The sequence below is a fragment of the Spinacia oleracea genome, chromosome 6 (genome assembly GCF_020520425.1).
Source record: "Spinacia oleracea cultivar Varoflay chromosome 6, BTI_SOV_V1, whole genome shotgun sequence".
Taxonomy (NCBI): Eukaryota; Viridiplantae; Streptophyta; class Magnoliopsida; order Caryophyllales; family Amaranthaceae; genus Spinacia; species Spinacia oleracea.
In genome coordinates this window covers 127598535-127742713 of record NC_079492.1, presented here as the reverse complement: position 1 = coordinate 127742713, position 144179 = coordinate 127598535, and the positions used below count along the sequence as shown (strand labels likewise).

The 144179-nt window shown below is 36.5% G+C and overlaps 3 protein-coding genes and 1 pseudogene across 8 annotated transcripts; 2 read left to right on the top strand and 2 right to left on the bottom strand.

The window, feature by feature from the left end:
* The first annotated feature begins 1786 nt into the window (after positions 1-1786).
* LOC110787078 (glutathione S-transferase U8) lies at positions 1787-5240 on the top strand. The gene is made up of 2 exons (XM_021991647.2): positions 1787-2141; positions 4787-5240. The coding sequence occupies exons 1-2, from the start codon at positions 1824-1826 to the stop codon at positions 5129-5131; spliced, it is 663 nt and encodes a 220-aa protein (XP_021847339.1). The 5' UTR covers positions 1787-1823; the 3' UTR covers positions 5132-5240.
* Positions 5241-49248: 44008 nt separating this feature from the next.
* On the bottom strand, positions 49249-69823 carry LOC110787045 (uncharacterized). Its single transcript, XM_056832768.1, has 5 exons — positions 69630-69823; positions 55200-55254; positions 53951-54253; positions 52571-52645; positions 49249-49555 (listed from the first exon to the last, which is right to left on the bottom strand). Exons 1-5 carry the CDS (start codon positions 69821-69823, stop codon positions 49544-49546), a joined length of 639 nt encoding a protein of 212 aa, XP_056688746.1. The 3' UTR covers positions 49249-49543.
* A 424-nt stretch (positions 69824-70247) lies between these two features.
* LOC110787079 (phospholipid--sterol O-acyltransferase) lies at positions 70248-103008 on the top strand. 6 transcript variants are annotated; one of them, XM_056830712.1, is made up of 17 exons: positions 70251-70630; positions 71887-72022; positions 73374-73508; positions 73923-74067; positions 75414-75583; positions 75663-75739; positions 83432-83645; positions 83747-83915; positions 84309-84408; positions 88720-88814; positions 93870-93921; positions 94016-94087; positions 95370-95538; positions 96320-96424; positions 96504-96588; positions 96713-96800; positions 102726-103008. In XM_056830712.1, the coding sequence occupies exons 1-16, from the start codon at positions 70379-70381 to the stop codon at positions 96792-96794; spliced, it is 2058 nt and encodes a 685-aa protein (XP_056686690.1). In that variant the 5' UTR covers positions 70251-70378; the 3' UTR covers positions 96795-96800; positions 102726-103008. The 6 variants fall into 6 exon arrangements, with proteins under 6 accessions (XP_021847343.1, XP_056686691.1, XP_056686690.1 ...); XM_021991648.2 differs by having other exon boundaries at positions 70252-70630; positions 102740-103008; XM_021991649.2 differs by having other exon boundaries at positions 70253-70630; positions 73374-73493; positions 102740-103008.
* Positions 103009-103754: 746 nt separating this feature from the next.
* On the bottom strand, positions 103755-104978 carry LOC110787058 (cytosolic sulfotransferase 5-like; annotated as a pseudogene).
* Positions 104979-144179: the final 39201 nt, after the last annotated feature.

The window sequence follows — 144179 nt, the reverse complement described above, 5'->3', positions numbered from 1 at the left end:
TTCTCGGTTTCTTCTTTTTCCTATTCTTCTTTTATTATTATTTTTTTCTCTTTGTTCTTCTTCTTTTAGGCATCCAACTCCTTACTGGCATAGAGTTTGTTCGGACTTTATCCAAATCTTGTTGTTGATTATCGCGCATGTCATGTTGCACGAAAGATGTGCGAGTGCGCATGACAATCTTTTGCGCTCGTCGGTTGGTTATTTACTAACCAAGGTTAGGTCGAGAAGGAGGCGCAAAGGAGTTGGACCCGGAGGTGTTAAACGACGATTGAGACCCTTGACCTCCACTCGCACTGAGGACATTGCTGAGTTCAGCTTGGGGAGGTGTGTTTTATTGCTTTCTAGGTTAGCTTTATTGTTTTGAAAAAAATCAAAAATATGTTCCGATGAATATTAGATCATGCTTCCTTGTGCCCCTAGCTTTGAAATTGTTTTAATTCTTGGAGATTGATGATGAATATTGTGGACATGTTAGCTACGATTTGATTTTCGATTGTTTTGATGCCTTAGCATGAGTCAATTTTGTCCAATTGTTTGTGAACTTGGTGTTTAAATAGTTGATTTGGTTAGGAATCTATGTGTATTAGTTCCTCGTATGTCATTGACTTTGAGTATTGGTTTGCAACTTTTAATTGTGTTTTATGGCTCATATACATGCACATTGAGGAGGACGAATGCATTTTTTCTTTTAGGTGGCCTTCAGATGAATTTAGATATATTTGGTCCCTTCTTGCTACCCATGTTGTTGACTGTGCCTTTTATTCGTTTACTAGCCATATTACAAGCACATTTAAGCCCCATTGGTTACTAGTCTCAAGTTTGGCTTGGGGAGCTATTAGTGAGTGAGGTGGGGAAGTTGTAGTGTGCTTCATCCACGTACAAGTTGGGCGGGTAAAATAAAGGGGTTTTCTTATTTTTGTATGATGAGTTGAAAAAAAATGATGAGCAACCTAAGGCCTCAAAGCCATTGCAAACTCTCTCCAAAATGTTGGAGTTTGCTCACAGAAAAACACTTACAAAAAGTGACAAATTGAATTTGGGAAACACATTTTCAATAGTGTTGGAGCAGTTTCTGAATATTCTTTTATTTCTCTCTGCCTAAATGCTATACACAGCAATTATAAACACCATTCTTAGTACCAGATGATGAGAAGAATTCCCGTTGTAAGTGGAAGCAAAATCCAACTCCCTTCTCCAACCCTCCGGATCTCTATTATCTTCATCCAACACAAAGCTTTTCAATTTCTCCAAACATCAGCAGCAAAAAGAACACTTAAAGAACAAGTGATTAACACTTTCCTCATGACATAGGCTACAGATGGGGTTGCAATGAACTCCAATTTTCGAGGCATTGACTTTGCTTTTACCCTGACATGATTATGACCCGGTATAAATTTGACCCGGTATAAACTTGTGCTGAAAATAACCGAACTGATCTTGTTTGGTAGCTTTTAAGGCCGACTAGACTCGACCCGTGAGCCAAATGAACTCATTTCAACATGACTGTTTCAATCCGAACATGATCAACCCGACCCAAACCTGATATGTTGACCCGAATCGACACACCTAACCAAGAGATGAGGTGAGTAAATATTAAACATAATGGCATGGGATCAGCCCATACGTCAAAAATAATGGCATGGGATGGGATCAGCCCTTACGTCATCGGCTCTTGCTGAACCTTCTTAGATCTAGCTTGCTGTCACATTAGTCATTACTAGTATACGTCAATTAATTAAATATGTTGCTATAAATATACATAATACTAGAATGGATGAACAAAAAAACAAAAAACAATAAAACAAATTCTTACTAAAATTAGAATGGGGGAGCAAAATGTTAAAGTGTTGGGAAATTGGGGGAGTCCATTTAGTAGAAGGGTAGAAATGGCCCTTAAATTGAAGGGTATACCTTATGATTACCAAGAGGAAGAGCCTTATGGTAACAAAAGTCCGGAACTTTTGAAGAGCAATCCAGTTTATAAGAAAATTCCTGTGTTGATACACAATGGGAAGCCAATTGCGGAGTCCCAAGTGATCTTGGAGTATATTGATCAAGTTTGGGATGGTTACTCTATCTTGCCTACGGATCCTTACCAGAGGTCTCTAGCACGTTTTTGGGCTAAATTTATTGATGATAAGGTAATTACTTCATATTTTTTGTTTACAATTTATGACTTCATTATGGTTGTTCTTGGATATATCGACTCATTTAGTTGACAAAGTATTAAGTTTGTTGACCTAATTGAATCTTGTCTATATTACCGTATTTTTTACACTTTTACAAACTAATTCAACCCCAAAATAAAATAAACTCTATTCATGTTAATGTTTTTTTTTTTTTTCTTTATCAAGAAAGGATATAGGAGCTTGTTATTAACGAAATCAATTGTCGGCGTTGCCGTTGAGGATAAAAGTCAACACATACATATTCCCCACTACTACCGGTATTTCGTATTGCCACTAGATGAGCAACGGGGAAAATGTAAAATAAATAAATTGAAAAGGTGATGATAAAGGTCGCAAGTTGCGACAACATTTAGTTGTCGCAATTTTACATGTTGCAGTTTAATTGGTACATATAAGCGCCACGTATGCTATGCGTCATCATAAATATTTTACTATCAATGCAATATTTTTACTATAAAAATATATAAATTAGGTAATCGATGTAAAGAAAGAAACAAATCAGAATATTAAGATTTTCCTACCTGTTTTTGAAACATATATAATAGATTATATAAATTAAATATTTTAGTTTCCAATTTAAATCATGACACATAAGCATGCCATGTCATCATTGTGACACGGCTTAAAGGTCGCATGTTGCGACCTTTATCATTTTCGAATTGAAAAATGTCACCCAAGTATAAAAATATTAAAACAATAGCCACTTGATTTGAAATTAAGGCTTTTTATTTTACTAGCTCTATGTCGTGCAAAGTAAGTGTAAAAAGATACTCTATTTCTACTTATAGCGCCTTCTCTCCTACGAGATCGTTATAGCGTAATATTGCCGCAATTTAGAAGGTGGACCATGGTGCACATAGAGTATGATGCATCTTAAGAACACTAGTATATAATTGAAAGAACATCTGGTTACGAGAAAAGAACATGATTTTTTTTGTTTAGGTTTTTAATAAATAGTAAAATAATATATTATTTTTATAACAAAAAAGTAAAATATTATATCGCATGTTTTTTTGCCGTAATGTCATGTTCTTTTGCTTATGCACATATGTTTTTTTGATACACCATGTTTTTTGTGCACCACGGTCCATAGTCCATAAATTGCTCTCTCCTGACCACATGGCTTATATTCTATTCAAAATCATGTGACAAATGTACTTTTGCTAGATTTTTTTAGATTCTAAAAGGGACTAAAATTAAAAAATAGAGGGAGTATAATTATTTAATGAGAGAGTAAATTATCAAAATATATATATATATATATATATATATATATATATATATATATATATATATATATATATATATATATATATATATATATAATTAATACTCCCTCCGTCCACTTAAATTGACTTATTAATTTAATGGGTGTTAGTTGATAGTGGAGTATTTTTTTTAAGATAGTTAGTGGGAAATGTGTAAGGGGTGGGGGTGGTTAGTGGAGGGTGTGAATTTTTAAATGATTTTTTGTAGTGAGTAGGGGAATAGGAGGGTTAGTAGTTAAGTGTAAGAAATAATATAATATTGGTAAAAGTTTCCATTTATAGAAATGGTACAAGTATTAAGGGACAGCCCGAAAAGAAAAACGGTGCGAGTATTAAGGGACATAGGGAGTAATAGTACAATATAACTATTTGATCACATTGAGAAACTATTACTTCCTCCGTCTCTTTTTGTTCTTCATGTTTTGAATATTTTTGTGAGACAAAAAAAATCAAACAAAAAAACAAATAGAGACGTTGAGAGTAGATTAAAAAGTTGATAAGATATATTTCGTATTGATCTTATGTATAATACTGTCATATATACTCCGTAACTTTTTATATTCAACTTTAGGCTAACACAAGTTTTGAAATTTTCTATCAAATGGAAAACTAATCCCTCGCAAACGTACTTTATTTATGTAAATGTAGTTGCCTATTTTGAATTTAAGACCATATATTATTTAACTCCATATTGTGCAGAACAAGTATATGTTTGGTTTACTTGATTTTGGCTCAATTTATTTCGTTCTAACAAACTTATTTTTGTTGAAAAAACTATTTATATATTTAAATTGTCTGAAAAATAAGTTATTTTACTGAATTTGTCTGGTGTTAATATCCTAAATGCTTTGTTTTGCTGTATTATCTTTGGTCAGAAGTCAAAACAAGTCCTATGTAGTATTACTTATTTTACAATATCTATGCAACTTTTTTCAACCTTATTCTTAAAATTAAGTTTAAACACATTCTTAAAGTTCTTTTTTTTTTTATTATTTATATAAATAAAGGAAATTTTGTCCATTCTACGTCATAGCCCCTTATCATCTTAAAATTTGAGTTTGGCAGTCTAATGTGGTAATCTAAAATAATCCACCTAATCGATATATCAAACCTTAGACATCCCTTTCTTTTCCTTTTGAACTTGAGATATATGTTTTCATATAGTAAAAATCCACCAATTACCTAACTTCTACATGTATTACTTAAAAAGCATATATCTCGTGTATGACAATTGAGGATAGCGTAGTTATCTTAGATGATAGAATGTTGTATGTGATAGAGAAATGACATTTGGGTTTTGCGACTATCTAACATTCGTGATTAATATAGGCAATGCCATCGCTTTGGAATGCAATGTGGGCGAAAGAGGACGAACAAGAGAAGACACTCAAGGAAGCAAAAGAGAATTTAGAGATGCTCGAGAAAGAGATTGAAGGGAAGAAGTTCTTTGGAGGGGAAAATATTGGTTTTGTTGACATTGTTGCAAACTTCATTGGCTTTTGGTTAGGAACCATCCAACAAGTTTTAGGGAAGGAAATACTTACTAAAGAGACTTATCCACATTTAAGCAATTGGGCAGAGGAATATGTAAATTGCGACATCATCAAACAAAATGTGCCTCCAAAAGAACGTCTATTTACCCTTTTCAAGCTACGTCACGAAGCTGGATTTTAAGTAGTAAATTACTACGTATGTTATACGGATTACGGACTACTTGTAATACATCTTTTTAACAAGTTTTATCCTTTTGTTTTCAATAAAAAATCAAGTTTCTTAGCATAAATCATGGTTTTAAGGGGTATTACATTTTTGGCGTGGTTGTGTAATTCAACTTGCTTTAGAGAAAACATTGATTATTGGGCCGGTGAGCAACTCTAATGGTAAAAAAGATGATCTACTCATAAAATATAAAAATACGTGAGCATTTGAACAAGTAGTCAATTGTTAGTACGTCAATGGCGTAAGCAACTATCAAAATTTTGTTGCTATTTTGAGCAGGTAGTTCAAAATGTTGATGGATATTGAATAATTTATTTTAGATCAAATAAATAAATTAGATATTATAGCAAGTTATAAAATATTGTGGCCAACCAATGTAAAATTTTGTAGCTTAAATCAATTGTAGCTATAAATTTGATACACCAACTTGTAGCTCACCATCGGAGTTGCTCTAAAAGTCGCAACTTGCGATAAATTTTAATTGTTGCAATCTTACATGGCGTATTCTTAATGGTGCCACATAAAAACTTGTCGCAATCTTACATGGCGTGTTCTTAATGGTGCCACGTGGCGCCACGTAGGTCATGAGTCATCAAAAAAAATTAAAGCCAATGCTAAAAAATTTACTATGAAAATATGTAATTAAGGTAAACGATACAAAAAAGGAAATAAATATTTAATATATTTATAGTAAATATGTATTTTCTTTTATCTTGTAAACTAGTTGTAAGCCCGTGCGATGCACTATTTTGTGTTTAATAATTTTACCACGTATATCAACATTTATTTTAAATAAACTTAACTATTTTCCCATTTGTCCATGTATAATTGCGTGTTGCAACTTGCAACCACCTTGAATATATCAAGAACTTGATATATTATTATTTAAAAGAAAGATAAATGTATTCACTTCACCTTGACTATATGTCTTTCACTATTTGCGTTTACTGTATTTATCAATTTCTTCGTCATTAATACGGAGCAGTACAATCTATCATCTCTAATGAAGTTGTAGTTTATTATGATACAAATTATACTTATTCCCCATCTTAAATTCTACTTTTTCTACATATATTTTTCGGATTTTTCATGAAATATCTTTGAGTTTTAGCGTAATTCACCAAACACCCATAAAGTTCGTAAATACAGAAAATATTCCTCACAAATGACTTTATACTCCAAATATCCCTTCATGGTGTCATCAACCCTAATTAACTCAATTAACATCTAATTAACCCCCATTTACCCATTTTACCTAACCCATTTTTTTCCTTTTTAATTTTATTTTTCTTTCCCCTCTCCAATGACCTTTCCTCCGTCGTCCACGCATATCTTCTTCCTCTCCCTTCTTCTGCCACCGACTCGTCCCCATTTTCTCCCTCCTCGACCCCATCACCGTCGCTGGAGACGACCCCTCCGCTGCCAATACCTCCGTTGTCAGTTTCGGCATTGGCGTAGATCACATCGATCTATCTAAATGCCGCCGCCAAGGAATCTCCGTCGTTAATGTAGGGGACACCTTTTTCGATGTTTCCGATTGGGTGGTCGGCTTATTGTTGGATGTGCTCCTCCTCCCTCACGCCCTCCCTCCTTTTCCTCCGCGCAAGTCGCGTGCAGCTTCCTGCCTTCGTTGGGAGAGAAAAATGAAACCGAGGAATTAGGGCGGCGGTTGATTGTAGGGGAGGTGAGAAGGAGACGAGAATGACAATGAGCAGGGGGCAACCATGGGAAAAAAATATCCCTCTCCATCGCCGAAAAATCAAAATCCGGTGGAATCTTTGAGGTTGGTGGTGGGTTAATGGAAGAAGGAAGGGGAGAGAGAAAAGAAAAATAAATGGGTGGGTTAATGGGGGATTAAGTGGGTAATTAGGGATTAGGGGGGTTAATTAGTGATTAGATGGGTAATTAGATCGTAATTGGTTGATTATGAGGATGATGACGTAATAATAAAGGGATATTTGGGGTATTAAGACACTTGTGAGGGGTATTTTATGTATTTCTGAAACTTGATGGGCGTTTGATGAATTACGCTTAAACTCGGGTGTATTTCATGAAAAATTCGTATATTTTTAACTGTATATTCAATCTTTTGTTAAATCATTATACTCTTGAGAAGTCTTTTTCATGATACTGTAATTTAATCTTTTTTTGAATGGTTATATTTTTGAGTAATTCATTTTCACAACATAATTCGTAATTTTTTTTTTAATATGATGATCATTTAACTATTTTCCTAATCTCGTTTATAGATATATATTCTCATTTTAATGATTTGTGATGTATGTAGACTATTATTGCCTCCGCTCATAAAGATCTTTGCAGTTACTATTTGTATAAATATTTAGACAAAAATAAAAAAGTTGGTTGAATATAATAAAATATGGATAATATAAGAGAAATGTGCAAAATGGTGGGTGGGTGTAAGAAAAAAAAGAATAAAGTTAGAGAAAGTGAGTGAAAATTTGTAAATATTGTGGGGTAAGAAGGGTAAGGTTGTAAATTTTCATGTCTAAAAGTAGAATAAAGCAAAGTGTAAAGAACATTATGAAATGGACTAAAACGGAAAGTGTAAAGATCATTTTGAAATGGAGGTGGTATATGTTTCGCGCCAATGGAATTAGTAATTCGGTATTGTATGTGAATATACATGGGATGTCTTTAAATTACTAATTTTCCACGGATACCATACTTATCATTTGTAGAATTTTAGCACTATTCCTTCATATATACTATGAATTTTAGCTATTTCGATTAAACTACTTTGCTAATATAAAATAGAATTATAATTTAATACATTGTTGTAACATTCGCCTAGTGTTTTTCGATTATATAAAGTGCAATACTTTATGTTCTTAGTATAAGTATGTAACTATATTTTAAAAGTAAAATTCATCTCTAATGATAATGAATTTTCCTAAATGAATATTTCGCACCAGTCTACAAGAATCCAAATACAAACTATAGTTTGTCTTCCTAAATTAATGGGGATTATAATTTTAAGATGATTTCATTATATTTTCTGTACATGTGATTCTCAATGATTTGATTATGAGTGTGTTTATTATCTATCTACAAAGTACTTTGTGTAAGAGAAATTGAAACAATCATTACTTCGTTTGCGTCATAAATACTAAAAATTAAGTTCAAAATTAATTTTCAATATCACAACCGTAACACATCCACCATACATAACCTATTTGGTAAACCAACACACATCATAAATAATTTTTCCATCTATTGTATCTAGTATTATTAACAAAAGAAGCAAATGCAAAGCTATGGAGAACAAAGCTAATAAGGCCTAAACATAAATACAAAAGGCTGAGAGACCAATTTTTGTTCTAGGTCTATTTATAATGTTTTGATGATTAACCGTTTAACTCATGTTAAACTCTATTTTTATTAAAGATAACCGTGCTTCATCAATGTTTTTAATATTTATCTTTTGTATGAGATTTCAACATTATATGCAATCGTTAGCATTTACTTGTGTGAAATTTGAATTTTTTAAATTTAATTGCGTATCTCTATTTTATTCGTCAAATATTAAAGATTACCTAGGTGGCGTTCTAATAACTGAGCAAATATGCATCCTTTATATTCTATTAAATTGTTAAGTTAAAATAAAACTTATATGTATACCATCTGCTATATTTTATACTAGATTTAAAGCCTTTAAGCGATAGTTAAAATAGTGATTGTTTTTATAATCAGTGAGTATTACAGTTTTAACCCCTCTTTATTGTTCTATTAATATTTTTTCAAAATCTATCTCTTATTATCTCTAACGGAACTTTATTTATCTATTTTTATTTTTCTCTCATAATCTTTTACTGAGTTTTATTTATCTTTTAAAAAAAATTCAAAATTAATCTCTTATTATCTTTTACCATGTCTTTATTTATCTATTTTTAATTTTCTCTTACTCCGTATTATCTTTTTTTATTTATCTTTTTTACTTCCTATCAAAATTTATCTCTTATTATCTTTTACCGGGTCTTTATTTATCTATTATTATTTTTCTTTTATTATCTTTTACTGAGTTTTATTTATCTTTATCTCTTATTATTTTTTACTGGGACTTTATTTATCTATTTTTATTTTTATCTTATTATCTTTTACTGAGTTTTATTTATTATCCCTTATTATCTTTTACCGGGTCCTTTATTTATCTATTTTTATTTTTCTCTTATTATCTTTTACTGAGTTTTATTTATCTTTATCTCTCATTGTCTTTTATCGGTCTTTATTTATCTATTTTTAATTTTTAATAAATCTAAAATAATATTATTGTTTGATGACATAGAAAATCTACGTGGCGCTCCGAATGCTCTACAAAAAAACTCCCCTTTACGAATTCTATTAAATTTTTAAGTTAAAATGAAACTGTTATATATATCAACTGTTATATTTTATATATTAGATTAGATAAGTGTTTGATGTTGGATTGAATTTCATTTTAGATTTATTTTTTTAACTGTTAGGGTGGTTGATTTTGGATGGAGTTGTGTATACGTAGTATTCGTAACTAATTATCTACATGTCACCTAATTATTTATCTACGTGGCACTCGAATTTTTTTAATTCATAAACAATTGTGAAACCTTATTTTTAATTCGTCAAAACCATTAGATTTCCTACGTGACGCTCTAATATTGGATTATTGTTTGATTTTAGATTAAATTTTATTTTAGATTAGTGTTTGATTTTTGATTGAATTTTATTTTAGATTAGTGTTTGATTTTGGATTAAATTTTATTTTAGATTTATTTTTTAATTATAAGAGTATTTGATTTTGGATGGAGTTGTATATATTAGTAATTAATTAATTACTTAAAATATATACGTGGCACCTAATTAATTATCTACGTGGCACTTGATTTTTTTAATTCAAAAATAAATTAGAAATCTTATTTTTCATTGGCCGAAACCAATAGTAATCCTAGGTGGCGCTCTAATATTTCAGCAAATATGCCTCCTTTATATATATATATTAGATTATATATATTAGATTATATTAGTTTTTGATTTTGGATTGAATTTCATTTTAGATTTTTTTTTTAATTATCAAAGTGATTGATTTTGGATAAAGTTGTATATGCGTAATATTAGTAATTAATTAATAGAAATATCTACGTGTCACTCGACGTTTTTAATTCAAAAATAATTTCGAATCTTTTATCATTGGCCGAAACCATTAGATTTCCTATGTGACGCTCTAGTATTGAGTTTGGATGAATTTTAGATTATTTTTTGATTTTTGGTTAATTTTATTCTAGATTTATTTTTTAATTATTAGAGTGTTTGATTTTGGATGGAGTTGTATATATTAGCAATTAATTAAATAATTAAAATATCCATGTGCAACATAAATATTTGGATGAATTTTAGATTAGTGTTTGATTTTGGATGAATTTTATTTTAGATTTATTTTTTAATTATTAGAGTGTTTGATTTTGGATAGAGTTGTGTATATGATTAATTAATTAATTGAAATATCTATGTAGCACCTAATTATTTATCGACGTGGCACTCAACCCTTTCTAATTCAAAAATAAATTAGAAATATTATTTTTCATTGGCCGAAACCAATAGATTTCCTACGTGGTGCTCTAATAATTCATATATATATATATATATATATATATATATATATATATATATATATATATATATATATATATATATATATATATATATATATATATATATATATATATATATATATATATATATATATATATATAAAGGGGAGTTTTTCGAGAGCATTTAGAGCGTCCACGTAGGATTGTCCAGTCACATAATCAATTATTAATTTTATTTTTAGATGATGAATAATGAGATAAAATTGAATATAATAGGAGTTAAATACTGGTAAAAGATAATACGAGATAAATTTTGCTAGGAGTCTAAATAATAAATGACAGGCTCAAATCCCGTGTTTTAAGTGAAATATTCTACGACAGGGTATCTAATTACTGACATGATCGATATATGTGATTAGTAGTGAATTATGACTACCCACCCCCCTTTCACGACGAGCTTGTGACGGAATCACGTTGTAATTGTTCTTTTATGACGGAAAATCTTGTCATTAATACTTTTACACCATAAAAAAATTAACAAATCATGAATTCCATCTGTAATTTTAATGTATTGATATGTACATCGCACGAGCTTATTCTAGTTAATTTATAATACGGAGTACATTAATTTATAATATTAACAATTGAAGAATAATTTTTTTGTGGGTGTGTAAATAGAAAAGAACGAAGATAAAGACTAAAAGCAATGTCCCTTTTTTTTTCTACTTAAGTATAAAATTATTTTAAATTATTTTAATTTTAATTTCCCATATAAATAATGTAAAATTATTTCTTTTTTCTAATTTCCTATAAAGGTTATAAATATTTTCCTAAAACAAAAAAATTACATTACTCAGGCCCTGTTCTGTTCACCTTATTTCCACTTATTTCAGAAAAAATAAATTCAAATAAGTTCAGATAAGATAAGTTCAGGAAAAATAAGGGTTGGCCAAGTACAATTTATAACTAAAATAAGTTTTGATAAGTTCTAATAAGTTCAGATAAGTTCAGTTAAGTTCAAATAAGATAAGTTCAGAAAAAATAAGTGGAAATCAGGTGAATAGAACGCATCCTTATTCAATTTATAAATTAGGATATTAAAATTTTCCTCCATTTTTTCATAAATGTAAAAGATGGTATATAAGTTCTTGTTTTCCAATTTATAATATGACATGTAAGCGTGTCATATCACCACTGTGACACGTCTTAAGGTCGCAAGCTGCAACCTTTTATCACTTTGCTCGATTGATATACTGATTTGGGTGTTGAATATCAGTGGGGCCTAGCTAGTTGTTAAAATTGAGGTTTTGTATACGATATGTAATCAACTTCGAATCTCACTGCCCCTGTTTGTATTTTATATTGACCTTGCGGCTCATTTGCATCAAACTGATCCTAGGCTCCGTTTGCCTCAACAGAAAACTTTTTCAAAGGAAAATGATTTTCCATGGAATTTTTTTCTAGCGAAAATAGTTTTACTTTGTTAGTTTTTTATAAGAAAAATTATAATAATAATAAAAAAAGAAATGAGACGAGAGGACATAAAAAGAAATGTAAGAGAATAGAGTGGAAATTGTGGCATCCTTTAAAGAAAGTTGATTTCCACCCTTAATAAAATTATTTTCCACCCTTAACAAAATAAAGGAAAATGGGATATCTTTTCCCGGAAAATGATTTTTTGTCAAAACAAACACATCCCTAGTACAATTTGTATGTAATGCTTTACATGTTCGACTATTGTATTCAACTTTTAACCTAATCTCTTCTGTTTAATTTTGGTCTAATTTTGTATCATTTGTTTAAGGCAACAGTAGAGAAAGACAAAATTGTTGTATTTAGTTTTCCATATGGAGTAATATCCTTTTTCTTCTTAAACTTGCCAAGATGGGTATGCTATAGTTAAGATGTCCGAAAACCGACCTGGACATAAAAAATGGGGCGAAAGCAACTGGACCAAAGACAACAAGCCCGTTACTCGGTCGACAAAAGTAATTTTCGGTTGTCTATCCAGTCCAAAATCCTTTAAAAACAGAGTTGAACCAAATCGGTTTTTAGTTTAAAACTAGTATAGTGCCCGTGCGATGCACGATTTATAATCCTAATATTAAATTTGCATGAAATCTAAATTTTATTTGCAGACAATCTATAATTAAAAAAAAAATAGAACTTATAAATATTTTCTATTTATAAATTAATGATGGATAAAATATGTTGTTAATGTCTTATTTATTAAAAAAAAAATTAAACAAATAAGGGTACAAAGATATGATTATTTTCGTCCCCGTTCATCACCCGTGTCAAATATAAAATTATTCTCATCCACCCTATACTTCGGTAGTGATACTCCTCTAATACTCCCTCACCGTCTATCTCATTAGCCTATCACTTAACACCTACCTCCTCCATCTATTTTATTCGACTATAAATGACTTTGAGGCGGCGGATCGAGCCTCCACAACCGTACCCGCGTAAAACTTTTATCCCCTCCACCAACTGTATGTATGGTACCAAACCTCAATCCCATTCCTGTTCGTCTTAATTATGAGATACGAAATTAAATTCATCCCAATCAAGTACCTCATTACCTGATCATTTAACACATACCCGCACCATTTACTTTATTCAGATAGATATGACTTTGAGGCGGGGAGGGACCTCCACACTCGTAACCACCTAAGATCTTATCCCCCTCCTCGCCACCCACGATAGGAACAATAGTACCACCCAGGCCACCCCGCCCAATCACTTTCCTGAAGGGTAAACAATATAATTCATCCCCGTTCACTCACCCTCCCGTGCATCTACACTAGCCTCAAACCCACCCAAGAATCAACATTTTTTGTTTTGGTAAGAGAATTTTGAATTTAAAACTCTATTATAGAGTTTTCTACAATTTGATTGTCTGATTAGAGTAATTGAGCAAATGAACAAAACATTATAATATGTAGGTTAATAGTTTTTTTTATGAAAGATTCGCGATACATTAGTTGAATGATAAGAGAGGCGGGCGAGGCTAATAAAAGATTCATGCATCCTCGTCCCGTCACCCTCTTAACCCAAAAAAACCCACTCCACTTACAATCTTTCGTCCCTATATTCATTAAATACGTCACTTTGTCTTTCATGCATCTTACTTTTGAATATATTGACATAAGTTTATTATTAAAATTGATTTTATTAGCTATAATATTAATGAAAATATCTAAAAGTGACATATATAATTAGAATTTGGTGAGGGTTCGGGTCCTCAAATCCAATAATTCAAACTCGCCCCATCACCAAGGTGGAATGGTACACGTTATCCTCATATCTATTCACCAACACCAAATCTCTATTTATTAGACAATATTAGTCAATAATCTATCTTTATATTCGTCGTTAGAATAAATTAATTAAGTCCGGACTCGCCCATATCGATCAAGTGTGATGCATGGTTTATATATCAAAATGTTAATTTTACACAAAATTTTATATATAAGGGATACTACAATCCTCTACATTCACATAGAAAAATTATTTTTGTCGTTGCAAACATATTAATAATAATTTTGTTACAATATAAACCCTTATAATAAGATATAACCATTATAAAGTCTATGTTGGCTTATGGAGTTAGAAATCAAAATCATCTTTGCCCCTTCACCCCAAATATGATAAAATATGATATATTATTAGTAGAGCAAATATGCTTACCCACTTTATCCGACCAAATATTCATTAAAAAATGCCATACTACATCCTCTTAACTCAATTGACCCATTTAAAAATTTATCTTATTCATCAACTTTTAAATCTAACTTAATATAAATCGTAAAATACGAAATTTAATTTTACTAAGTTATATGTATGTCTATTGTCTTATCTTGTCATATCACAAATTAATGTTTTCGTAATATCTAGTTTTGCATGTACAATTGCATGGACATAATATGAAGCATATCAGTTGCGTTGACACATAATCCGTATGTCGTAGTAATTCCATTTAATGTTTACTAATTACTAATACATAAATTATAAATATATTTTTTTAGTTTAGCAACAATATCTTTTAAAAATATACTTCGTAATAAGGTGTTGAACTGAAGTATATCCTTCGTATAATTTATTTGTTTAATTAGGAAGGGGAAAAGAGCAGGATAATATTTTTAGTATGTTTATTATCAACAGAATCTTTAGATTTATAATGAAAATCAATAATATTTTTCGTAAATTTAAGTGTTTTAATTATTATTTTTTAATTAAAAGAGAGGCGAATCAATGAGTGACATTTGTCATCACCACATTGATTTCCTCTCTTTTAATATAATATATAGATTTATCCCCCTCCTCGCCACCCACGATAGGAACAATAGTACCACCCAGGCCACCCCGCCCAATCACTTTCCTGAAGGGTAAACAATATAATTCATCCCCGTTCACTCACCCTCCCGTGCATCTACACTAGCCTCAAACCCACCCAAGAATCAACATTTTTTGTTTTGGTAAGAGAATTTTGAATTTAAAACTCTATTATAGAGTTTTCTACAATTTGATTGTCTGATTAGAGTAATTGAGCAAATGAACAAAACATTATAATATGTAGGTTAATAGTTTTTTTTATGAAAGATTCGCGATACATTAGTTGAATGATAAGAGAGGCGGGCGAGGCTAATAAAAGATTCATGCATCCTCGTCCCGTCACCCTCTTAACCCAAAAAAACCCACTCCACTTACAATCTTTCGTCCCTATATTCATTAAATACGTCACTTTGTCTTTCATGCATCTTACTTTTGAATATATTGACATAAGTTTATTATTAAAATTGATTTTATTAGCTATAATATTAATGAAAATATCTAAAAGTGACATATATAATTAGAATTTGGTGAGGGTTCGGGTCCTCAAATCCAATAATTCAAACTCGCCCCATCACCAAGGTGGAATGGTACACGTTATCCTCATATCTATTCACCAACACCAAATCTCTATTTATTAGACAATATTAGTCAATAATCTATCTTTATATTCGTCGTTAGAATAAATTAATTAAGTCCGGACTCGCCCATATCGATCAAGTGTGATGCATGGTTTATATATCAAAATGTTAATTTTACACAAAATTTTATATATAAGGGATACTACAATCCTCTACATTCACATAGAAAAATTATTTTTGTCGTTGCAAACATATTAATAATAATTTTGTTACAATATAAACCCTTATTATAAGATATAACCATTATAAAGTCTATGTTGGCTTATGGAGTTAGAAATCAAAATCATCTTTGCCCCTTCACCCCAAATATGATATAATATGATATATTATTAGTAGAGCAAATATCCTTACCCACTTTATTCGACCAAATATTCATTAAAAAATGCCATACTACATCCTCTTAACTCAATTGACCCATTTAAAAATTTTTCTTATTCATCAACTTTTAAATCTAACTTAATATAAATCGTAAAATACGAAATTTAATTTTACTAAGTTATATGTATGTCTATTGTCTTATCTTGTTATATCACAAATTAATGTTTTCGTAATATCTAGTTTTGCATGTACAATTGCATGGACATAATATGAAGCATATCAGTTGCGTTGACACATAATCCGTATGTCGTAGTAATTCCATTTAATGTTTACTAATTACTAATACATAAATTATAAATATATTTTTTAGTTTAGCAACAATATCTTTTAAAAATATACTTCGTAATAAGGTGTTGAACTGAAGTATATCCTTCGTATAATTTATTTGTTTAATTAGGAAGGGGAAAAGAGCAGGAAAATATTTTTAGTATGTTTATTATCAACAGAATCTTTAGATTTATAATGAAAATCAATAATATTTTTCCTAAATTTAAGTGTTTTAATTATTAATTTTTTAATTAAAAGAGAGGCGAATCAATGAGTGACATTTGTCATCACCACATTGATTTCCTCTCTTTTAGTATAATATATAGATTAGTATTTGGGTTTGGGCGGTGTTTCGGATTATTAAAATACCAATTAATTATTACATTCTTTAATGAAATGTTATAATTTTGTATATCTGTCAAAAAAAAATGTTATAATTTTGTACACAATATTTTTTTGTATTATATTAATATTAATTTTGCAGATAACATGTAAAAGTTCATAGGTCAATTAGTTAATTCTCTAGTGTTAAAATCAGAGGTCGCATATTCATTTGTCGCTCTCCCATCCTCCCTCCCTCTCTTATTTTCTAGGGTTTATTTTCTTGGCCGCCGTAGACAGGAAATAGTCTAATTTCCAAAGAAATTAGACTATTTCCGGCCCTTTTCCTTCATTTAATTCAGTTATTGTCTCCTAAATTCAATAAATTTTCACCATATGGGCGGAGTTCGTCCTTGTTCATTAGCCTCCCTATGGTGAAGTTAGTATTAGTATGTTTTGTTTGTCGTTCAGTGGATTTATGTAGAATTAGTTCGTTGGTAAAGTTTTATGCGGGATCGCAACAGATATCAATTTTTCGAGTACATTCAGATGAATCAAGTGGAAATCATTCTCGTGGCTACAAAAAATCGTTAGACCCTCTCTCTGAAAAGGATGCATATTTCAGCGTTATATACGGGAGACGTTCTACAGTGCAAGATTCATTCAACAATCGTAGTTTTGATGAATGAAACCTTTATTTGATTCAATTTGTCATGTATTTGTTAGATCTATATTTCTCTTGTAGATGTCGTATGACTCTTTATTAATGAATTAATTTTCCTTTCAAAACAAAAAAAATCAGAGGTCACGTGTTCAAATCTTGTGCAAACCACATTTCTCATTTCTTACTTTTATATGAAAGTGGATTGATAGCATGTATTTATGAGTTGGGGGAGAGCGTCATGAGACATGTAGACGCCATAAAAATGTCTTTTAATAGTATAGATATATGTACATAATAAATATAAGATGGCTAATTTTATTTTTTAACACGTTCAAAATAATATTAATCCGTACATTATTAACATTTGTATATTAGTCTTTCAAATTTATTGTACACCAAAATAACTTTTACATTATTTTTTGTAACTTTTTAATATTTTGATTAACTTTTATATTAGGATAAATTGCTTTACCACCTAAAAAAATAGAAAATTTGTTTTTTACCACCTAAGAAACTAAAACTTGTATTCTACCACCTAAAAAATATTAAGCCTTGTTTTTTACCACCTGAAAAATGAAAAAAATAGATGAAAATGTCATGTGGAGCCCACAATAATTGTAATATTTATGATATGTTCTTTTCTTCCATGATTTTATGTATTTGACTTTTTTTTCTTCCCCCGCTTCCTTACCTTTCATGAATTCTCATAATTTTTCACCACCATTAATTAACAAAATTAACAAAATTTAATGGAAGTAAAGAGAGAAAGGTGAAAGGGTTAAAGAAAATCACACAGGGAGTGTAAAAAATTGGAGGCAAATTGAATTAGGTAGCCACACATAAGTGTTTCATCTATTTTTTCGTTTTCAGGTGATAAAAAGTAAGTTTGAATTTTTTTTTAGGTGGTAAAATACAAGTTTTAGTTTTTTAGGTGGTTAAAAAAAAAATTCGATTGTTACAGGGGTAAATAATCTGTCTTTTATATTTAAAAAAAAATGAAGGATAAACATTAAAGGGTTAAATGGTCAACTTTATACATTATTAGTAATTTTGAAGGAATAATTTTTATTAAAATAAAAAAAAATTGACACTAAAAATTAGATAATTTTTAAATTATATCGGTTAATTTTTAAATATTTAAAGTTGAATTTTACTCTAATTTAAAATATTTATTGTACACCATATTTAAATTAAAAATTGTGAAATCTGACAGCCATATCAAACCAGTTTGTTAGACATATACGAAGGTTAACCGGATATTTTCTTCTAAGCACGTGATGTGGCTTTGATTATAGTAGTTACTAGTTTAGTACCCGTGCAACGCACGATTATTACTACTCCGTAAATATTTTTATGTAATATTTTTTAATAATTTAATAATTATTTACAGAAAAGTTAATAAAATCTAATATATATAAATAAATGGGAGTTTTTTGGAGATAAATGAGAGCGTCCACGTAGGATTTTCATATCACAAAATAAATTATAATGCAATAAATTATAATGCAATTTTAAAGTAATAAAATAAAAGTAAAAAAATTAGATAAGTATTGAAATTTCTGTAAAAAAAATATCCGATAGTATGATTGACATTAATCTTTAAAATAAAAAATCAAAATTAAATATCTTGGTAAAAGATAAAATATTTTAAGCTAATTTTAAATTTGGTGCGTGGTTTATCACAAAGTAAAAGATAATGCCATGACGTTTTAAAAAAAAAAGATAATGCAATGAAATCTGTACAAAAAAAAAACATCCCAATTCCCCCCACCCCCTTAAATACGTTTACTGCTACTTTTTTTATGTGCTTTAAAAAAAAGAGATAATGCCATGAAGTCTATAATTTTTTTTTTAAAAAAAACCCCACATCCCAATCCCAATCCCCCCTCCCCCTTAAATACGTCTAATGCTGTTTTTTTTGTGCTTTATTAATTAATTGTTCTTATTATTAGCTATGTTTTGTTGTTTTGACTTATCTGATTATTAGTAATAAGTTTAACGAAGTATTAGAATATTTTGTTCATTTTTTCAGACTTAATAATTTGCGTGTATCGTGTAGGGAATAATCGAGGTATGATTTCATGATTTTTTCCCTAATTGTTTGTTTGTTGCTCCTTAATGAATAAATTTTGTGCAGGTATATTCTCCATATAATCAAGGTTTCGTTATACCAAACCTTATTTACCACGTGTAATCTTTCAATTTCAACAATCTATGTTTTGAAAGCAAGAATTTCATGGATAAACAAAACTAACACATTTGCAACATTTGGTTTTAGTTTTAGGTTAAAAGTTAAGCGCAACGAACCTCTTTCGTAATATGTGCCACATACAATCTCCAAGTGCATTAAGGTATTGCAAATTTAATTATAATTGAGTTTTGTAATTTGGTTACGTTTCAAATTTAATGGTCCTTAACTTTTATGAGTTTGCTTAATAGTAGATTTTAATTGCGATCACCGGAACCACCGACAGACATGGACAATAAGGAATTAAGGAGACTAATTTACTTGATTCCATGCGCACCCTGGTGCCCATAAATAAAAGCAACAACAAAAGGGAAATTGTATTTCCTGCGTGCATAAACTTTCATTCTCTTAAAATTATGGTTGAGAAGTTATACAAGCAGGTTAATTAAGTATGAGCTTTTTAAATACATAGGCAAATTCAAGCTAATTAATATATATGGAGAGGGTGACCATATTACAACTGTGAGTTGAAGAACAACAAATGCGTAATATACCATTAATATATCCTACTTCCTACTTAAACGCATAACATATGCATAATAAGGTTTCAAAGCTGGTAAGTCATACTTAACTAAATAACCAAATAATAAAACCGTATTCTAAAATATTATATTACGTAGTAGTAATTCAGTAAATAAAATCCTACTTAAACTAAATAACATTTTTTTAGAATTAAAAATTATGGTGAACTTAACTTACCCAACCAATACAATTTAATATTATCACACCAATCTCCTACAACCGTAGAAAGAGTACTAAATGTTATATTAGTAATTAAGTAAATAAAGTCTTACTTAAACTAGATTCCAAAAAATATATATTTTCGGATAAGATTACGTCAAGTATACAATATTATAACACTGCGATAACATATGCATAGTATACGATTTCTATACTAAAGATATGTAATGATTTTGTTGAGATCACAAGAATAACTTATGCATAAACATTTTAAATATTAAGAATATATTTATACTCCATTTTGAAAAGGGACCTATTTTAACTTTCTATTATAGGTATAATTTATAAAATACCTATTTAGCTATTTATATACAATGATATAATAAGACAAAAATGTACGAAAGTTTACAAACCCGTGCATTGCACGGGCTTCAACACTAGTAAAATATATTTCGTAAATGAGTTCATCAACACCAATTGATTTAATTTTTCCGAAATATATAATTACGGAATACTTTAAAATATAATGCGAGGAAATCTGCTAAGGAACCAATGAACCTCCCCACCCATTTAGTATTTTAATCCTTATCATTTTCCTATTCCTCAGGGCCACTGTCAGCTGTGTCATTGGTATCAGTATCATCGTCCTCGGCCCTAATTTCACTACTGGACGGGCCACTATCCACGAAATTTTGTTGAGCATCATAGTCCAGGTTATCATAATCTTCCTCCGGTTCACCTTCGACCCTGTAGTTATCATCCACTAGATCATCCACCTGCTCTACCTCTTCGACTTCATTTTTGTCACCATCGTCGCCAGCGCTGTGGAAAAAAAAATCTCGAATTACCTATACATGCATCACATTTTAAATGTTTTATTAACCATAAATTTTAAGTAATTCGAAGGGGGGGAGTATTAGCTAATTGAATAGCTAGAATAGAACGATAAGAAGTACGAGCAAGTTAGCCAAGTATAGTTAGAATAGAACGATATGAATAATCAGTGAACATTGTCATCTTGCAACTGCTTTATGTTGGGTGTTATTATATGGCTAATTAAGACAAAACAGGAAACATGAAATTCAACATGGTTAATTGAAAATATATATATTAATCGGCAAAAAAAAGGAATAATATATAAGCACTTGCCGAGTAGCCATTATCTCTTAGATTTTTTAAAATTCTAACACTGACCAAAAGAGAGAATTGGTGGAGGACGAAAACGAACAGTGGTGGAGAAGGGTTTACATATACAGTGAAATGAGAATATTATGACATATATGATAGTTATAAACAACTAACATTCTCAGCCAAAGTCTCTAAAAAAACTACAGAACTACGTGTTCATGTACAGAGTATACTTATAATGGGTATCCCACCTTATGGGTAATGACTCCAACCTCTCGCAAAAAAAATATTGATTTTGACAAATTTCCTAAGTAAAAAGAATGTAATAATAAGTCATGTACATGACATGTGGTCATGTGTATAGAAGTCCTGAAAATCAAGCAAACTATCAGAATTCAACAAATGGCGATCTCTCAAAAAAAAAAATTACACTACATATTAAAGAAAAGCACTCATAGTGTCATGCAAAACGAACGACTTTGTTTAAGTACAGTTGTAACACCCTGATAATTCCTTATATTTATAATTCCATTTTCCAAATAATATAAAAGAATTACCAAGATATTACCGCCACCGTGATAACGGCTAATGCTATTTACCAGAATTACGCATCGGAAAATAACTAACTTTCAAATCATAATAAATAGTTAATGGTATACTACAAAGTCGGAACCGTTACGGACCAAAACAAAAATCGTTAAAATCCATTAACTAATGGTTAAATAATTGGTTTAGTCATGACTATAAAGTAAAATAGAGTTTATAAAATACGGAAGTAGAAAATATAAAACTCTCAACACAATCCCATGATAACTTTTTCCGCAAGTTATCTCTAACAACCTGATTATTCAAAATCTACTCCGATCCCCAACAATGCAAATGCAATGGTGGATCATCACAAGGTCATTAAGGCAAAGACCATGACAGAAAGACATGAAGCACGAAGTCAGCAAAAGCTGAGTACGAACAAGCTAGAATAACATTCTATCCTAACATGATTCACTCGAATCTATACCTAGTATTTAGAAAGCAAAACCATAAATCTATAGATGGCATGTGTTTCATCTCATTTTTTCATGCATCATTTTTTGACATGTGGCATCCCCTTTTTTAATTCATCATTTTTGTTGCAATTGTTTCTTATACTTTACAACTCTAGCACCTTTTCCACTTCATATTCTCCATTCAACATCGATTTACCATTTTAATTCATATATAATTATTCAATCTTTTCCACTTCATCTCTTTCTTTAACACTTAATATTAATATAATCATTTAATATAATTTTATGAAGTATATTCTTTTAACCTTAAAATTTCTCACCTCTTTTAAATCATATATTCCTACTCAAATACAAGCTAGCCCTCCAAAAAAATTGAATTTTAAAAGACAATTTAACAACCACTAATTGCCCGTTCTTGGAACGGGCTTAAGAGCTAGTTAATAATAATCCACATGCAAAAACCATTTAATAACAAGTAATCATGGAGACAAGACGCGACACTTGACACGACTCTTGACTCACAGATTAATTAAGAAGTATCTTCGAACGGGTAAAAGAAAATATCCATAAAAGGAAAGATAAAGGTGTTGGGAGCCCTCCAACCACCAAATTAAATAAAAATTAGACTCCTACCGACAGTCGAGCCACACCGACGGAATTCCAGTGCATAAAAGCATAAAAACGAAAGAATGAAACAACGTCTTGTATCATTAAAGGACTACAAGTTTTCCGGCAAGACTCCCCCCATTGTTCATACTCAAGGTATATACGTTACAAGAGTTTTGAAGCTCATTCGGGTTGCACTTTATGTTAATTAGTATTTTATGTTGAAGGCGACTCAAGACTCAACACAAAGCATAACATACAAACAATTAATCAATGACACTTTAATTTAATCCTTTAGGACTTGTGATCAAACATAGGACTCAAGTGATATTAATCCCATTGTTCCTTCTCAAAACACTATTGAGATAACCCGACATTTCCAATTAACAGGCGGGGTGTGCCCATAGCACAAATAGTCCTTAGTTAAAGTCACATAAACTTCAAACATATTCTACTCGGAGGTAGAATAAATAATGCACTGCGGCATATCCACTAGGCTCAAAGTATGCTAGACATCCCGTACAATAGCATAACCATAAAACTTGCATGTGAAACACTCATACATGCATATAAACTTGAACAACGTGCTTATTCAACGATTATAAAATATCACAACATGATTGTTCACATGGGCTTCATAAAGAAATAATAAACCATAACATGCTTGTTCACACATCAAACATGAATTCACAACACTTCGAGTTCACATGATTCACAATTAATAAACATCACATAATCCTCATGGAATAGGTGGTCACCCTAGTCATGCACGTTGTAATACCCCGAACTTTTGAGTATTTTACGATAAATTATTTTAGTAATTTATGTTGATTCGGTAATTTTTTTTAAAAGGATTTTCTAATTTTAAATAAATGAATTTAAGAAACTTGTCTTTCAGATTTTATTTATTTATTTATTATTTTTGAAAATTTATTCCTTTAATCTATATATTATACTAAAAGAGAGGAAATCAATGTGGTGATGACAAATGTCACTCATTGATTGGCCTCTCTTTTAATATATTAAAAAAATAATTAAAAATATTAGTCAAAATTTATTTGTTTTATTTAAGGAAAAATATGCCCAAAGAAAATATTATTGATTGCCATTATAAATCTTTAGATTCTGTTGATAAAATAAACATCCTAAAAATATACCGTAAAAATATAACTTATCAAGATTTACATTTTTAAACATTCTTATATGTTATTTTTTCCTCAAACTATGTACAAATCTGATTACATAGTGATGACAAGTGTCGTTATTTTATTTGATTATCTTATAATCTATATATTATACAAAAAGATAAGAAAATCAATGTGGTGATGACAAATGTCATTCATTGATTGTCATCTCCTTTAATATAAATAATTTAACTTAAAAAAATAAAAACATCAAATACTTTACGTGTTCGATTCTCTATCCCACTCTTTTATCCCACTGTGTACAACTTAATACCATTAGTCCACATCATAAAATTACTCAATTTATTTATTCACTTTTTTGTTTAACTGGGTAAATCTTTACCGTCTCTTTTCTCTTCTCCCTCATCCCTTATTGAGTTATTGCAATTCTGCAAACTCCCACTGCTCACTACCATGAAATCTATGTAAATTTCCATACAAAATAAAAATATTGTTAATCGTTTATAATCATTATCAAGCACAATAATAAATTGTATCTCTACTCTCTCCCAAGCTCCTATGCCTTAACGGTTGAAGATCCTAACACTACGTTTAACGATAATTATTATTCGTGCTTGTACTGTGTAGTATAGTATCCGTGCAATTCACGGCTTATAATCTAAATATAAATTTATATGAAAATCTGGTAGATAATTATCATTAAAATAGTGCTTATAGATATTCTCCTAATTAAAATAATGACGGATAAATTATTATTGCCCCTATCAGTGTCTTATTTATTAAAAAATATTAAAACAAATAATGGTACATGGACAAATTATTTTCACCCCTGTCAAGCATTAAGTTATCTCATTCACCATTCCTTCGGTAGTCATACCACTTAGTACTTATTTACCTCATTATTTGATCACTTAACGCCTACCCACCCCTCCCAATCCGCGTCTCGAGAGGTCGGGTACAAAATAAAAAATCATTCATACTTCATCACCCACCTTTGCGATGCAAGATTTACAATAGCGTCCACGGCCACCGGCATTCTAAAAATTACTTTTTTATGACGAATAATAATTATTCACTCATATTATTGAAGTCTTAAGGGTATTTTGATTGAAATTTTGACTAATATATTGTAATCTATCTATATTCTACGTACTAACATAGAGGAAATCAATGTTGTGATGAAAAATATCACTCATTGATTCGTCAATGAGTGACATTTGTTATCATATCAACACATTGATTTACTCTCTTTTAGTATAATACGAGTATAGTACCCGTGCGATGTACGGTTTAATATAATTAAACTTAAAAAAGAAATTACAACAATACAGTCCTATAATCGACCTGACGCAAATAGTATGCAAATTCCTAAATATAGGGTTGAGAAACGTAATATCAAATGGTTTATTACTTTCTACCAAATATAATATGTATAACTGACACTTATTAAAAGTGCTACCACGTTGATTATGAATATTAAAAAAATGTTACTAATAACTAAAATATTATAATGTTTTGTCCATTTACTTAATTATTCTAATCATACAAACGAATTGCCAAACACTCTAGAATTAATAGAGTTTTAAATTTCAAAATTGTCTTACCAACAAAAGAATTGAGTCTAGATGTGGGTTTGAGGCGGGTGTGGAAACATGGGGAGGGGCTATGAAGAGGGGATACATTTTTTTTGTACCTCTCGAAACGGGGATTGGGAGGAGTGAGTATCATTACTGTCGTGGATGGAGGGGATAGGGATGAGAATTGTAAGGGGGGTATAGATGTGCTGTCCAAAAGTGGATTATTTATCAAATATAGGGGTGTCAGATTGCCTGTGGATCAAGTTTTTTTGTGGATCCCCATGTGCATCCTTCATAAGGGACGGGGATAGAGGAAAGTTTGGTGGGTGACGGGGTTTAAAAATGTATGTGTTATGGGGTGACAGGGCGATGATGAATTTTAGATTGGACTCGCCTGCGCCGCTAATCATACATATAATTGATTATGAATAATATAGAAAAAAATACTACTCCGTACTAACTTAAGAGTGCATATTATAATGTTTTGTTTACTTAATTATTCTAATTAAACAAACGAATTATCAAAAGACTCTAGATTAAAGTTTTAAAATTCAAAGCTCCTTTGCCAAAAAAAAAATGTTGAGTCTAGGGTTGAGTTTGAGGGGGATGTGGATACATGGAGGGTGATGAAGTGAATGCATTTTATTTTGTATCTATCAAAACGAGGATTGAGAGGGGTGGGTATCATACCTATCGTGAACGGCGTGGACGAGGATGAGAATTGAAGGCGGGAACGGGTGTGCAGGTCTCACCCTGCCTTAAAGTCATCTCTAAATGAATAAAATAAATGGTGTAGATACGTGTTAAATGATCTGGTAATGAGGTTGATGGGGGAACGTGTGTGTATTAAGTGGGTTTTACTATCGAAGTGAAGGGTGGAAGCGATACCTTTATTCTTGACACAAGTGGTGAATGAGAATGGAAATAATTTTATCTATGTACCCAACTTATTTGTTTCAATTAAACCAATAAATAAGACGACGTCGCATGAGCAATAACAAATTATCCATCATATTTTTAACTTGGAGAACATCTATAATCTACTAGGTTTCATATAAATTTAGTTTTAGATTATAAACCGTGGATCGCACGGGTACTATACTAGTTAAACCCTAAACCTAGTTCCATTCTTATTGCTAACTCTATTATCCGCTTCTTAGCACTTTGACTCAAGATACATTTGTTTCTCTTTCTTCTCCATGCTCACCATCACCACCCTTGCAATCCTCCACCATTAAAGCTTGATAGCCTACGCGTTGCTTCCTTATTTCTTGATCATATGTGCGACATGGTCCACCGTCGGTCGTCGTTGATTTTGTTCCTTGTTCCTTCAGTTTGCGTGAGTCTCCTTTTGAACCTTTACCCTACTTTCCGTATGTTTGAGATTATACAAATTCTTGATAAGCTATTTTGTATTGTCTAGTTTTCTACAAATTATGAAACTGTTAACAAATTTTTATCAATGAAAAATAGCTTTTGGCTTTATGTACTTATCCTTTAAAATATAGTACAATTGCTTAAACTAAAGAAAATGATTTTGTGTATTTTATAGAAAATATAACATTCCATCATTGAGTTTTTGTTTTTGCCGTTTTAATCAAATCATTATACATGTTTTATGCTACCTTGATTTCGAAAAAGAACGATTAACATATTAATGATTTTTAGAATTTCAAATTCAGATATCTAAATGTTTTGTCTTTTTTTTCTTCCGTTTTACAAAGTAAAGGCGACTTGTTTATTAATCCTAATCGAAAGATATTTGCGGCGTCTAGCTAATTGTTATAGTAGATTAATAAGAAGTTTTATTTAATTTTAGATGAGGGTTACACAATTGATTTGGAAGTGAGCTACTAGTTTGAGTATGTGCGCGTTCAAGGTAATTTTCAATGTCCATCATCTTTAGGTCCCGTTAGTAAAAGTATTTGGGTATATTTATGTGTTGATATGTGCTACAGAGATTAAGTGTTATGTAATTATGTGTATATATATGAGCTATATATATGACTTGAGTTTATGAACATGTATAATGTTAGTCTTATTGTGTCAAATTTATTTTTATTACGATATCTATTTACGAAAGCAAATACTTATGTTTATGTATTTCGAGTGGATTATGCATGGCATTGGGTATAACCTGTAGACAAGAACTTTCTGGATATTGTTATTGATGATAATGAGTTGCGTGGATATGCTAGACTTTTGTTCTGTCAGTGCAATTAATAAAGGACTAATGTGATATCTTGTACGTTGATAACGTAAATTGTAATATAAATGCCATTGTGGGTTTTCAGGACTACCAGATCTACTTGTCTAAACCTTATTAAAATACTAATTACTTAAAGTATAATCTTAGAGGGAAAAGCCCGTAAGGGTTAGGAACAGGTTGCCCTGCTAGATGTTGTTCTATCGGTGCACTTTAGTGGAGACCCGCTAGGCTTCTAGTAGGTTTCTATTACTCTGTATTAAACTTTCTGCTTAGACTTCCTCCTAATTCTATTGGTGCGCGGTCGCGGAGACCCATAGTGTAATACCTCGAATTTTTAAAACTTGATTAATTATGCCTAATTATTTTTATTTAGCTTAAAATCGTTTTAAATCCTAAAATCGAACTTTATTTTAATTAACAAAGTTTTATTTCGCTTGAATTTTTAATATTGTTACGCAATTTACATTTTTTTTTTCTTCAGATTTTATAATTTAATTTCAGATTTACGAGCTCAAGCTATTTTTTTTTAAATCTTAATTATTTCATAATTTCCGATTTTTAATAATTTCGAAACTTTCTTATGTTATTCGAAAACTAAATTTTATTTTTCGTTAACGATATTTTACTAAAGAATTATTTCAAAACTTGTTAAAGATTTCTATTTATCAATTCCTAAAATAGCAACTAAAATTCTGAAATTTACCTATTCTAAGATTTACAAAAAAATATTCATGCAAACTCAAAGCCAAAATAAACACTGCTCTTCTACTCTTCTCTCACGTGTCAACCAAGTCAAAATGGAGACAAAGTTTTCTTACTTTCTTGACTCCTCTTTCTCCCTAATTCAGTCCAAGTTCATTTCCTTGGGCTCCAAGTACTACAGCTTCTTCCTCACTCTACATGTCTTCAAAAACCAGACAAATTCAGATGGAATTTCAACAACAAAACAAAAAAAAATCAATTTCAATCATCCCTTCCTTGTTCTCTTCTCTGTCGAACCACCACCACCATAAACCACCACCAATCGCCACCTCCTCCACCATCTCAACACCATCGCACCACCATCATCCCTCGCCTCTCCTGCTCTTCTCCTCCCACGCACTCCCCTGCCTCGCTCTGTCTTTTCCCTTTTGCGGCACCACCAACGTCGCGCCACCACTCCCAACCTCCCCCGCCACCTTGTAAACCAACTCCCGCCCCCAAATACTCCGGCGAGCTATATAGTCGCCGCCCAGAACCGCCCCAAGTCACCACCACCAATTCCCCTGTTTCCTCTCTGTTTCGCACACCCCCACCACCCTCCACTCGTTGTCCTGCCGCTGCGAACCACCATCACCATTGCTGGTTAATTTTCGGCACGAATCTGTGTCGTTGCGCCGCCCAAACTCCAAGCCGCCGCACCCGCCTCCCTTCCTTCTCCCTCCTTCGTGCCCTCCTCCCCTCCTCCCCTTTTCTCTGTTCCGTGTTTCCCTTTCCAGAAACCAAAGAAATCAAGTTTCAGATTGAAACTTGATGTATCCTCCCAAACCCTACTTGAATGGGCTCATTTTAATTGGTTGGGCTTTTGGAGAAGTTGGACTTGAAGCTCAGGATGAACGATCCATCAAACAGGAAGTATAAACTACGGTTGAGGTAACATCTATTGCTAACACCCACAATCCCCTTATGAAATGTGTTTTATGAGTTTATGAAATATGTTTATAATGATATGTTTTTATTGGATTGTGGGATATGAAATGTATTTATGAAGTGTGCTTTATGAACAATGATATTTAAATATGTTTATGAATGATTTTATAAGAATGATGTTTTATGAGTTACGAATAAGATACGAAACATGATAAATAAAAGTGTAACAGGTTCTGGCAGTTAGTGGGGTTACTATTTCTAGGTCGTGCACGTACCGCCGTACCGCGGGACACCCAACAAGGGAGAGTGCTCCTTGAGGGTTACCGCAAGCTAAAAGAGAAACTATTTAGGTACGGGCGTATGTCCAACAAGGGAGAGTGCTCCTTGAGGACTATCGCAAGGTGGGAGACGTCCCGCAAGGCTAACTTGTCAGTTACCAAGTAAAATGAATGTTTTATGAAAGATAATGGGAACTATTAAAGTTTCAAGTTATAAATGAGGTTTTATTATAATTCTTTTATGAAAGTGATTTACTATATTCTATTCTCCCTGTTTGCAAATTAAATAAAATGAATTGAAATGAATTTACGTTGTTAGGGTAGTATGTTACTGGGCCTCGGCTCACGATGTTGCTTTTGTTTTAGGTACGAAGAAGATAATGGGATGCCTTAGAGTGAGGATGCAACCATCAAATTCATGATCGTTTTTTAGTAAATATAACTATGTCATTAGTAATAAAAGGATGTATTAATTAAACTCTAAGTTTGATTTCATGATTTGAGTTAGATTTTAATATTAATTTTTAATAAATGCTAGAATTAATTATTATTAAAGTTTATTTAGTAATTTAAAAAGGTTATGTCGCCTTGTATTTCCCACGAGGGAGATACGACATGTGACGCTCCGACTAAATTAGGGTTTCCGCTGCTAATTAAAGTTAATTAACCTAATTAATGGTGTTTAGAAGTCGGGGTGTTACACATAGTCAATTAGTGAGGGGTGTGCACACTAGGGACATTTTGTACTCATCTTACTTTGGCCATTCTCAAGGGTTACGCGCGACCCTTAGCGTTCTCTTTCCCTCACTTAATTAATATTGACCTTATGTGATGAGTTTAATAATGGAATTATTAAATTGATACTTGTTTTTTAATTATTTACTTTATGTACTCAAAACGTTTTTCAAACTAAAATTATTTATTTTACGGGATGGAGTTGGAATTACTCAGTTTATCTGATTTTTGGGAGTTTGTCTCTCTTGTCTCTTTTCTATTTATTTTTGCAGGTTAGTAAATGTACTTGGCTATGAGTGAGGAGACGCTTAGAATAACCACCTAGTCAAAAGACAATTTCTATTCCAGTCTAAGTTGGATTTTGTTATTTATTTTATTGGGATTAATTGGTTGTAATATTTTATTGGCCACCTTTAGACCACTTAGTTAATTTTGACTTTAATGGTTTTAAATTGTTTTGTTGCTTTGCATTTATTTTCTAAGGAGAATAAATGTAGCAGTGACACTCCCAAGGTTTGGACGATGGTTTTTATGAAATAAAAACGGGGTTTTCGATTATATAAAAGGTCCAAAATTTTGGGGGTGTTACAAATTGGTATCCAGAGCTTAGGTTTCAATTCTTTTGATACTAGGATCTTCATATCCTAGTGTCGAGTTTTAAATTAGAACTAAATGGAATAATTAAGAATTAGGATTAATAAAATGAATTGGGTTATTTTAGATAAATGAAAATAAGATTATTTAGGTTCTTATAAAGCCGTGAGCGCGGGACGCAAAAAGGGTCTTATTTTGACATTATGTGAAGTACTTAGTTCTAGTACAACTATGTGTTATTTTCCTTCTTTCTATTGTTCTCTAAGTGACCTTGAGAAATAGTATTGCTTAATTGAAGGGCGATAAAAGAGTTTCCCACCCAACCCAACCCCGATGCAAATATGAGACTACATCAACACTAGAATTCAAAATGGTGTACCTCCTAGCTCACAACTCCGAATCGAGCGATTCTTAAGCCTAACTTCATTAACTTTTTGAGATCTCCGACTTTCATGAAGGAACCATTATCTGAAAATGATCACATGATTTCCAAAAGAGGCGACCAGAAACTTGTGCTGCATCCCTTAGCGTGTTATTGGTTACAATTTTTGAGTTACGTTATCCTTTTTTCTTTTAATAGATTCCATGCGTAGATGATAATATACGTTACGATTATTTGTTTATAAGTCTATTTCTCCCTTAGAATATTGATGTACGTGACCTATTTGTGGGTTTATATGATGTGTTATATGTGATAGTATGTCATGGTAGCACGCGCATGGCAATGAGTAACACCTTTAAGAGTTAGAGTTTCGGGGACGAAACTCCTTTTAAGAGGGGTAGAGTGTGATACTAATTTATTCATTTCTTTTGTACAAAGTAGTCGTATGTAGCTAACCTTGAAGTCTTAGGACGAACTTCTAGTTAGGAGGCCGACCTTATTTTAAGGAGTAGTAGGTGTAAAGTTTGTTGTTTCGAGTATCCATCATGAGAGCTAATATTAATGTTCGAGGGCGAACTTTGTTTTAGAGGGGGTGAATGTAATTCCCCGAAGTTTTATTATAAGTGGGTCTTATCTGAGAGCTAACTGTAAAGTTCGAGGACGAACTTTGTTTTTAGGGGGAGTAGATGTAATACCCGACTTTTTGTTGTCCAAAGTATCTATTATGTGAGCCAACATTAATGTTCAAGGACGAACTTTTATTTTAAGAGGTGAGTTCAATTCCCCGAAGTTCTCTATTAGTGGATCTTATGTAAGAGGGAAATCTAACTTTTAAGTTCGAGGACGAACTTTGTTTTTAAGGGAGAGTAGATGTAATACCCCAAAATTTTAAGTATATTTTAGATGGACTAGGTAAATAATTTGTATTGATTTTGTTATTTAAATAAAGTTTTAGTAATTTAACAAAATTTTAGTTTATAAACTGATTTTTGGATTTTTATTAATTATTTTATGAAAATTTAAATATAGTAGAGCTAACTAGACCCTAAACTTGACCTAGCCTATAAATACACTTGACAAAAAAAAACCTAGCCGTGTATACAATGATCTCTCAATGAAAATCATGCCTCCGTACTGCTATCAGCCTATCACCATTCTTATCATCCCTCCATCAATATTAGAAAAGTGTTAGGCTTCAAAATCACCATTACCCTTCTCCTTCGGATGTTGGATCCTATACCATCATAAATGTCGATTGATTGTTGCTCTGCTATCTCTGCTCACTACAATTAGGCGAACCCTTCTTCCTCCTCGTCGTGGGTGAGTGAGCTATAAAACCTTATTTCGTTTCCCAGTTTTAGAACAAGCATATAAATTATTGAGTAATATGTATTCATTATATATTAGAGAAGCTTTCTACTTTTTGGATTTTTGAAGTCAAACATTTTACAGATTTAAGAATTTCCTACCGATTTTGTTAAATAAATATCTGATAATGATAGTAGATGATTTAGTAAAAGATGACTCTGATTGTTTGAACTTAAAACTTAAGCTTTGACTTTTGGTTAGGGTTACGTAATGAGTTTCAACTCCAATCATGTGTGAGATTTTGTCCAACTATTTCGGTTAACTAGTAGGGTAGAAGATTGATCAACATCCTTGTGTATTGTTGTAGATGAGGGATACTGATAAAGGATGTTACTATACACTTTCGGGGATTGACGTGCTCAAGGTAATTTTCAATGTTCATCACCCTTAGATCCCGTTAGTAAGAATATTTTGGACATATCTATGTGTTATTATGTGATAGGGAGATAAAGTGTGTTATATATGGGCTATTTGAGTTTACGGGTGTGTATAACATTGATATTATTATGTAAATTCTATTTGTACTACTATCATTATTTTACGAAATCAAACACCTGAATATTTATTTTGCAATGTAGATACGAGTTGGTTTGGTTAACAAATGATTATGGTTTGCAGGAGTATAGGCGTATAGCCTATAATTATTGGAGTTGAATCGATACATTAAAGTGGTGATATTAATAATCGATTATTTGTGTAATTGCGATTCTGGGTGTGTGAATACTTGAACTATATGCTTTAACCTTATTAAAATACTAATTACGAAAAGTGTAATCTCACAGGGAAAAGCCCGTAAGGGTTAGGAACAGGTTTCCCTTCTAGAATCTAGATGTTGTTCTACCGGTGCACTTTAGTGGAGACCCGGTAGGCTTCTAGTAGGTTTCTATTATTCTGTATTAAACTTTCTGCTTAGTCTTCCTCCTAATTCTATTGGTGCGCGGTCGTGGAGACCCATAGTTAATTAGTGAGGGGTGTGCACACTAGGGACATTTTGTACTCGTCTTATTTTGGCCATTCTCAAGGGTTACGCGCGACCCTTAGCGTTCTTTATACTTTATTTTTTTTAAAAATTCGTTATTTATAATAATTCGAAATTTCTAAGTTAAATTATTACCATATTAATAACTAATTCAATTATTTAATATTTTGAAAGAAATTGGACTCGGAGTTCAGGAAGAACGATCCATCGAACAGGAAGTATAAACTACGGTTGAGGTAACATCTATTGCTAACACCCACAATCCCCTTATGAAATGTGTTTTATGAGTTTATGAAATATGTTTATAATGATGTGTTTTTATTGGATTGTGGGATAAGAAATGTATTTATAAAGTGTGTTTTATGCATGATGATATTCAAATATGTTTGTGAATGATTTATAAGAATGACATTTATGAGTTACGAATAAGATACGAAACATGATAAATAAAAGTGTAACAGGTTCTGGCAGTTAGTGGGGTTACTATTTTTAGGTCGTGCACGTACCGCCGTACCGCGGGACACCCAACAAGGGAGAGTGCTCCTTGAGGGTTACCGCAAGCTAAAAGAGAAACTATTTAGGTACGGGCGTATGTCCAAAAAGGAAGAGTGCTCCTTGAGGACTATCGCAAGGTGGGAGACGTCCCGCAAGGCTAACTTGTCAGTTACCAAGTAAAATGAAGGTTTTATGAAAGATAAGGGGAACTATTAAAGTTTCAAGTTATAAATGATGTTTTATTATAATGCATTTATGAAAGTGTTTTACTATATTCTATTCTCCCTGATTGCAAATTACGTAAATAAAATGAATTGAAATGAGTTTACGCTGTTAGGGTAGTATGTTACTGGGCCTCGGCTCACGATGTTGCTGAAGGAAATAGTGCCCTTGGTCCAAGTATGCATATAATATTAAGTCTAATAAATGCGGTTCAGTATTAATTAACAAGTTAATAATTCAGTGAGATCAAGTGAGCTGAATGCCTGACTAGAGGCCGCTTCAGTTCAAGTGAAATTAATTATATTAATCCACAGCTTACTCTTGACTGAACCCGTAGGGTCACACAAATAGTACGTAAACGGATCAAGTATTTAATGGCATTAAATACTCCATATATGGATATTCGGAATCGACGGATCTTGGTTTCAGTGGGAGCTGAGATCGTCACAGGCAAGAAATGAATACTCCGGAAACGATGATATTGCCGGAAACGGAAATATGGATCGTATCGGAAATATAAATATTATCCAAGTCGTAGATGTTGCCGGAAACGGAAACATGGTACGTATCGGAAAATATTATCGGAAATGGAAATATTGCCGGAATCGGAAATATTGCCAGAAACGGAAATATTGTCAGAATCGGAAATATTATCGGAATCGGAAAATAATTCCGGAAACGGAAATATTAAATATTTGTTCGAAACGGAAATTAATTCCGGAATCGGAAATATTAAATGTTGTTCGTATCGGAAATGAATTCCGGAATCGGGAATTTAATCGGAAGCGTATCGTACGAATTAGCATCGGACGAGGCCCGCTAGACGAAGGCCCAGCACGAAGCCAGGCCATCGCCCAGCGAGCCGCACACAGCAACGCACGCCTCGACCAGGCCCAGCGCAAGGCCAGGCCCAGCCAAGGGCGCGCGCGAGCGCAGCACCGCACATGGGCTGTGCGCTTGTCGTGGGCCGCAAGGCCTGCGCGGGTGCACGGCTTGTACGATGCGTGTGCGGGAAATCCTAATCCTGTTAGGATTCGTGCGAAGATTAAAATCCTAATCCTATTAGATTTGCTTTGTTATTTAGAGTCCTAATAAAGTTCTAATTAACAAATCCACATCCTAGTAGGATTACAATTCCTTTTCCATACCTCTATAAATAAGGGCCTAGGGTCATTATTTGTATATACGATTCAAGTATTCAAAGTGATTTTTGAGAGCAAAAATTCAGTCATACAATTGCCTACAATAGCCGAAAATTCTAAGTACCTTAAGGGCGATCCTAGTTGGTCAAGCTTAAGGCGGATCCGGACGTGCTGTGGACTATCTACGGAGGGACGACACTTGGAGTCCTAAAGACTTGTTCTTGTTCGGTTCGGGCGCAGCTAGGGAAGGCACGCAACAAAGTGTATGCATCTAAACTATGCTAAATGATTATGTGTAAATAATATGCTTTCCTGGCTTTATGGTTTTTCCGCATGATTTATGTTTTGTCATATGAATCATAACCAAACAGTGGTATCACGAGCCTCTTATTATTTTCATAATCTAAATTGCATAAACATGGTTAAATATTACAAATTTGCAAGAATTAAAAGGAGTGATTAATTTTCGTAATTGTTAATTAATTGCAAATTGCGTTTATTTAATTATACGTACGCAGTTTTTCGGCAGTTTCTTCGTTACTCTCCAAATCGAGTGATTTTTGTGTCAATTCCGCATGTAAAAGGCATTCTAAAATTTTGACAAAAAAAGTCTTTTTCGGCCGAAACCAGAATTCTCAAATTCGAAGCCTAACTATGACTTTTCGGAGGTTTTAGTTTTTCGAATGCAAAATTTCGTAAATTTAAGATGTTAAATTAAATATTTGCGATTCTTGTTGATAAATCTTGAATTTTTGATTGACCTAGTGTATATGTTTAACAAGTTTGAATGCCTAGCCTTGTTAATTATGCAATCTAATTTGTAATTATGATTAATTTGTTGAAAATTGGAATAATTTAGAATTAATTTGATTTTCATAATTAGTTATAATTTAATTAGATACCTATGATTAAAAACCACCATAAAAATTGTAAATTTATGTTAAATTTTAAATTTTTATGACCTAGACTTGAATCCATGTTAATCGGAAATCAATTAAATAATAAATTTTCGATTTTTCGCCCTAAAATTATGAAATTAATATTATTTATTAATTTGTCATTAATTTTGAATATAAATTTTTAATTTTTATGCGACTCGCTCATATAACTTGCACGCACAAAGCAATGGACGCTACGTGTTACCCTTAAGGGGTGTTGTATAGTGCGGGCATGCGACGACGAGCAAGGGAGCTCGTCGCCCATGCGGTACGAATGCAACGAGCAAGGGCATGGTGCACGAGCACAAGGCAGCAGCCCTGCCTTGTGTCGTGGGCTGTGAGCAATGGGCGTGTGGGCAGGGGCGAGAGCAAGGCACGAGCAGTCGCGTGTGGGCAGCAAGCGTGCTGCGCCACAGCGCGCACTGCCTCGCGCAAGCATGCGGAGCCTCGCGCGCAGCGAGCGCAAGCTCGCGTGCCACGAGCGCTACGCACACCGTCGATGGCTCGCGCGCAGCGAGCGCCAGCTCGCATACTGCTGCCTCGTGCGATTAGCGCAAGCTCGCGTGCGGGAAAGGCAGGCGCGCAGCGAGCGATGGCTCGCATGGATCGAGCGCTGGCAAGCGAGCGCAGCGAGCGATGGCTCGCGTGCATCGAGCGCTGGCGCGCGCAGCGAGCAATGGCTCGCGTGCATCGAGCGCTGGCGCGCGCAGCGAGCACCAGCTCGCGTGTTCGATTGATGCCTTGCGATGGTGAGCAGCAGCGGTGCGACGCAGCGCATGGGCTGCGCGCACATGGCCAGCGATGGCTGTGTGCGTGTGGCCCATGGGCGTGCGTTGCGTGGGATTGTTGCGTTGCGATTAGATCGTTTTGAAATTTTAATTTGAAATTTGCAGTTTACGTAATTTTAATTAATTTTAAAATTAATAATTTAAATTATTTTCTTGGATTTTAATTTTGAATATTGTAATTATAATAAATTTTATTTATTCTAATTATTTTACTAAAATTAAAATCATGAATTAATTTAAATACGACTGAAATTAAATTAAACTTTTTGGATTCAATTATAAATTTATATGAGCTTTAAATTTTAATTAAATTTGTATGTTTCCGGTTAGACTAGAAATACATTTTTATGTTTAAAATTAGTAAAGCATATGAATTTATTGGTTTAAGTGGGAGCCCTTTTTAGTCATAAACTCTTGATTAGGTCTACAAATCCTTAAGGTTAAAACAACTTGATTAGAATTAATAAGGACTGAATAATTTGTAGATTATTGGTGCCCTTGATTAATTGCTGCAAATGTTTATGTGATGCATAATGTGTTTTACTAACCAGCTATGTGGGCCATTCATGATAATGAATGGGTGAATGGTATATATTGTATATGTACTGTTTTGCAGGTTATGAAGTGACTAGTATGACCCAAATAGGATAGAAAATATGGTCTGCGTACCATTGATTTGAATGTAATTGGTCTAAAGTACCAAAGTTGTTTTTCAATTCAAATATGGTCTGCGTACCATCAAATAGTTGTAATTAGTTTTAATTATAGCTTATCCTATTTGAAGAAAATGGTGCCTCCCACGGAGATTTTCAAGACGGACTTTGAAGTTAAAGCTTCAAGATGAAGTCGGGCCATACTAGATCACATTTATCTTATGCATGTTTTAAGTTATTTATTGCTTTTAAATATTTCTTAAAATGCATGAGATCAAAGCTTGATTATGTTGCATGATTAAGGATTTTAGTTCACATAAAATCTAACCAACATAGTAAGAGCCTTAAGTTCCAAACTTAAAAATTGAGTTAAAAGGTGCCATGCCAAAATATACACTTGCTTGGATATCCTTTACATCAATCTAGTAATAGTTTTCGCTCAGCGAGGTGTTACTTATTGGTCCTAAAGGGGCAAGGTACACAAATAATTGTGAGTACATGTTAGTTTTGGTGAAACTCAACGATATAAGTAAGGAGTCCTTTTATGTCGTGGCAAAATCGATAGGTTTACCTAATAAGTTCTTAGACGTACCTATCAACCAAGAATAGTTTCTAGACTATTAGCAAAAGGCTTTTGCTTACCTAAGATGTTTTAGGACTAAGTCGACAAACTGTGCTTAGTTCTTCAATGATTTTAGGATCTTGGAATCATTTTATTCACACCTGCCGGAACACATAACTTGAATAAAATGCTTAATGAACATTGAATTATGCATGTATGCTAGAATTTAAGTTTATTAAGAGAAATTGTGAATGGTTATTTATTTGTTTATTCTTTTCAATTGTAGTTTTAACTATGGCAAACAACAATCAAAACATCATCATGGGTTCTGAGCTTATGGTCAAGCTGAACCTGGCAAATTTTCTTGAATGGGAAGCTAAGCTAGTTGAAATAGTCAAACTCAATGGACTTGAGTATGTACTATCACATCCCATGCCAAGCTACTATGCCAGAGACATGACCCCTGAGAGATTTTTCGCCTGGGATGCGGATCTCAAAAAGGTTATGAGTCTCATGCTGAACAATATCCCTGATGATTGGGCTAGAAGGTTTGTATCCTATGAACCTTTTACGCTCATCAAGAATCTGAGGGATATCTGTCGTGGAAGCATGGAGGACAGGGACCTGAACGTCCATGAGTTGATTGAATCAATGTCTGGTCTAAAGGTTAGTTCTCCCAACAGGTGTTATAGGATGGAAGTCCAAGAAACACATGTTCAGCTCCTTCGCACTAAACAGAGGGTAGGCGTCCCACTGAGGTTCCATGTGGATCTTATGCGTTCATACTTTGATCGCCTAAGTCTACTAGGAACACCAGTAAGCGAAAGGATGGAAGTCTCTATCTTGCTCAATTCACTACACAGTGGGTTTGGTCGCTTCAAGCAACTATACCTAAGTGAACCAAGAGAAGAAACAGTTGCAGAATTTGTTCACCTTGTCAGAAAGGCTGAGATAGTACTGGACTGTGAAGCCAAAGATTTACTCAAGGCTAGAAGGAGACCGTTCAAGAAAAGTGGAAAGTCCAAGGGCAATGCTAAATCAAAGCAGGATAAGTCCACATCAAGCTGTCTTTATTGTGATGGAATAGGCCATTACAAAAGAGAATGTCCAAAGCTAAAGGAAGATCAGAAGAACGGAACAGTCGTTCCATCTTCAGGTATTTTCGTTATAGACTGTATACTTGCTAATTCAACTTCTTGGGTATTAGATACAGGTTGTGGCTCACACTTATGTTCCAATCCACAGGGAATAAGAAGAAGTAGAAAGTTAAGCAAGGGTGAAGTCGACCTACGAGTGGGAAATGGAGCACGGATTGCTGCATTAGCTGTAGGAACTTATTATTTGTCGTTGCCCTCCGGGCTAGTTTTGGAACTGGAAGAGTGATTCCATGTTCCAAGTCTTACTAAAAACATCATTTCAGTTTCTTGCTTAGATGCTAAGGGATTTTCCTTTTTAATAAAAGACAATAGTTGTTCGTTTTATTTTAAAGAGATGTTTTTTAGTCAATGGACTTTATTTATTAGATCACGACAAACAAGTATATAACATAAATACCAAAAAGGCCAAAAAGGATGATTCAGATCTCACCTATCTGTGGCATTGTCGATTAGGCCATATAAACTTGAAACGCTTAGAAAGACTTCAAAAGGAAGGAATTCTAGAACCATTTGACTTAGAGGATTATGGTAAATGCGAATCATGTTTACTTGGAAAAATGACAAAGCAACCTTTCTCTAAAGTTGGAGAAAGAGCAAATGAACTATTGGGGTTTAATCCATACAGATGTATGTGGACCAATGAGTACAAATGCTAGAGGTGGTTTCAGCTGCTTTATCACTTTCACTGATGACTTCAGTAGATATGGTTATGTCTACCTAATGAAGCATAAGTCTGAATCCTTTGACAAATTCAAGGAATTTCAGAGTGAAGTAGAGAATCAATTAGGCAAGAAGATTAAGGCACTGCGGTCTGACAGAGGCGGTGAATAGCTGAGCTATGAATTTGATGACCATCTGAAAGAATGTGGAATTCTATCAGAATTGACTCCTCCTGGAACACCACAATGGAACGGTGTGTCGGAACGGAGGAACAGAACCTTGCTAGACATGGTCAGGTCAATGATGGGTCAGGCCAAACTTCCATTAGAATTTTGGGGACATGCACTAAATACAACTGCACTCACTATAAATAGAGCTCCGTCTAAAGCTGTCGAAAAGACTCCATATGAGTTATGGTTTGGAAATCCTCCAAATGTGTCTTTTCTTAAGATTTGGGGATGTGAAGTATACGTCAAACGATTAATTTCAGACAAACTTCATCCAAAATCTGACAAATGTATCCTTGTGGGCTATCCAAAGGAAACAAAGGGGTATTACTTCTACAATACATCTGAGAACAAGGTGTTTGTTGCTCGAGATGGTGTCTTTTTGGAGAAAGATCACATTTCCAAAATGATAAGTGGGAGAAAAGTAGACCTCGAAGAAATTCGAGTCGAACAACAAACTCTAGAGAATGCTCAAGATGACATTCAGGATGAAACTCAGAGATCTTTAGAAGAATCTGATGAGAATCATGGTCAATCTAGAAATGTTACCCCGCGTAGATCGCAAAGATATAGATCTCAACCGGAAAGGTACTTAGGTATTTTGACGAACGAGAGCTATGACGTTCTATTACTTGAAAGTGATGAACCTGCGACTTACAAACAAGCTATGACGAGCCCTAGCTCCAAGCAATGGCAAGAAGCCATGCAATCTGAATTAGACTCCATGTCTGAAAACCAAGTATGGGATTTGGTCGATTTGCCAGATGGCTACCAAGCCATTGGAAGCAAATGGGTTTTCAAACTGAAAAAGGACAAGGATGGGAAACTTGAAGTTTTCAAAGCTAGATTGGTTGCAAAAGGTTACAGGCAAGTCCACGGTGTGGATTACGATGAAACCTTTTCACCAGTTGCAATGCTAAAGTCTATTCGGATAATGTTAGCAATCGCTGCATATTACGATTACGAAATATGGCAGATGGATGTCAAAACTGCTTTCTTAAACGACGTTTTAACAGAAACTGTGTTTATGACACAGCCTGAAGGTTTTGAGGATCCAAAGAATGCTAAAAAGGTATGCAAGCTAAAGAAGTCAATCTACGGATTGAAGCAGGCATCCAGGAGCTGGAATATACGTTTTGATGAAGCAGTCAGTGACTTTGGTTTCATCAAGAACGCAGACGAATCTTGTGTATACAAGAAGGTCAGTGGGAGCAAAATTGCTTTCCTAGTATTATATGTCGACGACATATTACTTATCGGAAATGACATTCCTATGTTGAACTCTGTCAAGATTTGGCTTGGGAAATGTTTTTCGATGAAAGATCTAGGAGAAGCACAGTACATATTGGGCATCAAGATTTACAGAGATAGATCTAAAAAGATGATTGGACTTAATCAAAGCACTTATATCAATAAGGTGCTTGATAGGTTCAAAATGGCAGACTCCAAGCGAGGCTACCTACCCATGTCTCATGGAATAACTCTAAGCAAGACTCAATGCCCAAAAACACTTGATGAGCGTAGACGAATGAATGGGATTCCATATGCATCATTGATTGGTTCAATAATGTATGCTATGATATGTACACGCCCGGATGTTGCGTACGCACTCAGTGCTACGAGCAGATACCAGTCAGACCCAGGAGAGGCGCATTGGACTGCTGCCAAGAATATTCTGAAGTACCTGAAAAGGCACAAAGATGACTTCCTGGTCTATGGTGGAGATGATGAATTAATTGTTAAAGGCTATACGGACGCAAGTTTCCAAACCGACAAAGATGATTTCAGATCACAGTCTGGGTTTGTCTTCTCCCTCAACGGAGGTGCAGTAAGCTGGAAAAGTGCTAAGCAAAGCACCATTGCGGATTCTACAACTGAAGCGGAGTACATTGCTGCACATGAAGCTGCAAAGGAAGCTATATGGCTAAGGAAGTTCATAGGTGAACTTGGTGTAGTCCCCTCCATTAAAGGACCAATAGCCCTGTATTGTGATAATAACGGAGCTATTGCACAGGCAAAGGAGCCTAGACACCACCAGAGAGTCAAGCATGTACTTCGTAGATTTCACCTTCTACGAGAGTTCGTTGAAAGAAAAGAAGTCGAGATAAACAAGATTGGAACTGATGACAACATATCAGATCCATTGACTAAACCTCTGCCGCAGGCGAAGCACAACTCGCACACTGCAGCTATGGGAATCAAGCATATTGGAGAATGGCTTTGATATCCCTGTTTAATGTTTTAAAGTTTTAGAGTTTAAATCTTTGTAAAACATTATTGGTTAATCATTCACAATAAATGAAAATAATTCATTTTTCCATTTAATTTGTGGTTTATTAAATGATGAGTCCCTTCAATTTGACGATATATTCAAGATAGACTGTCAGGACCAGTCCTGTGACTAAGAAATGTCTATCAAGTGAACTTGAATGTCAAAGGTTGAAAATGGTCCCTAGTCGGAGTTTTCTATAAAATTGGACGCATAGAAAACGTTAGACGATTAGAATGCAAGATGACTAGTAGTTCTATTTCTTGAACTATGTGGACATGGCAATGTCATAATCATTTGCATAGATACTTACTTTGTGAAGACTAGTATCGGACAAGACCTATGAAACTTTACTGTAAGAGATGAAAATCTGTCATAAGTAAATTTCATTAAAATTATTAGACACTAAATCCTCAATACCTGAGTGATTTGAGATTACTTGTTTGAGAACTGGTTGCTTTGACGTTGACCAACCGTCGCACCGTAAAAGGAGGCTATAAAGGCAACGCTCAGGTAATCACCTATCAAACGAAGTCTAATCTCAAGATCGCAAGATTGGGATTGTCCTCCCATAAATCGGGATGAGATGCTTAAAAGTTGTACAAGGCCACTCGGAGAGCTAGAAACTGTGAAATGCATTGCCGTGCTCGGATGAATCATAGGCTATGATTATCTGTTTATTTGATCAGTTGAACTCTGAAACCGAGGAACACCTCTGGACATAATAAGGATGACAACTCTTACCTTATGTTCAAGAGCAAGCATCGAGCGACAAAGGAATTAGGAAATGCACACTTGTCCCTAAGGACAAGTGGGAGACTGAAGGAAATAGTGCCCTTGGTCCAAGTATGCATATAATATTAAGTCTAATAAATGCGGTTCAGTATTAATTAACAAGTTAATAATTCGGTGAGATCAAGTGAGCTGAATGCCTGACTAGAGGCCGCTTCAGTTCAAGTGGAATTAATTATATTAATCCACAGCTTACTCTTGACTGAACCCGTAGGGTCACACAAATAGTACGTAAACGGATCAAGTATTTAATGGCATTAAATACTCCATCTATGGATATTCGGAATCGACGGATCTTGGTTTCAGTGGGAGCTGAGATCGTCACAGGCAAGAAATGAATACTCCGGAAACAATGATATTGCCGGAAACGGAAATATGGATCGTATCGGAAATATAAATATTATCCAAGTCGTAGATGTTGCCGGAAACGGAAACATGGTACGTATCGGAAAATATTATCGGAAATGGAAATATTGCCGGAATCGGAAATATTGCCAGAAACGGAAATATTGTCAGAATCGGAAATATTATCGGAGTCGGAAAATAATTCCGGAAACGGAAATATTAAATATTTGTTCGAAACGGAAATTAATTCCGGAATCGGAAATATTAAATGTTGTTCGTATCGGAAATGAATTCCGGAATCGGGAATTTAATCGGAAGCGTATCGTACGAATTAGCATCGGACGAGGCCCGCTAGACGAAGGCCCAGCACGAAGCCAGGCCATCGCCCAACGAGCCGCACGCAGCAACGCACGCCTCGACCAGGCCCAGCGCAAGGCCAGGCCCAGCCAAGGGCGCGCGCGCGCGCAGCACCGCACATGGGCTGTGAGCTTGTCGTGGGCCGCAAGGCCTGCGCGGGTGCACGGCTTGTACGATGCGTGTGCGGGAAATCCTAATCCTGTTAGGATTCGTGCAAAGATTAAAATCCTAATCCTATTAGATTTGCTTTGTTATTTAGAGTCCTAATAAAGTTCTAATTAACAAATCCACATCCTAGTAGGATTACAATTCCTTTTCCATACCTCTATAAATAAGGGCCTAGGGTCATTATTTGTATATATGATTCAAGTATTCAAAGTGATTTTTGAGAGCAAAAATTCAGTCATACAATTGCCTACAATAGCCGAAAATTCTAAGTACCTTAAGGGCGATCCTAGTTGGTCAAGCTTAAGGCGGATCCGGACGTGCTGTGGACTATCTACGGAGGGACGACACTTGGAGTCCTACAGACTTGTTCTTGTTCGGTTCGGGCGCAGCTAGGGAAGGCACGCAACAAAGTGTATACATCTAAACTATGCTAAATGATTATGTGTAAATAATATGCTTTCCTGGCTTTATGGTTTTTCCGCATGATTTATGTTTTGTCATATGAATCATAACCTAACAGTTGCTTTTGTTTTAGGTACGAAGAAGATCATGGGATGCCTTAGAGTGAGGATGCAACCATCAAATTCACGATCGATGTTTAGTAAAGATAACTATGTCTCACGAGTAATAATGGATGTATTAACTAAACTCTAAGTTTATTTTCAAGTATTGAGTTATATTTTTAATATAAATGTTTAATCAGTGCTAGAAGTATTATTATTAAAGTTTATGTAGTAATTTAAAAAGGTTATGTCGCCTTGTATTTCCCACGAGGGAGATACGGCATGTGACGCTCCGACTAAATTAGGGTTTCCGCTTCTAATTAAAGATAATTAACCTAATTAATGGTGTTTAGAAGTCGGGGTGTTACAGTTTGGTATTCAGAGCCAAGGTTCTGGACCATAAGTGCTAAAACTTACGGGTTTTGCATGTAATAAAATTCAATAGGTTTTAAGCGAAGAGTTTCAAGAAATAAGTTAAAAAGAATATGTTAAAATCATGCTAAGTTAAAATGAAATGAGTGTGAGTGATAGGAACGGGGAACGCAACGGGAATGTTTTCCTTATTATGATTTGCAGAATTTCTTAGTCTAATTTCAAGAAGAAAAGATTATCTGAAGCGTTGTATCCTTGCGATCAGATCGGCGATGACTTCAAGCGGAAATATTCCTATTGACGGCACTAGAAACGATAACGATGTTAACGATGGCAATGGTAATCACAAATCTGCATTAACGCTGGAAGGAATGCAAGAAAGAATTGAAGAATTGCGCAAGGATCCCATTTTCGGTGACACCCCAGGAGAAACGAGTGATAATCGAATGGACTTAATGAGATTGATAATGTCGGAACTTCTGCAAGGAAATCGTCAGAAGCCAAGGTCAGAGCAAGAAGAATGCTCCAACATGTTCAAGAAGTTCGCTTCTCATAAACCCCCTACTTATGATGGCAAGCCAGACCCTACTGAATTTGAGGAATGGATTAGCGATATGGAGAAGTTATTTGATGCAACTCAATGCCCCGAGAAATGGAAGGTCAACTACGCCGTCTTTTACTTGAAAGGACAAGCCAACCTGTGGTGGAAAAGTGTTAAAGGAATCCAAAATGAGCCTGGTTTTGGTTGGGAACAGCTGACGGAAGCTATGCGGGAACAATTTTATCCCTATTCTCTGCAACTGCAAATGGAATCGGAATTTATCAAATTGAGTCTAGGAAAGAAGAATGTTCTAGAATATGCAGTGAAATTCAATGAGCTTGCTCGATTTGCCCCTGACCTGGTGACTACTGATAGGCAAAGGATGAATCGATTTGAAGGAGGATTAAACATTGAGATCCGTGATCGTCTCTCGAGTTCTAGAATTTCCACATTCCAAGAGTTGTATGATCGAGCAATTAACGTCGAAAGAATTATCAAGCTTCGAGAAGAAACATATGGAAAACAAAAAGGGAGCTTCGAAGAAAATCAACCGAACAATAAGAAACAAAATGTCAATGTCAGCTATCAAGGAGGGAATAACGGAAACCAAAACTTCAACATGAATCGTGGATGCGCCAAGTGTGGAAGATGGAACCATACTGAGAAAGAATGTCGAATTGGTACGCGAGATTGCTTCAAATGTGGTAGCAAAGATCACAAAATCAGAGATTGTCCTCAAATACATCGAGAGCAAGGTGATAGGAGAAACGATGAAAACAAAGGAAATGGTGGCACTACAAATTTCAACCGTAATCCCCCACGTGGAGCAACTTCGAATGGAAGAGTGTTTTTAATGCAAGGAAAAGACGATGATGCAAATGACAATGACGACTTCGCTAGTATGGAATGAAGAATGAAGCGTAATGACCTTTTGAAATCGTGTGATCGAACATCTAGAATATTTTAGAATAAATGATGGAAATTTTGAAAGTAATATGCGCTAATCGAGTATCTAACTAAGATGTATTACCATCATTAGTTATATGAATGTTATGCTTATGTATGAAATTTTCAATTAAAGAATTATGTGTTTAAGATATGCTTTACAGATTATGTTTATGCTGACATGATTGTATTGGTAATAACTAATCGTTACATATGAAAGTCGTCTTCGATGGAAGTTCTCCTGAGCTCAGAGTACGAGATTATTATAACAAATGACTTTTATAAATTATTTGACCTATTATAATTGTTAGGTAATTATTTATTTTTCATTATATTTATCTTCAGAATTATAATTGTGTATTAAAAACATTACTACTTTTGGTAAAAAAAAAAAAAAAAAAAAAATTAAATGGGATCTCACAAAGAAAAATGGGAGCCTAGTCTATGCTAACAAGTTTGCCCCTTTTTATGTTCTTTGCTCCTCGATCCTATTTTATGAAGTAAAGTAGAGATACAAAAGACGATGGCGGAATATAAATTGACCTTAATGACGATTAAGATCAACATATAATTTTGCCCCTTCTGTATTCTTTACTCTTCGATTCTAGGCCTCGAGTTGAAGCGGAGTCATTAAAGAAGATGGCGGAATGAAGGCTAGACAATGTCGGAATTGGAATTGTGAGATCTTGGTTTAAAAATAAAATATCGTACTTTTATTCAAATGTTTTCGACTTTCAACAATCATTTTATATAACTAAATTTCCAAGTTTCGAGGACGAAACTTTTTCTAAGGGGGTAAGAATGTAATACCCCGAAATTTTTAAACTCGATTTATTAAAATTAATAATATTCTATTAACTTAATTTCGTTTTAATTATTAGAAATAATTTAAAAATTTCGTTATTTTAAACGTTTTTACGATTTATTTTAAACGATAAATTTATAAACGAAAATTTATTTATTTTTCGTTAACGATATATTTTACGAGACTTTGGGTTAATTAAACATTTCTATTTTTAGTAGTTTCCTAAAATAGCAATTTAAAATTCAGAAATTTGGCCTAACTACTTGAAATTACTAAAATGTCCCTAAAGGACAAAATTTGCAATTTAGCTTCTTCCTCCCTTGCCTTCCACGTACATGGAAGAAGGAAGCCATTCTTTCCTTCCTCTCTTCCCTTATTTCAGTCTACATTCATTTCCTTGGAGCCCAAATTATTCTTCTAGAAATCTACCTAATTACAAATTCAACCCAATTTCAGAATTATTTCAATGCAAAAATCAAATTAACAAAATCTGAAAATTTTCTCCCTTGTTCCTCCTTATTCGAACCACCACAACCGGCAGCCATCTGCCACCACCATAACCACCACCATAACCACCACTGCCGACCACCAACTACCCAGACCCGACCACCCACTCCGCCGGCCGACCACCTACTCTCACCATACCTGCCTTCGCTCTCCCTCCTCCTTCGATATACTCCCCTGCCTCCCTTCCCTCTCCTCTTCGTTGCACCACCAAAGCAACACCACCACTCCGTCAGTCACCAATCACCAACCCACGAACCACCAGCCACCACGTCGACCACCCAGAACCACCCTTGCTTCTCCCCTGCTTCGCAACTCTCTTCCCCTGCTTTCCCCTGTTCGCGCGACCATTCCCCCCCCCCCTTCCTTGCTGTTTCGCCGCCGCGAAACCACACCACCACCACCACCACCACCACCACCGTCTCTCCGGCGCTTCCCTCACTACTACAAAACGCGTTGTTTCTCGACGCTTTTCTGGCTATTTTTCGACGCCAAAGGGCGTCGAAAATATTTTTCTCGACGCTCAAACAGACCGTCGAGAATTTGGGCGTAGAGAAATTCTCGACGCTGTTAAGCGTCGACAATCTCGACGACTTTTGGTGTCTAACATTGTTTTTGGCGCGTCTTGGCGTCGAGAATGGCGACGCTGTATGTAGTAGCTATAATTATTCTCGACGCCGTTTAGCGTAAGGATTATTTTTGCGGTTTATCAGTAAAATTTTGCAGGTAATATTTTTGACACTCATAAGCGTCGAGAATGTAGGCTTTCTTTTCTTTTTTTGTTGGCACCAAGCGAAATCAACCTGAAACCTAAAATCAAACACCACTATAGCTGTATAGCACAAACACCTTCACCTTGAAATGACAAGATGATGATAACGAAAGCGATGCTAATTATATTAATTTATATAATAATACGTACTCACTTTAAATATATCATCGAATTAAATTTACACATTATCGAAACTATTTATTAGCTAGTATCTCCAAAACAAAAATTTAATACCAAAACATCACGTCTGTTAGATAATTCCAACTTATTATTCTAAAATGTCATCTTCAAAACAAAGGAAGGTCACTCAAAGCCTATAACTTCAAGAATATGAGCTTCATAGTTGAAGGAGCTATGCATGCATCCCTTGATTCTTTTCTTCCACCGCCATAATCTTCAAATGGCCACCTTAAATAAAGAAGAAAAACGGTAAGTAATAGTTTCTCCTACAGTGTAAAAATAAATTAAGAGAAGTCCACGGTAAAGAATATAATGTTCTAGCAGATCATTAGAAGTCCCGTAAAGAATGTTCTAGCAGCCTTAACACAGTTAGTACACGAACAAGAACTGATGATAACTACACTAGCAGATCATTAGAAGATGCATATACAAGTTAATCTAAAGATCAGAACCCAACTCAACCACTTACCCCAAGCACATCAGTTGCTGCGGAGAAAGTGCACCAGTTGCAAATGACCAATAGCCTTAGTCTTGTTCGAGAAAAACTATGAATGTTTAAGCGTCTTAAATAGAGTTATAAAGTAAAGAATAAAATTATAAGACAAAACAAACTCGCTAAATTCCTGGAGAATTGATTAAAAATATTAAGCAAATATAGAACGACAATAAATTATTTGGAAAAAATGTAAGGTTTGACAGTTCATACAGTATCAGGAAGTGTACTCCAAAAAGAGAATCCTTCCTAAAAGAGGTAAACTGGGGAGACTATTAGGGAACCCCTGCAGACAACATTATTAGGCACTCATACAACTGAACTTGACAATTACAATAATTCTTGTTTGTACAGTACACCGCTTCATATTTCAAACGAAATTTTTTGAAGGTAGGATTTTAGAAGTACAATTAGAAAATTTAAGACATATTTACTTAATAATTTAATGAGCCATAATTTATCACAAGGTTTAATCAACGGATTTTTCATGAAATACCCCCGAATTTTGGCGTAATTCACCAAATGCCCCTCGACTTTCAGTAATTCACCAAATGCCCCTCACAAATGACTTAATACCCAAAATACCCTTACTAATGATGCGCCGTTAGTCCTCCGTTAACCTAATTTTCAAATTCACCAAATACCCCTATTTTAATACTTATTTCACCAAATACCCTTATTCAGAAACTTAATTCACCAAATACCAATAACTTAAAATTACTCATTTTGATGCTCAACGGCTAGTTTTTGTGTTTGAAAATTAGCCGTTGCTTATTGTTTGCTTATAAATACTCTTTTTCTGACTGTTTATTGTAGTTTTCCTATTATTTTGTTAATTTCATATCATTTTTGTCATGAGTTTTCTTTCAAAATCATCATCCACACCCAATGAGTCCACATATGTAAGAGTCCCAAATAAATTTTGTTATCATGGGAGAAACTTTGACATCCGAATATCTGATACAACACTCAATCTGAAGCTCCGGTACAACACTAAAACAGAAAACACTCCTAAAAACACCTCAAAACGTCGCAACTCTTCAAGAAAATAGCTACTTCTTTTGTACCTTATTCTTTATGTGACCAATTAATTATATTTACCACGCAATCGGAAGGTATTCCTTTTTCAATATGGGAAATATCTTTAACATATGCAAACAGATTAAAAATAAAGCTCTTATTAATTTTATTCTAACGCATATGTTCCAGCTACCTTGGCTTCTATTGCTTCCATGCCACATATTTAACGTTAACTCCCTTTTGTCTCCTGTCTCTACTGCCTCTAAACATCTTTCTTCAATCTCCTAACTTTCTCTCAACCTTACAGTCGAGGCATAAAGGTTTTCCCACTTTTCTTTTGAGCTAGGTCCTATTGACATGGTCAGATTTATGGACAAATGTCTATTTTTGGATTTGAGGGAACAAGAAAAAAAAATGAAACTAAGGTATGTTCCAAAGCTCATGAACCAGTGAAAAAACATGAATCTTGGCACAAAGATTTGCCTCCAAACTCAAGATTTTCACATCATGAATCCAAGTTGAAATCGAGGTTGTGATAAAAATGTATGTGTTATTGAACTTGATTTCTTAGTTTCTTTACCATTCGGACAATAAGAAAATTAAGGTGTTAGCTTTAGATTGAATTACTTCAGCTTCACTTACATAAGATCCCTTTGAAAATGGGGTTTTTTGGCCTTTTGCTCAGCTAAAGTGCATTGTCTTTACTGGATGAGGCCTGAACTTATTGGATCATAATTGAAACTTACTGAGTGTTGTATCGGAGCCTCGGATGGAAATTTCCTCCCATAATATTAGAAATTGTTTGGGACTCTTACATATGTGGATTCATGGGTGTGGATGATGATTTTGAAAGAAAACTCATGACAAAAATGATATGAAATTAACAAAACAATAGAAAAACTACAATAAATAGTCAGAAAAGGGGTTTTTATAAGCAAACAATAAGCAACGGCTAATTTTCAAACATAAAACTAGCCGCTGAGCATCAAAATGGGTAATTTTAAGTTATGTGTATTTGGTGAATTAAGTTTCAGAATAGGGGTATTATATGAAATAAGTAATAAAATAGGGGTATTTGGTGAATTTAAAAATTAGGCTAACGGAGGACTAACGGCGCGTCATTAGTAAGGGTATTTTGGGTATTAAGTCATTTGTGAGGGGCATTTGGTGAATTTCTGAAAGTCGAGGGGCATTTGGTGAATTACGCCATAATTCGGGGGTATTTCATGAAAAATCCGTTTAATCAAACAGATAATATCACTAACCTTTTCTCTTTATTCTGATACAAACTCCTCACGGACATAAAGCTATATTTTATTTATTACCCATAAATGGAATCTACCTATGACATTTACATAACCACAAAGGTTAGCCTATATCTTCACACGCTTTATACCTCTAAATTATAGCTAATTAGGAGTTATTACTTCATCATGTCGCATCCAATTTACTAATTTAGCATATTCAGTCCCATTTAAACTCCAGACCGTAACCCTTCAGTTTCCCTACTTATTTGAACTTGACAATAGACGATGGCACACAAAGCCCATTCTACACAAATAAAACCATTAAATTTTGCGCAATGAAGCTTTTGAAACTAAAGAACGTTAACCTCTACTTCCCACTATTGCCCAAAAAGAATCTACAGAGACAGCTTATGTAACAGCAGTTTCTCATGTCAAGATAGATTTTGGTGACCAGGTTTATCAACTAAAGAAGGATCGCTTTACCAGTCCATTTATCATCTCACGGATTGAGTCAATGTCAAAACCAACTTGGGAGATGTTTGACTTGACACCAATAACCTGCATATGCACAAAAAGTAAACAGAAAGTAAGACATGCATGTGAGCCAAGAGAAATTTGTGATAGTAGTTTCATAGTTCATATATCAAGAAATAATAAAAGAATACTATCAAACAAATAGATACATATCTCAATATTTTTCAGCAGCTTATCCATGAATCATGACATTTAACTAACAGAGCTATCTTAAGCTTACAATATACCAACAGGAAAGAGTTTAACTAACTAAGCTCTCTTAAGCTCATGTAGTCATCGGCAACTAAGATTAGTGAATTGGAAACAAGTCTAGTACAAAACTCAAAGAATTTGGAACATGGGATCTAACTGAAAGACAGGAAAGTAGGTGGCAGGAAAAAGAAACGAGAACTTTAAAACTGAATGAATTAACAAGCTTGTTTACTTCCTTTTAGACTCAAATTGATAGAAAATCTTGTTTACTTCTTTTTAGACTCAAAATGATAGAAAAGATTGTTTTCTAAGCTATTCATCTATTGTAAACAGCAGTTAGGTAATGAATTTAAAGTCCAAAGATTGATAAATTTCCCGTCAGATAAAAAAATAGAACAAGGTAGAATGACAGAGCTTTAATACATAATATGTAGCTCAAGAAGAGTAACACAAGTTAGACTATTATATAACATGTGATTACACAGCACTAGATGCTTCAAGCTATAAAGTCTGAGTGAGAAACGAGCTAAACTGATTCTTAGAATAAACACGATATATTGAATGAATATTCTGTTGTCATCTGACTGAAAGTATCCTCGACACAAAGCAGTATCCTCTACAAAAGAAGTATTATCACCATGTAAATACTGCTACTACACTCCACTTATTCAGTATCCTCTGTCATAGTGTCATCTCAACAATATGTGACGAAAGTGTCCAAAATTATTAAATAAATTAGAAAAAAAAAACACCAGAATAAAGAATTTGTATACAACACTTATATTACGGTATTACTCAGAGATATAACAATTGATGCTCTAAACTATGAAATACAAAAGAAAAACTCAATGCAATGAACCTCATACATCAGACAATAAATAATTTTCATACTCAAATCTGCAAAAACCAGAAATTTGCGAATAATTTTTATTTAAATAGTTTGTGTAAACTAGAGGATTGAGATACTAATATAAGATATTCTACAATAAGAATCTCTATCTTCTAAGTATCATGTACTTTGCATACAATAAGAATCTCTATCCCTAATTGTTCAAATTTAAACCCAAAATATGAACGAACGAATTTCAAACGAACGAATTTCAAACAAAAGATTTTTGACGGATGAATTAATATTACCTTACCTTCCACAAGACCGAAAATTGCAAAATAGAAGATACAAAATCCACCCAGATGGTCGAACAAGGTCTGCAATCTGAGAGAAGTTACATGTGTTATAACATTGGAGAGGAGAGAGCGGTAGCGAGATAGAGTAAGAGTGACACAAACAGCAAGGGAAAACAAATTAGCAGGTGATGAAACTTGCATCTCCATTGAGAAATGGCAGAATTTCTTAGCAGTACAGGTAAATGAAGGAGATGGAGCCTGAAGGCGGTGGTAAACTTGTAGATCAATGTATGTTTGTACATTAAGAACACTCAGCTAATCGCCATCAGTATCTATTAGTGTTGGAAGTTAATCATCTGCATTATATTTCTTATCTAAAGTTTGAGAAGTTCAACATTTTGATCTATGTCTAGCTCCTAAACTCTATGCCTTTTGGTTTGTTCTATGACTTTTACCTTTTCAGAGCTATTGATAACCAGGTAGGATTACTCTATCTTCAACCCTGCCTAGCTATTTTTCTTCTCTGTATCTAATCGGTGGTAGTGACCGAGGATGATTGATTTCGGTTTATTATCTTGTAGATGTGTGTTGCTGTTTGTTCACCAAGCTGGGATTCTGCTGGATCTTATATGATTTGGGGTCATTCGATGCTAGTTGGTCCTGTAATTTACCAAAGATTCTACATTTCTTTCGTCATACATGAAACATGATATTTCCCGATTCCCATGTTCTGCAAACTCTTTTAGCTTATTTGGACTAGCCAACCCTTCGAGAGCAATGGCACTTTCCCAAACAATAACTCATCTGCTTTATTTATAGAGCTAACTATTTATTTATAGAGCTAACTAGCTAGCTTATTCTAAAAGCCACTAATAAAAAGTAATGCTACTCCCTAAAGTTCCCTTTCTCCCCAATATTGATGAATAGCACAATGTTAACAAGTTACTGGGCCAACAACAGCAATTTTCCAACCATCATCCTCTTCTACCGAATAAAAGAAGGAGAAGAAAGGGGAGGTCATCACAAAAATGAACGAAAAAAGGTAGTCAGTAGATAACAAAGTAGGAGTCTAAAGGCATTCAGACATCCAAACTCCAAATACAAAGGTAATTGCTAAAAACAAAACTTCAAATTTCAAAGTGAGAGGAGGGTGGGGACTTTCAAAATATTCAAAAATACGTTTACAAGCACATATAAAGCACCAATTCTGCTAAACTTTCCAATTTTGCACAATGAATAAGTGATGAGAAGAATTACTTACTATGTGATTATTCAGTAGCAGACTAGCAGCTAGCAGAAGGCCCAAGGCTGCAATTCTATAATAACGAAACAAAACAAAATTACCACACAAATATAAGACTCTATCGAAGATTAGACAAAGCTTGTACATATGGAACTGTGAAGGACTATGTGTGACCAAATAATTAGTAAAGAAAGATGCAACCAGTTGCCTACCTGAGTGAGGCCTACCTGAGTGAGGCCTACAGTCAAACTCTGCTGCTGAAAAGGGCACCAATAGCAAACTTGAAAAGACTATCAACAGCCTAGCACACAAAAAAAACAACCTCAAAACACCTAACAATTGCAAATTACTTGGAAGAAAAATAAAGAAAGTTAATAATCAACAAAGCTACATACACTGAAGATATTTCAGCCCCTGCAACCCCTGCCTTCGGACCCATCATACGTGACCAAGACTTCAGACCAGACCAGCATCCCAACCCTGACTCTAACTCTACAATCCAAAATTGAACCTGACCCTACAACCCATATCTAACCCATAAGCCCCTGCAACTCCTGCCTTCAGACCGATCATCCCCTAACCTTGCAATAATCTGTTCAGTTATATATATACTCTTCATTTTACAAAGTCCAGTCCAGTATGAAAAATAGTTATTCTTGAAAGCAAAGGACCAAAGACAAGTTCTTAAATATTGAAGAAAATCCCAGACACTTCCAGCCCCCTGGTTGAGATAAAACCTTCACATAAGTATGCAAATTAAGAGGGAACATTATAGGTTTCGATTCTCAAACCCTATTATAACTCGAACACACCACATTATTCATATCGCAAAAGAGGACAATATAGTTTAGGAGTAAAGAAATTATACATAAAATTCGATGTACTTATAGCATAAAATTCTGATAAATCCGAAGTAATTAATACCTCTTTGACCTTATTCATCCTCAAAATTCAGATTCAAACCCAACTTAACCCCAATTCTCATCAAATTATAACCTCTTTCTGTTAATTTTTTACAAATTTCCAATCAAAATATAAAAAATACATATCAATTAAACTAGGACACCATATAAATAAAAAATCCGATGAAAAAAAAGGTAAATACCACATATCTGATGAAAATAACTCAGAAATTAAGCTTGTCTTTTCCGCACACAATTTCTTGATCTCTTGATGAGATGGAACGAAAATCCTAGAGTGGTGAGATGAAACGAAATCTGAGATGGAACGAAGATCGAATTTGAAGCTTGGTAAATGAGAAGACTGCCTCCGAGAACTGATTGAATTTGGTTTTTTTTAGGGTTTTTTTTAAGGGTATTTCTTTTGTACGTGGGAAGGGCGGTTTCCAAATAATTTGGCTAAAGTTTGAAATTGCAGAATTTTGAAATTTAAATCACGTGCATGGCACGTTGCTATATTCTCGACGCCTTTAGTTGTTGAGAAATAAGCTCGACTAATTCCGCTGTCGAGAAACTACGGAGCCTAATTTTCACGTCCAGCGGTCCAACGCAGCGTCGAGGTGATAGAGTCGAGAAACAACGTGATTTGTAGTAGTGCCTGCTGCGCCGCCTCCCAGTCCGCCCAGAACCTCCGCCCAAACCTCCGGTCACCATCACCCCTCTCCTCCCCTGATTTCTCCCCTGTTCGCGCACCTCTCCCCCTTCCCTCGCCTGTTTCTGCCGCCTCAAACCACCATCATCGTCGCCTCTCGACGCGGTTTCTCCGCCCAGGCTGAGCCCCCAGCCTCCCTCCTCTCTTCTTCCTCCTCGTGTTTCTCCTGTTCGTGTTCCCCCTGCTGCTCGTGCCCTTCAATTTCAGAAACAAAGTTTCTGAAATTGAAACTTTGTTTTATTCCTCCTTATTCAAGTTGGGCCAAATCAATTGGGCTTTGGGCAAGACAAACCTGAATTTCAGATTATCAATTCCTTAATATTCATGTTTTAATAAATTTTATGATATAATTATTTACTAATGAATTGTCATTATTTTCAGGAAATAAATAAATTTGATTATCGAGTTTAAGAAAAATAAATTACCGTACTAAATTTATCAAGGACATAAATTAAATAAATCTTGTGTAATTGATTTAGAATATATATATATATATATATATATATATATATATATATATATATATATATATATATATATATATATATATATATATATATATATATATATATATATGTATATATATACTTCGATTGAAATTTCCATAAATTATATTTATCACTAAAATTGGTGTTTAATTATATTTTCATTAAAACTATGAATTTATATATTTCTAACTTTTTTAAAAAAAAACTCGTTATTTATAAAAATTCGAAATTTCTAAGTTAAATTATTACCATATTAATAACTAATTAAATTATTTAATATTTTGAAAGAAATTGGACTCGAAGTTCAGGAAGAACGATCCATCGAACAGGAAGTATAAACTACGGTTGAGGTAACATCTATTGCTAACACCCACAATCCCCTTATGAAATGTGTTTTATGAGTTTATGAAATATGTTTATAATGATGTGTTTTTATTGGATTGTGGGATATGAAATGTATTTATAAAGTGTGTTTTATGCATGATGATATTCAAATATGTTTGTGAATGATTTATAAGAATGACATTTATGAGTTACGAATAAGATACGAAACATGATAAATAAAAGTGTAACAGGTTCTGGCAGTTAGTGGGGTTACTATTTTTAGGTCGTGCACGTACCGCCGTACCGCGGGACACCCAACAAGGGAGAGTGCTCCTTGAGGGTTACCGCAAGCTAAAAGAGAAACTATTTAGGTACGGGCGTATGTCCAACAAGGGAGAGTGCTCCTTGAGGACTATCGCAAGGTGGGAGACGTCCCGCAAGGCTAACTTGTCAGTTACCAAGTAAAATGAAGGTTTTATGAAAGATAATGGGAACTATTAAAGTTTCAAGTTATAAATGATGTTTTATTATAATGCATTTATGAAAGTGTTTTACTATATTCTATTCTCCCTGATTGCAAAGTAAATAAAATGAATTGAAATGAGTTTACGTTGTTAGGGTAGTATGTTACTGGGCCTCGGCTCACGATGTTGCTTTTGTTTTAGGTACGAAGAAGATCATGGGATGCCTTAGAGTGAGGATGCAACCATCAAATTCACGATCGATGTTTAGTAAAGATAACTATGTCTCACGAGTAATAATGGATGTATTAACTAAACTCTAAGTTTATTTTCAAGTATTGAGTTAGATTTTTAATATAAATGTTTAATCAATGCTAGAAGTATTTATTATTAAAGTTTATGTAGTAATTTAAAAAGGTTATGTCGCCTTGTATTTCCCACGAGGGAGATACGGCATGTGAAGCTCCGACTAAATTAGGGTTTCCGCTTCTAATTAAAGATAATTAACCTAATTAATGGTGTTTAGAAGTCGGGGTGTTACAATGGCACTCCCTTTATGTCACGATAACCGGGTTTTGTCAGTTTTTCTCATTGTCGTTAAAAACTGAATGACGACTCCTATATTACTAGTCGATTGGGTGTAAACTCACAGGAAATCCAATTACACTTGATCTGACAACGTCGCGCCCACGAGGGACGAGGTCATGCATTAGCCTCGTGCTTTTTCGACCCCCTCACAGTGGCGACTCCGCTGGGGACGTTAATGAAATACTCGTGCTCGTAGGTAATCAAAATAACCGAAGGGTGAAACGATCCTACCCCGCGTTTATTTCCCTATCAAGTTGGGACGACCTGAAAATCAGCATATTAATGTGAACGGACAGAACCGCATAACGAATCTTGGCTCCCTCTGCATGTTTCATCTCGGGAGTTGGGAATAAGGATACCCATCGCCACCCGGGGGGTGCATACGCTTCGAATGTTGTCCACTCGGCACTTTCGCTAGTAGTACACCTATCCCAATTCAAATCGCTCGCCCACTAGGTCCCTCTCATTGGTGCATGCCCCCTTGGCTTACATCGTGATTGGCCTCTTGGGACGAAATTCGCTCGTGAATGCACTTCCCCGACCGGGGCATGTGTTGGATCGACGATAGAGGAGGTACCAAGCCGGCGCAAATATTACCCATAGAAGACTATCATATCCTAAAAATTGCCCAAACATTCATAAACACCAATTGGCCAAAGAGTTGTACCAAAATATGTGTTCTGTAGCCCCGGGCGATCGCCACAAAAATAAGCGACGCCCAGGACAGCCTGTAACGGATCCCACAACGCCGCACGATGCGTAAAGGACGTTATTAGGCAAGCACGCAAAATCAAGTCGTATATACGAAAAAAGGATACGCGAACAGAATACGAGTACCAATCAGGGACGCATTTTCAACGCCCCTGGCTGGGCGCCAATCATTTTCCGCGCCCAGCCTGGGCGTCGAAGTTGCTGCCTGGCATACTGGTCAGGCCCAGCAGCTTTGGTGCCCGCGCATAAAAAAAAAGAATAATGAGCGACAAATATGTTGCAAGGACGTATTGGAAAAAAGGCACTACTCGACTTTGAAACACGACTTATAAACTAAACAACTCATTGTGTCGTCACTAGGCCTCCTATGACGACTATGTTCGGCACTAAACCGAGCACGCTGATTAAATGACCTTGAATGTCACATGGGCAAAGTATTCAAAAAATGATGTTCGAATAAAGTTTTCAAGGAAAAATAATGTTCGAATAAAAAATAAATAAATCCGAGTCTAGACTAGGCTATGCCAAAGTATAATCTAAATCCTAGGTCTTAGTTGTCTTATACATAGAATCGGTCCTAATGCTTGGTGTCGTTCTGCAAGTTAAAAGGTTAAACCATATTGAGTCTCTCTTCCTAACATTTAAAGGAAATCAATAAGCACCCATATGTAATTGTCATCCCTTGCTAAGAATCTACGGCCTCAGTACTCTCTCTCACCAATAAAAAGAATATATTATGTAATTCAAGTATTTGCAAAATGGAAACAGTCACATTCTGAAAATCATTCCTCCATAGTCGCACAACCCCCAAAGTGAGCCTAAAGTGTCAATACCATTGGCAAAAAAAAAAATTAATGGCCTCAAGGCTTATGATCACATTGGGTCACGACTATCATAGTCCTCTCGAGCCACTCGCTCCTTGAAGTACTCCTAAGTACGGACTAAAAGATTTTCCATGAATGCAACATGACGAACCATGAAAATACCCAAGTCGGCATGCCATAAGGCTACCACTGGGGTAAAGCAATACACACTAAGAGGGAAGCCGCACTAATGATTCTAGTCTTGCAAAAATGAAAATTCGATCTCCCCAACTAACTACCTTGACAACATTAAGCAAAATGATGCATGACAAATGAACGCCCAAGGGTTAAAATCTAAAGTGTCAACCAACGAAAATTATGGTCCAATTAGCCTAAGTCTGAAAGTTGCTTGGTCAAGTATTATAGGCTTACACCACGTCATTATTTTGAGTCTAGGCCACCTCCTTGTATTCATACACGGGTTATAATCAGTAAAATTAATGAAAGTTCGAGTCTAAATCACAACTTCCAATTAAATCTCGGAAACTGGAATCTGAAAAGAAGCAAAAAGATCATTTTCGATGTAATTCTTTCGTTAAATTTCAATAAAGTAGAAACAACATTTTGAATCTACGCTATTTGCACATTTTAAGAAACGGCTAAATACGCTTGCAAAGTAAGACAATTTAAAGGTCCACCCTAGGCCTACTAAAATTAAAGGTCCACTATAGGCCTACCAAACGAGGTTCACTCAGTCTCGCCTCGTGACTCAAAGACCACAACCATCTACCTTTTAGCCCAAATAAAAAGGGGGAGAAATACCAAGCAAAAAAGAAAAAAGAGAAAGAGAAAAGGGAGAGCGAAAAGAGCGAGCCATGAAATACTTAGCCCGTACCTCCCAAAATGCGAAATTTACCCAAGTAAACGAAGGAAAAGAATTGAGTCAACTAATCCAAATCATACCACAAAAACTACATAAAGTTCTACGATCTTCTACCCTTTCCAATCCTCATGCTTGACTAATACCTATACAAATTATCCTATCTCATTCAACCCATCTTTCAAGCCGTCTTGAGTCACGAATAAAAAAAAAAGACAAATGAAAAGTACATTCTACGCTTAACGTAAAATAATAATAATAAATAATAATAATAATAATAATAATAATAATAATAATAATAATAATAATAATAATAATAATAATAATAATAATAATAATAATAAAGAAACTTTGCAAAGCGCCTTTAAAGTTCGTCTAAAAAAAAAAAGCATTTAGCGCACAAAAAAAATTCGCAAATATTTGGCACAAAACGAAAAGGAGCAGCACAAAGAGGCAGCCCAGAACACGTTTTCAACGACTAGACCTGGGCGCCAAAAATAATAACGCCCAGCCCTGGGCGCCGTTCTTGCTTATCACTTTTCAACTCCCAATTCCTAAAAGTGTTCGTATATTTTCCTATATACATGCGGAAGAATAATGAACACTTGGGGGTAGAAGATCATATAAAATACGCAAAATACGCGCGCTCCAAAATTTTTCGTACACTTATTTCACCCTATTTCAAACATTACGATTCCACTCGAACGTACTTGTTTAAAATCGGCATTCTAAGAAACCATTTTCTGGCTAAGAACTACGCAAGACCTGATTCCAAATTAAATCTATTTAAGGCGGATACGTAGGCAATCCACTAACTCACTTAAAGACCTTCTTTCACCACTAGACATAGTCGTTCGCTTAAAGACCTTATTTCACCCCTAGACACAGTCATAGTCGCCGACAAGTAGTAAAGGCAGTAAGCTTGCAATAAAGAGGATTGTTCTACGGCATCGCCCCATCGTTCCTTCGAACTCAGGGCACCCGTTCATGGTAATTCAAATGCTTGCGAATCCCCTTTGAAAAAAATCAGACATTGTCAATAGGACTTGGCACTTAACCAAGGCTCACCCTACTCAGACATATGACACGGGCATCTAAAATTGAAATCTGAAAGCATCATTAATGAGAAGACATAATAGCAACTAGGGGCTAAAAATTGAAATGAAAGAACTAGGGAAAGAACTAAGTATACCTTGACCTTTTGTGCAGACATACACCAAGTAAATCTAAGTCAATTTGAAAGCGGTTTATATTCCCGCAATTCTGGAAATGATGGCCCTAAAAGCCTAAAGCATGTGCCACACGGGCACAAGTAATATCTTGACGCCTGCACCCTTGCTTCCAGCAAATCCTTAGACAGCATTCCGAAAATCGTAACAGTATTTTGATTCACTCATGTAATCCTGTACGAACCCTTATATAAGTCAACTTACTTAGGACACCTCGGATTGTACACAGTAGGACTCGGATTTCAAATAATTTTCAAAGACTTCTTCGAACATAATAAAGTGTCGTTGGTTTAAGCTAAGTATGCGTTTATCTCGATGTTGCAAGTGAGTCAAAAAGATTTCTAAATATGATTATGGGTAAAGAAAGGCACCTAGCTTTTGGTCAAGGCACACTTCAACATGTGACTACCTTGACCATGGCAATGTCGCACATTACGACATTTACAAGAGAAGTAGCAAATCACTACTCGAACGTACCTCGCACTAAACAAGTCTGGTTCAAACTATTCATGATCCATGTCACCATGAATGCATAAAAACGTATGCCAAGCATTATAGCACCAAGCCAATCCCGTAGCTACAATTGGGGGCTTGAGAAAAACACTCTAAAAATGCTCGAAATGACGATTTTATCGCAAATTCTCGACGCTAATGCTATACACACGTCATAGGGGCACAATCCTAAGGTTTGATCGCGTAAAACGAACCTTAGAATGGCTTCAACCCCTCCCAAATTCTAAGCGCTACTTAGAATATATAAAGTCACCCCACTAACAAGGGTAACTGAAAACCGCGAGTCACCAAAACTCCGATCAAACTACTGCACATAACGCTCGCCCTACAAGCGCCCGTTACACAGTCTACGTCGTTCCAAAGCAAAAGCGAAAGAAAAATCAAGGATAAAAAAAAGAAAGAAACATCTATGAATCCTCGCATCGAACGAAGTAATAAGCTGTGCACACCCACGCAGAAGGTGCTACACTTGTTCGAGCACCTGAACGAGGCGTGATGAAGTACTCCAATGCAAAAAATAATAATGATATCCCAACACCTGGAGGAATGTTCTAAGACACGCTGTTAGGCCACACAAGCCTACGTCGCACCATAAGTTCAACCATCCCACGGTACAAGTCTAAAAAAAAGAGTAAGGCATATTGCACTAATGCGGGCACGACCAAGAGTATGAGGCAAAGACTACTTATCGCCCAAATTCAAAATCCAAGCCACACGACTTCTACATTAAGGATTAAAGGTAGCAAAATATTACCTACCACGGAAAGGATAGCTCGCACCTACACGAGCGGGATCCCAAGGCATCTTTCTCGAAAGAACCTACAAAAATCGTACGCCAAAAGGAAGCATCCCAACATGCATATTTGGGGGCTCCAAGCTACGAAACGATCGTAGCAAAATAAAAAAATATATACGCGATCAAAGTCTTACGCCTCAAGGTATGTTCCTCGGGCCATATAGACTCGCCCAACTATTGCAATAACTGTACGCCTTAAGAGCGACAGTTCCTTTAAATAATCGCCCCAAAGCGACAAACACCGTAGTCCACCAATCGGCTATGGCTTCTCGAGAAATCATCACGATCACTCAACTCATTGTGATCTCTAATAAAACTCTACGTTCCAAAAATAAAGAAAAAACAAAAGAGAAGAGAATACGTAGAATTTCCAAGTGAAATAAACGAACGAACAAGAGGCCAACTGTGTCATCAAAAGACCAGCCCAAACAATATTTTCAACGCCCCACTTGGGCGTGAATTATTTCTAACGCCCAGGCCTGGGCGCCGAAAATGAGCCCTGGCCCAAAAGAAGCCTTGACTTCTATAGGGTCCTGCCGTATCCATTCGACTCGAAAATTGCCGATTTCTTTACTGAAAGTCGCACATCACGACTTTGTTAAGAGTAGCACACAACTACAAAGATCGCTCGCACTTACGAGCACGATCCCAAACACGATCAAGGACATTACAAAATGCGTATCCCCAAGGAACCTCTTTGACAAGAAATGACCGTCAAGCACGAGTGCTTGGGGGCTCGAAAGAAAATATATATTTCAAAAGAGAGTATGCAAAGTTAAAACAATATTCCCAGACTACGCTGTACGAAGTCCCGTGTTTGGATAATCTCAAAAGATAAAACCGGATTACGACCTCAAGACAAAGGTCGCCGTTGATACTTATACATAGTCCCCTAATCAAGGATCCAGGTAGTGGAAAAATTGAGCCGTAAAGACTAGCTCAAAAACCATGAAAGATGATGACCACGAGACAATGGTCCGTCTAAGCACGTTGTCAACCCACATTCAGATTGCAACTAAATCCGAGCATCCCTCGAAAGAATTCGCTCTTACAAGAATGAATAAAAAGAAATTCTCAAAAGAAATCACAAGAGAAAATGAAATAGGGACTTTCCCACATCAATCGGGCAAGATCGCGGCACGTACCACGCGAATCCCAAATCGAAAAGACGAATTCAGGTTCGCTCACCTCCAGTGGGCGGGGCGTCCACCCTTAGAGGACAGGGCTCGCCCACCTTCAACGGGCAGGGTTTGCGTCACTAACCGCGCAGGTCCTCAGTTTTCGAAAATGGAAAGAAAATAAAATCTTCAAAACAAAAACAGGCTCGCCCACCTTCAGCGGGCGGGGTCTACGTCACAAACCGCGTAGGTCCTTATTTTCAAAACATCAAAACAAATTCGTCCACTTCTATCGGACGGGGTGTCTACACTCAGCAGACAGGCTCGCCCACCTTCAGCGGGCGGGGTCTGCGTCACTAACCACGCAGGTCCTTAGTCGCTGCAGCGATAACTTTTCCCGGTTTATCCTTTTCCAAAAATCAAAGGATGGTTTCCCTTTTCCAAAAATCAAAGGATGGTTTTCCTTTTCCAAAAATCAAAGGATTGGTTTTTCGCTTTTCCAAAAAAGAGCAATGTGCTGGATTTTCCTTCGTTTTACGTCCTATAAAAACAAGGGGGTTTTCTCGTTTAGCTATCCCTGAGAATGACAATCTTTAAAAACGCTTTACCTCGTGATTAGGCTGGGCCAGGCCTAGTTACACTTTATAGCTTTGATTTCGAAAACATCTTTAGACACTTCCAATGACAAAGAGAGGGAGTTTCTATACTATCAGTTAACAAATTCCAATGACGCGTGAGGAATGTGTTAACATTTCAAGTGATGACCCTTAAGTCAAATGTTATCACTCGGGGGCTCGTGAGACCCTCGCAAAACAGGTCACATACACCATGGCTTGTATGACGCACTCCGTCTAGTACTTTGACCATCGTCTCATCTCGAGACTCAGTCAAAGTGGGGGCTAATTGTAGACACCTACTTTTGTCCCCATTCCCGAAAGGGAAGGTTCGATGATGAGAACATAAATCTCCACTTGGCAACGCATCTCCTATAAAATAACGAATCTCAATCACCCTTTTCATTTCAGCCAAAGCTACTATTTATAGAAACCTGCTAAGAATAGTAACTGCCGTAAGAGGTAGTTGTTAAAAGTGGCAAAATCATAAAAGATAGAAACCTGTCAGAATTAGATGTTGCACTCCAACATAAATCCTAAAAGAGATAGAATTTGCATTCCTGGTATAATTCGAAAATAAGAGTTACATATTAATTAAATTCCTAACGAACTTAGAGTTCGTAACCGTCCCAGACGCATTCCGTCATAAGTTAATACGCACCAAAAGACTCGGATAAATCTCAAAAGCTCCGTGTTCTAAGAGTCCAAATCTGACAAAGAACTCGGCCCAGATCCCATTTTCAACGCCTGGATCTGGGCGCCGAAATCTTCGGCGCCCAGCCTTGGGCGCTGAAAGTGCCTGGGGCCGTTTTATCTCCGGATTCTTTTTGGATTCGTATCTTAAAATCTATCTTTCCATACACTCTTTTCCTATAAATACCGCCTAAAACCGACGTGAAAACAGACAATTCCATAATCTGAGTATTGACTCTAGCCTTAAGCCTAAGCCTCACGCTGCGAAATTAATCCGGCGTTCTGTCGCAATCGACCCAAAAGTCGAACAGAACGCATCCTGCCCCTTGTAGCTTGATGAATTAAGCCTAAATACTGGAACATTGCTTGGAAACCCGAGATTCGTTAAATAAAAGGAGAAATAGCAAATCCAAGTGGTTAGTTTTCTGAGAACCACAACGCACCTCTCAAGGGTGCGTTGTAATGTGTCCCTCATATGATTTAATCGCTTTTATCACCCTTTTATAAAATTTTCAAACTATTAATTTGATTGATCTATCACGCCTAATAAGATAATACCTTGGACAATTGAATTATCATGCTAGGTACCTTAAATCAATCTAAATAAGATAATCACGATCGATTTAGTACTATGTGTTGCATATTGTTAAAATCAATTCAGAATAGTTTAATAGTTTAACGCATGTCCCTTCAATTATTTATGCTGAGCTAGTAAGGATAACCTGCCTCTGGAGTATTATCGATGAGCACTCCTCTCGGTAGTTACAGTCCCCCGAACTCTCAATCTCTTCCCTGCGGGTGTACGTTGAGTGATCCCCACACCAGGGATCACAAGGGAACCTATGGCCGTCGTGGTCGAACATAATGGCACTCCCTTTATGTCACGATAACTGGGTTTTGTCAGTTTTTCTCATTGTCGTTAAAAACTGAATGGCGACTCCTATATTACTAGTCGATTGGGTGTAAACTCACAGGAAATCCAATTACACTTGATCTGACAACGTCGCGCCCACGAGGGACGAGGTCATACATTAGCCTCGTGCTTTTTCGACCCCCTCACAGGTGTTCATAACCGTTCCCATCAATTTAAATAATCAAAATCAATAATAATAATATAATTTTGAAAAACGGAATTGAAATAGAATAGGTAAGGAAGAAGAGAATTATACCAAACCAGCCTATAGCACGGTACAATCACGAATTTGATGTGATTGGGCGAAAAAGGGCCAAAAATATACGGAGTATATGGAACACAACAACACACACACACACACACACGAGGGTGTGTTGCGTGTGCGGACAACAACAACGACAAGCAGCAGGGGCGCGGGGTAAGGTTCGCGAGGAGCAGAGACGAGGGGCGAGGCCTCGGATGGGCGTTGGCTCGCTCGAAAACAACAACAACAACGCATAGCAACAACACGTGGGCTGTGCTGCTGTGCGACACGAGAGAGAGGGACGAAGGGAGTGTGCGGGTTGTGTGCGAGAGGCACGAACAACGTGCACGAAGAGGGGCGAGGGTGAGGCGCTGCGCACAAGCACATGACAAGGAAGCAACGAGCACTGCTCGACTGCGTGCGTGCGAGTGAGGCGAGAAGGAGCGGACGAAGAGAGCAAAAGGGAGAGAGAGAGATTTCTGAATTTTTGTGAGGGGGTCAAGAGAAGGGAGGGTTATATTTATAGGTTTCTAATCCTCATGGGCTTAGGTTTTAGGGATTTGAGTTGGGCTTGCAATTTGGTTTAATTAGAAGTAATTACTAGCAAGCCTACTTGGGTTTACCAACGGAATTGGATTGGGCTCGGAATATAATTAAGATACTTTTGAAATACGACCCATCAATTCTCGAATAAATAAATTCATTTAATTTATTTAATAAAAATCCAGTTTTCGTAAATAATCAATAATTAAATTATTTAAAATAAAAGACATTTAAATCACATTAAATGTAATTAAATTCATAAAATCCTTTATAAATACATTAAAATATATTTATAAATTCCGAAAAATACGAGGTATTACAGTCTACCATCCTTAAAAGAAGTTTCGTCTCGAAACTTGAGCACGGAAATCACAATTTGAATATCAAAACTTGAGACTTTATGAGACTTTAATGCGTTTTTTTGCAAAAAAAAATTTAGTTGTTGTACTCTTTAAGTAATTCAACATGACAATATAAATTGAAACTTCACTGAAAAGCACTAAATTAGGCATAAAATAAGGGAAAATAAGGTAAAAAGCGCGAAATTCTACCGCACTCTACCCCCTTAAAGAAAACGAGTTACGGCCCCGTAACTCAACTAACCTCGGAAAAAGCTCGGGATATTTCTTGCTCATTTCTTCCTTGGCTTCCCAGGTAGCTTCTTCGGATTCTTGGTTAGACCATAACACTTTGACAATCTTAACATCCTTAGTCCGCGTACTACGCACTTTACTGTCTAGGATTTTGATTGGTCTTTCCTCAAAGGTTAAGCTTTGGTCTAATTCTATGGTCTCCGGTTGCAACACACATGCGACTTATCCGGGATATACTTTCTCAACTGAGATATATGGAACACGTTGTGCACTCTATGCAAGTTCATGGGTAAGGCTAGTCTATATGCTACCTTTCCTATCCGTTCTAGGATTTTATACAGGCCTATATACTTTGGGCTTAGCTTTCCTTTCTTCCCAAATCTGATTACACCCTTCATTGGTGAAACCTTAAGGAACACTTTGTCACCTACTTGGAACTCTTCATCCCTATGTCTCAAGTCTGCATAACTCTTTTGACGATCTTGCGCGGCTTGAATTTTGTATTGAATAGTCCTAACTTGGTTCATTGTGTCCTTTATCATTTGGGGACCTAATACAACGGTTTCACTTATGTCACTCTAACATAGGGGACTTCTGCATTTCCGCCCATACAAGACTTCAAATGGTGTCATTCCAATGCTGGCATGGTAGCTATTATTGTATGAAAACTCAATCAAGTCTAGGCTATCTTCCCATCCCCCTTGGAAATCTATCACACAAGCTCTAAGCATATCCTCTAGGGTTTGGATAGTCCTTTCGGTTTGTCCATCTGTGGATGGATGGAACGTTGTACTCATTTTCAATGTCGTACCAAAATTCTTCTGTACACTCTTCCAGAAATTCAAAAGGAACCTAGAATCCCTATCTGACACGATATCCTTAGGAACTCCATGAAGTCTCACTACATACTTAATGTAGCCTTTGGCAAGTTGTTCCATTTTCCAGGTTTCTTTGATTGGTATAAACACTGCCGACTTAGTCAACCTATCTACTACCACCCAAATAGTATCATTTCCACTTTTCGACTTGGGTAAACAAGTGACGAAGTCCATTGAGATATAGTCTCATTTCCAACTCGGAATCTCTAAGGGTTGGACCTTTCCCTGAGGTCTCCTATGCTTTATCTTAACCTTTTGACAAGTCAAGCATCTTGCGACAAATTCAACCACTTCATTCTTCATCCTTGGCCACCAATAGATCTTCTTCAGATCCTTATACAACTTGTCACCACCCGAGTGAATATAATACGGTGTATTGTGACCTTCTTTCATCAACTTCTCTTTTAGTTCACCACACTTTTGAGGCACACACCACCGTCCTTTGTACCTAAAACTTCCATCATCGTGGATCTTAACTTCCGTCTCTTTTGCTTGCGAAATCTTTTCCTTTATTCGCTCTAGCTTAAGATTTCTAGCCTGATTCTCTTTGATCTCATCAAACCTTGACGGTTGGATAGTTAAGGCATTCATCATTCCTTCTAGACATTCTCCTTTCACTATCTCTAGATTTAATCGCCGCATGTCCTTGCACAGCTCGTTAGCAACTACTAACACATTCACACTATGGCTTGATTTCCTACTCAAGGCATCTGCAACTACGTTGGCTTTTCCCTCATGGTATTGAATATCCAAATCATAATCCTTGATCAATTCTAACCACCTTCTTTGACGCTTATTCAAATCCTTCTGTGTGAAAATGTACTTCAAACTCTTATGATCCGTGAATTCGACCCACTATTTTTAACTCAAAACAGTAAGTTTTGGGCAGAAAAAATTCGACCCGAAATCTAAACAAGCCCAGCCCACGCTAATGAGCAGAATTTTTAACAGTGACCCCGCCCGAATCCTGTCCAACCCGGCTTTTGATCCGATCTAATCTCCCCTCAAACACAACACAGAATTACAGAGATTACAAAGTACACGTGAGAATCAAAAAGTTCTCACAAAGTCATAATTTCCTATTTACAACTGCGAAAACGACCTTTCCGCAAATTTCCAGCATAAATGGCAGAAAATTCCAAACTACTAATCCCTCATTAAACCCTCCATCATCTCCCAGTTTCTATCTCCTCTCCAATGACAGCTCCACATTTGTTGGAGCTCAAAATGCGAGGCCTAATCCTAACATTTCTAATTTTAGGAACTCTCCATAAAAGTTTTACAGTAATTAATGGGGAAGAAGAGTTTAAAGGAGACTACAAAAAATTATCTGGTATAATAATCCCAGGATTTGCTTCTACCCAGTTGAGAGCTTGGTCTATTCTTGATTGCCCTTACTCTCCTCTTGATTTTAATCCTCTTGATTTGGTCTGGCTTGATACCACCAAGGTAATATTTTTTTTATAATCTATGGTTTTGCATTTACCTTTAATTTGATTAATATATTGTGTGAATTGATATATGAATTGGGGTTGTATGCTTTGATTTTGAGTATCAGTTTCTGGGTTGCAAACTTGCAATGATAATGTGTTTTGGTTATTGGGTTTTGCTTTTAGAGCATTTCTCTCTTGATTTTGCCTGTCATTTGATCATTAAAATGAGTGGATATGCTTGAATTGTGTTTTTAGGTTTTATTTTGAACAGCAATTTCTGGGTTTAACATTTTGTTTTAATTTTTGTATCAGATAATGGGGTTTTGCTTTTAATGCAATATCCTTGTGATTTTTGAATGTGTTTAGAGGTTGAGCTGTTTGTTTGATGGTTTTTTGTATTGGTTCTTTATAACTGTGTTACTTGCTTCACATTTTTACTCTAAGTATAATATTTTTCTTTTGTGTTGCTATTGAAGAAATTGTAATTGGGTAATGATCCTCGATGATGGAAATTCAAAGGTGTCTGGTTACTTAATGTGAAGGGAATTCGACCGTAAGGGCTTAGCGAATGACTATTTACTCGTCTACTGGACATTTTGTGGTTTATTCTTGTTAAGAAATCTAAATTTTGGAGTAAATTCATCACTTTGGGCATGCTTTAAATTTTCCTTTCCTTGCTGCACTACTGAACCTCCCTACGACTCTTTTAGCCGGGCTTCATACTTGACTCTCTAACTTGTAAAAGATTAGAATTATGGAAGGGAAACAAGTATCACACTGATATTGATTTATGATAACTCTTAGCTAAATCGAATTTCAAATCAGTGGTTGATAAATATTCCCTCGGTCCTAATTAAAACTTCTCCATATACTATACATTTCCTGAATAATGTTCTATGCTTAGATGCCTAACGTACCCCCACTTAAATGGAGTGATAGAGAGAGTATGGAAAGAAGGCAACTATGATAAAGGGGGTTTTAGTGAAATTACGGAGAAACCTCAATTATGGAGTTGGGACAATGTGACTATGAACTTCGGATAGAGGGAGTAGTATACTACAGTAATCAACCCGGTCTTTTAATTCTGCAAACCAGATTTAATCTTGAGTCACTAGTTGCCTAGTATAAAGTTTCCTATTATGTCTTTTCTATCAAACAATCGAACCAAATTCTGGTCGGTCAGAACAACACCCAGATTTGTTCATTTGATAGCTGCAGAGAAAGAGGAGCACATAATGACTTGAGATCTAAACCGTTCGTATTCATTTGCAGTTGCTTTCCGCTGTAAATTGCTGGCTCAAATGTATTATGCTAGAGCCCTACAACCAGACAGATCACCCTGAATGCAAGTCAAGGCCTGATAGTGGACTATCTGCAATAACAGAACTTGATCCAGGTTACATAACAGGTATACAGTTGACATATTTGTACACTATAATTTATTATATAGTTCAATCTCTATCCATATATGCTTGTGCGTGTATGTGTGTGTGTGTGGTGAAAGAGATTGTCTTGTGTAATGGAGCTTGTTTTGTATAATAACGATTCCTGTAGATATGCAAATTTCTGATGGGGAAACATTATGGGACATGAATATGTGGCTATGTTTCTTGGTCAACCATTCTTAGTGGTTTTCCCAATCAGAAAGAAGAATAGCCACATATGAGCAAGTTTTTTTTAGAGGTGTGAACCATTAACCTCCTGACTTCCTTTTAGACCAGTGTTTAAGTTGGTACACAAACATGTTTTAGGCTCAACTTGACCTAATATAAGTGCTTGTTTAGTTAACACATGAATTAAATTCCCATGGCAAAAGCCTTTTCCCAGGAAATTACTTCCTTTGTGAACTTCTTAGGAATTGGCATACTCTTGTTTGGTTGAAATAAGACATTCATACTTCCTAGGAATTGTCATGGGGACTGTGACTCAAGGGGAGGGCGGCCAAGCCACTTCCCATCTCCCATGGGAATGTCAACTTCCCAAGGAGGTTTCCCATCTCCCATTTCATCTATTTTGTATAAACCAAACAACATGAAAAATAATTACTTTCCCCTATATTTGCTTGCAACCAAACAAGCATTAAGGGCGTGTTTGGCCGAGCTTCTAGAAAACGGTTTCTGTTTTCTAGAAGTAGTTTCCCATCAACTGTTTCTAGAGAAATTCTGAGGGTGTTAGGCCACAATTTTAGAAGTATTTCTTAGAAGTAGTTTGGTCCATTATTTATTGTTTGTATTATAATTTTGTTTGAGGTGTCTAAGTTTATTGTAGATCATATCATATACATAAATTTTATCTAAAAATAAGATTTTCAGCACGTTGCATCAATAATTTTGTTGAAACGAAATATTTATTTAATTGGAAATAAAAGTATAGATATCCAAGTCAATATAACCAAAAGTTGAATATGTTCAACATTACACAACGAAGACTAGAATAGACATGCTATTACAACCCTTGATTTATTAAGGAAGATGTAATGCTGTGTCGGACATACTCCATACTTAATCATTCATTAACATGAATAAACTTGGAGAATAAAAAGAAAGCTGAAAAATTGTTTTGATAGAATCATAATCTTGCTTGCATTTCATCAATTAGTTCCATTTACATCCATATTTATATTACGGAGCACTAGAACAACAAACCTAGCTAGTCGTTTTGATAGTATCATAATCCCATAAACACGGATCCACTACTCCACTAAAATAGTTCTACAAAAAAATTATTGGATTAACCTTACAAAGTGCTGCTCTTTGTAGAATTTAGGGGTGGACGGAAGGGTGATGTATTCATCGGTCACAGGTGGGACGTTGTTAGAGAATTGCAGCAGCAAGCAGGAGAGGTGGTAGAGAGCAGAGAGAAATGGAGAAGGATCAGGCGTAATGGAGACAACGGTTTATTTATTTATTTATTACTTCTATGAGGGACAAGGGGTCAATTTTTCTATTAAGAGGGGCAATGCTGTCCAAAAACAAAGGTTTATTAAATGGAGATAATAGCTCCCGCGAAGTCAATAGACAAGCTTCATTTTGGAGCTTCTATCTCAAGCCTTTAGAAGCTAGTTTGGGCTTCTAGGAGCTATTTCCTATTTCTCACTTTACCCATGTTTGGCTATTTTCTACTTCTCACTCCTAGAAACTGCTCTAGAAGCTTGACCAAACACATACTAAGTCTGCAATTTGAAATATACGTGACAATCATTGTAACTGAGCTGCTTGTTCATTGTTTTCTGTTTCATGAATTTTCATACCGAGAAAATTTGTTCTCTTAATAATCTATTTTCAACGAATGAATGATCTTTTTGTCAGGTCCTCTCTCTTCTGTGTGGAAAGAATGGGTCAAGTGGTGTATTGAGTTTGGTATAGAGGCCAATGCAATAATTGCTGTTCCTTATGATTGGAGATTATCACCATCGAAACTTGAGGAGCGAGACCTTTACTTCCACAAACTCAAGTTTGTACACATCCTATAATTTCATGCACACACTATTTGTTATTGATGGTTTGTCTGGGCCACCAACTTTTTTGTGTGTGTGCTTGTGTACTTTGTCAGTTAAGCTTTGATAATAGGTGGATAGACCTCCCATGCTAAATGTGCTTGTCAAATGCAAAATGAGTGGGAAAAAATTATGTACAGTCAGATCATTATGAAACTAAAGTAACATTGTAGTTGATTGTAATTTTCCTGTTGCTGCTGCCTTTTGTCAACCAGTATGATCCTGTAAATGTTGTTCCGAAATATGGGTGTATTGTCATATATAGAACTAGGGTCCTGGACCAGGGCCCTCTCCAGTTTCCTCTTTCTCTCCTGGATTTGGTTCTCACTTGTCAGTACTGGATTATGAAATTAAATGGAGCACTACTTACTATAATTTTTTTGGTTAAATACTAAACTGTTGGGAAAATTTCAATTTTTTGCAGCATATTCTGGACACTTGCTTTATAGTTCGTTCATTACTACGCCATTCAATCCTTATTATTTTTCCACTTAACTAACTTTACAATTCCATATTATCTTTTACACAATTCATAATTATTTATTACTTTGAATTATTAATGCAGTCTTACTTTTAGTTTGAAATACCAAAGGGATAACTAAAACTCTTCAATCTGTTTGTATAACCTTATACCCTGAGGTCCCTGACTAAGATGTGGAGGGGATGTGAATTTTTTCTTCTATTTCCCGCTCCCATAGAGAAGCCATAATCACTTATGCATTTATGGGCATTTTGCGCAAGAAAGAACATGCTAAGTTTTCTAAAAAAAATTCTTGCAGTTTGTTCTCTTGCCCTACCTATTTTCCAGTTTGAGAAGCTATCAGCTAACCATTTTGAGTGCATTTTTTTGCTACACAATACATGCACCACTTTCATATGGAATTCACTCTTGTTGTGTAATCCAATGGTGCATCTGGTCCTTTGATAATATTTTTTCTCTTCGTAGAAAGTTTATGGGCATTTTGGGTAAGAAAGAACATGCTCAGTTTTCTAAAAAAAAATCTTGCAGTTTGTTCTCTTGCCCTACCTATTTTCCAGTTTGAGAAGCTATCAGCTTTTCATTTTGAGTGCATTTTTTTGCTACACAATACATGCACTAGTTTCATATGGAATTCACTCCTGTTGTGTAATCCAATGGTGCATCTGGTCCTTTGATATTGTTTTTTCTCTTCGTAGAAAGTTAGTGATAGTGAAAGTGGTTCTCTGTTAATATTCCTGAAAATTTAATTGTTCGGTAGTTGGTCTATGTTCTCTTTTCCCTTCTTTTTTATATATTAATCTTTACATTTCTACTGAGTTGCAGGCTGACTTTTGAAACTGCTTATAAACTTCGCGGGGGCCCCTCATTAGTATTTGCTCATTCACTAGGAAACCTTGTTTTTCGTTACTTTCTAGAGTGGTTAAAGCTTGAGGTAGCTCCAAAAGAGTATATGAATTGGCTGGATAAGCACATCCATGCCTATTTTGCTGTTGGTAAGCTTGCTTTAACCGTCTGAAAGAAGTAATCAATGTGCAGTTGTGCATGTATGTGAATGGTTTTGTGTTTCTGCAGGATCCCCTTTTCTTGGTGCAACTGAAACAATCAAGGCTGCACTTTCTGGATTCACCTTTGGGGTTCCAATTTCCGAGGTTTTTCTCCTTCTTTTGCTTTAAGCTCCTAGGTATAGTATTAAGCGTAATTTTACTACGTTGTTGTTTCTGGTGTCTCTACAATGTGCTTAAGACTCCCCTTTAGCATTTAGTGGCTTGATAATATCCTTTTTACAATTCATTTTCTAGCTTAAGGTCAAATAGTTTGCTTCTTATTCATCACATTGAAAAAAGGCAAATGGAAACTTAAGCTCATAATCTTTACTCCGAGGCACAATAAAATTGTTCCTGTTTGGGGGTCCACAAGATTACATATATCCGAGAAGTTCAACACACGAGTGTACCAAGGGTTTCTACTCTATGCATCGAAGTTAACAAGAGGAATGAATAGGAAGGCTAAATCTGTTAGAGTGTAGATGTCAAGTTAACTTTTTAGCAAATGTTGGTATATATTTGTAAATAAGAAATAATTATGTTATACAAGAGTGGTGTTGTGGAGTAAAGATTTAAATGACAGCATGTCTTCCACTTAAAGTCTTAAACAAAGTAGTTTGAGTTTCTGTGGTAGCAGGGCCCAAGTGAAGCTACGTATACCACTTTTAAGAAGTGAAATTGGGGAAATGAGTATTGAGAAAGTTAAAGCAAACTTGTTTTGAGTTAAAGAAGTATGAAGGTAGTAGGGCTAAAAATAGTAACATATTGGACAAACATTGTATTTTTCTCTCAAAATTTCCAAATTGCTAGTCTCCCCCCCCCCTCTCTCTCCCCCTCCCTATTGGGAGGTCATGGTGAAGAAGGCAATAGCAGCGGGGAGATTGAATATGGATAAGTGAAAATTGTTGGTGGTGCGGTGCGATGGGTTTGGCGATATGGCGTGGTAGAGCACCTTTAGCAGCAACTTCTGGCTTGTGCTTGACGGCCTATGAAGAGGTAAATATGTGGTTCTCGTTGGCAAGAGGGAATATTACGAAGTGATGAAAGTGGTGGAATTGGATGTGGCAAATTTTTAGGGTGGAGGTGATCGAGTCCACGCCAAACCCCAATCTTATATGTTAGTTATACTCCCTCTTCTTTTCCATATGGGATAATTATGCTCCGTTCTATTCGACTTATTTTGTCCGACTTATATTATCTGAACTTATTTGAACTTATATGAACTTAACAAAACTTATCTGAACTTAACTTAACTTATCTAAACTTATTTTATCTGAAAAAACTTATTTGTGATAAAATGTCTGGAATTTTTTTCTTTTTTTTTCTTTTGAACTTATATTATCTGAACTCAACTGAACTTATCAGAACTGTGCAACGGTCCAAGTCCGGACCGGTCCGGACCGGAGCCGGAGTTGAACGGAACCGATATCTACTATTTTCCGTGTCCGGAGACCGGTCCGGAATAATTCCGGACTAGACCGGTCCAGACCTGATTTTTCCGAACATTTCAGATTTTTGACCGGATGGAAATGTTTTGATTTTTTTTTATGAAAAGTATAAATAATATTTACTCACTTCAACCTCATCAAATACCCACTGCTCTTCTCATCACCATAAACAACCATTGTAGAGCGTGAAATTTTCTTCTAAGAAACGATAAGTGAACATCGAATTTACCCTATAATTCAACATCTCTATCTATTTCAATGAAATAAACCCCATTACAATTTACAAGATTAAATAATCAAATAGAAAAAAAAGGAGGAGAGAGAAAATAAAGAACTAGCCAACTTTTCCCGTGCCAACTCCTCACAGATCGGGAAAATGAAGAAGTAGATGCTAATTAGATTTTCATTGATGGAGTATGTTTTAGAATAAGGGAGGATGGGAGAGAAAGTGAAGTTGGATGGGAAAGTGACGGCTACTGGAAGGGAAACATCTTAGGGTTAGTGTTTTTTCCCTCTGCACTTATGAAGTTATGTAGCGTCTTTTTACAACAACAACAACAAAGCCTTAGTCCCAAAATGATTTGGGGTCGGCTAACATGAATCGTCGTAGGAGATCGTCATTGTCACCAATCAAATCAGAAAGGAGCAGGTAGTAAAAAGAATAAAACAAGGAAGAGAAAGTGGAATAAATGAAAGTAAGATAAGAGAAAAATGTATATACATTATAGAAGAAATATTGTAAGAGATAATAAAAATAAGTAAAGTTTAAAATAAATGAATAAGTAAAATAAGTACATTTCAAAATAGAATGTGAAATTAAAAAAATTTAAAGAATTTTAAAAATAAAATAAAAAATAAGGTAAATTTGCCAAAAACAACCTTTTATAACCATTTTTTTTGCAAAAAACAACCTTTTATAATTTTTTTTTTTGCAAAAACATACCTAAAAGTAAAAATAATTTGCAAAAGACAGCCTTTTGGCATTTTCAGGCATTGACTTTCATTTTTCCGGCTTGACTCTCACGTTTTTACTTCTTGCACCCACTTCCCTCCCTTTTTCTCACTTAAACCCATTTGGAGCCAAAATAAAACCCAAAAATTACAACATCCACTTTCCCTCCCTTCTCTCTGTTCTTCATCCTCCACCCAAAAAAATTTCCTCTCTTCTTGCTTTATCATTTGAATGAAATTGGTAGATTGTTGCTATACTAAGTGATTTTCGACACTCTACCACTAATTTTTGGTAAGTTTTGTTCATTAATTTTGTCTAATTTCAATGTAGGAAAATTAGGGTTTTTTCCCCCAAATTTCAATTAGTCTGTTATTCCCGAAATTAATCAACTCTGTCGTTTTCTTCCTCCTTTCCCTTGATGTTGATGCCTTCCTCTTTCCTTTTTTGGGTGCCATTGAAGTACAGCAAAGCAAGAAAATTCAGAGCCGAAAACGAAATAAAATGAGTGCAAAAAGTACAGAAATTTTACCCAAAAATGGAAATTAAACATCATTTTAAGTAGCTGAAGAAAGTGACGTTTGGAATTGAATGACTTACAGCATTCAATGGAGGTTCGTTGTTTGCAGAGCTTCATTAAAGGCGTTCCTTCACCTTCTTTTTGTCTTTCCAGAAGTTTTTTTTTTAGGTTTTAAGGGAGTGGGTTTTATATGGGAGGAAAAATGGAGGGAAAAAGGTAGAAATAAGAAAAACCGGCCTCACGTGACCATCACATGCCAAGTCAAACCGGAGAATTTAAGGTCAACGCCTTGAAAATGGGAAAAGACTGCCTTTTGCAAATTATTTTTACTTTTAGGTCTGTTTTTGCAAAAAAATTCATAAAAGGTTATTTTTTGCAAAAAAGTGGTTATAAAAGGTTGAATTTGCCAAAAAATAAAAATAAAAAAAAATAAAAAAAATAGAAAGAAACAGAAACATGAAAGTTGTATAAGTCAAATGAAGTCATCAATATATATTCTCTCCCTCCACTCTGTCCTATCCAACGCCATATTTTCCTCGATCCCAAGAAAGCTCATATCGTGCTCAATCACATTCCTCCAAGTTTTCTTAGGTCTTCCCCTACCCCTTGCAATTCTATCACTTTGCCACCCTTCTATCCTCCTAACCGGGGCATCACTTGATCTTCTGCTTACATACCCAAACCATCTTAAACGATTTTCCATCATCTTAAACTCAATCGGTGCAAACCCTACTTTCTTCCTAATAATCTCATTCCTCAAACGATCATTTCTTGTATGCCCACACATCCAACGTCACATGCGCATCTCCGCCACATTCATCTTGTGCACGTGACAATGTTTCACTGCCCAGCATTCCGTGTCGTATAAAAAAGCCGGTCGAATTGCCGTGCGGTAAAATTTTCCCTTCAATCTTTGGGGCATGCCTGAATCACATAGGAACCCTGTGGCACCTTTCCACTTCAACCAACCTGCTTTGATTCTGTGGGCCACATCGCCATCCAATTCTCCATCCTTTTGGATAATAGATCCTAAATAACGGAACATTTCAGAGTCTTGGACAATTTTCCCATCTAAGGTAATCCACCGGGTCTCTCTATCTTGGACTCCACTAAACTTACACTCCATATATTCCGTTTTGTTTCTACTCAGCCTAAAACCCCGAGATTCCAAAGTTTGTCTCCATAACTCCAACTTACTTTCCACTCCTTCTTTTGTTTCATCAATCAACACAATATCATCTGCAAACATCATGCACCAGTGTATACCATCTTGGATTGACCTCGTCAATTCGTCCATGACTATAGCAAAAAGAAACGGGCTAAGTGCGGAACCTTGATGCACTCCAATCGTAATGGGGAATTCTTCGGTCTTACCAACACTAGTTCTCACACTCGTGCTAACTCCCTCATACATGTCCTTGATGATATCAATATACTTCCTCGGAATTCCTGTCCTACTTAATGCCCACCAAAGAATTTCCCTTGGTACCTTATCATACGCCTTCTCCAAATCAATGAAACCATATGTAAATCCTTCTTCTTATCCCGATAATTCTCCATTAGTTGCCTTATAAGATGAATGGCCTCCATAGTCGATCTCCCAGGCATAAATCCAAATTAGTTTTCCGAAATTTTCACAGTTCTCCTCAATCTTTGCTCAATAATCCGCTCCCAAGGTGTCATAGTATGACTCATTAGTTTGATTCCTCGATAGTTGGCACAATCCTGGACATCACCCTTATTCTTGTACAAGGGGATGATAGTACTTTTCCTCCACTCTACTGGCATCCTATTACTTCCCCAAATCTTGTTGAAAAGAGTTGTTAACCATACAACCCCTCTGTCTCCCAAACATCTCCAGACTTCGATAGGTACACCATCGGGCCCCACTGCCGTCTTGCGACCCATCTTTTTCAGTGCCATTTCGACTTCTCTCTTTTGAATTCTTCGCATAAAGTCTAGGTTAACTATATCCCGAGGGATATTTGTATCCCCAATATCGCGCCCTTGATCCCCGTTGAACAAGTTAACAAAGTAGAACCTCCATCTATCCTTGATTTCCTTATCTCCCACCAAAACTTTTTGATAAACATCTTTCACACATTTAATCCTCCCGATGTCTCGCGTCTTTCTATCTCTCATTCGAGCAAGTCTATAGATGTCTTTTTCCCCTTCTTTTGTATCCAATCTTGCGTAAAGATCCCGATTCACCTTTACTCTAGCCTCTCTTACGACCTTCTTTGCTTCCCTTTCCTGCTATAATCATCCCACAATTTCCTGCTATAATCATCAATAAAGGTGATAAAATATCTATGTGTACCAATTCTAATGGTGCTTTCGCTCTCCATGAGAATTCCTTCTGGAACGGAAGTCTAGCTTGCTTTCTAATGCATATTTCACAAACTTGATTAGGGTCTTCAATGGTAGGCAATCCATGAACCATGTTCTTTGATTGCAAGATTTTAGTCCATTGAAATGCAAATGCCCAAAACGTATATGCCATTTCCATGACTCATTTTCTATGACACCATAAAGCACTTTTGTACCTCGGTGTTAAGTTGCAGCGGGAACATGCGATTCTTCACCATTTTCAGTTGAGCAATAAGTCTTCCACCTTTGTCTTTGAGAAGAAGATTATTGTCCACCTTTGTCTTTGAAAAGAAGATTATTGTCCTCCATTCGCACAATATATCCCTTTTCAAGAAGTTGTCCAATACTGAGTATATTAGTCTTCATATAAGGCAAATTCGTATTTTTCCTTTACCTTCGACTTGAGCATAATTCGTATTTTATTTTTATATGCTATTTTGAAATGTACTTATTTTACTTATTTATTTATTTTAAGCTTCACTTATTTTTATTATCCCTTATAATTTTTTCTGTAATATATATATATATATATATCTATATATATATATTACTTATTTTTTCTGTAATATATATTTTCCTCTTATCTTACTTTCAATTAATTCCACTTTCTCCCTCTTTCTTGTTTATTCTTTTAACTTCCCGTTCCTTTCTGGTCTGGTTGGTGACATTGACGATCTTCTACGACGATTCATGTTAGCCGACCCCAAAACATTTTGGGACTAAGGATTTGTTGTTGTTGTTGTTCAACTTGTAGTTTAGATGAATTTCCCAAACTAACATTACCTTGGATCTTCTCATCAAGATCGATAAATAATTCTTTTCTTCCACACATGTGGTTACTAGCTTCGAATCAAAAAAACCACATATCTTTTTGATTGCTAGCTTCTTCGTGTTCTAGCAACAATGTATGACTTTCTTCATTGTTTTTTGATGTTCACCAAAATTCTAACGATTTCCCTGATGCTTTTGTTTGCTCCAACATTCAGATGCATAATGTCCATATTTTTGACAATTATAGCACTGAATGTCTTTTGTCTTACCACGTTCGTTGAAACTCTTTCCTCTGTTTGACCCTCTTCCATGGCAAATTTTTTTCTCATTATATTGGTTGCGAGGTTGGTGGTTACCATGACCTCTACCGCCTCATCGATTTCCACATCTTTGTTCATTTAATGACAAATTCAGGTGCTTGTTCTATTATAGCAGGTCCATCATTTTTCATAATTCTTTGTTCATGCACCTGAAGCTATCCAAGAAGCTCTTCATTGATAATGTATAAATGTCTTTGGATTCTTCTATTGCAGGTAATACATGATTAATTTTTTTATTGATCGAAGTACTTTCTCAACGACCGTGTAATCTTCAATCTTTTCACCATTATGCTTCTGCTGGTTAACATTGTAAGCAAACAAGAAAAATAATCTGAGATTGACCCACTGTTCTTGTTGTAATTAGCAATGAATAAAAAGGCTCAAGGCGCACCAAGGCGATTTGGAGTTCCTAGTGCTTTCGGCAATGAGGCGCCCTAATAAAAAGTAAAATAAAATGTGAAAAAATGGTGTTTTCCTCAGGAGGTGCGCCTTATTGCGCCTCAAGGTGCGCCTTGGTGCGCTTTTTTGCGCCTTAGGTGCGCCTCATCAAAACAGCCTAGCCCAGACAATAAAAGGCGATGGCTCCAAACGCCTTGCGCCTTAGAGCTTAGGCGCACCTTTTCGCGCCTTTTTATACACTGGTAATTAGCATATATATTGCGCTGAGTTGAATGAGAAAGGCAGACAAAGTATGAGAGAATCTTAACAAGATTCAAGGGCGTACTCTTCGGGTGGTGGTTATTGGTACGGGGGTGAGAATGGTGGGGGTGTAGTAGTGGAACCATGGCTGTGACAATGGTGGTTGGTTAAAACGGAATAATGGTGTACATGAGAGTATTGGTGTTCTAAAGGTTTCATCATGGTTGTGAGGAGAGGTGTAGTTGTTTAGAATGTCGATAGTTGCAGAGGCAGACAGGAAACTTGGGTATGGTTTGGAAGTTTGGAACTCTAGGGGTCAGCAGGGGAAGGGGGGCAATCAGAGGGAAAATGGTTAAAAATCCATTTATCAAAACATCCAGAAAGGGAATGGAACATGAGTTAACCAAACATTTAGAAAGGGAGTTGTAGGGTCATTGGGTCAATTACCTTTTCCTTTCCTGATACCCTGAACTAAATGGTCCCGTAAAACAGAGTCCTATAGAAGCTAATGAAACTAAGATTTTGGGCAAATCGCGCTGTACATCATTCAATGATAACGCTGGAAAAACTCCCACACAATTGCACCTAAGCACGGAGCATTACTCTGTACCCGAAAGACTCGTGAATACAATACCTATTCTGCAATCTGTCACGATGTTCTGGATGGCTGAGCCTTAAATGTTAAACTTGTAAATGGTTCTTATATTCTTGTTCATGCACTCCTTGATTGTAAAAAGATATGTTATTGATTCTGACCTAATAATATGATCTTCCATATAGGGAACTGCTCGTTTAATGTTCAATTCTTTTGGTTCATCGACGTGGATGTTACCATTTTCAAAATACTGTAAAACAGAGGATAAATATTGGAAGCACTTTTCTGATAAAGGCAAAGAAGCTCATCATGCCTATCACTGTGAAGAAGAGGAGTTTAAGAGAAACTATTCGGGGTGGCCTACAAATCTTATCAACATTGAAATCCCTTCCTTTCACAGTAAGACTTCTAATGCTCGTACCTATTAGTTTGTGAAAGATGGAACGATTCTTAATCATTTTGAAGTAAAATTTAATATGGTCTTCTTAATGTATTATCAGGTTCTGATGCTTATCCATCTGTACTGGATGTTATGGAGAATACAAGTATGGAATGCAGTCTTCCAACCCAATTATCCTTCAATGCTCGAGAAGTAGCAGATGGAACCTTCTTTAAAGCAATAGAGGACTATGACCCAGATAGTAAAAGACTTTTGCATCAGTTGCAAAAGTAAGCTTATGTTACGAGCTATTTTTGTTTTATTTTTATTTTGACATAGTTAGAGACGTGATCTATCTCTATCCCTCACTAACTACATGGTGTACCCATTGGTATTTATTTGTTCATTTGGAGCTCTCCAATGCTCAAATACCCTTGGATACACAATGTAAGGTTCTGCTAGAAGTAGGTCTTTTTGGAACCCTGTTGTTTACTGGTTCTGAGAAGGTTTACATGAAGTAAGCCAAGATTTTGCTGAAGGGTAGGATGCTCTTTTTAGATTTGCTCTGTCTAGTGTCAAACCTTGGTATTCACATGGTTGGAGAATTCGTGAACATTTTCTTTCCTAATTTCCCAATTCCTTTCCTTTCCTGGAGCTATTATTTCTCTTGTGTTTTTTTCCAGGTCATATCACGGAGATCCTGTTTTAAATCCACTCACTCCTTGGGACAGGCCACCTTTGAAAAATGTTTTCTGCATTTATGGAGTAGATTCAAAAACTGAGGTACTGTACTATTCATGAAAAGTTTTAGCTGGTTTATTATTAGAAATTTTGATCCTTATCCTGTTATTTTCTGCAGATTTTAAGCGGCTCTTATAGTTAAATTTGAGTGTAAACTTCTTTCAGAAATTAATTGAATTTTAACAAGACGCTTAATAGCTTTAATATTGAATGATCCGGAAAAATAAAGTATATAATGGATGTCACAACTCACAACGTGATTTGAAAACACAGGTTAAAGCACGGTTTTACTTAGATAACTAGAAATTACTAAATGGCCTTTACGTAGAGGATCGACCTTGAGATTCATGGTTTTCTCTTTCCAAATCATGATAACCACGTACATTATAATTCTGCAGGAAGAAATTGCTGAGAATTATTCGCTAAACAAAATCAGATCAAGGATACTAGCGGCATCATGCATACTGTATATCTTTCTATCGATAGCGATGTTATGATATTACTGGATACTAAGACTCTAAGAGTAGTTACTCTGTGTCTATATCCAGAATCTAGGTTTATTATGTACTTCTAATCCGTGTGACTTACACAAACTGGAGAAAATGAGAACTAAAAGAGTAGTTGGCAAGACATCTCAACTATTCTCAAACAACTTCAAAAAAAATTATCAGATTACTGTAACTTGTGTGATCCTTTTTGTGCTCTTCAAGATAGAAATATAAATTACCAATTACTACTTCACATAGTGACATAGTCAAGTGGTTAATGGATTTCTTACAAACTTGTATAACTATCCTGAATCAATAAATTCTTCTGAGCTGGAAGATTATTTGGAACTCTGAGAAATAAATAGACAGTACGTATGTACCTCAACTGTTAGGAGATACCATGGTAGTCTGTACAAAAAATTGAATAGTATGCGTTCAAGAACATTTGAGTAGGTTTCTTTTAGACTTCAGTTAGTGATTTTATATACCTCTTGCTGTTCTATCCTTCGGTGCTCTCTTTGAGGTTGATACCTTTCACTACTCCTGGATCATTAGGTTCAATTTTGTAATGCTAAGGGCAAGCTTATGTCTTGGAGAATTAAGATGAAGAAGTTGTCGATTGTTGTAGAAGTATAGAAACTAGTCCTTTGGCCACTGAATTTTTTTGGAGAGAAACCAGCAGATATTCAAGGGCAAAGCTTACAAGCCAAGTTCTGCACCTAGAAAGATCTTTTGGGACGAAGTGGGTTATCAACTCTCTAATTGGTATGAATTTTAATCTGATGGTTGTGTCAATAGTTTCCAAGTTCTGGGTTGTCAATTCCACTTCAAGCTTTTGTCGGAATAGTATTCATTTTGACTATTTGTTTGGTTTGGGCTGGTCAATGTTACATCATTTTGAATTGTGGACGAAAGTGGCGCCAAAGATATTATCATAGAGAAGTGTTGAGGCGATCTACCAGACAACACATGTTTGTTTTGTTGTAATACATAACCAAGCCTAATAGTTAGCCTTGCAAAAAAACGCTCACATGGTTGAGTTTTTCCAATTGGAAAATACCGTCTGCGGGAACACGTATAGAATTTGGCACTCGTAAATGTCATCAGACTCATCACATACAGTTTTGAACTGATTGCACTGAATGGACTGAGACTTCGACTACAAGAGAATTCTGGACTTTATATTTATCCTCATCAAATCAGAGAAGAAATTTCCAGTCTCTCTGGGATGAGATGACATTATTCTCCACCAATTGCCTTCTAGAGTTGTTGTGGATGGGATAATTTGAAGAGGTCTACTGTTGAGGTGCATTTACAGAAAATCTAGGCTTGACGGTGGAAGAAGGTTTCTTTCTGTTGTACGGGGGTATATGTTCCTTTATCTGTGTCTTGTCTTCCTTTGTATTACTTCTCTCTCATTAGGATCCATCAGAATAGTTGCTTGTGGTGACTGGTGAGGGAAGAAAACAGTCACCACTTTGTGGATGAGATTTAGTTCGCAGCTTTAAATAACAAGGGGGAAGGAAGGTATACGATTTCCACTTGGATTTTCGTGGTGCAGAACTGGCTTCTGGAAGATCACGTCTGGAACCGATTCATAAAGGCACCAAGTGGAAGGACAATAAGTGCAGTAATAGAAGCCGAGGGGATACAGTTGTAGGTACTCTTGCTTCCTAGGATGATCCATGAAAATATACGTGGCAGAATTCAAGTAGAGCGAAATAGCTGTGTGCATGTCTATATTTTAGTTTCTCTTCTTGTTCTTGGTCATTTCTTTAAATGCCTTTCCACCCCCCAGCCCCCTTTTCTATTTTTGAGACCCATTTCTTTTGATGCCTTGATGAGGTGATTGTCAATTTGGTTTGGAATTCATAATCTGGTTTTCTTTTTCGTGGGAGAAGTAAAGGGAACCCCTAAACTCTATGTTTTTTTCCTACAGGAATTGTAGTAGCCATTGTTCCTATTTCCTATGTGCAGGAATTTGTTTTTTATTTTCTTTTACTTTTATGGAATCAATTTCTTAAGGTCTTAGCAGCCAGCAGGGATGAAATCCGTTTCCCTTGCTTCTAAGTTCTTGCCATTTGTATATTTCATGCAAACTTTTAAGGCATAAGGGTTATTAATCGTGTGGCATTTAGCATGTCTGGATATTTTGTCATTTTGTGTTCTCTTGGGTTGGATCAGAGTGAAGGACATCTTTCAAAATCAAACTTATTCTTTGTTACTCGGACAAGTGTCGTACACGGGTATCTTATGAACATTTTGCTTGATTTTGGTTCAGTATGGTGTATCTAAGTGTCCGAGTGTCGGGTATTCGAGGAAAAATGAAGAGTTGAGTTCTAATCAGTTATTTATTTAATTTTTCTGGAGTATTGGGAAAGTGAATAAAGTGTTTTATTCCTAAAATGCATTGGGTATAGGGAAAGGGGAAATATTGGTAGTGTAATAAGTATGTTAGGACTAGCTTGGAGAGGAAGCGAGTTAGTGAGAGGAAATGGAATTGGAACTGTTTTACAGGAATCAGTGAGAGTGAAAATTAGCAGACTTTTTACGAATGAATTTACTTTGTTTTAGCTCATAGTTGGGACTTTGGGAGTGTCTAGCCATTCAAAAGTCTGGGATTGTAAACCCCATTTGATGATTTAATTGCACCAAATTACAATAAACTACCAAATTTCCCCAAATTATATTTTTCCTCATTTCTATGTTTTTGATCTTTTGTTCTCTAATGAATCACCCAAAAATAACAGGATTATAAGAACTATAAAAACCAAGCATAGCCCACATCACAACGACAGCTTGCCTCAAGCAAACTTGAAAATTTGCATCCTTAATGACCTTCTGATGTTGTCAAATTTCGATCAACTTCAGCATTTTATTTCTTCTATATTGCATAAACAGCAGCTGAAAACACACCTTAGAAGAACTGTCGACTTGGCATCTTACTTCACAAGCTAACCCCTATTAAACAGGGTATTACACACTTGATGAGAAAAACAGTGGAATATGATGTGTCTAACATTCTGGCTTGGCTTCCTGCAAAACACAATCATCATTTACTGGAAAGTTTCTCTTGAGAAGGAGCTCTCATGCCTACAACCTGCTCAGCCCTGATGCTGCGGTCCCAAGTCACCTTTTCCCCTAATAGTTTGGCCTTTGCGCAACCATAAGCCTTTTTCCGTCCTAAAACTCTCGTTGTAATCCTGGTGCTGCGGGCCTTAGTAATTATCCTATCTTAGACCTTAAGAACAGTTCCTCCCTGATAAAAATGAGTCACTGCTTACCCTGGACCTCTTCAACGGAATGATGTCCCATATAGTAAGACTTCACCCCCCTGGACAGAGTGGCCTAAAAGCTTAAGCATGCAACCCTTGTTCCAACTGGAAAAGCCTGTGATGCTCAGCCCTCTTCCTTCCTTGGCCTACAAACATCAAGCCGTTTGACAAGGTACATACAACATGACTGAAACTCTTTCTTCACATTCAGTTTGATCGGAGGAATTCTATTCAAGTTGCTTTAATTATGGATAGTGCCGTGAATGGTGAATTCAATTAGTGGTTTCTTTAAGCCACTCTCAATCCCTTTCCACTTGTTAATCTTCCATCACAATTCTCATCCTATTTGTAACATTCTTCTCCAAAATTCATGATATTCTTTTTCTGATCAACCCATTCCCTCACACGTGACATAATATTAGTTTTCTATGGAACTTATGCGATTGAAGGTCTTGATTTATTTTCTGAGTAGTGTGGTTTCTCATTCATATTTTCCTTATATTTTTCCAATTTTTAGTATGATCCTTCACTTAGCTTATAAACACGTGGTGCTGAATGACAGCTCTGGCATCTTGGCAATTGCAAAACAGGTTGGTTACTACTTTGCCCCTAGTGGAAAGCCTTATCCTGATAATTGGATCGTAACTGATGTCATCTACGAGATAGAAGGATCTTTGTATTCAAGGTAACTGATACACATTACACTCCATGCTTTGTATTCTCAGCTTAAACATGTTTTTCTGCTGTTGCTTGGTGCAGATGTCTCCTCTCTCTGATTTCTTTTCTTTTCTCCTTTTAACACGAATCATACATTGATGGCACTATATTGGTTATCTGAAAGAAATTACTTGTAATGTAAATTGATAGTGTTCCTACTGGCATCTATATAGTCAACTTTTTGAAGAGAAAGTTATGTTCCACTCAGTATCCCTCGTGATTTGAATTATATGCTATTCTAGAAAGTTTGCCTCCTTGTCCTACTCAACATGTCATTCGACACCCCTATGTAATTGTATTTTAGAGTTAAGAAGTTATGTATCAAAATAGAAATATCAGTGGGAAACAATTTTTTTCTATGTAACTCCCAAATCTTTTTTCATTAATATGGGAGTTTAAAACTTTATATACGAAGTAGAGGAATCCAGTCAGGACCAAATGGTTACTCCTCCGCTTTATAAAAATAAGCCACGTTTAGACATCCAATCGCTGCAGTGAGGAGATCTACTAACTTGTGACTAGTAAAGTAGTAAGTATTAATTTTTGAACCAATAGTAATAGCTTGTGGCAGAACTGCAGAACATATATATTAACATATGAACTGCATTGTCTTATAAAATAATCTTTTAAAAAAAATGGACAAGTACCGTAGAGGTATTATCTTATGGTAGAATCGTAGAATATACAATTTTATTTTTTCTATTCTATGGGCATTCTGCTAACCAAATTAGGGGAGGGGGTGGAGAAAAGAGGGTGAAAGAACATAGTTTATTTTTCATTTCTTCCTCATTGCAAATGTGTATATTCTCCAACATTTTGGTGCCATAATAAAATAAAATGATCGCGATATTGCTTGAAATATTGTATTGATCAGCCCATCCAAGAACATAACGCATTCAATGCACAGAAAAAACAAAATCAATTTAAATATTAGGCAAATTTGCCAAAACGGACCTTTATAACCCAAATTTTGCGAGAAAGGACCTTTTATAATTTTTTTTGTGAAATCACACCTTAATGTTATATTTTTTGCGAAAAATAACCAAAGGGTACTTTCCAGCATTGGCTGAGATTTTTCGACTATTGACTTGCACGTGCTACTCACGTATGGCTTAAGTTTGCTAACCTCACCCAATTTCTCTTCTCCCCACCAAACGCATTACGCAAGTCCACCAGAAAAAGGCAGGCATGAAGGGAAACCATCAACCATGGCGTCTACAACCTCATCCACCCTTCTCCACTGCCCCTCCACTTCCTCTTCCTTCTCATCCAATGCCCTCCACTGCTCCTCAACCGCCCTCCGCTGCTCTTCCACTTCCTTTTCTCTCTCCTCCACCGCCTTATGCTGCTCCTCCAGTCCTCCACTTTCGCTTCCTTCTCCCCCACCGCCCTTTGTCGCTCCACCACATTATTTTCTCTCTCCTCCACCGCCGTCCGCCTCGCTTCAACCCTCTCCTCCGCAACATCCACCTTCCTACCCAAAGTTTTTTTAAACTCTATTCCGAACAATATCAAGTTCTCTCTCCTTCGACTCAATCACCTTGACTCTACCCTCCATTGAATTGTGAATCGTGCCCAAAGATTCCTGTAAACTCGCCCTCTTAGTTTTAAAAAGCGCGCTTTTTTGCGCTTAAAGCTCGGAAGCTCGGAAGCTCAGAAGCTCACACTAAAACGCTTCTACCAGCTGAAGCCCAGCGACATACAAGAAGCGCGCGCTTCCTAGCGCTTCGGTGCTTCTGCGCTTCCTAGCGCTTTTGCGCTTCTTGTAGTCTAGGCACTTCAGACCCTTCTTTTTTATAAAAAATAAAGCCACGCGACTCTAATCTTCTTTTTTTCAAAGTATCACGTGATTTCTTTTTTTTAAAAAGTGAATATTTGGGAAGTTTTTGAAAATCCTAGTGCAATTTTCTCAATTAGCCGGATTTCTCTAGCCTTCTCGCCAGATTTCTCCCGTCGGATTCTGAATTTTTCTTCCATCGTTTTGATTTCTCTATTTTTTTTTCATCTTTTCTTTCCATATTTTCTCCATATGTTCTGAACTTTTGAAATCTTATTATTTCTTTCTGGGTGCGCTTCGCCTACGAAAAGCGTGCGCTTTCGCTTTGCGCTTAAGCTCCAGGGCCCTTTGGCGCTTCAGTGCGCTTCGCGCTTTTTAAAACTAAGGTTCTTGTTGGTTTACTTCACTTGATCAAGGTAGTGCCTAAAATCTAGCACATTTAGGATGAAGAACGTAGTTGGGAAGGCAGGTCATAATGTAATGTAATTCAGATGTGATCCTCACATTTGGCGGTTGAAACAAAGTGATTTCAATTGCTATGTATATATATGACGATTAAGAATATGAGAGAAACCTTACATCGTCATTTTTTTCTGACGCTGTTCCTTGAAAAAAAAAGGGAAGACCGTGGTGGTTTGGCGCTAATGTGCAACCTAATCACAATTATAGGCTTCTCGAGTGCTGTAGGTCTACCGGTTGCAGTTGGGGTTCTTGTGGATGATGCCTCCTTAGTTTTAAAAAGCGCGCTTTTTTGCGCTTAAAGCTCGGAAGCCCAGAAGCTCACAACAAAACGCTTCTGCCAGCCGAAGCCTAGCGACATACAAGAAGCGCGCGCTTCCTAGCGCTTCGGTGCTTCTGCGCTTCCTAGCGCTTTTGCGCTTCCTGTAGTCTAGGCACATCAGATCCTTCTTTTTTATAAAAAATAAAGCCACGTGACTCTAATAATCTTTTTTAAAGTATCACGTGATTTTTTTTTTTTTTAAAAAGCGAATATTTGGAAAGTTTTTGAAAACCCTAGTGCATTTTTCTCCCGTAGCCTGATTTCTCTAGCCTTCTCGACGGATTTTTCCTGTCGGATGCTGAATTTTTCTTTCATCCTCTTGATTTCTCTTTCTATTTTCATATTTTCTTTCCATATTTTCCCCATATTTTCTGAACTTTTGAAAATTTATTATTTCTTTCCGGGTGCGCTTCGCCTACGAAAAGCGTGCGCTTTCGCTTTGCGCTTTGCGCTTAAGCTCCAGGGCCCTTTTGCGCTTCAGTGCGCTTCGCGCTTTTTAAAACTAAGCTCGCCCATTGCTCGCCGAGTGTGAGGATAGAGATGGCGCGATTCTAGAAATCTTGAAAAGTTCTGCCAAGTTTGTGCATTAACATCCTCGCAATCCTAGTGTTCTCCGAAATTGACATTGTTAACCAAAGTTACAAAACTAAAACCATCTAAAACTGCGAAAAAATCAAAATTCACAATAACTAGTAGTGATAATCATAGATGAAAAGATTATAGTGATAACCCGATGAATTGAAGTAGCAGTGGGCATAGAAAAAAAAAGCGGATGCGGTCGCGTTAGCGGTAACGGTCGCGTTGTCGCGGAAACCGCTTGTAACGGAAGAATAGAACGGATCGCGGCTAACGCGGTGTGAATTTTTGAAAAAAACCACGTTAGCATGTCTAAGCCTTATTATTACATTTTTAGTCTAAAAAGTATTATATCAAGACAATATAACCAAATCTATCCTAATATGAGTGACTATCATATTCTGTGAACAAATAAGCGCTAGAAATATCATGTTTCATAAACTACATAACTAATTACAAAAATATTTTTGGTCAATTTATGTAAAAGAACGGTGTAACGGAGAAAAAAAACGTCTAACGCGGCGAGTCACCGTTACGTAACGGATATCGCGGGGAGAAAGACGTGATTTTTGTCAAACCGTAACGTAACGGGTTTTCGCGTAACGACAAATCCAAAATAGATTACAGAACGGCCGTTACGTAACGGAACGGCCGAGTTTTAATTCCATGGCAATGGGTAATGTCATTGAGTAAGAAAATCATGGAGAAATTTGGAGGAGAGAGAAAATCCAGAATTAAATAAAGAGGGGAGAACATTAGGAAAATTGGGTGAGGTTAGAAAACTTAAGCCACACGTGAGCAACACGTGCAAGTCAATGGCCGGAAACCCTCAGTCAATGCCGGAAAGTACCTTTTGGTTGTCTTTCGCAAAAAAAAATCACTATAAGGTGTGATTTCATAATTTTTTTTATAAAAGGTCCTTTGTCGCAAAATTTGGGTTATAGAAGGTCCTTTTTGGCAAATTTTCCTAAATATTATGACAAGGGAATGTGCAATTGGGTTGAGGGCTACCATATCCTTTGTTAAAACTTATATATAAAGAGATATTGTAGAAGGTTTCCCTGTACTAACCGATCTCTAACCGATCTTTGTCATTTCATCATCTATGATTACTCTTCACCTTATAAAACACGAACTTATCTAAACTTATGTGAACTGAACTTATTGAACCTGTTTAAACATAGGACCTGATTGGAACTTATTGTACCACCATATTTCAAGATAGTAAACTTATAGGACCCAATTGGAACTTATAGACCTGATAGGACCTGATTGTAACTTATTTGAATTTATTGAACCTGATTTATTTATTTTTGTTAAAAGTGAAGAGAACGCACCCTTACTGTTACTCACCTAGTTCTTTTTGATAGGTGAGTAACAGTTAAACAAAAATCATGTGTGTTCAATGTTCATGTTCTTAAAGAGTAATCATGTTGCTTTTTAATATTTATACTATCATTTATTTATATTAACTGTTTCTTATGTATCATGTTTCTGGACTCAAAAAGTTCTCCTACAAATGTATGTATGTTGATATGTGTATATTCATGACTGATTGGTTGATATGTATCCATTGCCATATCATGAAGCTACAGTTGTCATATTTGTGAAAGACTCTTTTTGATAAATGAATTTGTATCCCATGAAATTTAAGTTTTTCTTTTTTGTAATGTATGTATGTGTTTGGTGCTTTGCTTTCTCATAACCTTTTGTTTTCTCATATCAATTTGATTCACTAAAATCTCTTCCACTGTCTTAACTAATAAGCTGTTTCATATGAAATCTCACTGGCTATCTCTTATAAACCGTGATTCTAGCTTATATTATGTCAAAGTATGTAGTACGGACCCTGGGGTTGATTAATTGAGGCAAATATCATCTCCGTGTAGGTCAGGAAATCTTGTTGAAGGGAATCCAGGAGCTACAAGTGGAGATGAGACTGTATGCCTCAGATCTATTTTGCTATCATTCTATTCTGTACTGAAGCATGCTGAATTTAGATTCTCTATTTCTTGTGTTTGCATCCTTGTATCAGGTAGCTTATCATTCCCTTTCTTGGTGCAAAAATTGGCTGGGACCAACAGTTAACATAACAAGAACTCCTCAGGTATGCTAAGTTTTGTGATACATTGAAGATATTACCTTTTTCGGTTTCAAATGTGTCAATTTGTAGTGTGTTTACGCATCATGACTTACTTAGATCCTTTCAGCAACCTATTCCCCTTTAAGGTGTTCAGGCCTTCCTTTCAGCAGCCTATTCCCTTGTTATTTGAAAGATTGGAGGCATTCAGCGCTGTAGCCAGGTGATAAACAAAGGATTAGGAACCAAGCAGGCTATTTCCAGGCTGAGCGTTGTTGGAGGTATTTCAGTTAGGCTAAGATGATGTGTAAACTGAACAGAAACCATCCAGGTAGAGAGGTGCATCAAACTTAATATAGTGGCTCACAGCAACAAGAAGAATTAAGAGCATCTCCAATGGTTGTAGCTAGGGACTAGCTTGAAATTTATAAAAGTTTCAAGCTAATAGCTAGACCATTGGAGTGAAACTAATAAATTAGCTTGGCCAAGCAAATTAGCTTAAACAAGCTAATTTGCTTGACAACTAGCTCTCAAAATTGCCAAATAATTAATTGACAAGTGGACAAGTGGGACAAATTTAAATAATAAGCTAGTTGCTAGCCATTGGAGCACAAATTAGCTAAACAATAAAATAGCTTGAAATCTTATGTGGCATAATAAGCTAATTATCAAATTAGCTTACTATTGGAGATGCTCTAAGAGCAGGTATTTAGACATGTTTTGGCCCATCTAGGACGTATTTCCCTTTCGTTAGTGATTAAGCCCTGGTGAGGAAGTTTGACTGGATGGAAAATATTATTTCTATATGTTTAAGAGTTGCAAATAACCAAATTGGTCATGGCGGGATAGGTTTGTAACTAGATGTTGGATGATCTGACCTCACCAAACATGGTACTCGAACCATTAGTTTTCGCTCATTTTTCCTTTGTATCACATTTCTTAAATTAAAATGTGTACATAGCTGAAAAAAATTCTAATAAATTAACTAAATGTAAAAATCAATACATACATTCCTCTTAACCGAAGACAGATCGGAAACTTGCTAGAAATTATCATCAACTTCTTCCTATCCCTTCTAGAACACAGAAAATTCTCCAAGTATTCCACTATGATGACAGTGCTGACAAGGACTCCTAACATTTTGAGCAATGTTAATCGGCTGTATTCTTTTCTAACTGCGTATTTTGTGAATGGTGTCCCATGTCCCATTTGCCACTTACTACAGCACTCTGGATTGCTGATACTTTCTGTATCACTAAGATAAAAATTTGTTTTGGGATTTTTTTTGAAGTCTAATCTGTTTTTGCAGTCAGAGCATGATGGATCAGATGTTCAGGTAGAACTTGATGTAACACATGATCGTGGAGCTGACATAATTCCGAATATGACAAGGTCTCCTAGAGTGAAATACATAACATACTATGAAGATTCTGAAAGCATACCTGGAAGGAGGACAGCTGTATGGGAGCTTGATAAAGGTATAAAATCCCCGGAAATGTGACTTTTGCTCAACAGAGAAGCAAAAGGCCTTTTATTCTGGTTAAACTTTCATCTAGTATAACCCTCCAGGATTCTGTGGAAATTGGCTGTTATATATTCACTATTAGTTAACTTAATAGTTAGTGATAACTAGACTTTTGGGACCTGGTACTACTTGCATTTGTCATTTACTTTATCATGTGTATTTATCATACTGGGTTTTCAGGATGAAAGTTCTGACTCCGGAAGTAGACATGGCAAGCATAAATAATTGGTATTCTGGAATCATTTATTTTTCACTAGAAAATTACTACTGAGAACTATTTGTTATCCCAAGAGGCAGGAGTCTTTAGTCTTATGGTTAAACTTATTTCAGGTACAGTAGATCCAAAATTTAGAACCCCTACCTATTGTCTAGTCTATTTAAGTCTTCATTACCTGATTGCAGAAAAGAATAAATTTAAGTGTTTGTAAGGGAGAGGGCATAGTTGCTGCATTAGATAAGATATTAAGATAGAGTATATAATTCTGGTTATATATTGATGACAGCCTGACAGGGGGTATGTTCCTGGTGTCAGAAATGTCTTGTAAAACAATTAAATTTTCTAGTTATTGATACTACAATTAAAAAATAGTTAAGCTGGAATACATGAACTCAAGCTAGTCTTAGATCTAGAATGTCAGACACCTTTTCTTTCTGCACACCATGTCGATGTGTGTTTGTAAAGAGGAGTTTTTCCTGTGAACGTTCTTCATGTAAAACACTGCTTTTCCGTGTAGTAAATCACAGGAATATGGTCAGATCTCCAGCATTAATGAGGGAGTTGTGGCTTGAGATGTGGCATGACATTAATCCTGCAGCAAAATCGAAGTTTGTCACTAAAGGTGATGTCTTTTCTTTGTTTAGATGGTTTCTCATAGGTATCTATTACTTTTTCTTGAATCTTATATCAATTGACAACAGCGAAGAGGGGACCTTTAAGAGATGATGACTGTTATTGGGATTATGGTAAAGCTCGTTGCGCATGGCCTGAGTATTGTGAATATAGGTATTTCCCTTTCTTTTGTACAACATTCGTAGGTACCGAAGCTCTGTCTATTTTCCAATCTTACCCCCTCCCCCCCTTCTCCCTCCCACCTGACAATCTCACCAATCTATTCCTTGTAATGCAGGTATGCTTTTGGTGATGTTCACCTTGGACAGAGCTGTAGGTTAAAGGATTCGTCAGAAGATCTTTTGTTATATTATATATAATATCTGGTAATGTACTTACAACTGATTTTTTTTTGTTTATTTTTTTGTTTTTGAGAAAAGAAGAACTTGAATTAATTAGTAGGCACTAGGCAGAGAAGAGCTGCAACCCAAATGGTTCACAATACAATTAGTAGAGGCGTTAAGCGACACACCACATTGCCCATTAGGAACAACTGATTTGATCTGAGTTAGATTTGGTTGTCCATTTGAATAAATGCAGAAGTAAGGTTTTCCTCCAAGAAATCGAAGAAAACCACCTAGTAGGGACTAATGAGCTTAGGCCTAAGGGTTTAGAAAAACAACGAACAAAAATATGAGGCCACAGAGCAAAAGCATGAAATGCAAAAAAGATCCCCGTACCTGTTAGGAGCAGGGACACCTGGTAGAGTGGTAGGAACTAGGAACCATCCATTGTACATTACCACCATAACAGGATCCATCCCTTTATGCTCCCTCTTTATTTTTCTATATATGTTCTAGGCACGGGCAATGAAATTAAGGATTTGATTCAACTGTCAATAATACTTTTACTTAACGCATTTTTCTCACTCCTAGTTTTGTACCCTGTATGACTTTCTTCTCTGTTATCTTCCCTACTTTGTCACTGCTGTCACTTTTCGTACTGCCCGTTGAAGATTATAAATCACTTCGGCCAACCTTTATTTTCGGCTAAATTTAAATTGTAAACAAAAGGATGCCAAAGGATGCATTCCAAACAAGCATACAAATCATGTTAAAATGTGGACATTGGTAGTTTTTTCTATAACGTAAACAAGTATACATGGTAAGAAAATGTATTCCAAATCTAAATCCGGTGTTCTAGCCTTCTAGGCTAGTAAAAGTCCATAATGGACAGTTAAGACACGAGTAAAATTGACTTTTTATTGATTATATCATACAAATTCAAGAAACTCAACTTATTTGGTCGGAAGAAAAAGTGAAACATGTCAATAAAGCCTCACCCTTCATCATTATGTCCATCAACTCCATCAACATTTTAACATTTGGCGGACAAGAAATTGTGTTTTATAAAGGCATAGGTTGGAATATAACTTAATAAACATCTAGAAGCAGGCATAGGTTGGAATATAACTTAATAAACATCTAGAAGCAGGCATAGGTTGGAATATAACTTAATTTGTTAACCAATCTCCTCGAATTCAATTGGATACATAGATAAGGGATTCAGAGCAAATTACAAAACAAAACAAATCGATAGGGTTACTAGATGACGTAGTGTGTGACCTATTGAGGAAGACATCGAAAGAGATGACATGATGATAGCATGGTTATTAATATCAAAACCAGTTACATAAAACAAGAAAAACTTACCCAATTGACGGACTCTTTACAAAACCAAACAAGTTCCTTGTATGGTCTAAACAGTAAGAGGGATCCTAACGTAAAAGAACTAGCTAGGTAGAAAATTTGGGTAATAAGGAACAAGTTCCTCACACCACTTCATTTTTTTAGGTTATTCATCACATGTTTTCTTTGTGCTTTTAGTACTGAAATGGGAAAATGGAAAAAAAAGAACAAACATCCGTCAAATGCTGATGGAGTTGATGGAGATAATGATGAAGGATGAGGCCTTGTTAACATGTTTCACTTGTTCTTCTGACCAAATAAGTTGAGTTTCTTGAATCTATATGTTATAATCAATATAAAGTCAACTTTACTCGTGTCTTAACTTCCATAATGGACTTTTGCTAGAACACCTGATTTAGATTTGGAATACATTTTTATACCTTGTTTACTTGTTTATATCCATAAAAAAAACTGTCATTGTCCACATTCTTATATAATCTGTTTGCTTGTTTGGAATGCATTATTGGGCGTCCTTTTGTTGATTACAAGTTCAATTTAGCCGGAAATAAAGCATTGAAATGTAATTTGCACCACTTTAAAAATAGTACTATGTGGCACCCTATTGAAGAAAGACAGTTGAAGGCGTGCCTACCGGTCCATTATCGTTTTTCTAGTAGTTCTTTTTGTTTGTCCAAATCTCACCAAGTTGTGACTTAAAGGTGTCATTGCCCCTATGAGTCTATGACTGGAAGAGTAATCAAGGACTCAATCTCTTCCCACAAAGCAACTAATTGATGTGTACTTATGGTTTTCCCTTTTTGTTTGAGTTCATACACATCACTATTTAGCTTGTATTTTCTGGATCTAGTAGTTTGAGAAAACTTGGTTTCTAGTTGCTTCCGGAGCTACGGTTACATGAAGAATGGACTTTTTATGCTATCCATTCCCAAATCTCAGCTTTCTTTTGGACGCCAGAATAATCACCAATGACTTCCTCCATTCTATTTGTTACTATTTACATTAATATTTCTATGCCCATCACCAATGACTTCCTCGATTCTCTTAGTTACTCATTACTTTAATATTTTTTATGCTCACTAACAGGGCATAACCATTAGAGGGATGTGGGTATGAGGGACTTTGAATATTAGACATTCTAGACATGAGTTACTTTCAAAGATTTGATTTTTGATAAAAAAAAATAGAGACCTGAGGGTTGTGTTTAAGAAGAAATCAGATGAAATAATGAAAATGGAGCTCGAAAAACTGAAGCAGGGCTACTGCTCAAATAGATGCTTTAGATTTGCAAGATTGCTCTTAGTGATATTGCTCAGGTTACAACAACAACCCAGCCTTAGTTCCAAATGGTTTGGGGTCGGCGTCATAAGGAATCGTCTGCAAAACGTGAAGTAAGAAAAATAAAAAGTTATGTTAAAGAGAGTAAACAAGCAAAAACGAGAAAGTGAAGGTGAGGATAACGGGACGCGAAAAATAGGGAACAAGAAAACAAGACAGGTCGGTTTAGAGAATAAGTAGATATGTTTTGAAAAAATAATAAACATAGAACATGAGCGAAGTTTGCAAAGGAAAATAGAAAACGAATAGAAAAAAGAAAGAGAGAGAGATAGAAAAATAAGTCATGTTAAAGAGTTATCGACATATATTATCTCCTTCTACTCTGCCCTATCTAATGCCATATTTTCCTCAATCCCCAAAACTCATAATCATCATCTTGCATGTTTGCTTTGGTCTTCCCCTTCTTTCACAATTCCATTAGTTTGCCACTCTTCAAGCCCTGCATCATTTGACCTCCATCTTACATGGCCAAATCACCTTAGTCGATTCTCCATCATCTTGTTCTCAATTGGTGTAACGGTAACCCCTATTTTCTTCCTAATCACCTAATTCCTCAACTGATCCTTTCTTGTATGAAAACACACCCAACACATCCAAGTATCCAACGCAACATACACATCTCCGCCGCATTCATCTTATAAATGGGACCCGGTAGAATATGAGACATATCAGGATCACCCTTTAGCACTTTTCCATTTGAACCAACTTGATTTTAATTCTATGGGCAATATCTTCATCCAACTCCCCATCCTTTCGGATAATAGAACCTAGGTAGCGAAAGAATCTGATGCTTTGGCATCCTCCAATCCAAGATGATCGTTCATACATCCTTGCTTCTATTACCGATAAACTTATGCTCCAAATATTTTTTCTTACTTCTTCTCAACTTAAAGCCACGAGATTTCAAAGTATATGTCCATAATTCCGACATACTTTCCACACACCTTTAGTTTCATCGGCCAACACAACATCATCTACAAACAACAGGCACCATGGTATACTCAAGTTGTGGAAATTAAAAGCAAGTATGGCACGTCGGCACCAATACTTTAAAAGAAATATCAGCTTTGTGTAATGAAGGATACAAATCAACAAAGTCCTTCCTCTGAACATTAACCATGGGTTGATTGAATGTTTCTCCTCTTTCCTTAATCTCACTCCTCTTAGCGTCGCCAGTTCACTTGAGCTTCTTCGGGTTTCCAGAACAACTCTCTTTCTCCTTCTTCTTCGGGTTTCTTCTTCTCCCTCTTCTCCTTCTTCTCCTTCTCCTTCTCCTTCTCCTACTCCTTCTTCTTCTCCGGTTGAAGGAGTAAAGCGGATCTACCATAGCCATGGAATTAGATACTGAGTGCATACATTGACATTGAATAGACAACTATAGCATCAATTACTAACAAAAAAAAGGGTAGAGCTAAAGCCCATTTGAGAGACGAAAAACAAGGTAGTGCAACAGATCTTTGATGTAAATACCCCAGTGTTACCTAATTCTCTAATCACCTCATAAACCGAGAATCGAAAAAGCAAATTATATCATGAAATTGGTACAATTTTGGTCTAATTTAGCAAATTAGGTAGCAAATTGAGTACCCTTATCCAATCTCGTACTAGCAAATCAGGTAACAGTGAAATACCCAGTAGAGATCTAAACTTTTCACCCCTTCTTAAACTAACTTCTAACTGTGAGTTTGTGACCTTCTCCCCTTTTCCGGAGCCTCGCTTCTCCTATTGTTCTCCCCTCCTGCAACATTTCTCACAGGCATGGACCAGTTACGAACATACATTGAACTAGACCACATGAGTATGATAGGCCTTTTTTGGTAGTTAGGACTAGGGAGATTATAGATAGCATGTAATAGATGGAAGATAATATGTATATTGCATTAATAAGTTGTAGATTATAATATCAGATTTGACCAGTAAATAGCAAATTCTATAGAAGTGTTTGGTAAATTAGTAGTTACAAGTATATTTTTGTATGTGTAAAATGACTAATGGAGACATGAATGCATTTTTCTTTATGCTTTTGATATGGCATAAGATTCAAATATTTTTTTTTTTTTTACTTTATTCATTTAAAATTTAAATGCAAACCCCCCTCCAAAAAGTTCTTCTATTACCAGATTAGGGGTGTTTACCCTGTCTGGTATGGAGTAGATTAGGGAAAATAAGAGTAGGCTTAAACCTAAGTAGGAGATTTGACTTCAATCTAAAATAGGACGTATGGTAGAGTAAATTGGTACAAAACTAGTAGATTGGCCCCAAATAGTAAATTTGACTAGTTAATCTATTAATTTGTGTTCAATATCTATTTTCTTTCAACAACCTTATTTGACAAATCACATATAGCATCAGTAGAAAGCATATTGTATTTCAAATGCGAGTGTTTTTAGCTTTAGGTAGTGGCATATGGTACATAGTTGATTTTTTAAGGGCAAATTGTATGTTTCAACATTTAATCCATATCCTCGTATTAAAATTAATCTTCTCTTTAGTATTTTAAAAGTGAATTTAATACGTAGTATAAAAGAAAACCTTCGATAGAAAAAAGTTAAAGCAGAAGGGATCTCTGCTACCTGGAAATCAAACAGGGGAATTTTGGTCAAACAAATATGGAAGACTAAATTTGTATCTGTTGATGAAATTGACAATAGGTAAGTTGACTAGATCCTGCATCTAGTGGGTAAGTAGTTTGAGCGAGCAACAATTTATGGTCACTGCCTCAACCCCAATCTTCATTTGGAAATAGAATTCTAAGCAAACAGTTATGAGTTATCAACATAACTGTAAATCTAAGACCAAGCTGTTGAAGAATGTGAACATTGGATCTCAGAAGTAGATTGTTTAAAAAATAAATAAAAAACCAATCATAACTTGATTGCACATGTGTAGACGTATGACTTTTATATCCAATTATAATATTTATACACTAGCACTTTCTCGTATGACTTTTGTGCCACCCCTGACCAACTATCCTGGGTCCGCCACTGTGTGTAGTGATCATTTTTTGTGAAAGGTACAATTACATTCAGCTCCGAGCCTCCAATACCATTATCAACCAATCAGACAAAATGCAGTATTTCTTATTTTTTGTGCATAGTACATGAGTTGGTAATGATTTCATAATTTACTGGATTTTCACTCTCCGCATAAATATGTTCTTTTAGCCTTTCTGAGTTGTGTTGTGTGATTGTCAATTTAAATTGTTACTGTGAAGCTAGTATTTTAATGTCTGGTTTGTATGTATCCTTTCTCCCATGCTAATCCCAGATTTACATGTTCAGCTGGTCTCCACGAATTGATAAAGAAGGTCGCTTCATTATGCGCACATTTATTGGAGTTATATTTTGAGTTTCTTCCACCAAGGCGAAACTCAAAACATTATTTAACAATTATGTAGTAACATTGAAGAGACATTTATTTAGCTCAGTAGACTCATAATTCATTTCTGCTGTATATATATTTCATCTATTTATTATTGGTTATTCATGTAAACCAGAATATGATAAAGTTCTGTTCACTGGGTTCTAGTTTCATCCGTTTCATCTTGATATTCTCTGCCTCGACCCGTTTAAGTTTTAATTTATTCTTTAAGTGTAAATTGACTTGACTATATATTATCGGAGTGATTTTATTGAGGCAAATCTCATAGCAAAAACTAATACTCCAATATGTATTTGACATGTATCAAAACCTCAAATAATTATTCAATGTTGAAGGAAAAAATGAGAAAAAAAATATTTCAAAAAACATTCTACAAATCTATATTACATACTTGCTTGAACTTGAATAGTTGGTGAAATAATTTAGCAACAAATTTAATAAATGAAAGAAGAAAAGTCAGGTGAGTAAAATTTGTCATTCATTAAATATAAGAAGAGACAGCACTCCGAGGCTAAGAAAGACTCGTTGTTTACTGAAATACAATTAATTTTATTTTTTTGAAAAGGAAAGGTACACATAAGTTATGATAGTCTTCTCTCAAGACTATATCTCAACTTATCTAAGGAAATAAAACAAGAAAATGTATTGTTTACAAAAGGATCAATATTTAGGTGACTAGTAATGTCATGACCAATGGAAGCTACGTAATCAACAGTACGATTTGCTTCTCGATATACATGTCTTGAATTATGGCTGTCAAAATTAAAGAGCAAATGATTTATGTTGTCCATAAGCAACTGTATTTTCCATGGACAATGAGCTCGTTGTTGTAAAATCTAAAGTATAAGTAAATTATCTCCCTCAATGGAAATATGCAGAATAATGTTTTCTATTGCTAATAATAAGCCATTGCGAAGAGCAATATATAGTTTCTGCAAGAAAGGGGGGTATCTCCCAGATTAAAAGATCGACTAGTAATATTGTTTCCCATATGGTCTCTAATTACGACACTTGCTGCACTTGAATTAGAATTATGGCGAACAAAGCCATCAAAGTTAAGTTTGAAGTACTGAGATACATAACAAAACTACAACAACCAATTATTTAAATTAAAATATAGCAAACATAGTATTGGTCTGGAACCCAAACAAAGCATGCAAAGTTTGTAATCAATTTATCAAGCTAGGCTGCAACTTAAAGGACAGGCCAGAACCTCCAAGTTTTTGTTCCATGAATTCGTTCATTTTCTCGGCCATTGGGGCGGTCAGATAACGAGTCCACCCTCCGACTTCCCCGTCCCTAAAGAACGTCTTATTGTCCACAAACTTGTTCAGCATACCACTCTTATTAACCTCCATATCTTTAAGATTGTTAATACTGCACAATTCTATAATCTCTTTGATAACACCTTCGTTTTCCTCTAAGGGAGAAAATGGCATACCAACAAACTTAGCCAACTTCTTTAATTGAACACTAGGGTTCTCCTTCAAATCCTCATACTTGAAAAACAACACCTTATTAGGTTGTTCTAAACTTTGCTTCCAGTATTCAACTACATGCTCAAAAAAGGGCCCACATAAAACATTACCTTGGCAAAACTCCTCAAAGAAATCCTCAATATTAGAGGGTTGATAATTTTCATCTGTTGATACCTTGTTTAGTAGATTGGAATAAAAATGCCAATGAGACACGAGTGTGTCCAAGGGATTTCGACAAATGTACAAGATCTTACAAGAACAAGTCTTGATAGATTCAGGAAGAGACGTGTTTCTAAATCATGAACAAGTTGATGTGGGTTGTGGGTAAGCAAAGGGGTTTTCTTAAGGGGGTGGAGAGATCGGTTGACAACAGAAAAGAGTAAAGATTTCAACCAAGTGGTGCCGGTTTAATTTTGGGAAAGCTAGTCACTACAAGATCAGTATCTTGAGCAACGAAATGTCTTTGGGAAGTCAGAATGTTAGAGAAGCGATTCAAAGGATACCAGAAGCCTTGAATATTAATGAGTTGATGCTCCTTACTACCCATCCACTTTGCCCTTGGAAGGGAATGTTTAAGCTTTTCAACTTCTTCTTCTTCTTCTTCTTCTTCTTCTTCATCCACTTTAACTATTTCTTCTCTTTGGTTTGTATTTTCATTCATTGTATTTGTGAATTGTGGATGCCCCTCACGTAATAGGATGCACTTGTTATGTCAATGAATATGTCTCCGTTGCTTGCATCTTATAGGGGCGGATCCAGTGGTGGATGTCAACTACCTTAATTGGTACAGTCTTTCAGGGATAATACTAAAGACCTGAGATCAAATCTCGCCTACATTATTTATCGTCTTGTCTTTTATAATTCTCTCTTTTCTTCAACAAAAAAATAAAAATAATAATAAGAGGTGGATCCAGCATATGGTCTTCAAGGGTCTGACACGTGAAGAAAATAGAGAGTTATTTCGTATAATTCATTAAGCTAAAGTTATAAATTTTCCATGAACAAGAACAAGAATATTTCAAAAAATAATAACATTTAAAAATAAAAATAAAAATAAAAATAACTAGGGTTTTTCTACATTGTACCTTTGTAGTTCATTGATTTCTACGTTATACCCAAACGTTTTAAATTTTACGCATTGTATCCTTTTAGTTGCAAAAGTTATTCAATTTATCCTTGCCGTCAACCCAATGTTAAAAAAATTTGTTGTATTTTAAAAAATCAAGCTTCTGCTACATTAACGTTGGATTAACAAAAAAACATAAGGTTGTTTATAAGATAGAAAAATCTTAGTTTGTTTTAAACGTTGGATTAACAACAAGGATAATATTGACTATATTTTATAAGTATAGGAGTACAATGTGAAAGATTTTAAATGCATGGGTACAACGTGTAAATCAAAGAAATACAGGGTACAATGTAGGAAAACCAAAATAACTAAATAAGTTAATACTGAAAAATAGCTCCGGAATCATACTATATTTGTAACCATGAAATAATTTGGATGTCAAAACATCATTTTTGTTGTGTAGAGGACCTTCTTGCGAACCTTTGCTACAATCATCTAGAAAATTGAATTTGATTTATATCACATATTGATCTTGATCATCAAAGGTCATTCAATTCACCATATCATAGAAATAACACAATTTTCCACCATAAAATAATTGTGTTGGTAAATGTGCATGATCAAACTTACTTACAGAAACAGAAGGAGTATTGAGATATTCATAGTTTTTCTTTCGTAAACATTGCAATATTTGAATCTTTACGCGTCTCAACGCACAACTTTGATTATATTAATGGTTAAGATAATACATTCATATGTGAGTTTAGAGTCTTAATATCAACTGTTCAACATTGAAGAAGGAACATGATGATTTTAGGATGAACAAACCCCGTTAAGCTAAATACGTGGCTATCACTCTTCTAACACCCAATGTATCCTATATAATAATAAAAAAGTCAGTACAGCATGTGAGGCCTCCAAAATCTAAATCCAGCAATCTCATCGACTCCCTCCAAAACCAATGAAAATACCCTAAAATCCAAAATTCAAATGGATTTAAATAAAACAAAATAAAAACCCACGTAATACCAGTAACCTACCCAGCAAAAGAAACTGCTCATTCTTTAACAACGTCTTCTTCTCCTCTCCCTCACCGTTCACCATTATCTCCTTTCTCTATCCTCTGTGTTAGTTTCACAGAGTTCCTCAAGAGGGGGTGAATTGATATTTTACGGTTTTACAAAAATTAAACTACTAGGAACAGAAACAGTAAAATATGTAAGCGAGATTTAGCGTGGAAAACTCTCTAGGCCCAATAGAGAGGAAAAAACCACGGCCCCTTTGGGGACTTAAACACATTCACTAATTAGGCAAAACAACTCAGTTTCTTTACAAGCCTAATCTACTCGGGCCACAATCTGTTAGTCTCCTCTGACTACAGATGACCAGGAACAACCCCTCGTTGTTCCTTCCCTTACTGAAACAGTCCCTCAACTGCTTCTCCTCACAGATCTCTTGTGAGATCTTCTCTCTTGCTCAATTAAGCTTGACTCAGGCTTAACATACAATATCTCAACACTTAAAACTGAAAACAAAGTAATATTAAACTTAATACTAAATACTAGATATAAGACCACGTAACAAATACTGCTCTATATGGGAACAGGAACAGACTCTTTAAAGATTAAGACTTTAAGGATAATACCTGAAGGCTTCCGGTTAATGTAAATAAGTCTGATAAAAACTTTCGCAGAGAACTTAAGGTGTATATATATGAAAACCAGAGTTTACCCTAGACTCTAATTCAAACCAATTTAGGACTCTTTTCAAAGGATATATTTTCGCAAATAACATCTTTAAAACGCGTTTAGATAAACTCAACCCTTACGGATTTGAGAGTTGTGAATTAACTTAAAACGTTTAAGAGTTTAACCTTATGTAAAATAGTAAAATCAGTTTTGTAAATCGACACTTATCTTTTATAAAATAAAACTGATTTAGGACTCTATGAAATATTCTGTTCCCATACTAAGCTGTATTTATTTCTACTGATCTTATACCTTTCTGGACTCTAATTGACTTGCTGGGCTTCATACTCCTTGGCCCATGATTCAATCTGTCCATATTCTTTAGACTTGTATTCTTCATGATGTTGGACTTAATTTCCACGCTGCTTCACAGCTTGCCTCGTTGTGTACTTGTCCTAGCTTATAGTGACTTGCTCCTGTCAATCCTTATTTCAACAATCAGTAGAGTGTAAGCTTGTCATTATCAAAACCCAGGAATCAACAATTTCCCCCTTTTTGATGATGACAACCTTACAGCTTAATAAAATTAAAATATATAAGAATAACTGAGGAATGGAACATGTAACCTGACAGTCAAGTACCAAGATCAATCTTAGCCAGGTACAGAAGAGTCATTGAGGTGTCGAACCTATGTATAGACACCAATAGTTTTGAACACATGTTGCCCCTCTTAATATCTTCCCCCTTTGGAATTATCAAAAAGGGTGCTAGGGAAAAACGGTTTCTCGACGGAGAGGAAAGAACATATGTGAATTATGTTACCCTTCCAAGCAGATTGACATCATGCAGCTCAAGTCGGTCAACGAGTTTGACCGCACCCCTGCAAGCAAAACAAGGAAAACGCAACAAAGAGCACAATACAAGCAACCAATTCTACAAGTCAATGTGGGTCCACTATCAGAACGTAGGAAAAGCGCACTAATGATCATTAGTCATAAACTTGGCGCATCAAAACCAACCAAAAAAAATGTTTAGAGAGTAATCAGAGATGAAATTGTTTTTGAGATAGCAGAATTATAGGGGGTGGGGTAAGATCTGGTTGTAGCAGGGTCAGGGTTGGGGTGCATCATCATCAGCAGGAGCCACCTCTTCTATCACCATGTCAGCTAGGCGCTCCGTCATGTCATTGAAGAACTCAGCCTGGTCCTGCTGCATCTTGTGTATCAGCTCCTGTAAAGATGTGACAGCAGACATCAGAACAATATTGTCTAGCTGCAGTTGATCTACCTTGGTCATGAGGACCTGAATTGAGCCATCTGGTGAGGGAGCGGCAGACTGAGTTTCCCCTTCCTTGTCCGAGTCAGAATCCTCAACCCGGTACATCGGAGGTGCGCCCTTGGAGGAACTGGAGAGACGGCTGCTACGGCGAATAGGCTGAGTGGACATAGGGGAGAGATGAGGTTGTTGAACAGGTGAGGCAGATGGTTTTGGACTTTGTTGTTTTGGTCCCGCATTGTGAGACACATCCTCAGATCGACCCTCTTCGTCTTGACAGGGAAAGGCTACCTCTCCCTCTTCCTCAGAAAAGTCCTCCTCATCATCGACATCTTCTTCTCCCTCTTCCTCCTGAGGTGTAGTATCTCCCACATTCGTCTTACCAACACAGACGACTCCATCAACTACACTCAGGCTAATCCCATTCAAGCAAGCTTTGTTAAGGATATGGGCAGGAGTAAGAGGTTCAGCTGTGTAACGAGTAAGGTCAACCCCAACCTTTCTCATGATGAAGGTAAGAAGAGACCCATACCCAATCATATTGTTCTGGGAGACGGAGTGAGTGAGATGGGAGATAAAAACGACAGGAAAATTTATTTGACGCTGAGATTCTAGGAGAAAGATGTAGATCAGATCTAACCTGCTTGTCAAAGCACGTTTGTCATGACGCGGAACAATACCCCTTCGTACCACATTAAAAAGGACCTTTTGAAAAGGAGTGAGGACAGACTGGTTGAGAGCTTTTGGGTGCTTCCCTTGACCACCAAAATAAGAGTAAACTTCCTTCATTGTTACACCCCCGAGCTCAATTGGACCCTTACCCTTGTGATAGACTTCCTCTCCTAACACAGGGACTTTGAACCAAGACCCTAATTTCTCAGCATCGAAGCTAAATTGCTTCCCATTAACTTCAGAACTACAAACCCCCTTTTGATTGACAAAGTTTGAGCAAAATTCCCCCATTGCTTCTGGATACATGCAAGCTTTAGAACAAACCTCAAAAAGATAAGTCCAACCTTGAGACTCGATCGACTCCAACAACTCTACAAACCCTATTTCCCGACACCAACCAAAATCTATGCTAAGACCAGGGAGCATACGATCGGGGGGAAAATAGAAAAATTTTGTGGGTTCGAGCTTTACCTTCTTCTCAGCTGGAAGATGAGGTTCCCCCTGAGTCAAAGCAGCGACTTCCTTCTTCAAGACCAGCTTTCGTTTGGTGGTGAGTTTTGCAGTTGATTTTTTGGCTGGTGGTTTGGGAGTTGGTTGTTTGGGAGGCATTATTTCTGGATGAATGGTTTGAAGAGGTATGACGGTGATGATGGGTGTAGAAGGAGAAGATGAATTTGTAGGGTTTGGGAATTGAAGTTTGTAGAGGGTCATGATTTTATAGGGAAGGCTGTTGCGATTTACTAGGAGAGATAAGTGAATTTTGAATTTTAAAATTGGGGATTTGATAAGAAGGAGGGGATGTTTCGAGAATTTTATAGGCGGAATGATTGGAATGGGAAGAGTTTTGGTGTTGGGAATCGGAGTGTGGGAAGCGTGTTTGAGTGAATAAAAATGGAATAGTAATGCATGCACCGGGTTTTGTAAGATTCGATGAATCAAATTAAATGCTTTCCATTCATTTTTAGTATTCCCACTTAGACCTCGAATTGAAAGAAAGTATTGGAAACAAGTGCGATTACCTTAATAGTGTGCAGACGTGGCTGTGGTAATGCACACAGCTGGATTTTGCAATCTGAGTCTGATGGTTAGTCCATTCATGAAGAAAAGTTTTATAAATGAAAACAGGGAAAAACGTAATAAAAATATAAATAATTTTTTTTTTTTTTTTTTTGTGATATCCAGTGAAGTTAGAAAGTAAGTAAGGGCAACAGTTATCAATGTATTCGTATCATACCAAGTTCAAACCTTAGCTTGTCGTGTCTGTCCCTGTTAAGTGGTTTGGTCAAGATGTCAGCTACCTGATCTTCTGTGGGACAGAATTCAAGTTTGACCAGTTCCTTTTCCACATAGTCTTTTAGAAAGTGATGACGAATGTGAATGTGTTTGACTCTTGAGTGGTGGACTGGATCTTTTGATATGCAGATAGCACTAGTGTTGTCACACAGGATAAGAACACATTTTAATTTCATACTAAAGTCTCTAAGTTGTTGCTTGATCCATAGCATTTGGGAACAACATGAAGCAGCAGCTACATATTCGGCTTCTGTTGTGGATAATGCCACGGTGTTTTGTTTCTTGGAAGCCCAGGAGACTGCACATGCTCCTAGGAACTGCATCATCCCTGATGTGCTTTTTCTGTTTACTAAATCACCTGCATAGTCAGCATCTGTATATCCTTTGAGATCAAAGTGATCATAGTTAGGGTACCTTAGGCATAAGTCATCTGTTCCTTTTAGGTATCTTAGAATTCTTTTGACTGCTGTGAGATGGGATTCCTTTGGATTAGATTGAAAGCGGGCACATACACCTACACTGAATGCAATGTCTGGTCTGCTTGCTGTGAGATAAAGTAAAGAGCCTATCATACCTCTGTATCTTGTTTGATCAACACTTTTACCTTCTTGATCCTCATCTAGTCTTGTAGTTGTTCCCATTGGTGTGTGGTTGCTTTTAGCAGACTCCATTCCATATTTCTTGATGAGGTCCTTTATGTATTTCTGTTGATGTATCATGATGCCTTGTTCCGTTTGTTTGATTTGAAGACCTAGGAAGAAGTTAAGTTCTCCCATCATGCTCATTTGAAATTTATGCTCTTGGAGCTTGTTTTAATCCATATAGTGCTTTGTCCAGCTTGTACACATGTGAGGGGTATTCTAGATCTTCAAATCCTGGTGGTTGTTCCACGTAGACTTCTTCCTTGAGATGTCCGTTTAGGAACGCACATTTTACATCCATTTGATAGAGTTTGAACCCCATGTATGATGCGAACGCTATAAGTATACGTATTGCTTCCATTCTGGCAACTGGAGCAAATGTCTCTTCAAAATCTATCCCTTCTTGCTGATTGTACCCTTTGACCACCAATCTGGCTTTGTTCTTAGTGATGGTTGCATGCTCGTCTTGTTTGTTTCTGAATACCCACTTTAGGCCTATTACTCTGTTGGCTAAAGGTGTGGGCTCAAGATGCCATACCTTATTTCTTTCGAATTCATTGAGTTCCTCCTGCATGGCAATGATCCAATCAGAGTCAGTTAGTGCCTCTTTATAATTTTTAGGTTCAATCATTGATAAATAAGCATAAAAAGCACAAAAGTTTTTAAGTTGTGATCTCGTTGTTGTTCCTCGTCCAAGATCACTAATTATTTGGTCAAGTGGATGTGAGCTTTGATGTTTCCAAGGTCTGGGTTGGAATGGTGTAGAGGCTTCTTCGGCACGCTGTTCTGTTTGAGCATTTGGTTTTGTATGATCCTCATTTTGCGTTTGTTCTACTTCAACTGTTCCTCCTTCAGGTGTTTCAACATCCTGTGTCTGTTCTTCTATTTGAGAAGTCCTTATTACTTCTTCGTCTTCAGTTTTTCTTGTGAGTCCTAGTTCGAAATTTCCTTCAGGAGTTGTACCTGTAACAGAGTTTTGGGAGTCAGTTTCATCAAATATAATATGTATGCTTTCTTCCATGCACATGGTCCTTTTGTTGAATACTCGATATGCTTTGCTGTTCGAAGCGTATCCCAAGAATATAGCTTCATCACTTCGTGCATCAAATTTTCCCAGTTGGTCTTTTCCATTGTTGTGGACGAAACACTTGCATCCAAAGATTCTGAGATGTGTTATGGAGGGTTTTCTTCCTCTATATAATTCATATGGGGTTTTGTTTTTGATTGCTCTAATCAACACTCGATTGAGCATATAGCATGCTGTGTTTAGAGCTTCGGCCCAAAACTTTTTGGAAGTCCACTAGCAATCAGCATTGTCCTTGTCATGTCTTCAAGAGTTCGATTCTTTCTTTCTACCACACCATTCTGTTGAGGAGTTCTAGGTGCAGAGAAGTTATGATCTATTCCTGATTCTTTGCATAGGTCATCAAATTTCTTGTTTTGGAATTCAGTACCATGATCTGATCTGATGTGGACCAGTTTGTGATTGCTTTGTCGTTGGACCCTAGAGGCAAATGCTACGAATTCTTCAAATGTTTCTTCCTTGCTGGCTAGGAAGATTACCCATGTGTATCTTGAGAAGTCATCTACAATTACAAGCACATATCTTTTTCCACTTCTGCTTTGAGTTCTCATTGGTCCACATAAGTCCATGTGGATCAGCTCCAGTGGTCTTGTTGTACTGATTATTCCCTTTGACTTGAAAGAAGTCCTTACTTGTTTTCCTTTGATACAGGCATCACACACTGATAATTTTGCGAACTTGGTATTCGGAAGACCTGTGACTAAATTTTTTGAATTCAACTTGTTCATTAGAGAGAAACTAGCATGACCAAATCTTTTATGCCACAATAATGGATCATCTTCAATAACACTGAGACAGGTCAGATTGGAGTGAGGAACAAAGTTAAGATTAACCACATAGGTGTTCCCTTTCCTCTGTCCCTCTAAGATCACTGTATCAGTGTTACTGTTGATAATTAGACATTTATTCGAGAAGAATTTAGCATAATTTCCTTTGTCACAGAATTGAGAAATGCTTAATAAGCTATGTCCTAGACCTTCAACTAAAAATACATTATCGATGGAGTGAGACTTTGACTTACCGACCTTACCAATCCCAATGATGTTACCCTTTTTATTATCGCCAAAAGTCACAGTTCCACCTTCATAGGTCGTGAGTGAGAGAAATCTGTTTCTGTCTCCTGTCATGTGCTTGGAACAACCGCTGTCTAGGTACCATGTGTTGTTCCCCCTCACTTCGACCTGTATCAGATTTTTAGTTAGAGTTTTTAGGAACCCAGCATAGCTTGGATTCCTTTCTTGGAATCAAATCGCTTTTCTTTACCCATTTAGTTCTGGTGTGTTCTATGTTCTTTTCCAAGCTTCTTTGGTTTTTGGGACATGAGATTCTGTAGTGACCAATTAGACCACAGAAGGAGCATACTATGTCATTATAGAGATCTACTCTAGTCTTCCTAGGTTGTCGTTTCTTATAGTTGAAACCTAGTCCTTCTGTGCGTTTGGTTCTAGCTTCTTCTATCCATTTAGGTGTTCCTTCTATTCTGTGTCTAGTCTTTCTAGCTAGTCCATCTTCTAGTTTGGTCTTTTCTTGGTGAATCTTGACTAGTTCCAGTTGAGTTCTTTCTAGTTCATCTTTGTAAAGGCTTTTAGTCTTGGCTACTTCTAGATCAATCAGTTCTTGTTTTAGCCAGATGTTTTCACTTCGTAAGGCTTCACAGATTTCTTTTATGTGGAGGTTCTGATCAAAGAGGTTAAAGAACCGTTTGTCTATATCTATGTTAGTATTTTTTGTCCATTCTAGCTCATTACTAAGTTCTTTTATGGTGGTCTGGTGTTCTTTATCAGAGTTTAACTTTTCTTTCAGTAGATCCTCATAATCACTAGTGAGACAGGAAAGTAGGTCAAACAATTCTAATTTGGAAAGAGATTCAAGTTTATTTTTAATTTGAGTGAGACTTGCCTGGAATTTTTCAGATTCTGAGTCAGATCCATCTTCTTCATGTTCACCTACAAGGCACAGATGAGCTGTTTCTTCGTTGGGTTGTTCCTGTTCCTCATCCGAAGAAGTGTCTCCCCATGCAGCAATCATGGCCTTCCTCACCTCAGTTTTGGAGAATGAGTTCCTGTTATCTTTGAATCTGTCTCTGGTTGTTTCCTTTCCTTTTCCTCGTTCTTGATCCCAGAGAGGACATTCCCTAATGCGATGTTCCAAGTTTCCACACTTATGGCATCCAATATCAGTTTTGGAGAATTTCCGGTTAGGTTTCCCTCGGTGATCTCCATCTTTATAGTTCCTGAACATTCTTCTGAATCTCCTAGCAAATAGAGTTGTTTCCTCATCCTCTTCAGAGTTTTCATCGTTTTCAGTTTTTAGAGCAAGAGCCCTATTTTTGTTATTCTCTGAAGGTCGTGCATTTAGTTGCAGTTCATGAGTCAGGAGGGATCCAGCTAGTTGTTCCAGGTTAAACTTGGTGAAGTCTTTAGTTTCCTGAAGGGCAGTTACCTTGGCCATCCAAGGATCCTGTGGAAGACTTCTTAGAACTTTTCTAACTTGTTCCTCAGGGGTTATGATTTTTCCAAGAGAGTTCAATTCATTGATGATGTTAATGAAGCGGGTGATCATGTCTTGAATTGTTTCAGAAGGTTTCATGGTGAACAACTCATACTGGTGCATTAAAAGATCAATCTTTGATCTTTTGACTTCGTTTGTGTTAGGTTATGATACATATGACCATTCATAAATCATGCGGAAAAACCATTTAGCCAGGAATACATATTATTTACACATAATCATATAGCATAGTTTAGATGCATACTCTTTGTTGCGTGCCTTCCCTAGCTGCGCCCGAACCGAACAAGAACAAGTCTTTAGGACTCCAAGTGTCGTCCCTCCGTAGATAGTCCACAGCACGTCCGGATCCGCCTTAAGATTGACCAACTAGAATCGCCCTTAAGGTACTAATAATTTCGGCACTTTTAGGCAAGATATGTGACTGAATTTTTCTCTCAAAAACTCACTTTGAATACTTGAATAATCTATGTAAATATGTGACCCTAGGCACCTATTTATAGAGTTATGGAAAAGGTTTTGGAATCCTATTAGGATACTAATTTATTTAATTATAATCCTACTAGGACTCTAATTAAATAATCATTATCTAATAGTTTTAGGATTTAATCATATTTCGAATCCCGATTGCTTTAGGATTCCCGCACAAGCATTGCATGAGCACCGTACACCCGCGCAAGCCTTGCGACCCACGCTAGGCGCACAGCGCTCGGCCCACTGCTGTGCTCTCGCGCGCGCGCCCCAGGCCTTGGCTGGGCCTGGCCTTGCGCTGGGCCTGGTCGGGGCTTGGCATGCGATGGTGCGTGTTGGCTCGCTGAGCGATGGCCTGGCTTCCTGCTGGGCCTTCGTCTAGCGGGCCTCGTCCGATGCTAATTCGTACGATACGCTTCCGATTAAATTCCCGATTCCGGAATTCATTTCCGATACGAACAATATTTAATATTTCCGATTCCGGAATCAATTTCCGTTTCGAACAAATATTTAATATTTCCGTTTCCGAAATTATTTTCCGATTCCGATAATATTTCCGATTCTGACAATATTTCCGTTTCCGGCAATATTTCCGATTCCGGCAATATTTCCATTTCCGATAATATTTTCCGATACGTACCATGTTTCCGTTTCCGGCAACATCTACGACTAATATTTATATTTCCGATACGATCCATATTTCCGTTTCCGGCAATATCATCGTTTCCGGAGTATTCATTTCTTGCCTGTGACGATCTCAGCTCACACTGAAACCAAGATCCGTCGATTCCGAATATCCATAGATGGAGTATTTAATGCCATTAAATACTTGATCCGTTTACGTACTATTTGTGTGACCCTACGGGTTCAGTCAAGAGTAAGCTGTGGATTAATATCATTAATTCCACTTGAACTGAAGCGGCCTCTAGCTAGGCATTCAGCTCACTTGATCTCACTGAATTATTAAACTTGTTAATTAATACTGAACCGCATTTATTAGACTTAACATCGAATGCATACTTGGACCAAGGGCATTATTTCCTTCAGTCTCCCACTTGTCCTTAGGGACAAGTGTGCATTTCCTAATTCCTTTGTCGCTCGATGCTTGCTCTTGAACATAAGGTAAGAGTTGTCATCCTTATTATGTCCAGAGGTGTTTCTCGGTTTCAGAGTTCAACTGGTCAAATAAACAGATAATCATAGCCTATGATTCATCCGAGCACGGCCATGCATTTCACAGTTTCTAGCTCTCCGAGTGGCCTTGTACAACTTTTAAGCATCTCATCCCGATTTATGGGAGGACAATCCCAATCTTGCGATCTTGAGATTAGACTTCGTTTGATAGGTGATTACCTGAGCGTTGCCTTTATAGCCTCCTTTTACGGTGCGACGGTTGGTCAACGTCAAAGCAACCAGTTCTCAAACAAGTAATCTCAAATCACTCAGGTATTGAGGATTTAGTGTCTAATAATTTTAATGAAATTTACTTATGACAGATTTTCATCTCTTACAGTAAAGTTTCATAGGTCTTGTCCGATACTAGTCTTCCCAAAGTAAGTATCTATGCAAATGATTATGACATTGCCATGTCTACATAGTTCAAGAAACAGAACTACTAGTCATCTTGCATTCTAATCGTCTAACGTTTTCTATGCGTCCAATTTTATAGAAAACTCCGACTAGGGACCATTTTCAACCTTTGACATTCAAGTTCACTTGATAGACATTTCTTAGTCACAGGACTGGTCCTGACAGTCTATCTTGAATATATCGTCAAATTGAAGGGACTCATCATTTAATAAACCACAAATTAAATGGAAAAATGAATTCTCTTCATTTATTGTGAATGATTAACCAATAATGTTTTACAAAGATTTAAAATCTAAAACTTTAAAACATTAAACAGAGACATCAAAGCCATTCTCCAATATGCTTGATTCCCATAGCTGCAGTGTGCGAGTTGTGCTTCGCCTGCGGCAGAGGTTTAGTCAATGGATCTGATATGTTGTCATCAGTTCCAATTTTGCTTATCTCGACTTCTTTTCTTTCAACGAACTCTCGTAGAAGGTGAAGTCTACGAAGTACATGCTTGACTCTCTGGTGGTGTCTAGGCTCCTTTGCCTGTGCAATAGCTCCGTTATTATCACAATACAGGGCTATTGGTCCTTTAATGGAGGGGACTACACCAAGTTCACCTATGAACTTCCTTAGCCATATAGCTTCCTTTGCTGCTTCATGTGCAGCAATGTACTCCGCTTCAGTTGTAGAATCTGCAATGGTGCTTTGCTTAGCACTTTTCCAGCTTACTGCTCCTCCGTTGAGGCAGAAGACAAACCCAGACTGTGATCTGAAATCATCTTTGTCGGTTTGGAAACTTGCGTCCGTATAGCCTCTAACAATTAATTCATCATCTCCACCATAGACCAGGAAGTCATCTTTGTGCCTTTTCAGGTACTTCAGAATATTCTTGGCAGCAGTCCAATGCGCCTCTCCTGGGTCTGACTGGTATCTGCTCGTAGCACTGAGTGCGTACGCAACATCCGGGCGTGTACATATCATAGCATACATTATTGAACCAATCAATGATGCATATGGAATCCCATTCATTCGTCTACGCTCATCAAGTGTTTTTGGGCACTGAGTCTTGCTTAGAGTCATTCCATGAGACATGGGCAGGTAGCCTCGCTTGGAGTCCGCCATCTTGAACTTATCAAGCACCTTATTGATATAAGTGCTTTGACTAAGTCCAATCATCTTTTTAGATCTATCTCTGTAAATCTTGATGCCCTATATGTACTGTGCTTCTCCTAGATCTTTCATCGAAAAACATTTCCCAAGCCAAATCTTGACAGAGTTCAACATAGGAATGTCATTTCCGATAAGTAATATGTCGTCGACATATAATACCAGGAAAGCAATTTTGCTCCCACTGACCTTCTTGTATACACAAGATTCGTCTGCGTTCTTGATGAAACCAAAGTTACTGACTGCTTCATCAAAACGTATATTCCAGCTCCTGGATGCCTGCTTCAATCCGTAGATTGACTTCTTTAGCTTGCATACCTTTTTAGCATTCTTTGGATCCTCAAAACCTTCAGGCTGTGTCATAAACACAGTTTCTGTTAAAACGCCGTTTAAGAAAGCAGTTTTGACATCCATCTGCCATATTTCGTAATCGTAATATGCAGCGATTGCTAACATTATCCGAATAGACTTTAGCATTGCAACTGGTGAAAAGGTTTCATCGTAATCCACACCGTGGACTTGCCTGTAACCTTTTGCAACCAATCTAGCTTTGAAAACTTCAAGTTTCCCATCCTTGTCCTTTTTCAGTTTGAAAACCCATTTGCTTCCAATAGCTTGGTAGCCATCTGGCAAATCGACCAAATCCCATACTTGGTTTTCAGACATGGAGTCTAATTCAGATTGCATGGCTTCTTGCCATTGCTTGGAGCTAGGGCTCGTCATAGCTTGTTTGTAAGTCGCAGGTTCATCACTTTCAAGTAATAGAACGTCATAGCTCTCGCTCGTCAAAATACCTAAGTACCTTTCCGGTTGAGATCTATATCTTTGCGATCTACGCGGGGTAACATTTCTAGATTGACCATGATTCTCACCAGATTCTTCTAAAGATCTCTGAGTTTCATCCTGAATGTCATCTTGAGCATTCTCTAGAGTTTGTTGTTCGACTCGAATTTCTTCGAGGTCTGCTTTTCTCCCACTTGTCATTTTGGAAATGTGATCTTTCTCGAAAAAGACACCATCTCGAGCAACAAACACCTTGTTCTCAGATGTATTGTAGAAGTAATACCCCTTTGTTTCCTTTGGATAGCCCACAAGGATACATTTGTCAGATTTTGGATGAAGTTTGTCTGAAATTAATCGTTTGACGTATACTTCACATCCCCAAATCTTAAGAAAAGACACATTTGGAGGCTTTCCAAACCATAATTCGTATGGAGTCTTTTCGACAGCTTTAGACGGAGCTCTATTTATAGTGAGTGCAGCTGTATTTAGTGCATGTCCCCAAAATTCTAATGGAAGTTTGGCCTGACCCATCATTGACCTGACCATGTCTAGCAAGGTTCTGTTCCTCCGTTCCGACACACCGTTCCATTGTGGTGTTCCTGGAGGAGTCAATTCTGATAGAATTCCACATTCTTTCAGATGGTCATCAAATTCATAGCTCAGATATTCACCGCCTCTATCAGACCGCAGTGCCTTAATCTTCTTGCCTAATTGATTCTCTACTTCACTCTGAAATTCCTTGAATTTGTCAAAGGATTCAGACTTATGCTTCATTAGGTAGACATAACCATATCTACTGAAGTCATCAGTGAAAGTGATAAAGTAGCTGAAACCACCTCTAGCATTTGTACTCATTGGTCCACATACATCTGTATGGATTAAACCCAATAGTTCATTTGCTCTTTCTCCAACTTTAGAGAAAGGTTGCTTTGTCATTTTGCCAAGTAAACATGATTCGCATTTACCATAATCCTCTAAGTCAAATGGTTCTAGAATTCCTTCCTTTTGAAGTCTTTCTAAGCGTTTCAAGTTTATATGGCCTAATCGACAATGCCACAGATAGGTGAGATCTGAATCATCCTTTTTGGCCTTTTTGGTATTTATGTTATATACTTGTTTGTCGTGATCTAATAAATAAAGTCCATTGACTAATCTAGCAGATCCATAAAACATCTCTTTAAAATAAAACGAACAACTATTGTCTTTTATTAAAAAGGAAAATCCCTTAGCATCTAAGCAAGAAACTGAAATGATGTTTTTAGTAAGACTTGGAACATGGAAACATTCTTCCAGTTCCAAAACTAGCCCGGAGGGCAACGACAAATAGTAAGTTCCTACAGCTAATGCAGCAATCCGTGCTCCATTTCCCACTCGTAGGTCGACTTCACCCTTGCTTAACTTTCTACTTCTTCTTAGTCCCTGTGGATTGGAACATAAGTGTGAGCCACAACCTGTATCTAATACCCAAGAAGTTGAATTAGCAAGTATACAGTCTATAACGAAAATACCTGAAGATGGAACGACTATTCCGTTCTTCTGATCTTCCTTTAGCTTCAAGCAATCTCTCTTCCAATGCCCCTTCTTCTTGCAGTAGAAGCATTCAGATTCAGAAGTGGGTTGACTGACCTTCCTCTTTACAGATTTGGCGCCAGTTTTCTTAGTTGGGCTGGCCTTGTTGCCACCTTTCTTAGCATTCCTCTTCTTTCCAGATTTCTTGAACTTGCCCCCACGCACCATAAGCACATCCTGCTTATCACTTTTGAGCGTCTTTTCAGCGGTCTTCAGCATACCGTGAAGCTCAATGAGCGTTTTGTCCAGACTATTCATACTGTAGTTCAGTTTGAACTGATCATACCCGTTATGAAGAGAATGGAGGATGGTGTCTATAGCCATTTCCTGAGAAAATTGCTGATCCAGCCGACTCATATTCTCAATGAGTCCAATCATTTTGAGAACATGTGGACTTACGGGCTCGCCTTTCTTAAGCTTGGTCTCAAGAATTTGCCTATGAGTCTCGAATCTTTCGACTCGAGCCAGATCTTGGAACATGTTCTTCAACTCACTGATGATTGTGAAAGCATCTGAGTTGATGAACGTTTTCTGCAGATCCGCACTCATGGTGGCGAGCATTAGACATTTCACATCCTTGTTGGCATCAATCCAACGATTGAGGGCTGCCTGAGTGACCCCGTCGCCTGCGGCTTCGGGCATCGCCTCTTCTAGGACATACTCCTTTTCTTCCTGCATAAGAACTATTTGCAAGTTCCTTTGCCAGTCAAGGAAGTTTTTCCCGTTCAACTTCTCCTTTTCGAGAATTGAAAATGTTGAATGAATTGTTGTTTGCCATATTAAAAACTACAATTGAAAAGAATAAACAAATAAATAACCATTCACAGTTTCTCTTAATAAACTTAAATTCTAGCATACATGCATAATTCAATGTTTATTAAGCATTTTATTCAAGTTATGTGTTCCGGCAGGTGTGAATAAAATGATTCCAAGATCCTAAAATCATTGAAGAACTAAGCACAGTTTGTCGACTTAATCCTAAAACATCTTAGGTAAGCAAAAGCCTTTTGCTAATAGTCTAGAAACTATTCTTGGTTGATAGGTACGTCTAAGAACTTATTAGGTAAACCTATCGATTTTGCCACGACATAAAAGGACTCCTTACTCATATCGTTGAGTTTCACCAAAACTAACATGTACTCACAATTATTTGTGTACCTTGCCCCTTTAGGACCAATAAGTAACACCTCGCTGAGCGAAAACTATTACTAGATTGATGTAAAGGATATCCAAGCAAGTGTATATTTTGGCATGGCACCTTATAACTCAATTTTTAAGTTTGGAACTTAAGGCTCTTACTATGTTGGTTAGATTTTAAGTGAACTAAAATCCTTAATCATGCAACATAATCAAGCTTTTGATCTCATGCATTTTAAGACATATTTAAAAGCAATAAATAACTTAAAACATGCATAAGATAAATGTGATCTAGTATGGCCTGACTTCATCTTGAAGCTTTAACTTCAAAGTCCGTCTTGAAAATCTCCGTGGGAGGCACCATTTTCTTCAAATAGGATAAGCTATAATTAAAACTAATTACAACTATTTGATGGTACGCAGACCATATTTGAATTGAAAAACAACTTTGGTACTTTATACCAATTACATTCAAATTAATGGTACGCAGACCATATTTTCTATCCTATTTGGGCCATACTAGTCACTTCATAACCTGCAAAACAGTACATATACAATATATACCATTCACCCATTCATTATCATGAATGGCCCACATAGCTGGTTAGTAAAACACATTATGCATCACGTAAACATTTGCAGCAATTAATCAAGGGCACCAATAATCTACCAATTATTCAGTCCTTATTAATTCTAATCAAGTTGTTTTAACCTTAAGGATTTGTAGACCTAATCAAGAGTTTGAGACTAAAAGGGCTCCCACTTAAACCAATAAATTCATATGCTTTACTAATTTTAAACATAAAAATGTATTTCTAGTCTAACCGGAAACATACAAATTTAATTAAAATTTAAAGCTCATATAAATTTATAATTGAATCCAAAAAGTTTAATTTAATTTCAGTCGTATTTAAATTAATTCATGATTTTAATTTTAGTAAAATAATTAGAATAAATAAAATTTATTATAATTACAATATTCAAAATTAAAATCCAAGAAAATAATTTAAATTATTAATTTTAAAATTAATTAAAATTACGTAAACTGAAAATTTCAAATTAAAATTTCAAAACGATCTAATCGCAACGCAAACACCTCACGCATCACACGCCCATGGGCCACACGCACACAGCCATCGCTGGCCATGTGCGTGCAGCCCATGCGCTGCGTCGCATAGCTGCTGCTTCTACCCTTCGCAAGCCATCGCGCGAGCTGGTGCTCGCTGCGCGCGCGCCAGCGCTCGATGCACGCGAGCATGTGCTCGCTGCGCGCGCGCCAGCGCTCGATGCACGCGAGCCATCGCTCGCTGCGTTCGCTCGCTAGCGCTCGCTGCACGCGGGCCAGCGCTCGCTTCGTGCACTCGCCAGCGCATGCTGTGCGCGCTCGCTAGCGCTCGCTTGGTGCGAGCCAGCGCTCGCTGCGCGCGGCATCGACGCTGGGCGCAGCACTCGTGGCACGCGAGCTTGCGCTCGCTGCGCGCGAGGCTGCGCGCGCTTGCGCGAGGCAGTGCGCGTTGTGGCGCAGCTCGCTTGCTGCCCACACGCGACTGCCGTGCCTTGCCTTCGCCCATGCCCATTCGTCCATTGCTCATAGCCCACGACACAAGGCAGGGCTGCTGCCTTGTGCTCGTGCACCATGCCCTTGCTCATTGCATTCGTGCCGCATGGGCGACGAGCTCCCTTGCTCGTCGTCACATGCCCGCACTATACAACACCCCTTAAGGGTAACACGTAGCGTCCATTGCTTTGTGCGTGCAAGTTATATGAACGAATCGCATAAAATTTAAAAAATTTATATTTAAAATTAATGAAAAATTAATAAATTAATATTAATTTCATAATTTTAGGGCGAAAAATCGAAAATTTATTATTCAATTGATTTCCGATTAACATGGATTCAAGTCTAGGTCATAAAAATTTAAAATTTATCATAAATTTACAATTTTTATGGTGGTTTTTAATCATAGGTATCTAATTAAATTATAATTAATTATGAAAATCAAATTAATTCTAAATTATTCTAATTTTCAACAAATTAATCATAATTACAAATTAGATTGCATAATTAACAAGGCTAGGCCTTCAAACTTGTTAAACATATACAGTAGGTCAATCAAAAACTCAAGATTTATCAACAAGAATCGCAAATATTTAATTTAACATCTTAAATTTACGAAATTTTGCATTCGAAAAACTAAAATCTTCGAAAAGTCATAGTTAGGCTTCGAATTTGAGAATTCTGCGTTCGGCAGAAAAATACTTTTTTGTCAAAATTTTAGAATGCCTTTTACATGCGGAATTGACACAAAAATCACTCGATTTGGATGAGTAACGAAGAAACTGCCGAAAAACTGCGTACGTATAATTTTTTTTTTTGGCAAGCAAGTAACAGATTTTATTAATTACCAACCACCAATTTACAACTCAAAGTGACAGCCCAACAGCTGCACTAAGAAAACAGAAGCTAAGAACACTTAGCTAAAAAGCCTAAACAACACCCAAACTAGAGTGAAGAAAACCAATCCCTATCTCTGGAACTCACTTTCCTACCCATGATGTTCTGAATTCTGCCTCTAACATCAGTCTGCACATTCTTGACCACTTGATTCACAGTGGGGGTCTTCAACAGCCACACACTTTCATTCCTAGCCTTCCAAACATGGTACACAAGACCAGCAATCACTGTGTACATTACTTTCCTTCTAAAATCACCCTTAGTGTATCTTTCAGCCTTTCTAAGAAGGGGGAACAGGCCTAGATCCCCACTAGGAATGCCAACCCAAGTGAGCACAGCCTTCTTACAGTCATCACTAAAACAGCAATCAAAGAACAGATGAATGCTTGACTCAGTTTCTCTACCACAGATGGAACACAAATCATCAGTTCCTATTCCATATTGATGCAGTCTATCCTTTGTTTTCAGTTTGCCTTGGATAGCTAACCACAGGATGAACCTGTGTTTAGGGACAGTTAACCTGTTCCAAATATAATGAGACCATTGGACCTTCATACCCCCCTCAATCATTCTGGTGTACATCCCTCTGATGGTATAGGCAGTATCAAAAAGCCATTGCTCACTGAATTTGTCATTGCACCATTTTTTGACATGACATATATACTTCACCACCCAGCTTGCTGTAGAAGTGGGGGTGAAATCAGACCAGTTCTTTCTCTTCACATAAACTGCATGGATCCATCTTACCCATAAGTTATCCTGTTTTTGAGCCACAGCCCATGCCAATTTTCCAATAGCAGCCCTGTTCCAAAGAAGCAGATTCCTAAAACCCAACCCTCCCTGTGTTTTAGGCCAACAAAGTTTGTCCCAAGCTACAGAACCAGGCCTGCAATCATCATAAGAACCATGCCACAAATAAGATCTGCAAACAGCATTTATTTTCCTCAAGACAGCTTTGGGGAAAACAAACATTTGAGCCCAATAAACACAGATGCTCATGAGCACTGAGTTTATGAGTTGAATTCTTCCAGCAAAAGAGATGTTTCTAGAGCTCCAAACTTTTATTATGAGAGTCATCTTTTCAACCAAAGCTTCACAGTCACTACTTTTCAGCTTACCAGTACTGATTGGGACACCTAAATACTTGAAAGGGAGAGACCCAAATCTGAAACCAGAAAGGTGCCCAATAGTGTTCATATCCTCCTGATTTATACCACAGCAATAGATGGAGGACTTGTGAGCATTAACCTTAAGCCCTGTGGTTTCAGAGAACAAGTTGAAACCTTCCAACATAATGTTCACCACTTTGGGGTCCCCCTTACAGAACATTAAGAGGTCATCAGCAAAGCACATATGATTCAAAGCTAGCAGTTTGCATCTAGAGTGAAATCTGAATTGAGGGTGTTGACCAATTGCTTTCATAGTTCTGGAAAAATATTCCATACAGAGAGTGAACAGAAGAGGGGAGAGAGGGTCCCCTTGTCTCAGGCCTCTAGTTGGCTGAATTAACTCAGTGGGCACCCCATTGATCAATATTGAGTATTGAGTGGTGGTGAGACAGGTCATAACAAGCTTGGTGAAATGGGAGGGGAAACCCAAATTGACCATAGCTTCCTCTAAGAAGCTCCATTCCACTGTATCATAGGCCTTTTGTAAATCAAGTTTCATCATGCAACAAGGTACTTTCTGGCTATTTCTGTACATCTTCACTATGTCTTGACAAACAAGCACATTGTGAAGGATAGATCTCCCAGCTACAAATGCTCCTTGGTTGTGGGAGATAATATCTGGAAGAACTGAATTGAGTTTCTCACACATAAGCTTAGAGATACACTTGTAAATGACAGAACAGCAGGCTATGGGTCTAAAATCCCCCACTGAAGAGGGCACTTTCACCTTAGGCACCAGAGTGATAGAAGTGATGTTCACTTCTTTTAGAATTTTTCCTGTTTCAAAAAAATCTTTGATTGCACTGTGGATATCCCCTTTGATGGTATCCCAAGTAGTTCTGAAGAAATGACTGTTAAAGCGATCCATCCCAGGAGCTTTAGAACTAGGGATTGCATCTAACACCCTCTTAATGTCCTCCACTATAACAGAACAAACTAATCTTCCTCTGTGAGTGTCATTCAGTCTAGGTCCCATATCCATGACTGCATCAAGTAATGGTGCTTTATTCTCCATAGTGGTACAGAAAAGATTTTTGTAAAACTACACAAAAGCCATTTGAACTTCTGTATCAGTTTGAACCCATTTTCCTTCCCCATTATGAATGGCATAAATTCTGTTTTGTTTTCTCCTTTGTCTAATACTTTGGTGGAAAGCTTTTGTGTTTTCATCACCATTCTGAAGCCATTGCACTTTTGCTGTTTGCTGCAGGTAAGAAAGGTAGTTCTCTCTAGCTCTTCTATACTTGTAATAACCCTTATTTTATCTCTAACAATGCTAATGATTGTAGTAAAATAAAATACTATTTTATCAATAAACATAATTGTTTTATTAAATTTTATAAATATTAGCTATTATCTTAAATCTAAAATAGTACTTTATTATTCTAATAATTATCATGATCTACTTATTATAAAATTGACTTATTATAAATTGTTTTTGTTTTACCTGGACAATTAGTGGGAGGCACCTACACCAAAGAAACCGTATGACTCATTAACCTCCATCACCAAGTAACCCCTAGTATCTCACATACGTGATCAGGCCTCAAGATTTAACTCATCTCAATCTTATTATAATTTGAATTGTCCAACAAACTTAGGATCATAACCAATCCACCGTGATCTTATTCCATCCATCTCTAACAAACTTCCCGAAGCTAACAAACTAGCTACTTATCTTTTAGCAATGCTTATCATCATCTTATCCCGGTTAATTAGTATTTTAACCCTTAACTTCACACTTTTAGGATTTCCTATAAATACAGACTTTGTCATCATTCCTAGGGTTTTGCAAAAACATATTACTCCCTCACATCCTCGCCAGAAGAACCACTCAAGAAAACTAAAGATAAACCTCGATCGCGGAAGTTGGTTTCTACCTACTTTCGGCTGCACCGAAACACCACTAAATTACACCGAATACTACCGTGAAAAACACTACCTTGTAGTCTGCATCATCCCCTACACACTTGGCTTTACACTTTAGAAACCCGACCGGTAACGAAGGTAGTGTTCCTTTCCGAAATTGGCTTGGTTGCTCGACTATTCTTTTGCATTTTTTAGGTGTCTTGGTTACGTAAAGTCAACTCTTTTCTTGAGGGTTCATCCTTTTCTCTTGAGTCACATAAGAGAAAGGATTTCATTATTAACCTCTGTTTTCATTAAACTTTCGTACTATATTTATAAATAAACAAATTCTTTTTTTATGAAATCGATTCTAACACTTCTACGTATTTAGATGCTAGGTTGATTTAGCTTTCCTTATAATTTTGACTTATTATAGTAATAAGGTTATCATGTTTTGGATTTAAATATTTTACCCACCCACTAATCTAACAGAGATTATAACAAGGCCTTTCACACCCGCATCGTACACACACACACATATATATGTATCGTAAAATATGTCTACTATATATATTACATAGGTTACGACCACTATGGTATTTGACACTGGTTATGTTATACTTGGTTGTAGAATCCGTAGAGCGGGAAGATCCCTATTAGTGTGCGTGTACGCGATCTTTGAAACTATATAAGCAGTTAAGGTAAGTTACTATGTTCATCTTTTGCCGAACCCTATAAAATATAGTTTTGATGTGAGAATGTGTAATATGTGTATATATGCGATCTCTGTGATGTTGGCTAGAGGAATAGGTATAATATATTTCATGAGCTTGATGATAGCTATTAATCTCGAAATAGTTCCAGACTAAATTGGTAGAGTACTAGTGTTCATGATTACTCATGCTATTATTATAAATTTGTATTTATGCCCAATTGATTTATACATTCTGAGTTTTAAAGAGTAGATGCATGCAGTAGAGTAGTTCCAACGAGTTTACTCATGATGGATTTGGGTTTGTTTGGCAGTAATATAATGTATAGTAGGACCTTATTTTCTTACTGCCAGCATAACTTATGACGAGTCGCATATAACACTGGCTGGTGAACTAAGATAATTGAGACAACTATAATGCTGTCATATACGGTTATACAACGTGTCATATGATAGGGGCAGTGGTTTACTAAGTATTGTATGTGCATGTCAACGCTCTAATAAAACACTAATCAGTTAAAGTGAAATACACTTGGTTGGTAAGACATCTTAGGCAGGATCCCCTAAGGTGATGAACACATTGGTGGTAAGACACAACGTGTCTCAATATTCTTTTAGTCGGAGCTAAATAGCACGACCTAGGCTTATTCTACCCCTTTGAGTTAAAAACACTCACTGGGGGGTGTGCACACTTAAGGACTAAGACCTATTTTGGTGGTTACACCCATTAGGGTGGTAGTCTCGAACTACGATTATGGTGGAATTATCTTGTTCTCTTACCTCTAAGAAATTAATTAACTGTTAATTATGGACTGAGTGCGTGTGCTTGTTACGTGCTAGTTGTGCATGAAATGTTTTTAAGATAAAATATTTTCCAAAGTAAGAAAAAGGTTTTCGAAAATTGTTTTACAGGGTGAAGTAGTACTTACTCAATTTCCACTGATTTGTGGTTTCTTTTCTGTATATGTTTTTCCAATTTACAGGTATGCATGGGACATCATGAGCGACCGTTTCACAACATTAGTAGCAAGTTATTAATAACGTAGATCAACTAAAGACAATCAGTTGGGTTTTATTTAATTCAGTTTGTAACGACATTTTGGGTAGTTGGTTTAAGTTATCTAATTGTGACAATGTTGGTTTATTTATAAAGGTTGGATTATTGATGGATAATATAGCTTTACATTTGGGTTGTAGCCTAAATGTGGCGGTAATACCCTTAATTCATTATTTTATGCTTCCGCTATAAGTCTTAAACAGGTATGGAAATTGGGGGTGTTACAATACTCATCTGATGCTACTTTCTCCCTTGAAGCTAGCCCCTGATCACCAGGAGTAGAATGAAGAAGATTCTGCACTTCAAGCAAAGCTTTGTGTCTTTTGATCTGTTCAGCTTCAACATTGTTGTAACCCTCTTGATTCAAAACTTTTAGGTCCATTTTTATCCACTTCAGTTTCTGCATCACCCTATACATGGGACACCCATACACATAGTTTTTCCAGTTCTCCTCAACAATGGTGTTGAACCTAGGGGAAGTGGTCCACATATTAAAAAACGAAAGGGTCTTTTTTGAGGTGCTCTTTGATAGCAATTGAGAAGCATGGGACTATGATCATAATGACCTTCTGGCATGAAGTTTGCCTCAGCAGTATCAAACAAATCATTCCACTCTGAGTTAGCCAACACCCTATCAATCCTAGAGAAAACTCTATCCTCTCCATCTTGCTTGTTGTTCCAAGTATAGAGTCTCCCTACTGTTTTTACTTCAGTTAGCTTACAATGGAGCATACAGTTCCTCATTGGCTGCACTTCAGAAAGTCTAACTATGGATCCTATCCTATCATCTAGATCCATCATGGAGTTGAAATCCCCCATCACTATCCAAGCATCAGAACATGAGTCTGCAATTATTTTAAGGGAATGCCACAAAGGCTCCCTGGTGGCCCTCTCATGGAGACCATACACAAAAGTGCACCAAAATCCAACATCAGCTCCTCTAGGAGTGACATAACAATGCATAAACTGAGTGTCAATGAGTTTTATATCCACAGTGAAAGAATCAGGGTCCCAAGCAATAACTATTCTACCATTTTTATGGCAACAAAGATTAGTAGAAAAACACCAATTGGGGAAAACATTCAAGTACAAATCCCCCATTCTAGGGGCTTTCACCCTAGTTTCAAGAAGGCTAAAAAGTTTGACATTATGAGAGGCAATAAACCTTCTCACTTCATTTTGCTTATCCTTCCTATTCAGCCCTCTAACATTCCAACACAGAATGCTATCCATTGGGAGAAGGGGATGTCACCCCCTGACCCAATGGACTCTCCATATCATCTTCTACCCTAATATCATCATCATCATCTAAAGCCAAGAAAGAGTTACCAGTTTGGATTGGTTTCAGTTGACTGCTTCTGTGTCCCCTCCTGCACCTACAAGATACCAAGATGAGGACTTAGTGATAAAGGATATGCTACTACCAGATCTGTCTAGTGTAACTGGATGTTTTTTTCCTTTCTGTTCGGGAGAAAAGGTTGACGTATTGTTGAGAGACAACAAGGAAGCCCTCAGCAAATGCCCTCTTTTGGGGCGGAAATTAAGGGAATTTTCAATTAGGAGATGTTTTGATTTATGTTAAGGAACCATGAACCGAATTATAGTTTGGAATGTTAAACTCGGGCTTACTCTGAAATAAAATTTCAAATGATGGTTGTTATTTGTGATAAATTTGGATATCTGTATGATTTTATTTTGAATTTGGTTAGAATTCGTAATAATGGGATAAAGGGGTGAGTAATTAGTTTTTAATTTTTTTTTTCTTTTGTGGTAGATGGAGGACCACCCAATGTACCCCTACAACTTAAGGATGGGACAACATGAGGACATACCTCCCTATGTAGAAAGAGTAAAGGAATGTTGTGAAGAATGGGGAGATCTCCTAGGAGGGCTGAACAACTATGACACACACTCTAGAATAATAGACGTCCTACTCAAAACCATCCCACGCCATGAGCCTTGGATCCCAATTATTGAAATGTACGATGATGTTCTCACAGAAGAAGGGGAGACTCACCCAACCAAATACAGATATGAGGGTCAATGGTTCCTTACGATTGAGTATGTCTCAACGAGGTTGATGGAGGCTTGGTCAAAGTGGGAACCTGAAAATGAGATGGGGGAAGTAATCGATGCAGAACCACCCGCGTTAGAGAATGAAGGAATGGGAGGTGAGAGAGATGAAGTGGAAGATGATATGCGAGTGGACCTCCCAATAGAAGAAGACCCTGAAGAAGAAGAAGACCCTGAAGAAGAAGACCCCGAGAAAGAAGATCCCGAAGAAGAGTTTGATGAGTGAAATTTTGAAAAGACTTAGTAGTGGGGCTATGTGGCCACTCATGGAATAGAAGTAGTCATAGGAATAGTTTATTTTGACCAAGGGTACATTTTCATTTATTAGTTTTTTTTTTGTTTTCCTTTTTTTTTCACTTGTTTAGTTAAGTTTGCTTTCGTTATTGGACAAACCCTATTGGGATATTTGATGTCAATTGATTATATTATTGAAATATTAAAGAGAATTGCTACCCGTTCTATGTGTTGGATATTATTATGAATTATATGAGATGGAAATCTTTATAAATTCTATCTGGTGGAAATTGTCTGTAATTAAATTGTTTGAATGTACACTTAAATTAGAAGAGAGTAATAAATAATTGAGGAATACATCAATCCTTTGGTGCAGATAACCATGTCAGGAAGAAACGATCGCCCTCCCACTAATGCTGAGTTGGCTGCACGACTTCAACAACTCACAGAACTGACCCAAACCTTAGGAGCTGCTTTGTTGAACAACAACAACAACAATAATGGAAACAACAATCCTGACTATGCTAAGAAAGTTGCCAGTAGAAACCCACCTTACTTCCAAGGTGAAGAGGACCCTAGTATTCTAGAAAACTGGATCCGTGAATTTGATAAACTATTTGAGGCTATAGGGTGCCCTGAGGAAGAGAGAATCCCTTCTGCAACCTATTATTTTAAGGGAGAAGCTGATATTTGGTGGTCCACCTCCCGAGCTGACCTAGTTGCTGAACCTGGATTTAACTAGGAGGCCTTTAAGGATGCTATGAGGGATAGGTTTTACCCTGAACATGTCAAAATGCAAAAATTCGATGAGTTTGCTAACCTTAGGCAGAGAAACATGTCTGTCCAAGAGTATCATTCTAAGTTCCTAGAGTTAGCTAGGTTCGCACCTACCATGGTCCCTGATGAGAGAGTTAAGGCCAACAAATTCATTCGAGGTTTGAACTTTGACACCCAGAAGGTTGTGATTGTTTTGAGATGCCGAACCTTGCAAGAAGCTTATGTTAGCGCAGCAAGTCACTACAGAGTGGAGAAACTAGAGGAGGAAATCAAGTCAAGGGGCAAGAGAAATGAGGGAGACTCGAGGAACAACAGTCAGCATGGGGGAAATTCTGGAGGCTATGGGGATAAGAGGCCTAGGTACAACAATGGTGATCAGGGTTCGGGTAGAGGATACCATGGAAATAACAACAATTATCGAGGAAACAATGGAGGGAAACCCCAAAACCAAGGGCAGAACCAGAAGTATGGGAATGTGAACGGAAAAAGAAATGAGAGACACTACTATTGCAAGCAGTGTAGTAAGGACCACCCAGGAGTTGATTGTAAGGGAAATGCTGTGCAGTGCTTTGGTTGCAAGAAGATGGGACATCGTGAGTTTGAGTGTTATGCTAAGCAAAATGGTGGTCAACAACAACAAGGGAGGCAGAACAATTTCAGGAATAACAACAACCAAGGGAACCCTTCAGGGAGCCAATCTGCTCAAAATGGCCCTAACAAGACCTTGTCTACCCCGAATAACAACAATAGGAATGTGAATGGTAGCAACAAGGGAAGGATTTTTGTGATGAACCAAGCTCAGGCTAATGGGGAGGCTAATGTGGTGACTGGTACTTTTCTTATAAACTCTATACCTGCATATGTACTTTTTGATTCTGGAGCTTCACATTCATTCATATCATCTGCCCTAGTTAAGAAGTTAGGCCTAGAACCTTCTTCTCATATTTCTGCTCAAATTTCTATTCCAACTGGGGAGGTAGTGTCATGTAGAAAACTTTATAGGGATGTTTCAATAAACATTAGCGGGACTATACTACCAGGAGACCTTATAGAGTTCAATCTTGATGATTTGGATGTCATATTGGGAATGGATTGGTTGGGAAAATATAGAGCTCGAATAGAGTGTCATGATCAAAAGGTTATTCTGAAAGGTCCAAATGGGAATAGAATATCCTACTAGGGCATTGTAACTAAACCTGGGGTGAAGATCATATCAGCCTTAGCTATGCATAAATACCTTAGAAAAGGACAAGAAGCCTACCTGTGTCAGATTCAAGATTTGGGGAGAGAAGATAGTGAATTGAGTGATATTATTGTTGTTAAGGAGTTTCCTGATGTATTTCCTGAGGATATTCCAGATATGCCCCCGGATAGAGAGGTTGAGTTCACCATAGAGTTGATTCCAGGAATTGCACCAATTTCTAAAGCACCTTATCGTATGGCCCCTGCTGAGATGAAGGAATTGAAGGATCAGATAGAAGATTTGTTGAATAAAGGATATATTAGGCCAAGCGTGTCACCATGGGGAGCCCCTGTGCTCTTCGTGAAGAAGAAGGATGGAAGCTTGAGGTTATGTATAGATTATAGGGAGCTAAATCAAGTCACGATCAAAAACAAGTATCCATTGCCTCGTATAGATGACCTTTTGACCAGTTAAAGGGTGCTGGAACCTTCTCTAAGGTTGACTTGAGATCTGGGTACCATCAATTGAAAATTGCAGAAAAAGACGTGGTAAAGACTGCTTTTAGAACAAGGTATGGCCATTATGAGTTCACAGTTATGCCATTTGGGTTAACCAATGCCCCAGCCGTTTTTATGGACCTCATGAATCGTGTATTTAGACCCTACCTTGACCAATTTGTGGTAGTGTTCATTGATGATATTTTGATACACTCTAAAACCCCTGAAGATCATGAACAACACCTGCGTGTGATTTTAGAGACCTTGAGAGAGAAAAGATTGTATGCAAAACTATCTAAGTGTGAATTCTGGAAGAAGGAAGTAGCTTTCCTAGGTCATATCATATCAAAAGAAGGAGTTTCTGTAGACCCCTCAAAGGTTCAAGCTGTAATGAGTTGGCCTAAACCTACTAATGTGACTGAGATTCGTAGCTTTTTGGGTTTAGCTGGTTATTACCGTAGATTTGTGAAAGACTTTTCGAGGATTGCGAGACCCCTTACCAACCTTATGAAGAAAACTGTGAAGTTTCAATGGGATGATAAATGTGAAGAATCTTTTCAAGAGTTGAAAACAAGGTTAACCACAGCCCCGGTGCTGACATTGCCATCTGGAGATGAAGGATTTGATGTTTATAGTGATGCTTCAAAGAAAGGTTTAGGGTGTGTTCTTATGCAAAATGGTAAAGTTGTGGCTTATGCTTCTAGACAATTGAAACCGTTTGAGGAAAATTACCCTACTCATGACCTGGAGTTAGCTGCAGTCGTTTTTGCACTCAAGATATGGAGACACTATTTGTATGGGGTAACCTGCAAGATATTCACAGACCATAAAAGCCTTAAGTATATTTTCACACAGAACGAGCTGAATATGTGGCAAAGGAGATGGCTAGAACTTATCAAATATTATGACCTTGAGATACAATACCATGAGGGCAAAGCCAATGTAGTGGCGGATGCGTTGAGCAGGAAATCCAGTCATTCAGTCAATTCTGTGTGGGTACTCCCAAATAAGTTGTGTGAAGAATTCTCGAGGTTGAACTTGGAGGTTAAGGAGTATGGAGAGGTGGAATCTGAAATAAAACTTTATTCTATGACTATTACCCCTACCATATTTGAGAAGATTAGAAGTGGTCAACCTGATGATGTCAAGCTAAAAAGGGTGATATCTAAAATGGAGAACGGTGAAATAGGACCTTTTAAGATGCATGATGATGGTAGCATTCGCTATGAGGGTCGGTGGTGTGTTCCAATGAAGTGTGACGAAATAAAGAACCAGTTGATGAAAGAAGGCACTTCACGCCCTATTCGGTACACCCCGGAGGCGACAAGCTTTATAAGGATCTCAAACAACACTTCTGGTGGCCTGGAATGAAGAGGGAAGTCGCGGAATTTTTCTCTAGATGTATGATGTGCCAGAAGGTAAAAGCTGAGAGAAGCAAACCTAAGGGATTACTTCAGCCATTAGATGTTCCAAAATGGAAGTGGGATTCGATATCTATGGATTTTGTGACTGGCTTACCTCTGACTAAAACCGGAAAGAACACTATTTGGGTCGTAGTAGATCGTTTGACCAAGACTGCTAGGTTCATTCCAATGAAAGATACATGGTCGATGGAGCAAATGGCAGCTGCGTATGTAAAGAATATTGTGAAGCACCATGGTGTACCTGAAAACATTGTTTCTGATAGAGATGCAAGATTTCTTTCGAATTTTTGGGAGAAAGTACATTTGGCATTTGGAACGCAATTGAAGTATAGTACTGCATTTCACCCAACAACAGACGGTCAGACTGAGAGAACCATTCAGACCTTAGAAGACATGCTTAGAGCCTGCGCCATCGATTTTAAAGGTTCGTGGGAAGAGCAATTGGACTTAGTAAAATTTTCCTATAATAATAGCCACCATGCAAGTATAGGAATGGCTCCTTATGAAGCTCTCTATGGAAGAAAATGTAGAAGCCCGTTATGTTGGAGTGATGTGACTGACCAAGTGGTGCTAGGCCCTGAGTATTTGCATGACACAGTTGAGAAAGTACGAATTATTCAAGAGAGGATGAAAGCGGCACAAGATAGAGAGAAATCATATGCTGACCAGGATCGTCGCCAAGCTGTCTTTGAAGTAGGAGAAAAGGTGTTGTTGAAAGTTTCACCAACCAAAGGTGTTATGAGATTTGGTAAAAAGGGAAAACTTAGCCCGAGGTATATTGGCCCCTATGAAGTGTTAGAAAGAGTTGGAGAAGTTGCTTATAGACTCGCCATGCCAACCGAGTTGTCTAAGGTGCATGACGTTTTTCACATTTCACAACTCAAGAAGTATATCCATGATCCGTCGCATGTGATTGAGCCAGAAATAGTAGAATTGGATGAGACTTTGACTTATGAAGAGAAACCCATAAAAATATTAGATGAGAAAGTGAGAAAAACAAGAAACAAGGAGGTGAAAATAGTAAAAGTCTTATGGTCGAACCATCAAACTGAAGAGGCTACTTGGGAAGCAGAAGATACCATGAGACAGAAATACCCTGAATTATTTGACCAGGTATTTATTGAGGTTACGGGGACGTAACTATCTTTAAGGAGGGTGGATTTAAATACTCTTATGTTACGTCTATTTTCTATTTTAAATAGTAATTCACCCATTTATTTGGAACCTATCAGTGTAATGATACTTTAAGATTCAAGATTCGAGGACGAATCTTCCTTTTAGGAGGGTAGATTGTAATAACCCTTATTTTATCTCTAACAATGCTAATTATTGTAGTAAAATAAAATACTATTTTATCAATAAACATAATTGTTTTATTAAATTTTATAAATATTAGCTATTATCTTAAATCTAAAATAGTACTTTATTATTCTAATAATTATCATGATCTACTTATTATAAAATTGACTTATTATAAATTGTTTTTGTTTTACCTGGACAATTAGTGGGAGGCACCTACACCAAAGAAACCGTATGACTCATTAACCTCCATCACCAAGTAACCCCTAGTATCTCACATACGTGATCAGGCCTCAAGATTTAACTCATCTCAATCTTATTATGATTTGAATTGTCCAACAAACTTAGGATCATAACCCAATCCACCGTGATCTTATTCCATCCATCTCTAACAAACTTCCCGAAGCTAACAAACTAGCTACTTATCTTTTAGCAATGCTTATCATCATCTTATCCCGGTTAATTAGTATTTTAACCCTTAACTTCACACTTTTAGGATTTCCTATAAATACAGACTTTGTCATCATTCCTAGGGTTTTGCAAAAACATATTACTCCCTCACATCCTCGCCAGAAGAACCACTCAAGAAAACTAAAGATAAACCTCGATCGCGGAAGTTGGTTTCTACCTACTTTCGGCTGCACCGAAACACCACTAAATTACACTGAATACTACCGTGAAAAACACTACCTTGTAGTCTGCATCATCCCCTACACACTTGGCTTTACACTTTAGAAACCCGACCGGTAACGAAGGTAGTGTTCCTTTCCGAAATTGGCTTGGTTGCTCGACTATTCTTTTGCATTTTTTAGGTGTCTTGGTTACGTAAAGTCAACTCTTTTCTTGAGGGTTCATCCTTTTCTCTTGAGTCACATAAGAGAAAGGATTTCATTATTAACCTCTGTTTTCATTAAACTTTCGTACTATATTTATAAATAAACAAATTCTTTTTTTATGAAATCGATTCTAACACTTCTACGTATTTAGATGCTAGGTTGATTTAGCTTTCCTTATAATTTTGACTTATTATAGTAATAAGGTTATCATGTTTTGGATTTAAATATTTTACCCACCCACTAATCTAACAGAGATTATAACAAGGCCTTTCACACCCGCATCGTACACACACACATATATATGTATCGTAAAATATGTCTACTATATATATTACATAGGTTACGACCACTATGGTATTTGACACTGGTTATGTTATACTTGGTTGTAGAATCCGTAGAGCGGGAAGATCCCTATTAGTGTGCGTGTACGCGATCTTTGAAACTATATAAGCAGTTAAGGTAAGTTACTATGTTCATCTTTTGCCGAACCCTATAAAATATAGTTTTGATGTGAGAATGTGTAATATGTGTATATATGCGATCTCTGTGATGTTGGCTAGAGGAATAGGTATAATATATTTCATGAGCTTGATGATAGCTATTAATCTCGAAATAGTTCCAGACTAAATTGGTAGAGTACTAGTGTTCATGATTACTCATGCTATTATTATAAATTTGTATTTATGCCCAATTGATTTATACATTCTGAGTTTTAAAGAGTAGATGCATGCAGTAGAGTAGTTCCAACGAGTTTACTCATGATTGATTTGGGTTTGTTTGGCAGTAATATAATGTATAGTAGGACCTTATTTTCTTACTGCCAGCATAACTTATGACGAGTCGCATATAACACTGGCTGGTGAACTAAGATAATTGAGACAACTATAATGCTGTCATATACGGTTATACAACGTGTCATATGATAGGGGCAGTGGTTTACTAAGTATTGTATGTGCATGTCAACGCTCTAATAAAACACTAATCAGTTAAAGTGAAATACACTTGGTTGGTAAGACATCTTAGGCAGGATCCCCTAAGGTGATGAACACATTGGTGGTAAGACACAACGTGTCTCAATATTCTTTTAGTCGAAGCTAAATAGCACGACCTAGGCTTATTCTACCCCTTTGAGTTAAAAACACTCACTGGGGGGTGTGCACACTTAAGGACTAAGACCTATTTTGGTGGTTACACCCATTAGGGTGGTAGTCTCGAACTACGATTATGGTGGAATTATCTTGTTCTCTTACCTCTAAGAAATTAATTAACTGTTAATTATGGACTGAGTGCGTGTGCTTGTTACGTGCTAGTTGTGCATGAAATGTTTTTAAGATAAAATGTTTTCCAAAGTAAGAAAAAGGTTTTCGAAAATTGTTTTACAGGGTGAAGTAGTACTTACTCAATTTCCACTGATTTGTGGTTTCTTTTCTGTATATGTTTTTCCAATTTACAGGTATGCATGGGACATCGTGAGCGACCGTTTCACAACATTAGTAGCAAGTTATTAATAACGTAGATCAACTAAAGACAATCAGTTGGGTTTTATTTAATTCAGTTTGTAACGACATTTTGGGTAGTTGGTTTAAGTTATCTAATTGTGACAATGTTGGTTTATTTATAAAGGTTGGATTATTGATGGATAATATAGCTTTACATTTGGGTTGTAGCCTAAATGTGGTGGTAATACCCTTAATTCATTATTTTATGCTTCCGCTATAAGTCTTAAACAGGTATGGAAATTGGGGGTGTTACAATACTCATCTGATGCTACTTTCTCCCTTGAAGCTAGCCCCTGATCACCAGGAGTAGAATGAAGAAGATTCTGCACTTCAAGCAAAGCTTTGTGTCTTTTGATCTGTTCAGCTTCAACATTGTTGTAACCCTCTTGATTCAAAACTTTTAGGTCCATTTTTATCCACTTCAGTTTCTGCATCACCCTATACATGGGACACCCATACACATACTTTTTCCAGTTCTCCTCAACAATGGTGTTGAACCTAGGGGAAGTGGTCCACATATTAAAAAACGAAAGGGTCTTTTTTGAGGTGCTCTTTGATAGCAATTGAGAAGCATGGGACTATGATCATAATGACCTTCTGGCATGAAGTTTGCCTCAGCAGTATCAAACAAATCATTCCACTCTGAGTTAGCCAACACCCTATCAATCCTAGAGAAAACTCTATCCTCTCCATCTTGCTTGTTGTTCCAAGTATAGAGTCTCCCTACTGTTTTTACTTCAGTTAGCTTACAATGGAGCATACAGTTCCTCATTGGCTGCACTTCAGAAAGTCTAACTATGGATCCTATCCTATCATCTAGATCCATCATGGAGTTGAAATCCCCCATCACTATCCAAGCATCAGAACATGAGTCTGCAATTATTTTAAGGGAATGCCACAAAGGCTCCCTGGTGGCCCTCTCATGGAGACCATACACAAAAGTGCACCAAAATCCAACATCAGCTCCTCTAGGAGTGACATAACAATGCATAAACTGAGTGTCAATGAGTTTTATATCCACAGTGAAAGAATCAGGGTCCCAAGCAATAACTATTCTACCATTTTTATGGCAACAAAGATTAGTAGAAAAACACCAATTGGGGAAAACATTCAAGTACAAATCCCCCATTCTAGGGGCTTTCACCCTAGTTTCAAGAAGGCTGAAAAGTTTGACATTATGAGAGGCAATAAACCTTCTCACTTCATTTTGCTTATCCTTCCTATTCAGCCCTCTAACATTCCAACACAGAATGCTATCCATTGGGAGAAGGGGATGTCACCCCCTGACCCAATGGACTCTCCATATCATCTTCTACCCTAATATCATCATCATCATCTAAAGCCAAGAAAGAGTTACCAGTTTGGATTGGTTTCAGTTGACTGCTTCTGTGTTTATTAAATCTTGTGGCAAGAACAAACCCATCAGCATCTGGTTCCTGCATCTTTGGTTGGACCACTGTAACTGTGTTGGTGGGTTGTATCCTTTTAGGTGCCCATATCTTCTTCCCTTTGTTGACCCTCTTATGGCACTTCTCCATGGTGTGCCCCATTCTCTTACAGATTGAGCAAGAAATAGGCAGCCAGTCATACTCCACTCTTTGATCAATGATCACACCCTTCTCATCCAGAAACTGTATCAGTTCAGGAAACTCCTGATCAATCCTAACCTCCACCAGAACTTTTGCAAACAACAGTTTATCCCTGTGTTGTGTGGCTTGATCCACTTTGATCACTGTGCCCACTAACCCTGCAATCTTCTTCAGACTCTTTTCCCCCCAGTATTTAACCTCTAACCCATGTAATTTGATCCATATTGGGACCAACTTCACAGGATCTTTGGTGAAATTGGAATCAGCTGTCCATGGCTTAACTATGACTGGTTTTGAATCAAAGAACTGAGCAGGTCCACTCAGAACTTTGTGGCAATTTTCCATAGTGGTAAACCGAATCAGGAATACCCCCTTCCCCACCAATGAGACTTTATCAATCCCAAATTTCCCCCAAACTCGATTCACAAATCCTGCCATCACATTTTGGGGTGGGTTTGCCCCTAAAATGTAGCAAATGATCGAGGATTGCCAAAACGCAATCTCATCCTCAATATCCTCCTCTTCAATCTGAATCATCATTGTTTTAATCGGACTTACCGCATTGTTAATCGGAACTTCATCTGCAACTAATTGATCATCAGTTACTCTGTTTTCCGAGTTTCCTAACTCTCGCCCTGATTGAAAATGCGTAGACAGCGTCTTACCCGCACTTAAACCATTGATCCAAGCATTAAACTCCGTTCGAACCTGAGATTGTCTCTGCAAATCCTTCAGTGCAGTTGAAGGGGAGAGAATTTGTTCCGCCAAGAGGGTTTCAATGTCTGGGTTTGTTTTCGGGCTTTCAGAAATCTCATCAACGTCCTCCAATGGAGAACTAGGTTGTTGTGCTCGTGTTACTGGTTTCGTCACTATCACATTATCCTTCTGCTTCGCACCATTGCTGGATTTGCTTGCTTGTTTGCGAGGTCTTCCCATGGTGTCGAAGAGGTCGCCTCTTCGAAACCTCCCAAACGCAGGCTCCCGCCGTACGTATAATTAAATAAACGCAATTTGCAATTAATTAACAATTACGAAAATTAATCACCCCTTTTAATTCTTGCAAATTTGTAATATTTAACCATGTTCATGCAATTTAGATTATGAAAATAATAAGAGGCTCTTGATACCACTGTTAGGTTATGATACATATGACAATTCATAAATCATGCGGAAAAACCATTTAGCCAGGAATACATATTATTTACACATAATCATATAGCATAGTTTAGATGCATACTCTTTGTTGCGTGCCTTCCCTAGCTGCGCCCGAACCGAACAAGAACAAGTCTTTAGGACTCCAAGTGTCGTCCCTCCGTAGATAGTCCACAACACGTCCGGATCCGCCTTAAGATTGACCAACTAGAATCGCCCTTAAGGTACTAATAATTTCGGCACTTTTAGGCAAGGTATGTGACTGAATTTTTCTCTCAAAAACTCACTTTGAATACTTGAATAATCTATGTAAATATGTGACCCTAGGCACCTATTTATAGAGTTATGGAAAAGGTTTTGGAATCCTATTAGGATACTAATTTATTTAATTATAATCCTACTAGGACTCTAATTAAATAATCATTATCTAATAGTTTTAGGATTTAATCATATTTCGAATCCCGATTGCTTTAGGATTCCCGCACAAGCATTGCATGAGCACCGTACACCCGCGCAAGCCTTGCGGCCCACGCTAGGCGCACAGCGCTCGGCCCACTGCTGTGCTCTCGCGCGCGCGCCCCAGGCCTTGGCTGGGCCTGGCCTTGCGCTGGGCCTGGTCGAGGCTTGGCATGCGATGGTGCGTGTTGGCTCGCTGGGCGATGGCCTGGCTTCGTGCTGGGCCTTCGTCTAGCAGGCCTCGTCCGATGCTAATTCGTACGATACGCTTCCGATTAAATTCCCGATTCCGGAATTCATTTCCGATACGAACAATATTTAATATTTCCGATTCCGGAATCAATTTCCGTTTCGAACAAATATTTAATATTTCCGTTTCCGGAATTATTTTCCGATTCCGATAATATTTCCGATTCTGACAATATTTCCGTTTCCGACAATATTTCCGATTTCGGCAATATTTCCATTTCCGATAATATTTTCCGATACGTACCATGTTTCCGTTTCCGGCAACATCTACGACTAATATTTATATTTCCGATACGATCCATATTTCCGTTTCCGGCAATATCATCGTTTCCGGAGTATTCATTTCTTGCCTGTGACGATCTCAGCTCCCACTGAAACCAAGATCCGTCGATTCCGAATATCCATAGATGGAGTATTTAATGCCATTAAATACTTGATCCGTTTACGTACTATTTGTGTGACCCTACGGGTTCAGTCAAGAGTAAGCTGTGGATTAATATCATTAATTCCACTTGAACTGAAGCGGCCTCTAGCTAGGCATTCAGCTCACTTGATCTCACTGAATTATTAACTTGTTAATTAATACTGAACCGCATTTATTAGACTTAACATCGAATGCATACTTGGACCAAGGGCATTATTTCCTTCAGTTTGTTCCTTCATGAGTGACTTGGAGCAGATCCCAAATTTGCTTCGCATTCTTGCATCCCATTACTCTATTGTGCTCGTTTGGACCTAGTCCACAGTGAAGAATTTTGACAGCCATGGCATTAAGCTCGAGCTTTTCATAGTCGGCTTTGTCAAATTCAGCAATCGGTTTAGGAACGGTTTCACCAGAGGTGTTTAGCTTAGTGACTTGGAAGTCTCCAACTTCAATGACTCTCCATACTTGATAGTTCTCAGCCTTGATAAAGATCTCCATCCTGTTTCTCCAGTATGAATAGTATTTGCCACTAAACATTGGAGGTCGTTGTGTTGAGTATCCCTCTTCGAGTTTCTCAGTTGTGTTCATAGCTTCAGAATCGTTTTTCCCGACAGAATTACCTGCAGTTAAAGGGTTCTGGCTCTGATACCAATTGTTAGTTTCACAGAGTTCCTCAAGAGGGGGGTGAATTGATATTTTACGGTTTTACAAAAATTAAACTACTAGGAACAGAAACAGTAAAATATGCAAGCGAGATTTAGCGTGGAAAACTCTCTAGGCCCAATAGAGAGGAAAAAACCACGGCCCCTTTGGGGACTTAAACACATTCACTAATTAGGCAAAACAACTCAGTTTCTTTACAAGCCTAATCTACTCGGGCCACAATCTGTTAGTCTCCTCTGACTACAGATGACCAGGAACAACCCCTCGTTGTTCCTTCCCTTACAGAAACAGTCCCTCAACTGCTTCTCCTCACAGATCTCTTGTGAGATCTTCTCTCTTGCTCAAGTAAGCCTGACTCAGGCTTAACATACAATATCTCAACACTTAAAACTGAAAACAAAGTAATATTAAACTTAATACTAAATACTAGATATAAGACCACGTAACAAATACTGCTCTATATGGGAACAGGAACAGACTCTTTAAAGATTAAGACTTTAAGGATAATACCTGAAAGCTTCCGGTTAATGTAAATAAGTCTGATAAAAACTTTCGCAGAGAACTTAAGGTGTATATATAGGAAAACCAGAGTTTACCCTAGATTCTAATTCAAACCAATTTAGGACTCTTTTCAAAGGATATATTTTTGCAAATAACATCTTTAAAACGCGTTTAGATAAACTCAATCCTTACGGATTTGAGAGTTGTGAATTAACTTAAAACGTTTAAGAGTTTAACCTTAAGTAAAATAGTAAAATCAGTTTTGTAAATCGACACTTATCTTTTATAAAATAAAACTGATTTAGGACTCTATGAAATATTCTGTTCCCATACTAAGCTGTATTTGTTTCTACTGATCTTATACCTTTCTGGACTCTAATTGACTTGTTGGGCTTCATACTCCTTGGCCCATGATTCAATCTGTCCATATTCTTTAGACTTGTATTCTTCATGATGTTGGACTTAATTTCCACGCTGCTTCACAGCTTGCCTCGTTGTGTACTTGTCCTAGCTTATAGTGACTTGCTCCTGTCAATCCTTATTTCAACAATCAGTAGAGTGTAAGCTTGTCATTATCAAAACCCCGGAATCAACACTCTGGTATTTTTTTCGCCCCACAATAACGACCTTCACAGATTGCTCATCACCTCCTCCTACTCGAGAGACATGTTGCACTCTCTCTTTCCTTCAACCGCCGATGATATGTTGTTCATAAACACCGTTCCGCCATTTTTTCCGTTTACAACACCTTCAGTTTTCTTTGGCGAACAGTTCGTGTGCAAATTTGAGGGCACCGTCAAATTTTCCAAATATTAGAAACCCCGTAATTC

Coding starts and splice junctions, on each gene's coding strand:
- LOC110787078 (XM_021991647.2), top strand. CDS start 1,824: ATGGGGGAGCAAAATGTTAAAGTGTTGGGAAATTGGGGGAGTCCATTT. Junction 2,142..4,786: donor CTAAATTTATTGATGATAAG/GTAATTACTTCA, acceptor TGATTAATATAG/GCAATGCCATCGCTTTGGAA.
- LOC110787045 (XM_056832768.1), bottom strand. CDS start 69,823: ATGCGGCGATTAAATCTAGAGATAGTGAAAGGAGAATGTCTAGAAGGA. Junction 54,254..55,199: donor TGCTACTGAATAATCACATA/GTAAGTAATTCT, acceptor GATGGCGATTAG/CTGAGTGTTCTTAATGTACA. Junction 52,646..53,950: donor TCGGTCTTGTGGAAGGTAAG/GTAATATTAATT, acceptor GTGCATATGCAG/GTTATTGGTGTCAAGTCAAA.
- LOC110787079 (XM_056830712.1), top strand. CDS start 70,379: ATGACAGCTCCACATTTGTTGGAGCTCAAAATGCGAGGCCTAATCCTA. Junction 83,916..84,308: donor CTTTTGCATCAGTTGCAAAA/GTAAGCTTATGT, acceptor GTTTTTTTCCAG/GTCATATCACGGAGATCCTG. Junction 96,589..96,712: donor CCTGAGTATTGTGAATATAG/GTATTTCCCTTT, acceptor CTTGTAATGCAG/GTATGCTTTTGGTGATGTTC.